The sequence below is a fragment of the Mytilus trossulus genome, chromosome 6 (assembly GCF_036588685.1).
Source record: "Mytilus trossulus isolate FHL-02 chromosome 6, PNRI_Mtr1.1.1.hap1, whole genome shotgun sequence".
Taxonomy (NCBI): domain Eukaryota; kingdom Metazoa; phylum Mollusca; class Bivalvia; order Mytilida; family Mytilidae; genus Mytilus; species Mytilus trossulus.
The window spans coordinates 6,439,570-6,577,483 of record NC_086378.1 but is presented as its reverse complement, the minus strand read 5'-3'; the positions used below and the strand labels follow the sequence as shown (position 1 = coordinate 6,577,483).

General features: G+C 32.3%; 3 long non-coding RNA genes across 3 annotated transcripts; 1 reads left to right on the top strand and 2 right to left on the bottom strand.

The window, feature by feature from the left end:
* Positions 1 to 17,480: 17,480 nt before the first annotated feature.
* LOC134723163 (uncharacterized) lies at positions 17,481 to 81,267 on the bottom strand. The gene is made up of 4 exons (XR_010107999.1): positions 81,217 to 81,267; positions 80,319 to 80,365; positions 49,962 to 50,067; positions 17,481 to 17,512 (listed from the first exon to the last, which is right to left on the bottom strand). It is a non-coding gene; the product is annotated as an uncharacterized LOC134723163 (long non-coding RNA).
* Positions 17,724 to 20,266, top strand: LOC134723161 (uncharacterized). The gene is made up of 3 exons (XR_010107997.1): positions 17,724 to 17,904; positions 18,263 to 18,353; positions 18,783 to 20,266. It is a non-coding gene; the product is annotated as an uncharacterized LOC134723161 (long non-coding RNA).
* Positions 81,268 to 83,989: 2,722 nt separating the features above from the next.
* LOC134723162 (uncharacterized) lies at positions 83,990 to 97,414 on the bottom strand. The gene is made up of 3 exons (XR_010107998.1): positions 97,377 to 97,414; positions 88,935 to 89,017; positions 83,990 to 84,128 (listed from the first exon to the last, which is right to left on the bottom strand). It is a non-coding gene; the product is annotated as an uncharacterized LOC134723162 (long non-coding RNA).
* Positions 97,415 to 137,914: the final 40,500 nt, after the last annotated feature.

The window sequence follows — 137,914 nt, the reverse complement described above, 5'->3', positions numbered from 1 at the left end:
TCTGTCAGTAAACACACATACTTTTTTGTTTGGCCTAAGAAGTTATAAATTAAGAAAGGGGTCATTATCGTAAAGGTCATCATTTCTTGAATAATTAAAGAGTTTTCCAGCACCAGGATTTTTTTATAAATCTTATTTTATAAACTATTATAAAGGTGAACAAAATGTTCTTGAAAGGAGACCAAGCCAGGGCTGTATTATGTCAGCCAGTCAAGGTTGTTAAAAACTGCCATTATCAAATATTCTTTTATTTCCTCCAACTGAGTCTGACGTGAAAGGTTAGTTATAACAAAGGGTGTTTAAAATATACTCTTTTCAAAGCAGATGCAAGATATCTGTTAAAATTAAAAGTATGCATTTTTTTCAATATTGAGTTTCTTTTTAAATCATTTTATACCAACAGATTATTTCATAAACGTGACTTTATCATGAACTAAGTGATGCTGTCAGATAAAAACATTTCTAGACTATTTTTTTTAGCCTTTTTTTACTGACGAAAGTTAATAAAGTTGACTAAAAGTACATCAAGTCAAGAATAGACAAAAACAATAAAGATCGTACACTAGATGCCTGGGTAGTTAGATGTACCGATACCAATATACATCACATGTCAAGCCTATCTCCTATGTAACACATACATGTATACATAACTCCATTGTCAAACATATATGTACATGTACTTACAGTTAGTGAAAAAATATTACATAGAAACCTTCATATAAACAAACTGCTCCCTTATGATGTCAAATCAAGCCTCCAACATATTTATTAACTATAAACAAATTTTTGACAAAAAATATGTATTTTGTCATATTATCTCTAAACATATCATCTTTTATTTATTTATTCATTTTGTGGGAGGTCTAAATAAATGTTCAACCAAACAGAAAAAATACAAATTTACTACAAATATAACACAAATGTTTTTAAGTTTTACAGAAAAGGCTTGAAACAAAACATACATGATAAACTACATGACTGTAAGGTGGTGAACTGCTATGCGACAGCCTCTCGGGGCACATAGCTGGTCCAATTAACTGTAAATATGTGTCACAACTGTCACTGTTTTACAAGCTACTAAACACTATACATTAAATTATAATCAGTTCTTATATTTCGTCGACATATTTTCAAATTATGATAAATTTGTACCTTTTTTGTCAAATTATATACTGCACTTTTGCTATACCCAAAGTTTAGGTGACCAACAAAGACTTCCAACCCTTTTCTTAAACTAGGCACAAATATCAACAAAATCATGGAAACTATTTAATAGTTGGATTACTAGACAAATGAACCTAAGAACAAAAAAATTGAACATAAGTGTGACACACTCATAAAAACTAAAATAAGATATCTAGGCTACAATTTTCTGAAATCAAAATAACTTTTTGGTTTTAAATTATGATAAGGCCACACCAATTTGATTCCTTGTTCGACCGACCCGCCCGCACCTATTTTTTTCAAAACAGATTTTTTTTATTTTTATTATATTCCCGCTTCCCGCATCCTGAAATGAAATCATGTCCATTTCCCGCACCGTTTTTTGTAAATATTATATAAAGATCTCAACATTTGTTTTGTTTAAATCACAGTCTAGCCTTTATATGACGATTTTAAACCTATCAGCACCCCCACAACACTGTAAATATCTTCGAGAATATTTGTTTCAGCATGGAACCAATTATTTCCAAGTGGGAGTGCTCTGATATAAATAGAAATACCAGTACAGAACAAAACGTTGGTTTCTTTCCCCCTAACTTATATTCCCTATAAAAAAAATGTTCGTTGTTAAAATAAAGTTCAAAGAACTTCTGAAGGATTTGCCTTCAACTGCAATTGTAATGTATGGTGACGGCCATACCCGCTGCAGGTTTGTGCACCTGTCCTGGTTGATTCAGAGACCTGTCGTTCAGCTTTTATCGTTTATTGATGTGGTTCATTGGTATTTTCCCGTTTGGAAATATAATTTGATCGTTGGTTTTCCTGTTCGAATTGTGTACAATACTAAGTTGTGGTCCCTTATAGCTAGGATATAAAGAACTAAATGGTGGCCCCGTTGCCGGCAATGCTTTTTTTAGCAATTATCTCCTAATAAGGCGTTTTCATTAAACCAATTATGGAAAAATCTGTTGTTGTCTAATTGAAGCTCTATATCTATTTGTGATTTTACCGCACTCAAATATATATGGTCCCATGGCTTTTCTTGGTGAATTTTGGGGGTTTTCACGATACCTGACGATTTCGCAGAAAATTTTCCCTAATTTTGAGCAACATAAAAAAATTATTTTCGGCATTTCATACTATACATTTTAGGACAAATTTGTGCTTGCATGAAACTTCATTCATAATGCTTTCCAGAAGAAAAATTTATAAAAGATATAACAACCAATCACAGAGAGCCATCTATTTTTATCTCTATGTCATGTTCCCTTCATAAAATGGCTGCGCCCATGTAATTTTATTTGGTACATTGTAACCTATACGGTAATAAACAATTTTTGAAATTTGATTTTTTTTGCCGCATTAGTTACTTGAACATGGTTTGACTTCATTCTACTATGCAAAATATTTCATTGTTAACTGTATAATACACAGGAATTAATTTCTGGAGCTTACCCCTGTTTAAAAATTGGTAAAAAATTACACTGATTTTTATAGACATTACGGTACTGTTTGTTGCAGGGGTAATATTTTGCCTCTTTGTTAGTATTGCCTTTTCGAAGTAATCATGTGCTTCTGATATTGATCAACAGAAAATTTAATTTGAGTGACACTGTACTGAAAAACAAATAAAAAATTCGGACCAGTTCAATATGAAATAAATTCACTATTTTGAAACGGACTATAGCTTTATAAATCGGATACATGTGCACATTTTAGCTTCTTTTCGTAAAAAACATCTTCTGGTGGTCTATATTAGCTATACAAGTAGTATGGTAAATGTTTTGAATGATGCGAAATCGTTAAGCGTATGCAAATACCCTTGGAGCCGTTTTTACCAAAAAGGGGGAGGGTTAAATCCGAAGATTTCTGTGTCATGTAATGTGACAAGATCAAACAAGTATCGCCAAAAGTTAGGCCTATGTATGGCTATCAAGCTTGTAAGACAAATTTTGGATAAAAACAGAAAAAACACACCAAGGCGATGAAATCCTGTACCTACCCGTATTTTGAAAGCAAATAAGAAACAGACTATAGCATGAAAACGGAATTATTCACACAAATCACAACACTAGTAAAGCGTTTTTGATGTCTAAATCTTTCTGTAAATACAATTTTTGACATATTTTGATACCATTATAGGATATAAAGAACTAAATGGTGGCCCCGTTGCCGGCAATGCTATTTTTAGCAATTATCTCCTAATAAGGCGTTTTCATTAAACTAATTATGGAAAATCTGTTGTTGTCTAATTGAAGCTCTATATCTATTTGTGATTTTACCGCACTCAAATATATATGGTCCCATGGCTTTTCTTGGTGAATTTTGGGGGTTTTCACGATACCGGACGATTTCGCAGAAAATTTTCCCTAATTTTGAGCAACATAAAAAAATTATTTTCGGCATTTCATACTATACATTTTAGGACAAATTTGTGCTTGCATGAAACTTCATTCATAATGCTTTCCAGAAGAAAAATTTATAAAAGATATAACAACCAATCACAGAGAGCCATCTATTTTTATCTCTATGTCATGTTCCCTTCATAAAATGGCTGCGCCCATGTAATTTTATTTGGTACATTGTAACCTGCTGGTTGGTCTTGATCAAAGCACTGATATCAGCACTGTGTAAAAGGCCGTACTTTGACCTATGTTTGTTATTATCAGGTTGGGACCAACCCTTCCTTAGACAAGGGCCTTGAAGGGGTCATTTTACCATGTTTACTGTTCAGTCTGTTGTAGAAAAGAAAATAGAAATACTAAGGATTTGTACAGTGCTACTATACAAAACCTTTGACAACTTAGAATTTTTTACTCAAGAGGAGAAATACATTATATTTTTAAAAACTTTTCTAAAAGAGGGATGCGTCCACTTATTTTGAATAATATTAAACTGTTAAAGTGCTTGGTTTAACATTAAGGGGTTGTTCTGAACCCGATTATGACTTGGATGGAGAATTGTCTCATAGTCAGTCACACATACACAGACCAGATTTAATTATTCAATTATTTCTTGTTGAACAGGGAAAAAATACTTCATAAATTAAAGAATGTCAAGGTACAAGTGATAAATCAAGTTTTAATATAGTCACAACCTACTATTTTATGTTTACAAAAAAAAATTATAATCGCTCGCCTTTACTTTTTAAGCTTCGCCTCAAAAATTTGCAAATTAAATATTTTTTTATTAAAATTTTCAAATCGCTCGCTCGCCCCAATTTTTGGAGTCCAAAAATCCGTAGAACAAGATATTAAATTGGTGTGGCCTAAGACTTTTCACTCACTTCGTATATAAAGTAAGAGGAAAATTCCAAATACATAGAAAGGAAGCTTTGAATTCATAGGTGAAATTCAACCTTTATCAAGGTCATTTTTTAATATGTTGTTTTATTGGGTTGCTGTCTTATTAATCTTGACATTGATATGCTTACCCTTAGCAGATAGCACTCACAGAAGGTCAGTCTGAATTATCAAGAAGCATTTGTTTGTTGTGTTTGCTGTCTTTTAATTTCTATGTGATGCTGGCTGACAATTCTGTCTTCCCTTTAAATTCACCTTTGTTCTTCTTTTATTCTTTGAAAGTGAAGAAGAATAGGGTCAGTGATCGAAAAGATAAGTTCATTTACACTTTCCCCTGTAACGTCAGTGTGTGTTCTGAAATAAAACAATTCTAATGAAGACTGCGTAGACAGATGTAGCCAACCTGGCCACAAACGAGTTAAAAAGTGCTAATTAACATTTTAAGTAATAACGAATCCAATAATTCTGTAACAGTGTGATAGACAGATCCCTCGTTAAAGGATTTTCACATTTCATTTACAAACTACCGCGAACTTCATGTTCTTTTAAACCAATATGTGTCAAAAGATTGAATTTCTCAAAAACTTCATCTAATGCTTACATTTTCTTGTTTGATTGATTGAGTTTTAATTGGTTATTTATCAAAAAACAAATACATCACAATGAAGTAAGAGGAATATTAACAGCTGTCTGGGTGGAAAAAAAGTAAACAAGAGAAAATTCTGATCCCTGACACCTTGGTAAATTGTTACAAAAGAAACAAATGTTAAATGTCATGATTACTTCAAATTCTAATTCTAAACTGGTTCTTATTGAGTGCCACCCTGTCAAACATTAGCTGATTTCTATCTTTCAAGAGTTATCTCCCCATATGAAGAAGAAGAAGAAGAAGAAGATGCTTAATTTCCATAAAATGGGCTCACAAGGAGCATAATATAATATCATTGTAATATAATATTCTTTTACAAATATAATAAACAACACAAGTTACAAACACAAATAAGAAACAACAGTTATCACATATTAGTATATATATAAAACCTTTGTCTCAGGCACACCTCTGGAAAGTAACAAAAAAGAATACTGCGAGTAGTCTAAATATATCTAGCTGAACTGCAAGAGGCACCTAGGGACGGTGCTATATGGCATGGAGGGTGCATATTAAAATGTGTTTCGGGACATTAATGATATGGTAAGATATTGTAAGAAGTTGCACATAAATGGTATGTCATCCTCGTGCCTGGTGCAGAGGAGTCAGTACTATTTAAAGTGACACAACTGCAAGAGGCACCAAGGGACAATGCTAATTGACATGCCAAAGTGCACAAATTACAAAAAAGATAAAATATTACCAGTTTAATAAAAAAAATAATAATATCGCAAACAAGAAGGTAATAGAACTTGTACGATGTGTCCTGTACCCCACCATGCCAACCTTGTGCCTAGTGCAGAAAGCCTGATTAAATATTTATCTTTAAAGTTATATTTTATCTTCATCAATTAACTCACAGACAGATATCAAAATATCAAGATTCTCTACATTAAGAAGCCATATCAGTTTTTGACTAGGAATCAAATGCTTAAAGTTTGGGCATAGTAAGTCAATAGTGGAATTCAAATAATTTCTCTTATCTTGTGATGATGTACATGAGAATAAAAAATGTTTTTCATCATCAACTTCATTTGAGGTGCACCTGAGACATATTCTGTCTTGTCGGAGAGTACAAAGAATATCTATGACAAGTGAATTACATATGTTTGGATAGATATTTTAAAAGAATTTCAGTTGTGTAAGCAAATCAAAGACACTGAGTTGCATATTTACCCCCTGCCCTTAGATCACTGCCAAGAACATTTTAGAAATATCAAATTGGTAGACTTTCTCAAATTATCCATTAAGTCAAATATACAAAACGAATCAAAGGAATTTTTACCATCTTGTTTGCCAAATATTCATCTCTTTTTGGTAAAGAGTATATCAAATTTGTGCAAACAAATCAATAGATTTTCTATGAAATTGCTACAAGCTTAACTATTTACACCGTCCTTTACATAATAAATATCTATCAAGAGCATATATACAATTTTTCTAAGGTAAAGAACTTCCATTCAAATCAATATGTACAAAGAGATAAAGTACAAATTTTAAGGACGCTGAACTAATTTTCCAAGTTAAGAATGCTGGTGGGGGAACATCCTATTAGTCAATACCTGCTCAACTAACTTATTTCTAACAACAAAAATATTACCCCCTTAATTATAATCAGCATAATGCATACACATCTTTGGCTTGATCTGAACATTATACCAAGATAAAAAGAGAGAAAAAATGACTTTAATCATGTATTGGTATGCTTGCATAGTTGTCTTGTTTTGCTGCTTGAAAATTCTATTACCAATGTACCAGAAATTCATCTGTGAAAAAAAGTGCTTTTATCTGATTTTTTTAACATGCTTTGTATTCAGTACGCACTTGTTCTGGAATCTATGACAAGTGAATTACATCGCCATTGTCACTGGAACATACAATAACAATGTTAAGTTATAACTCGATAAAAGATCAAACTTAACAGTTGACAAAACAAGAGAAAACAAACACATGGATACCAATAATTGATCACGACTCTATAAAGTGTTAAGCATCATTATACAAAATTATATCACTGGCCTGGCTGATTTTCCATTTCTATGACAAAATTCCATTACTGACTGACCTGCTAGTAGCACTAGATTATCAACCATGTGTAAGTAAAACAATTGATGGCCACACCAGATTTCTGATGGCCAATTCAGATAGGCTCATTATTTCATAAATTTGATGATGAATTTGTAAATGACTATCTGTCTGTAGAAAAAACAAGGTTTAAATCCTAATGTGTCAAATTTATTCCCCTCCAATACATGACGTAATTGCATAAATGTTTTTTTTCCTCGAATTTGGTGTTAATGTTGTTTCAGTATTATTAATCATTGTTATAAGAAGGTTGTGAAGAGAATACTTCTGAATTATTGTTCTCAACACTCATGTTGATAATATTTTTTCTGTCATTAGAAATACTTAGAAGAAATTGTGCTTAATAAAAAGGTACTAAGGATTGTACTTTGTAGAACAAATCCTACTTAACATATAGTACTACAGGTTGCACTCTATCTATTACCTTCAGTACTAAGCAATGCCATTAATATAACCTGTCAAGTCAAGTGACTATATTGCTTCACACAGTAAAAGAAGTCATCAAATATATACCAGGAAATGTTCAAGTTAATAATTCCATGTAGATTTCACATATAACTATGTTAAAGAGTCTGGTACAGGGGTCAAGTCTGCTACCAGATTCATCATTAAGGTTACGGAGATCTTAACAAAACCTCTGCAAAAACTATTAAAACAAAAAATAACCAAACATTTTGGAATATGAAAGAAAACAACAAAAACTTAAATTAGGAATAAGGATAATATAAATGTTCATTCATGGTTTCTAATCCAAGTCTTTAGACCTTGACCTGTTGACCCCAAAGTCAATTTGCCTTTCCCTTTCCATATATTTTTTTTATCTGTATATAATTTATTCAACTCAAAAATAGGTGGCTCAAGTCCTCCAGTTAGCATCCACAAACCATTCATTGCATCAAACAGAAAAAATAGATGGGACGGACTGACAAAGTGAGTACTTTGTGCTTCCAAAAGGATTTTCACATGCAAAATTGTAAACATGTAATCATGATGGAATCAGCAATATAAGAAACTTAATGATGCAACAGTTAATTAATACATGGAGTATTTAATAGTATTTAATCAAGTAAAATGTTAGATTCAGTATCACCATTCAAGCTTACATAAGTCTGATTGCTGCACATCTGAAGAGGTGTTAAGTAATACAGAACATTAATTAACTTTCCTCATGTATCTACCAAACAAAATAAATCTTACAACATTTTTCATTTTCCCTTATAATTATATCCTTATATTCCTTGAAATTGATCTTATAAAAAATGACCATAATGTAAGGAAAATATATCAAGACATAAATTTCAATGAATTATGTTGAATTTTTTCACTTCATCTTCTATAAATTATAAGTTACACCCTAGGTGGTCCAATTAAATTAGTAGATTTAATAAATTGGCGTAATGTATACCTTAATATTATCCCAGCAGCAAGCCCCCTTTACATCATTAAAACATTTTTTCACTTTTTTGTCGGCACAGATGTACAACTTCAATAGAATTTCATCCTCAACTTAATTTGTTTATGTTTCCTAAATGTTGCAAGTAGACTGGGGTTATGACACCCGATTGTCACATAATCCCTAGTGAGATTGCAGTGCATGCATCAGTTAAAAAGGTTTATGTCAATTAAAGTGTTGGTTGTGCAACAAACATGCATTAATACTTGTAGAAGTATCTAAACACTATGTACAAATGTTAGGAAAGTGCATATTACCTTCCAATGCTTACAAAAAACTTAAGATAAATGTTTTTTACAATTTTACTAAGTGGTACAAGCTTTTTTGACTGTTGACTAAATTATTGTTGGAGTACCAAGTTTGCTTCAAAAGTACCATAGTGACAAAAGGTTAAATATATACCTCTTGTCACAAAGAAAATTGTGTGACCTGTTAATTAACTTAGTAGTAAAGTTGTATATTGACATATAATGCAAATTATCAGTATTTCTAGGAATTAGCTATTCAAATCTCATGACTAAAACTATCTTTATTTTGCCAATGCCATTTACCAAAAACTATGTTAAAATGTCCTTCTACAGTTTAATAATGCCTCACATTCAGTCTCCAGTTCTTGTAAAGACATCTTTTGTCTAACAGATGATATGATTTGTAATAGACAAATTCTGAATTAGTTCATTTTATAAACATTTTCAAAAACGCAATACCACTCACTATTTACTATTAGACCATTCTGAACAAATACAATATACTGAGAGAACTTAGTTATTTGTTTCAGTCTCATTTATTTTTACTGAAATTTGCATGTACTTTCTAAAAGTGATCAGACAAAAAATAGATGTTATATTATAAGCATTCTATTATTTCTATACTTTTCTTGGGACTATAATACTACTAGTATAATAGTCCAGACTTTTCAAATAAAACAAGTATGTATTTGTACTCTTGAAACTAATGCATTTTGCTGATGGAATTGAAATTAAATTTTTTGATGAAAGTGATACAGGGTTGCATTCATCTCAATTTGTATCTTTCAGCTAGATGGCTGATGCAAGCTTATAAGAAATGTGTGAAAATAAATCATAATTGCTGTCATCCAGAAATTCCAAGGTCACATGTTGAAAATGACACATTTTTTGGGTGCTATTTCAAATCATTATTGCTGACTCCCATCACACTGGTATCTTGGTCTGAAATCAACAGAGGTATAAAAATGGTGGGGCCAAAAAATCTAGATCTAGAATCCTCCAAGGGAATCAGATCCACATTTTACCTCCCAGTTTTTGTATTTCTTATCAATTGTTCCTAGGGTTTCAGATCCCTATGTGGAAAAAAAAAGAAGATGTGGTATGATTGCCAATGAGACAACTCTCCAAAAGAGATCAAATGACACAGAAATTAACAACTATAGGTCATTGTACAGCCTTCAACAATGAGCAAAGCCTATACTGCATAGTCATCTATGAAAGACCTCGGAATGTGTGCCTACTGAAACTTAGTTCTAATAGAGCAAATAAAACAATTGTGTATTTATATGTTGTAGATTACGGCAGCTGGAAATTTGATACATGTCCCTTGTGACTTTACCAATGTAATACACTTTAAGATCCAGACATTACAAAATAGCTGTCCATTTCAATCATATTATCACAATTTCAATCTTATTATCAACAACAATTTTTCAGCAATGGATAATGACTGATTCGCCACATCTGAATTATCAGTCTAAGATAAATATTGAAAATACAAGTTGGTAAATTTGTTCTCCAAAGATAGGATTTGTCATGACTTTTCATCTCATTAGGCTGTTTTACAATCTGATAAAAACTTGTCGGGACTGTAACAGATGGACAAATAAAAACAAAATTCTCAAAAACTAAAGGCAATTATCAAGTTGTCTGTATCTAAATAACAATCTTTTATATAAGCTTTGGATTTCAAATATTTTGGCCACGAGCATCACTGAAGAGACATGTTTTGTCGAAATGCGCATCTGGTGCAAGAAAATTGGTACCGTTAATTTAATTACTACCACTGGGTCGATGCCTCTGCTGGTGGACTATTAGTCCCCGAGGGTATCACCAGCCCAGTAGCCAGTACTTCGGTACTGGCATGACAATACGGATTGTTTGTGTTATTAAAATTTGCTGTAACAAAATATAAGAAATTGTTTTAAATTAAGGAATGTATCTCCCTCATGCAAAGCTCTGATTCCTTTTACGGATTTGGCTATACTTTTTGGACCTTTTGGATTATAGCTCTACATCTATTATATAAGCTTTGGATTTCAAATATTTTGGCCAAGAGCATCACTGAAGAGACATGTTTTGTCGAAATGCGCATCTGGTGCAAGAAAATTGGTACCGTTAATTTAATTAAACTGTTTACTACTAGAAACCTTGAAGATATTAAGTAAGGTGACAACTACTGCTAAGATCATTGTCCAAGACCAGAAGTTCTGTGTCGTCATCAAAATTAAGCCTATTTGCCATAGAACAAACCAAACAGTAGGAACCTGATTTCAGAGGGAAATTGGGGGAAAGGGCATTTGGCGCTCTCATGTGGAATTGGTTGATTAGATTAGGAATTACTGAAAAATGACTGCCCTGCAGAAGAAGGTATGCCAATTGCAATGAGTACAATAACTATTGTTAAAAATGATTGAGAGCAGAACTGTAAATTATACACTGAACTTTTAACATTGAAAAACGTAAGTGCTGACGCAGCAGTTTACATATACATCCATCTACAATCAATAACATGATCACAGCCTAGTGCTGAAAACTTGCAGAGGATGGACCCAAGGATTTTAAAATTCTCTGCAGTCATCTAGTTAGAATATTGGTAAATCTAAACTCCTTGAATGAATTTTATCAAATGAGATCAAAGTTTGGAGCCAACAACAGCATTCCAGAGATTACAGTATACATCATAAGAGTGTATTGCCAAAGATTACACTGTCTGATAGGGGCTATTGTAGAGAGACGCCATCTGATAAATAGCCTACCTTTGTCTCAAAAAAATATGTGTCAACATTTATATCTTAGGCAATTATCATCAATTTATTTCTGGAGAATAACAGTCATCATATTTTTCAGAAGCATATTTTTCGGTTAACTCTAAAACAAATGCAAAGTCAAGGTCTTCTGGAGAAATACTTTGTAAACAAGAGTGTGTTCATAGCACCCAGATGCCCCACTTGCACTATCATTTTCTTTGTTCATTGGACCATTGAATTGAGGTCAAAACTCTAATTTGGCATTACAATTAGAAAGATCTTATCACAGTGAACAATAGTGTACTAAGTTTCAAGTTGATTGGACTTCAAATTCATCAAACACTATCCTGACCAAAAAATTTAACCTGAATGCGGACAGACAGACGGATGATCTTCAGAATTAACATTCATAGTTTAGACCAAAACTGTCTTGTGGGTTGGTTAAGCTGTGAAAAACAAGTGAAACTGCGAGCTACTGCTCACTGATGATACCCCCGCCGCAAGTGGGTAATATTAATAGTGTAAAAATATGCAAGTGTTCGGTAAACAGGAAGTTGTCAAGTGGTCAATCTAAAAACGCATCACACGGTATAGCTGACTTAGATAAACCCTGAAACCAAATTTCAGAAATCCTTGTATTGTAGTTCCTGAGAAAAATGTGATGAAAGTTTCATGGGACGACTGACTGAGGGACGGAGGGACGGACGGACGGACAGACAGACCGAGGTAAAACAGTATACCCCCCTTTTTTAAAGCGGGGGTATAAAAATCAGTTTCAGTTTTCTGTACATGGAACAAATATCAATAAAGAATATAAAGAACCATATCTAAGTGTTCTGACTTAATTAGGATGGACAGCTTTAAGTTGGGAAGACCAGAAAAATAACATCTTACATAGAAAGCTCAGACAATTACATGTATAAACCGATTTCTTAGCTACTGTTATACCTACTTACATTAACATCAACTCCTAGGTTAACCAGGCAGTAATCTACTTGTCCTTTTAATTCAAACACCTATGAATAAAGTGAGATTGGGGAAATTTAGTGAGAGACAGCAACCAGACAACACTTCAAAATCAAATATCAGAAAAAGTTGTGTGAAAACAAGATATATATACTCTGGTGGTTTTGCTAATCAAATCACAGGTCTTTTAATTTTTGTACCTACAAGAATTATTCAGCAGGCTCAGCTAAGAGGCAGAACAGAAGGTTAATTGCGTTAATGTGTGTATACATTTATAAAACCACAAAAAAATTTGAATTACCCAGAATTTTTTAGATGTAAATGAAAAAAAACAACATTTGTATTAGTAACTTTCCTTTCAAAGGTTGTGTGATTAAATTTAGTTTAATTTTTATATAAAATGTATGTCACATCTTAAATTGTTCCTGCCTATATCCTGTTCCAAGTTGGTGTACTGAAAAAAAGCTTCAAAAGTGTCAACATTCTATTCTTGATTCAAAATTTTATTGTTTCCACACTTGTTTATATAGCAATGAAGACTACAGAAAAAAATTTAGTGTCATTGTATTGCAGTTTCGTTGACATATAACCGTGTTTCCTTTCATTCATTTCTAAATCAACTGTGTTATGTCAAATATTAATTTCAGACATAAAAAACCCACAAGTCTATTTACCCAAGTCTAATCAAAACTTAATCTAACTCTTCAAGATGGAGAGAAAAAAGTCAAGACAGAAATTCTAAACATTTAACACTTCTGTTAGATTGTGCAAGACAGTGATAAAAATTTCCTCAGAAGATACCAAAAAATCTTATCAGAACCAAAATAAACAGACTTTCTGTGGAAATTGTCAGGGGGAAATGTTGGCTAATTATCCCTATATATCTGTTATTATTTTAATGATATGAATTCTTCAGTTAGTTTATATAATGGAATCCAATCAGAGGTATTAATCACAACTACAAAGAAACATCAGATATTCACAAATAAACACAAAAATATGCAGAAATTTGAAATGATGTTGTATCAGAGATATATAAACAGGAAAAACATGTAGATTGTGTATCACAAAGGTAAAGGTGTTTGTTTGTATAAGAGGGGGGGGATGTTACAAATCATCTCCAGCTAATATCAATTATCTCCTATCAATAGATCAGATACAATCTAGGTAGAACCCTCAGCAGAGATTGCAGTGCAGTACTGCATATATACAATCTAGGTAGGAGTCTACCCCTCAGCAGAGATTGCAGTGCAGTACTGCATACATACAATCTAGGTAGGAGTCGATCCCTCAGGAGAGATTGCAGTGAAGTACTGCATATTTACAATCTAGGTAGGAGTGGAACCCTCAGCAGAGATTGCAGTGCAGTACTGCATATATATAATCTAGGTAGGAGTCTAACCTGCAGCAGAGATTGCAGTGCTGTACTGCACATATATCCTATTAATGGCTTTTGAAAATGGATTCTAATTCAGTTAAATTCTAAGCTTCCATCCGTTATAATTAAAGCTTTTCATCCATTATAATTAAAGCTTTTAATTAGTTATATTCTAAGCTTTTCATATTTCATATGATTTAAATACTAGGAGTAAGTAACCTGCTAGCACTGAAAGTATTTCATCGATTCATTACAACACCAAAGAGTGATTATGAATAAGAATGAAGTGTTATAAGCTTATAAGAGGGTTTGTAACGGAACAAATGATTGCTACATTTAGAAATGTGTGCTAAAAGCAATGGTTTTGTCATCAAAAGATGACAGTGCATAAGGGTTTCCAACAATTTTCATTCATCATTGTAAAGTATTCTCTAAAAGGTTTCCTACAATATTCATTCACCATGGTAAAGTATCATCTCTATTTAGTATTGTTTTTGTCAAATGTGAAACTGATATCATTTAATAAAGTCCTTCTACTTTCAGATTCAACTTTTAGAACTTCATTTTCATTCTACCTGTTAATTACAGAATAGTAGAATACATACATTTCTATGCTGATCGAGGTTGATTTTTGCTGTTTTCACAGTTAAAACATACTTAGAATTTAGCAATGATCATGTTAAGTTTCAGCACTGGTAACATTTTCATGCTTTGTTTCAGCACTGGTAACATTTTCATGATTTGTTTCAGCACTGTTAACATTTTCATGATTTGTTTCAGCACCGGTAACATTTTCATGATGTGTTTTAGCACTGGTAACATTTTCATGCTTTGTTTCAGCACTGGTAACATTTTCATGATTTGTTTCAGCACTGGAAACATTTTCATGATTTGTTTCAGCACTGGTAACATGTTCATGCTTTGTTTCAGCACTGGTAACATTTTTATGCTTTGTTTCAGCACTGGTAACATTTTTATGCTTTGTTTCAGCACCGGTAACATTTTCATGATTTGTTTCAGCACTGGTAACATTTTCATGCTTTGTTTTAGCACTGGTTACATTTTCATGATTTGTTTCAGCACTGGTAACATTTTCATGATTTGTTTCAGCACTGGTAACATTTTCATGATTTGTTTCAGCACTGGTAACATTTTCATGATTTGTTTCAGCACTGGTAACATTTTCATGATTTGTTTCAGCACTGGTAACATTTTCATGCTTTGTTTCAGCACTGGTAACATTTTTATGCTTTGTTTCAGCACCAGTAACATTTTCATGATTTGTTTCAGATTAAAATGGTGGTATGTATTTGACTTCAGCTTGTTTAGTACTTTTCACAATTAGTTTCAGCGATTTGGGGTAGCTAACTTTAGCATTTTCAGGCTTGGTAACATCAGTTTCGGATTTTTTACGCTTGCTTTTTAAAGCTGTTATGGCATTTCCATTAGTTATTATGCAATTTGCTGCTAATCATGGAACATTTTAAAAAGAGTTAGAAAATAATAAACAAAGACTGGTTAACATAGTGTCAGAAAGTGTTTCTTTAAACTGGTTGGTATGCCTTCCTGTGGACTGTTACATTGTGAACTAGCAGCATTCATGAACAAACCATCTGACATATCAGTCACCCAAAGACTTTACTATACAAATCCTTGATTCAATCAATCCCTCTACATGTTGAGATTGAATTTTATGTATTTCCTAAATATATTTTTCATCACTTGTTATTTTAATTTCTTGAACTCCTGGTTTATTTACAAGCCTTGACCATGCTCACCTTAGAAGACTCCAATCAACTTCTGTTTTGTCCAGTATTAAAAATAAATATCCTATTATCCTCAATATATATGTCTGCCAACATCAATATATAATAAGTATCATAATTCTGAGTCAATATATCAAAACAGAGTTAATCCAAACATGATAGGAATATATTTTATGGGGGTTCTGATAGTGGAACCTATTCCTTTCAAATGAATGCTGCAAATAATGATAATTTTTAAATAAAATTTATTTAGTATGATAATTGTAGTAATGTACTTGAAACTACAAAAAGTTAAATAAAATCTTCTTTTAGTCTGATTATTGTGGTAATACACTTGAAACAAACAAAATTTAATTATTTATTTTTCTTTCAGTCTGATAATTGTAGTGAAACACTAGAAAACACCAAATTTTCTATAAACTTGCATATGTACGGGTTATGCAAATCACAATAACACAATAATGCAATCAGATATTTTTTGCTTTCTTTTAAATTACCAGAGTGATAATAAGTGTCAATGAAATGAAATGACCTGTGTATGACTAGTGGTTCCATTTTCAAACAAAGACATATCATCAGTAACCTTTACACAGAGGAAATCAGAAACAAACCATGACTATTGAGCAATGCCTCCATTACATATCTAGATAGTTTTAGCCACAACATATCATGGGTAGCCTTTACACAGAGGAAATCAGAGAATAGCCTAGACTGTTGCATTGTTTACATCAGATAGTGATAGAAGTATATCAAACAATAGATCAAGATGTATTATTACCAATTATATGTCTACATCTGATGATCAGCTTATCTGTACCCTCCATTAGAGGTATAGTCTTCAGGGACCAAAACTATGTCTGAATAATGATCAAAGCAATCGAATACTTCATCATACAAATGCTAAGTGTATAACAAGGCCAGCAAGTATTGTCTCTGATAAAAAGTTCATATAGATGGTTAGCACATTGGAAGTCTGAGCAAGATTGGGGTTTTAGATTCTTATAATCCTCGTGATTATTGGCCATTGTGATGTTGGTTTGTTTCTGAATACAGGTTTAGTTGCCTCCCTTTGCAAAAGAGGTCATTTACAAGTATTGGTTTCCATATCCCATTTTAAAAATCATAACCATGTGAGGTGAATGTCTGAGTAAATAAACTCAAGACATTCTCGTTCATGTAATAATTTAACATTTACAGTTCAAGTGACTACCATATGGCAAGGTATAAATGCACATTTAGCTGATGATGGTAAAAAACTTTAAATTTATGTATTTTCACTCGCTCTTGTCAAAGTTTTGGCATCGGAATACATTTAAAAAAAGGTAATCTCTTTTTAGTCATATAAACCTATTAACTTTGAGTAATATTTTGTCAGTCTGAAGAAAAGAAAAATGCAGTAATATGACTATTTGTTGGCAAACATGTCCAGCCAAAATTCCTCCTTTAATTAGCTAGTATATTTTCTTAAGGCTGATTGGCAAAGACCAATTAGGTTAATTGTTACTGCTGACAGTGTGACTTTTAATAGAAAGGCATAACTTGTCAAAATACGACCATTATAAATGGACACTGTAGTCCAGCAACTTTTCTGGACTACTCAAACTTTTTTAAATTTCAAAATAAGAGTGAGAAACACAGAATGGTGAACGAGTCTGTTAGGTGGTAATAAAAAACAATTAAAATAATACTTACCAAAAAAGCATGCAACTTTATTAAGTATATATATCCCATCCACTAAAACTACTGGATATCTGAAAAACAAAGACACATAATGCATTTCCTATAATGCGAAAAATAAACAATATTTTGTCTTCCCTTCATTAAAATTTTCAATTTCTGCATGCTTTGAATGGGGAATAGAATTCTCCATCATTTACCTGTCAAACAATAAAAACCAACCACTACAAATATTTAATTATAAACATGAGAGAGCAATAATTAAAACAACACTTTATTACAGAAAAGCAAAAACAACAGCAAGACCACTTGCCAGGTACCGAATGTGTAAGATGTAAAAGTCACATGTCCTTCGTAGAAATCTACACCCTCCCTGAGCTGTAAATCCATTAGTTAATCACTGTACTACTCTAGAAATGACAACTTCAAAGTGAGAGAAAATTAGCGATTGGCAACCTTAGTCAATGTAAGTTGCCAAACTATTTCTCAGTAATTAACAGAAAGTAATTAAACTATCTTCTCTCTGGACTACAGTGTAACCAGTGTACTGTTTACAATTATAAACAATTGTCCAAAAACTATTCTGAATTACTCTCAATACTGTTTGCCAACATTTTCACACAAATGAAAAAAAGTCTTAAAAAGTAGTTTTGAATTAGTGATAATATCCCCGAGTTTAGTAACCAATAAACTCTGGAAACAATAAGGTTTTATAATACTATGACCTTTATTAGTATCAAGATTTTGAATTTTAGTTTCTTGTGTATAATTCTGAGTTTATTATGACATCCATTATCACTGAACTAGTATACATATTTGTTTAGGAGCCAGCTGAAGGATGCCTGCGGGTGCTGGAGTTTCTGACTGCATTGAAGACTCATTGGCGACCTTCAGCAGTTGTCTTCTCTATGGTTGGTATGTTGTCTCTTTGATACATTCCCCAGTTATAACTTTTCTTTATGCACAAAGTATAAGTGGTCAAGAAATTTGTAAGGTAATAATAGTTTGTAAAATAACTCCTACAGAAATCCCTACCAGAAGCTGTGGTAACCAATCATAACAATGGATTCCTTAATATATGCAACTCATGTTTTGATTGATTAAATTGTGTTTAAAGCCACTTGTGTTGTGTTATTTAGTGGCGGCCAGTTTTTATTGGTTTAGGAAGCCGTACTAACCTGATAAAACCACAGACCTCTAAAAGTAATGCAGTCTCTGGTTTAGCTGGTATTATGGATACAAATGGCATATCTTAATCGAAAAAACGAATGAATGGATAAATGAATAAGCATAATGCCTCTAAACATCATTCAGCACTAACCTTCTATAACAAATGTTTTTCAGAGGAAATATGCAATATGAAATAAAAGCCAAAAAAGCCAAAGATTATATCAAGAGGTACTGAACACATTCAACTATACAGATACTTCAATGTAAAAATGTGCCATCATCAACTCTCACAAAGATTATCATCTGCTTCTGTAAACGTTCAGACTTCCAGAATTTATATAGGAAGATTTATGGATAAAGTTAGATAAATAAACAATACACCAACTGCAGAAATGTTTAATACCTGAACATTGACTTTATCTGATGCTATTACATCAATCAAGCCTGTATATTAACACTATGTAATTATATATACTCTCTAAAGTGGCTGCTGTTTTTATGGTAGGTGGTTTTTAAATTGCAATAAGGTTCTTGATTTAGTTTTTCAATTTATTTTTTTAATTAGGCTAGGAGGAACTGTGAAGTCAGACACTTAAAGATAGGCTGTGTAGTTCTGCCTAGACTGCCTCATGTCAAGTACTTTTCATTATATTATTGATTTCTTTGGTTGGAAGAAAAAGTAAAATCACAAAAATACTGAACTCCAAGGAAAATTAAAAACAGAAAGTTAACTTAATCAAATGGCGAAATCAAAAGCTCAAACACATCAAATGAATGGATAACAACTATCGTATTCCTGACTTGTTACAAGCGTTTTCTAGTGTAGAAAATGGTGAACTGAACCTGGTTTTATAGCTAGCTTAAACTCTCACTTGTATGGCAGTCACACCAAATTGAAACCAGAATGAAGTACCCATTCTGTATGTTACTTTGATAGGAGTTTAAAGGATGAAATTACAAAATTAGGTCTGTTTGAAAAACCTATCATAAAAATTGATATCTTTGAAAATAAATGAATCAAAAGTATAACATTTCTTGAAAAGCAAAAGATATTCATTTCATCCTGACCTGACAAACAAACAAAATATTTCCAAAATTTTATAGAGCATTTGTTTCATCTGAAGCACTAAAATATATATATCAATTGATTGGTGAACAAATATGACTAAGAAACATTACCAACCTTTAAAAGTACAAATTGGCCCTATGACAATTGTTGTCAATATAACTTAGTTAAATGTTGCTTAAAACTGCAAGTATCTTGTGTACTGTTATGTAAAAATACCCTAAAAATTTGGTTAATAAATTGATCTTTAGAACTAAGTACTTTATTAATCCTGAACAATTTTAAAGTGCTGCTTTTAAAATTAACAATGGCAGAATATAATCCTGTGACCTCTGGCAGCAAAAATAATCAAATATCCATTAAATTAGCAAAAACAGAGAGAACAAGAAATGGTTCACTTAGAAAACAGACTTACATATGGTATTCCCATATTATACATAGACAATCGTTACTAGTAACTTCTCTCTGCGATGAAAGAGAAGTATTTACATACAAAAGAAATTATTACATTATATTATAGAATTTTATTGGGTTTGACTATTACTGGCAGCAAAGATGTAAATGAAATAACGGAAAAATTAAAGGCCATTAAGTTACGAGTGGTATTGCCTGTGTTGTCTGAATGTGAGAAATAAAATTATGTAGCTCTTTAACACAAAAATATTGTTCTTTAGTTTTTTATTACTGACTTGCAGGAGTTTGGAATTAATCACCATGAAAGTGCAACCCTAAATGCTATAAACTAAAGGACAGTTTATCAAATATTACAATATTTATCTGCGATCATTGCCAATCAATCAAAAGATTTTACTTATTTTTGTGTAGTTCTCTGTCCATTGACAAATATTACATGCATAATTCAGGAACATTAGTGTAGATCATAATTGGTACCACTGATCTGATAAAGTGAATTAGTTTAAATTGTCTGTTTGTACTCTTGAATGTAATCAAGTTGATGTAATTTTTGTCTTTGATATTTAAAAGCACCACATGGTATCATCTAAGAAATCTTCTATTTTTATGCCCCCACTGTAGTGAAGGGATCAGTAAGTTTAACCCTTGTCTGTCCATAAATTATGTTCCTTTATAAAGTTTTATGCAAGCTGCCCGGGCATCACCTGTGTCCCATGGACACATTCTCCATTTGTTTGTGAAGCATTTTTTTTTCTTCTTTTAGTAATATTTTCTAACATTTTATTTTGACAGCTTTCTCAGGACTTGGTGTTATATAAAGTTACATGTGTATCATCTATAATAGCTCTGACAAATTGTGAGCTTTTTAAAACAGAATTCCTATAATTGTACAATTTATCTGTTTTATTTATGTATGGACATCAATCACAAGAAAATGAATTTACATTCTCTCATATCTATATGACCATAGTTATCTGATCTACTCTCAGTTAATATATATTTGAATGTGTATGCTATCTCTTAAGTCAAACTGATTGGCAAAGACAAATTATACAAACAGTTTAAATAACAGCAAATGACCCTTGTTGATAGAAATGATGATTAATGACTGGTCCCCTGATGTGTGTTACATCATAGAACCAGTCTACAGACTAATTTCTTTTGATAAAATTTTCTGCACAATTCACTTGAGTTAACTTTAATAACAAAGTGATGAAAATGAGCAATCAGTTGAAATGAGTTTGGGTAGGGAAAGACTTTTTGCAATCTGGTCACATAGCAAGCCATTTATATCAAAATTATCTGCACTGGCATCGTATTTTAATATAGACTAGACAAATAACATCATTCTCACAAATTTTTAGTCCTTCATATTCGTTAATGGCACAGTCAAATGTTGACATTTGGAAGCTGTAGTTGTACTCCTAGCATGTCTTTTATTTTTAGAAAGTTAATGAAGATATGCTGTATGTCTGCCATAACAGAAAATTGGTAGACAATTCAACAAACCATGCCTTGATGTGCATGTATACTTATGGTAATGATCATTTGCCAAATAAATGAAGACAATTTGTGTTCTCGCAATTACTTTAAATTCAATGTACATTTTACTGCAAGATTCAGTAAATACCTTAGTACTTCACAAGAACCTATTGTTATGCCAATGGACTGAGAGGTCTAGTTACCAGTAAAACTGCATTGACTTGAATGTTGATGATGTCAATGTCTATGATGGCTCAGCATATCAATCTATTGCATGAAAAAATCTCCATAACATATAATACAAAGATAACCTACCGCACAACAATACAATTACAAAACCTTTATAATATATTATACTATTGCAAGATAACAAACAATTACAAAGTCTATACATGTTGAAATTGTTTTTTTATTCCTAACTAGAGATTTGAGTATATCTTTTACCCCTGATGTAGTTCTGATACTATTATCTACCCATCAAACATTAAATAGACTCCATGAAAATTACTTCTTTCCCTATTTTATGACTATTAAGGTGAAGAAAAATCTTGGAATTTGACATTCAATTGCATGTAACAAATTAGTCTACAGACAAACTCCATGTAATTTTCCAATAATAAGTGGTTTATAGCTCTTTTCTCTCTAGATGGCTATTTCTTTCCTTATCTCTAACATAAAGAAGGACATTTAACAATTTATTTTCAGACAAATTTGTTTTTATATATTGGTGATAGACTGTTCTATGGAATACACATGAGCTCACAAATGACTCTCAATTTGTCAGGAATGACCAGTCAACTGGTTCCTGGAAATTAAATCCTTTGACTGTCTACTGGTTTTATAAAGTGTGACTGATAGTGATGCTCCTTAATGGTCCATATTTGATACGTCTGAGCAATTCCAAGACAATCAATACTGAAGTTTAAGAAGTGTTTTAATGGAGTTTTCTTTGATTAAAAGACTTCCCAGAATAAATTCAAAAATAACAAGGCAATAGTTATCTCCCATGGCTCAATATTTACCCAAGCAGACTTTTAACCCTGTTTTTCCTAATCATGTAATAAATACAGAATACAATAGACTGGAAGCTTATTAATAACCTATCATTATTTAGTTCCAAGTAATGTTTCATATTTCTGCCATACTTAATTCCTTAGACATTCAGTTCAGGTTATTGTTATTTAGGAGGCTAAATAACAGCAGTATATGTGGAATTGCAGGTTTTTGACCAAAATTTCCATAAAATGTTAAATCAATTTTATTAATGTCCATCTTTTATGGAATTCATACGGCATTGACATTTCAGTTTTATATATTGTATGGACACCTGCTTACTGTTAAAGTATATTTTGTCCTTGAGATGTCATTTGGTTATTTGTGTTGTTGGGATCTTGTCTGATTTATAAATACCCTCAATATTTTATGGTCATGACTTTTTTTGTTGAATCTGAATTTCTTAACACTCTCTTTTCTTTCTATTTATTTCCTTGTAATGAGGATCTAAACACTTCTCATTTTCAAACTTAACAAAACTAATACCAATGTCTATACTGATAACCAGTGACCTCAAAGCAGGACAAAAATACTTCATTATGTGATCCTAAAGTCAATGAACACTTGCAAGAAACAATGAATTCTGGATATTTAAAAAGCCATCAATCGTAAAATAAGTTGATTTGGCATACAAAGTAACAAACTGACATCTCTTTCAGATTAGTTACTATTAGTTTTCACAATATTTATCACTGGCCAAAGGCCTACCACAAGTTTTTGTTTAGAAAACATTACAACCTACCTAAAGATTTTACGTGAATGAGTATGACAAATTAGTACCCTACATCCAGTCTAATTATCTCCCTTTGATTTCTGAAGTCATTCACACCATTCCCCCCTGATTATTGACAGATGGCCTGGCAGGGAGGCTGACCAATATATCAAGTATTATCTAAAACAAACATTTCCTTCACTGAAAAAATATTTGCCCTTTCCACTGTTACATAGCCAAAATAATCAACTGGTCAACTTGACCTAGTTTGTAGACATCAAGTCTAAACAGAGTGAGAAAAAAGAGTTTTTTGTTTGTTTTGAATGTTAACTGAACTACAATGGTATCAAGTGGACTACTTCAAACCATATGTGTTATGATTATCTTTCTACATACACCACCAATGATGTTGACTAATTTAACTTACACAAGAAAGGACGGTCAATGGAGTGTGCATCATTAGGCAAGGAAAATATACAGTCTCAAAAACATCAATTTTCATGAGGTCACTTCTGTAATAATGTTATTATCAAAGTAAAACAAGGACAAAGATTATAAAATAGTAACTTAATTAACTCTTTCATCATGTAATTTTATTTCTTGACATCTACTTTGTGATGTCAAAGTTTGTTACTTATAACGTCAAGTGCCATCTTCATTTTTCTCTGACATTGAAAGATGTCTGAAAATTACATCATCAGCATTCATTATGTTCCAGAATTAATATCACATGTTAAAACTGTGGATAAATTGTCTCCTGTCCTGATGCATCAGAGCTAAGGAGAAGGCTTTTATATTATTTAACCAACTGTCTTTGCTCTAAAGCAGTTTTAACTGAGTTATCTCCCTGTAGTGTTATGTCCCATCTTAAGCTGACATGATTTTTATGCTTTCTGACCTACTTTTTGATGATCATAAATTCATCTTATTTTCTAATTGATAAAAAAACTAACTGACTAGGTAGATTTCTTCCGAACTAAAGCTTGTTCTTCCCCTCTCCTTTGGATTTAGGGTGACCGACTTATAAAGTACCATTAAACAATCAATAATTTAATTAATTAAAATTGCAGACCTGGAAATCCATCTTTAATATATAAACCTGATCATTGAATGTTCTAAAATAAATATATTGTAGTATTTGGAAATATTATTCTTTAAATCTTCCAAGAATAGACTTTCTGTATCACTTCTGCACATAAATGTTTGAAATAACCAATACAGTTAAATGATATATACTGATCACTGCCAAGAACTCCCAATTTTTATGGCCCTAAAAAATGCTCTTCTAATTGAAAGGATGGCAACCAATCTGCCAATTATATATGACCAGACAGCCTCAGAATTAATTGGAAAGATGAATTTAACACCCAAATTATGGCCAAACAACTAGTAAAATATCTTCTCATTATATGAATGTTTCTGTTTAACAAGATAATAATTTGTGGCCAATCCTCCATCACACCCTACAGCAGTAAAGCAGACATGATCCTCCCCAATAATTAAAGCACAGTAACCTACAGTTGGACATGATCCTCCCCGTAATTAAAGCCACAATAGCCTATGGTTGGACATTAAATTTTCATTGACTCAGTAATTGATATAGTAAGCTTGATGCTCTAAATTCATTAAATATACAGACATTAAAGCATAAACATGTCTGGTTTATAGACAGCCAGAAACATAAATTCAAATCACTAAGCATACAAACAAAACATAAAGACATAGCCAAGCACTCAACCAACTTTTTCCATTTTTTTTAGTGAAGATTGAAGTTGACTAGAATATTTTATGGTTTATCTAAATTCGAAAAAAATAAAAACTTCAGATGAAATTCAAAATATATCTGCAGCTTTTATTAGATCCTTAAACTAAAATAAACATTTTAAGAGGCAACAATTTCTCATGGTGAATTAAAATCTCTTCCATCTATAAGTAAAAAAAAAGCTAACATTTATATTTTCAAGAAACTGATATTTCCTAATTCATCAAGGTAATAAACTTCCTCTTTAATTAATCTATGCAATATTTCTTAACCCCTCCACTTGAAAAATATTTTTGCAGGAGGTGACTTTTGTTTTCATTCTTCACTCTTTAATTATTTATTTTTTAAATCTGGACACTGTCATACCTTTAAAGAAATGAAGACATCTACATTATCTTAACACCATCTACAATACAGATGACAATAGATACAAACAATGATAGATTAGTACATGATGTAACAACACAAAAGGTGATGATTATCTCCCCCTAGGGGAGTTCTCCTTCATGTAAGGTACAGATAATGGGACAACATTCCACTTCATCAAAGACAAACATGACCATCATATCTCATTCTGTTGGGTAATTATAATTAAGGATCTGACCTCTACCTTTTGTATCTGTAGTAATAACAATTAAGGGCCATCAATTTTAACCCTTTTCATCTGATAAGGACAAATGGATGTCCAACAAAAGGAAAGGTCTAATTTACTGTTATTAAACATCACACAACCTACTATGGTATTATAACTAGAGGTGATATTTCAATAAGATTAAATTACTTAAAAAAACAAAAATTAATTCAAATTATTTTTGAAATTTTGATTCTGAAATTGTTTTAATTGACCTTTCAATAATACTTATAATGACATTCTATCACTTTTACAAAATCTCTATGAAGCTGAAGCCTGGGATTCCCAATTTCACGAATTAAAAAAAATAGCTTCAATACATATTAAATTGAAATATTTAAAATCATATAGATATCTTTAAGGTTAAAAGTAAAATCACAAAAATATTTAACTCCAAGGAATATTGAAAACGGAAAGTCCTTAATCAATGGAACAGCTTCCTCTTCAAAAAGAACAGCTGTAGTGCCCTGACAAATTGCACTTAACGAATAAAATTGAAAAAGATTTCTATTCACACCAAATCAGAGTTAATATACAAATCAATGTAGCTAATTCTCTCCAGAATAAATGGTTGAACCATAGAATTCCGACTCCAGAGAAGAAATTTACAATTACACAAAAGTAGAATTTAGACTCCAAATGTCAGTTACTAAATGACCATACAATCAGTGCATTATAGAATACCAGACTCCAAACAAACAGCCAAAGCATAAACCTGTCACCCTTCTAATAAATAAACTGTCAAACAAAGGTATTATTATATCAATATGATCAACAATTTCTTACATAATCATAACTGTTTCTTCTTCTTTGATCTGCTTTGTGTATAGCTAAGCCTATACACTGCCTTGCTTAATGATAACTTTGGTTTTCTTTTGATGTGGGATGTGTATTGAATCTATTGTGCAGCTTCTGCACTAACTTGTCAATTAGATAATGCTATTAACTAATGTAAAGAAAGTTTACAATTGTACCTCTGACATTAGCTATGATTTAATACATATTGTATTGGGTTCTGTAATGTCTTCGTCATTTACAACTTTTTTTCATGATATATCTGTATTAATAGTACTATATTTGTTCTCCATTAAAAATAAAAAAGATAACATTATGTGAAAACAAAGGTTCTCTTTCATCAGTAAATATTACCATGGAAACACAATTTGTTAAAAGTTAGTGCCCTAAATGCACCAATTAATCATTATTTTTGATTGTTTGTCAAAAATGAAACCATCCTCTGTTGAGGCTAATAAAGAAGAAAAGAAAAAACCCTGAAAAAAACATTTAAGTGAAAAAATCAACAAAGATATGTCATAAAGATTACATAAATTACTACCTATGACCTTAACCTTTACAAATATAAAATTGGGTCAAGGTCAGGACATACAATTTAGAATTATTTGGAAAATACTGTATAAAGAATGACTACATTATGTATGATGGCTGAGTGAAAACTAGAATGATTTAGGACAACTGACATGATCCAGCAACAGACCTTCCAAAAAGACTATTAGGGTCAAGGACATTTGCTGAACCTTACAGCATATCCTGCAATATTTTACAACTGAAAAGTGTTAACAATGAGTTATCCCTATCAAACAAATCTATGAACCTTTTTTTTTTTTAATGAGTGGCTGTTTGGCAAAGAAATGCTCTTATGGGGCCTAAAAATTTGATAAATTAACAGAGTAAAACAATGCAATGTTCCATTTAGTACAGTTGTACAAAATTACTTTTACTAAATGGAAATGAGGAACACCTCAGGTCCAGACTAATACATTTTTAGTGGGTAACAAGAAAGGAATGTATGCATGATCACATGATTTATATCACCATACCTATGATTAACATCAGGTGTAACAATCAGAACAACAAGGGTGGACATATTTTTTAGCTATAAAATTCAACAAACAAATGAGATTTCTTTTGAAGTAGCATACCCTATGACACATGCAGTTGTTTATGGCAGTGGAGAGCTATTGTGCATCTTTTGATTCAAGTTTCTTATAAATAGTTGATGATTGTGCACTAGAATAGCATCATTACATGAGAGGACCCCATTAAATACATTTAATATTAAGATCAAATGTACAAAAGATAAAAAGTCAGGTTCAGACACTTATAACCTTTGTAAGACATATGTTAATTTACAATTGTGTAATAAGTAAATAATTGACTGCCTTTGATAAATCGTCAAGTAACTGGGGGTAGTTAGAGCTTTTGGTTTCTTGTAACACCAGGGGGGAGGGGGGTATTTATAGCTGTTGGTTAACAGGATCCATTTCTCTGGATCTCTTTTTCAATTTGAATTTCTGTAATGTTGAATGATGCCCATCTTATTCCCAATTCTCATTCAATGGGTGAATTCACTCTTAAAATGCACAGAAAGGTGCTTTGCAGTCTTTCAATTACACTGAAGACAAAGTTTGCATTTATACCTTCAATGAAGCTTCATATATGATAATCCAAAAGCAGGCTAATTTATGGGGTGGGGTAAGGGTTGTCCTACATTGTCAGTGGCGAATCCAGAACTTTTCCTAAGAGGGGCCCTCTGACTGGCCTAAGGGGGGCCCGCTCCAGTCATGCTTCAGTGATTCCCTATATAATCAACCAAATTTTTCCGGCGTTTTATGTTTCCACATATTGGCATTTCTTTTCCGGAAAAAAAAAATGACGTTTCCAGAAAAAAAAGTTTACGTTTCTGGAAAAAAAGTTTACATTTCTGTAAATAAATATCCTACTTTTCCGGAAAAAAATAAATTATTTCATTTCCACAAATAATTAAGGAATACCTGTTGATCGAAATCCATAACACAAAATAAATATTTAGTTAAAGGTCATCATAACCTGCAAGTAAAATTCCTAAGTAAAATGTATGAAAACGTATATATATATATGTTCAAAAGTCAGCACTTATCAGATATTTTGATATGTGCTCAGAAGTCAGATATGGCAGAATGTTTGTAGCCAACACGTCGTACAAAGTCCACAGTAACACATCGACGAAGACAAAAATGTTAGGATGGCTAAGGCATAAAACTGTTCTTTTAGGTGGACATGAAAAGACTCGGCACCATTTGTTGTTCTCTTTTCCTCGTGTCAGAAGGTGATGCCCAAATGGTTGGTGGAGATCTCGATTTGCCATCTACATGTATATAAAATTCCAATATATAATCGACAAACTTCATGTATTTATTGTCAGATGGAGCATCGGCTAATAATTCAACAAAGCATTCTTCAATCATGTCAGTTGGCAAGTAAGCCAAACCAAAGAAGAGCGTTAGCAATTTACCAAAATAAGAACCTTTGTCTATGTAATCGGCACTCAGATAATTTATCTAATATTCATTCAGATATTTATGATTTACCAGGTAAATTTACGGAAAAGTAATTAATACAAATTGCCAAAGCGTATACTCTAAATTTGCGGAAACATAGTATTGGGACTTTGAAAATTAGCGGAAATGCAATACGCCCAATTTTTCCCACAAAAGGGGGGGCCTAGATCCGCCTATGATTGTATTTTCAAATTTTGGATCTGCATCTTTGAATCACTAATTTCACTTACCAGTGCTCTTGAAGCTAAATTATACTGCTTCAAAGAAAAGTTTCAAAGAAAATACAACAACTTGGAATCATATATTTTCTTCAAAGAATCTTTGTTCACTTTTACAAGTTATTCTTATAGGCATATTCAAATCTATATGATTTTGATTGATGCATTGAATTAAGGATCATACCCAACAATGTACCATTAAACACTTTTCAACAAACATCCTGTTCATGGATTAACCAGATAAACACATTCAGTTTCTAAGTATACTTTTCATTAAAAACATGTTAGAAACCCCTCTAACAACTTGAGGCTAACTTTTGATGTTAGCATGCGATAAGAAGTTTTAGATTTCTAAAACAAGATGTATTTTTGTTCAATCAGCCTTCTGTCTATTTTCAAATCACAGAAAAATTTTGTAATTTGCCAATTAGTTATAAACAAACATGACTGACTTCTCTTAACAAATTGGATAAAACTAAACTACACCTAGATGTCAGAAATCTTTGTTTAATCTCAGAATGTGGTATATTTTAACAAATTATTGGAATTATTTGACCTCCTAAGTAAACATTGAGAATTATTACCTACATACTGCATACTTTACAGTTCTACATTGCTATAATTTCGAACAGTTGTAGCGATCAAATGGTCAAAGGAATATATGATACAGTTCTACATTACCAATAATTCTGACCAGTTGTAGTGATCTAATGGTCAAAGGGATATACAATACATTTAATTCTGACCAGTTGTAGCAACCAAATGGTCAAAGGGATACCTTGTTATTCAATTATAAGGAAGCAGCTGTTTAATTGTTTAAGTGTGTAATTATTAATTATTTCCTACTGAAATGGACATTAATTAGTTGTTTGGTGTGAAATGATAAGAGGCCATACAGTACTCTGGTTCTGTCAAACTCACTTAAGTTATGTCAGTATACTTTTCAAACTCACCAACTGTAATGCCAAGATATTCAAGAGATTTCCATCATCAAAACTCTACCATGTTGGTTTTTTATTTGAGTTGTAAAATTGACATTTCATATGTTTTCAGTTATACAAAAGAGCCAACCTGAATAAGCCTCATTCACGATCTATCTGAAATAAAACATGAAGTTTCTCATTGTTATAATTCCTACATAAATAGCTAGGATTCATTTATAGTTTGTGGATACCAATGTTCTTGACTTGAGGAAAACTTTTAACTCAATATTTGATTTCGTGGATTTATTATAGTCTGCAAACAAGCCAGTGGCGGATCCAGAAGTTTTTATAAGGGGGACCCACTGACTGACTTCATTCGAATTCCCCCCCCCCCCTCCTCCTTTTGTGCTAAAAAAATCCAAGCTTCTAGAAGCTATATAACAATTTTTATTTTGCAAAAACTTGAAGAAAACCAGTCAAAACAAGTTGGCAAACCTGACCAAATATAACACACTTTATGGTTATAAAATTTAGAATGGACATGAGGGATTGTGTCAAAGAGACAACAACCTAACCAAAGAGCAGAAAACTTCTGAAGGCCACCAATGTGTCTTTGATACAGCAGGGAAATCCAGAACCGGAGCCGTGCTTCAGCTGGCCCCTTAACAAAAATATGTACTAGTTCATAATGTACGTCATACTAAACTCTGAAATACATAAAAGAAACTAAAATTAAAAAGCATACAAGACCATGTGTAAATAAAACAAACACGAAAAAGACCTATACGTGCATTACACAGCAGTTTTAAAAATTCCTCAATACAATTTTTTATTTGAGAAAAATGAAGGACTAACCATTGACATTGAGTTATGATTGAGTACTTTAGCAAAATAAAGTTGGTAAATAGCTGACATACAAAACTGGACTGATCAATATTGCCTCCCTCAAAGTAGCTTTACAATAGAAATATGATATAATTCCAATAAGTAAGAACCAGCCATCCATTGTGATAGGTTTTATTCTCTATTCAGAAGTAGATAATAATTCTCCCGATAAAACAATAAAATATGATGAGAAATTGGAAGATTTTTGATAGAGTACTTGCTGTTTTTCTGTAATATCAATAAAATTACATCTCTACTTATACAAAACATCAGGAAAATGGCAATTTTGTGATGTTTATCAGCGGTATTCAGTAGTACAATAAAAGATACATAATTTATAAATCTTTTGAGTTTGTATTGAGATCAAGTGATTTTCCTATCAATGTTAACTATAATCTATTCATCTGAAATTATCCCCTATTAAGATAAAATGTGATAAAATCATTTAACAATACTGATATGTCAAAGGAAACAATTATTTAATAAATTTATTCAATAATAATTTCAACTGAGACTCTGTGGGTCTAATTATAAAGTCATTCATTATAAGTCAGAGATGAGGAAAACAGTTTGAGATGAGTACAACTCTAAAATCACTGATATATTATGATGAAAGTAAAGTTTACTAAACAATGCAGATTTATGTATATAGGTAGACAAATATAATTGAGAATAGAAATGACAGGGAATATGTCAAAGAGACAACAACCACACCAAAGAGCAGACAAAAGCCGAAAGGCCACCAATGGGTCTTCAAGGCAGAAAGAAAATTCTAGCTTTAAAGAATATATATATATATATATGTGGGAATCAATATTGTCTCAGAGACAACTGTAAAATAAGGTGTACCAAAGGGAGACAATTCAAACCACAAGAGCTGTGTCCATTTAGGACACAGGACACCATACAATGCTTGCACGATCATATTTCCTTGTTAGGTAAATAGTGAATCCAGGGTAAAATCCAAGAATTGGCTCTAGTTCCATTGGCGGATCCTGGAGGGATTCTAGGGTTTGGACCCCCCCTTTTTACTCTGGGTTGGGACCCCCTTTTTAAAATGGCTGGATCCGCTCCTGTGTTCTATAAAATTGAGAATGAAAACCCGGAATGTGTCAAAGAGACTACAGGACAAAAACCAACCAAAGAGCAAAAACAGCCAAATGCCACCGATGGGTCTTCAACTCAGCGAGAAAACCCACCACCATAAGGCTGGCTTCAGCTGGCCGCTTAACAAAAATGTGTACTACTTTAGAAAAAAGTTTGCGGCTGCAAATATTTGCACCTGTCCTAAGTCAGGAATCTGATGTACAGTAGTTGTCGTTTGTTTATGTAATATATACGTGTTTCTCGTTTCTCATTTTGTTTATATAGATTAGACCGTTGGTTTTCCTGTTAGAATGGTTTTACACTAGTAATTTTGGGGCCCTTTATAGCTTGTTGTTCGGTGTGAGCCAAGGCTCTGTGTTGAAGGCCGTACTTTAACCTATAATGGTTTACTTTTTAAATTGTTATTTAGATGTAGAGTTGTCTCATTGGCACTCACACCACATCTTCCTATATCTATATGTACCAAGGTTTCAAGTTCATGCGACCTTTTTCCTGATAGCTGCCTATGTAAACCACCTCTTTCACCTGAAGAAACTAACTAAAAGATGGCCTGACAGGAAAACAACATGACACCTTATAAATTCACAAATGGACTATAAAATAGAATTCTGATTCCAGCAACAAAATAGAATTCTGATTCCAGCAACAAAAAGGTACTTTTTCAATACTTCATTTTTGTTTTCATTTTCCAATGATGTCCAAATAACAAGGATGGATTATAAACTATTTGGTATTACTAGTTTTTAATTTGACAATCTTAGTGGAATTCCTTAATGTAATTAAATTCAACTTGCAAGTCCTCATTAACAAACACAATGAATAGTTCATATAAACTTTTAATCAGAAGCCAAAACAAAAACTTGACAAATGATAAAAAGTTGACTTCTTTAATTTACTCTGTACCAGATTAAGATTCTGATCCTAACAAACAGGAAACCCTAGAGAAACACCGAATGACAAATGCCTACAAACTTGTTAATGAGGGATCAGTGTTTAATTCTGATTAAGTTCTTGACATTTGCAATAAATTTATCAACAAATTAAGGATACTAAACATGATAGATGATGGCTTGCAAATTTTCTCATTTAATTAAAGCTTTAGAGATAAAAATTCTAAAATCTTAGGAATCCTAAAATGTGTTGCATTTCATCTACTTAACTCTATTTCTGGTGACTCTTCATTTGTATAATTTGAAGAATTAAAAGAATAATATTTTTTTATCTGACTAATAGCATTATTTGATGAACTGAGCAGAATTTTGTCGGTAAAAAAATTCCAATTCTCACACTGTCATAATGTTGCAAAGTACAGAGCCCAGGAAATACAGATATTATAAATTATTCCTACTTATTACTTATAATATATAAATGCATTCTTTCATATCAAAATAGAGGTCTTACCATGCTTGAATTGGAACAGACTATTTTGATAAGACTGGATGGTGCCATGTATTACATGTGGATTATACTAATTCCATCGTGCACATGAAGTAATATTGTCATAATTGTGTAATAGAGTGCACCTTTATATTAATCAGTTTCCTTTAAACAGGATGTGTCTTGATAAAATGAAACCAACTGCAACATCACTCCCCCCACTAAAATTCTATAAAATCACTGACCAAGATATTTTTGCAACTTTCTATTAAGTAAATTCATTAGCTTGGAATGTAAATCAAGCACACCTCTACAATACATAAAATAAATGTTATGCATAAAAGCTCTGAATGTATGGATGTATTTAAGAGAATTATCTTTTGTGTTTTAATTGGTGTTTTAAAACTGCTTTAGATAATTAAAAGTCCTTGTATAATAGACATTAGTTATTCAAGAGGTAAACACTTCGTTCTTAGCTATCAGACATGCCTGTTTATAGTTACTTTAAGTGAAGTTTTAACGCTGTTAAATGTAATCTATGAAGTAATACAATTTATATTTTTCCGATAAATAAACATAATCCTTCAAAAACATGTAGAATTTAATGAATAAAACCATCAGTAGTTTGACTTATCGCCCATTTTCTATACAAATGAACAAAAACTGTAAAAGCCTCATAACTTTTCTATCATTAAGACACGCTACAATTAATGGTGGAATAATAGAGATGATATTTCTGATGGAGTGTTAATGTAATGCATTGTGGGATATATGACAAAATAACGATTACGCCAGCTGAAATAATCGTCTCATCTGGAGCACCATCTAAATTAAGCATGCATTCTCAGTTACAAAAAACGCTTCGTTAGATTGGCAGCGTTCCCTCACCTCTAGAAGAACAAAGTATTCGTGCAGGTGTAAAGAGTGTCGTCAACGAATTAAAGACAAGTATGTCTGATTAGTACTACTATCTACAGGTAGATTATGTTGTCAATGTTACGATATTACATTCTCAGAATTGTGATTGATTCATGCAGATGCACTCATACCACATCTTCCTTTTTATATCTATAGAGTATGCTTAGTGACAGTCTCCTTATGTTTTCAGATGTAGGATTTGATTCTTTTTTAATACAGGTGTATTATTATGTCATTGTAACCATATTACAAGACGAGCGTTGTGATTGATTCATGACACTCATACCACATCTTCTTATATAATATATATCGAGAGAGTATGCTAAGATACTCCCTGTGTTTTCCGATGCAGGACTTGGTTCTTTTTAAATGCAGGTAGATTATTATGTCAATGTTACAACATTACATTCTTAGCATTCTGATTGATTCAGAGTACGCTATGACACTCGCTATGTTTTCAGATGGAAGATTTGGTCCTTTTTTAATTCCACTTGACCAAATAGTATGCTAAATGTTTTACTGTAAGTATAGATTAATACAGAAATAAGGATTGACACACACAGCCTGATCATTTTATTAGTAATTATCACAAGTACATTGCCATATTCAGCCCTCACTGACCATTGACAATGACCAGGCTTACAACCTGGTACATTCAATCTGGTGTTTTATTTTTTTTCATTAAAAATGTCTCAATCGAAGCTGTTATAATATGTGGTCAACAAATGTTTTATAAAACCCGTTTCATTGATGTCAAATTAAAAGCTTGAAACATGTGTAACATCAGATTGAATACAAGTCAAATACTGTCCCTAACAAACTGATGCTCTTTAAACTGAACACTAATGAATGGAACACACTTTTACTGAATATTAATGTATGAGTTCACTTGGAGGGTCACCATCAAATGCTCAAGTACTAATATTGCTATTCACCTGTTTATATGACAATTCATAAAGAGATACCATTCTCAAACCAAATTCCCAAAATACAAAATATTTACTGACAGTGACCTTCACCTTTGACCTTTTGATCCACAAATCCATTAACTACGTCCCATTCCCTTGTATGTTGCCTTCCAATCAATCAATGGAAACTCAAGGTATCATATGGAAACCAATTTTTCTATTGTTTCTATTTTAGTTACAATGACCTTGACATGTAAGAAAATCTAAAGAAATGCATCATCTTTCCAATATATTCCATCTATTTAAAATTGTATTCAAATCAAGTAAGGGAGAGTCAAGTTACGATCAAAAAACATTTTTCCTTTATATTTTGAATTTCCTTCTATTTTTAGAAGCAGTGACCTGACCTTGACCTATCAACACCAAACTCAATTGACATCACTTCAATATTCTATCAATAATTTTCATCTGCATACAATTTATTCTCATCATGCAATAATGTCTTTAAACCCTCAAACCCCTAACCCCCCCCCCCCCCCCCCCCCCCCATATCCCATTTAGTTTTCCAATACACAAAAAAAGAAAAGAGGACAGACCAAGAGATTACTATGATCTCAAACATTTTCCAGGAAATTACAAAATGTAGTTAAAGTCATATGAAACAAGTGACCAGTGAAAAATAATGTTAATCCCATTCTTGAACCAATATAAAAAAGAAGATGATTGCAAATGAGACAACTGTCCACAAGAGACTAAATTGACACAGCCATTAACAACTATAGGTCACCTTACGGCCTTCAACAATGAGCAAAGCCCATACATCATATATAGTCAGCTATAAAAGACCCAGATAAGACAATGTATACATAAATCATTAAATAATTATTCTGTGCACAATTTTATAATTTTTTCATTCGTATAATCGTCAAAAAATATTTCATTCAGTCTTATGGCTGTGTTTTGAAGCCTAAGTTTTACGATTCTCATCCGTTTAAAACAATCAACAAAGAAGCATGGATATTCAGGTAGAAAGATGTATAACAGGTACAATAAGATAAAGTTTATCTTGATGATGAAATTCTGTTTACTATTGGTTTTCCATTTGCAATTGTGTATTGCAATCACTGGATTTTAACAAGAAAGGTCAGGCTGTAAACATATGCATATTTTTATTTAATTTAATGTTTCATATGACTTTAATATTGCAACATGTATTAGATATCAAAAGAATAAAAAACAAATACATTTTCAAAAAGATTCTCAAACATCATAGATAATTAAAGTTTACCTACAAGTATCAAGTAAAACTTGATATTGATCAACAAAGTATGAAAACAAAGTCAGATGTCTCCTATAAAGTTAGGTGTCTGCTAAGACATATATATTTTGAATTTTTATCTAGATTCATAATTTTTTTTTAAAATTAGAATCAAAAGAGGCAACTTTTATATTATTTTATGATCAAAGTTTTATAAGGAATAGTTGAATCACTAGAAAGAACTTTAATTAAAATTCATTTATGCTGCAAAGATGACAGCATCTAAGCTTAAGGTCTAGCACCATGTGCAGAAGGTTAAACTTTTGATTATTTCACTTTTGATGTACAGAATGATAATAAATAGTGTCCTTATGTCTAAGGTAATAAATAGTTCAACACCATTAAGCAGTGGGGTAAGTAATTTAATTTCAGCTGCCAAATTCTTCTTCCTTCAGAAAAAAATAGAAATCATGCATCACTTTCAACAGATTAGGAACAAAAGGATGAAAACGAGAATTAATAACTGTTCCTTCTGTGTGTGTCAATCTCGCAAAAGATATAAGTCCATAAAGGCATTACTAATAACACGCTTGGTCTCCAAACTCAATTACCAAAGACAATTTACCACATATTAAACTGCTTTTAACATTTACTTCCCCATTACGTTCAAAATATGTCTAATTCTGTCCTGACAAAAAATAGAGATTTGTATCTTCCACATCTATAGATGTCTCCCCTGACAAACATAGCAGAAAAAAACATCTTTACAAAAAAAAATCTCATCACAATTATTCTTGATCATCCTAATGACTTAACCATAAAGAGGAGAAGATGTTGTTTTTGTTTGTATGTATTTAAGTGAGAAACATTTACAAAGAACTAAATCGTTTTCCAAAAATTCTTTCTTTCAACCAGCCTCTTCTAAAAAACTACAAACACTTTATCAGAGGGATTGTTGACAATACAACATCTTGTCTGTAACACCGATAGTTAACTCAATTACAGACCCAAGGCTTAGCAATAGGGTTAATATTAGTAAACATCGTACAAATGAAAGAGTCCTAGGACAATTTCATGCATGGGGTAAAAAATAACATGAAAACAAAGAAATAAATTGACTTCACAGAACTCTGGCACAAGTTCACCAATTATTTTAACATTGCAGGTTCAAAAACATATTATCAAGTCTCTTGCAATTCTCGTTTTCATTCCAGATAAATTATATCGACATGATTTTACCAAATTTATGTTATTTTTAATGAGTTCCAAACACATTTTTTATCAACATAATTTGTTCCTTCTCAAAACATTAGAGAAAATTGTCACCCTTTAGTTAACATAAATGCATTTTCACACCAGGGGTGTGGAGACATAATTTAATGCTACATTTACAAAACAAACTTCAAGGGTCTCCTTTGTTTATAAGAAATTAATTATCGTTGGCTTTACACAGAGTTGTAATTATATAAGTTCCTCACTATTTCCCCTAAAAAGCCAAGCAATACATAGGTGGTATTCAAAATATAAGGCAGGTGAAATAGAGCATAACAACTAAGCAAATGGTTCTTTCTTTAAAAACTTACATAATCAGTCCTATGATAACAGCGTAACATCTTCAAAAACAAGTCTAAATTAACAATAATTTCTTAATTTGGTGCACACCACCTGAAAAATTCCAGTGTAATAGTAATGTACTTTACCCTGCCGCCCAATGGATTTTATTGAACAAACAAAACCTAATTTCACCTGAATTTTTTTTTTCAAAGAAATATCTTAAACACATTCAGCGTTAATAATATTATCAAAGCATTAGTTATTACAACTGCATAGAAGATTTTATTCAGCTGACTGATGATTTTTCCATTTTTCTCCACTAGAACTCAAGGTACACTAGTTTGCACCAGACAAAGAAATCTAATATCAATGCAGACTTATTGATGAACTCCATGCAAAATAGTCTAACTTTATTACTGTTATGACTAATGTGTTACAATAGATGCAACACTTATTATATTCTAACATTTTCTAACATTTTTCTCTGACTTGAGATTTAGAACTTTTTTCATGATAAAAAAAGTCGGCAGATAGTTCTCACAGCTGATGATACCAAAAGGACTAATTAAATTCATTAGCTGTAAAAAAAAATCAAACAAACCAATGCAAAACCAGATGCTTCGCAGGGCGTAGCTTTATACGACCGCAGAGGTTGAACCCTGAACGGTTGGGGCAAGTATGGACACAACATTCAAGCTAGATTCAGCTCTAAATTTGGATTGTGATTAAATAGTTGACACAGCATAGGTTTCTGACACAGAATAAATGTGTTCTAATGAACTTAAAATTTTTGTTTTCTCTTACAGCAATTCACTATGTTGTTGAATATTAATCCTCTCAAAAATATGCTTGAAGAAATTTTCTTTTTATTTATGAAATTTCAAAAGAGAAAATTGAACCCAATTTTTTTAATCACATCCCCCTTTCCCTTATTCCAAAACTAATCTCAATTAAAATTTCTAATGGAGTTTGCAACAATAACTACTCATTTAAATACATCATAAAATATTAAGATGTAAAAAAACTGCTTGTTATAACTGAATGGTAAAGATTATTTTAATTTATCAGTTGGTAGTAAAAAGTAAATATACATTATATATATATTGTATATAACAAAGATTTAAGTTGATTCTGGACAAAGAAAGATAACTCCAATTAAAAAAAATTCTTGCAATTGCACAATATTGTGCAATTAGTTATTTCTTGCTTACTATTCTGGACAAAGAAAGATAACTCTAATAAAAAAAAATATTGCTATTTCACAATATTGTGTAATTAGATATTTCTTGCCAAGGCGCAATACTGTGCAATTGAAAAGACTTGCTATTGCACAATACTTAATATAATAATTTTAGATCCTGATTTGGACCAACTTGAAAACTGGGCCCATAATAAAAAATCTAAGTACATGATTGGATTCAGCATATCAAAGAACCCCAAGAATTCAATTTTTGTTAAAATCAAAATAAGTGTAATTTTTTACCCTTTGGACTTTAATGTAGACGAATTTGAAAAAAAGACCAAAAATGAAGAATCTACATACAGAGTTGGATTTGGCATATCAAAGAACCCAATTTATTCAATTTTTGATGAAAGCAAACAAAGTTTAATTTTGGACCCCGATTTGGACCAACTTGAAAACTGGGCCAATAATCAAGAATCTAAGTACATTTTTAGATTCAGCATATCAAAGAACCCAACCGATTCATTTTTTGTCAAAATCAAACTAAGTTTAATTTTGGACCCTTTGGACCTTAATGTAGACCAATTTGAAAACGGGACCAAAAGTTAAGAATCTACATACACAGTTAGAATCCGCATATCAAAGAACCCCAATTATTCAATTTTGATGAAATCAAACAAATTTTTGGCCCCCAATTCCTAAACTGTTGGGACCTAAACTCCCAAAATCATTACCAACCTTCCTTTTGTTGTCATAAACATTGTGTTTAAATTTCATTGATTTCTATTTACTTAAACTAAAGTTATTGTGCGAAAACCAAGAATAATGCTTATTTGGGCCCTTTTTTGGCCCCTTATTCCTAAAATGTTGAAACCAAAACTCCCAAAATCAATCCCAACCTTTCTTTTGTGGTCATAAACCTTGTGTCAAAATTTCATAGATTTCTATTAACTTAAACTACAGTTATTGTGCGAAAACCAAGAAAATGCTTATTTGGGCCCTTTTTGGCCCCTAATTCCTAAAATGTTTGGACCAAAACTCATAAAATCAATACCAACCTTTCTTTTGTGGTCATAAACCTTGTGTTAAAATTTCATAGATTTCTATTCATTTTTACTAAAGTTAGAGTGCGAAAACTAAAAGTATTCGGACGACGACGACGACGACGCCAACGTGATAGCAATATACGACGAAAATTTTTTCAAATTTTGCGGTCGTATAAAAAAGGAGAAAAAAACAAAAATACAAGAAAAACAAGTCTATAATAAAAGAGTGGGGAATTGGATATCACAGGGACAATCAAAATTTGATTTATAAGTTAAAAAAAAAAACCAACAAAAACAGCAAAATCTGGATGACAAAAAAAACCAAGAAGACAAACATTAGGCTATGTATTGAAGGCCGTACTTTGACCTATAGTAGTTTACTTTTACAAATTGTGACTTGGATATAGAGTTGTCTCATTGGCACTCATACCACATCTTTTTATTTCTAAGTCTACAAAACACAATACATTAATTTTTGTATCGAAAGCTATATATTAATCCAGATAGAACTACATTAGCCTAACAAAAAATGTGGGAAATGAATTAAACTTACAGAACAAGGCCACTTTTGATTCTGTATGTCCAAGTGTCTTTGATCTATTGAATTTCTGCATAAAATATGCAGACATAAAAACATTAAACAGTTTGTATCAGTATTCACTGATAAAGTCAGGGTATGATTATAATTGTATTGGACTTTAATGTCCACTTACCAGTGGTCAAGCGAGGTCAAGTACATACTGACAAATTATTACTGTCCATTATAAATTTGATTTCTATTATTTCCTGTGATAACCTTTAGGTCAAGCGTACTTCTGTTGTGCTTTTATTAAGTTCCGAGACCAGAAAAGATAAAGGGGAGGAACTTTGCAGGGGTGACAAAACAGTTGTAAATAGAAATGACCTATACATTTTTACAATTCAAGGCATACACCTTCAGTGTTTACATTTTTCTGTCAGACAACTTTGACAGTCCTATTTATAACTCATGGTTGCTAGCTATTGGTTCAAAAACATTTCCTCACTTATCCTAATAATTTGAGAGTGCTTGAAATACATTAATATTGACTGTTGTACCCCTATTTTTGACATTTTTACTCTTTGAGTATGTTTGTTTTGTTCATGCATCGTTGACAATTTAATGGAATTTGATGCGACTGTCATATAAGTGAGAGGTTTAGCTAGCTATAAAACCAGGTTCAATCCACCATTTTCTACATTAGAAAATGCCTGTACCAAGTCAGGAATATGACAGTTGTTACCCATTCGTTTGATGTGTTTGGACTTTTGATTTTGCCTTTTGATTTTTGATTTTCCTTTTTGAATTTTCCTCGGAGTTCGGTATTTTTGTGTTTTTACTTTTTAGAATTTTTTTATGAAGATTTCTATATTTTTGTTCTGATTTAAGAAGAATTTGGCATCTGAAATTAATTTATTACCCCACTGCATAATTGGCGTTAAACTATTTTTCTGCTCAGACATAAGGACACAATTAACTATATATTATCATTCAGCATTACAAAAATGTCATAATCAAGTTTATAACTTTTTCACTGTTTTGGTGGATAAATCACTGAGCATTCAGCAAACAAACTAAAAATAAATATGGACAAGTTCATGTTGATGAGTCTGGAGTTGATTTCCCAAAAAAAAACTTAGACTAAGATTAATAGTAAGTCATGAACAATTCAGTATACTTAAGATCAATTTTAGTCGTAAGTTTTTTTGTGAAATGGACTTCAGCACCCTGCTTAAGAACAAGACCTGAGTAAATTTTCAATGAGCTGATGTATTAAGTGCAATAAAAGAACAGTTCATTTTCTTTTTGTGTGATTTCTTTGCTGTGCATGAACTGATTTGGTTTCATAAATAGATACCCCCTCTCATATCCTTTCTTTTTCTATTGGTCCATTGGCCCAAAAATAGAAAAGTCTCTCCCCACACTGTCTCAATATTCTGAGTCGTATCAAAAATAAAGGAGATGACTGGCAATATTGCCAATGACACAGAAATTAACAACTATAAGTCACCAGTATGGCCTTTAACAATGAGTAAAACCCATACTGCATAGACAACTACAACAGGCCATAAAACGAATATGGCATAGAAATAGAAAAGATACCAATGTTTTTATTTTGTTTTGAATCATAAAAGAATTTAATCCACAACTTCCAGCATAACATTGAACATAGCATGTTAGTTTTACTGAGGTATAAATCATGTGCAGTCTTTCTAGAGATAACAATTTTTCTAAGATGTAACCCACAACCTTCCTATCATAATTCGAGGAAATAAAAGATGTATATTTTAGAATATAAATTTTCAAAATATATATTTTTACTATCCTTATGTCAAAGATTCTCAAAATTTAAATTCTCATAAAATCTATTTTGAAAAAACATAAATTTTATGAATGTTTATTAAGGAATAAGTAAATGTTTGAAAACTGGCTGATAAAATTCTATTTTAAATCCACCATAATTACACTGTCTCTACATCTTTTTGCTCTAAACCAGTCTAATCCATATCTATGGGAAGTGTTAGGTCTAACACTATGAAACTTCACCTCAAATTTATTTCTCCTTTAGAAAACTTTCAAACTTCAAACAAAAACTAATGACTTTTTAAATGTTACAGGTGTTTAAATTAATTACCTGTCAACAGGTGTTAATTACGTATTACATGATAAATGATCCCTATCTTATCAAAGTGATGGGGAATCTGTGAGGCTGTATGCTGATCAAAGGGAAATAACTCCATTTGCCACCTATCCGATAGGATTTTTTGGAAAATTATTCAATACAAAAATCTACCTTTTCATGCTGATTCAAAAATTCTAAAGCATCTTTGTATATGAAATCAACCTTTAAAAAAAGTATCCAGTAATAGCATTCTTTTTTAGAGAATACATCCAGTACTGTCTGTTAGCGTCATTTTTGAGGAGCGATTTCGTCATTAATTTGACACCTACTACTGTGCTATGTTCTAAAAACTTGGCAAGAATATATCATTATCTAAGATAAAATCATATGACTATTTTTTTACTTAGTGCTTTTTGTTTTCTTAGCAGTTGAAAGATGGATTATGTAAGAATAGAGACAACTACCCACAGAAACAATTTCAGTGATAACTGTTACCTTTCCTCTTGTAAGAGCAGTCCTGTAAGCACAATTACTCCTTTTTTCATTTTAAACAAAAATGAAGCTGATCAACACATCATAATGAAGAAAACTGACATTTATTTTATGATGTGTATATTATAAAACATGTTAATTTGTTAAGATTTCTTTTCCCATTTATGGTCTGGACCCAGCATCTGTGAGCTTTATATAGATATAAGAGGATGTGGTGTGAGTGCCAATGAGACAACTCTCAACCAAAGTAACAATTAGTGAAAGTAAACCATTATAGGTCAAAGCACGATCTTCAACATGGAGCCTTAGCTCACACTGAGGGTTGTGCTTATAAAAATTAAAGTTGATAAAACTGATGACAACAGCCATTCTTTAAGAAGATTAAGTTTAAGCAGTTAATACTTATAAAAAAAAATTGATGGCTTGCAAACTTTCTTCTTAAATTGACCCAAAGTTATCATTTTTTATTCACTTCTAGCAGTCTGTATAGTGCACTTATCACAATCTTTAGTCAGAATGATAATCAATGTTACATTGTAATGTTTATCAGACAGTGCGACAGATGCTGTGAACCAACCATCAACCTTCAGACATTCTTATAGTTTTTGCAGTGTTTTTGTTTTCATTACAGCAATGAAATAACAATTCCTCCATTAATGAAAAAAAATCACAATCAAGATTACCACGTTAGCAGAAAAAAGGCATTTTTATAGTTCGCCAAAGATCTACATCAAGATTCTAATAAGGGGACAAAACAAACTAGACATTTTAATGATGACAAAAAGGAGAATTTTAAACAACTGTCAGCTTTTATTATTCAAATGGTGACTTAAATGCTTTCATGTTTCCTCTGCTGTAAAGCATGTGTCACTTGTGTCCAAAACACAGCATAATGGCTACCAATCTCAATGCTTAAACAATGATTGTAACTGTCTGATTCCATTAGTACCGTTTGAGACGATACCTGTCCGTCACATCTGTCACATGATTATATAATTGTCTTAGTGTGATGTCATGTCTGATGACAAAACTCAACAGAGTTGGAACTTTTTGTTCTGACAATGTAATTTACGTAAAAATTAGCACTGTCGGAAACTTCCAGAACAAATGTGTCTATGAGGCTAATAGTCAGAGAAAAACAACAAAGTTTATCTCAGATTCCGATGATAAACACTTGCTAAATATGGCAGTTTAAATCTAGTATGTCAAATGCAGGAAGGATAGGTTCCATAAAATTCAGCTTTTTATGCTATTATTTTATATATGCCATTTTAAACTATTGATAGTTATTAATGAGCATGAGATGCTAATGAGCATGAGATTACATAAAACAGATGTAACTGTGTCACCATGTTATTAGTTACAATATAAGGGCATATTGAAAAGTTAAGATTATTTGACAGATGTTTAATTTGCATATTTAAAGAAATCTTGGATTCACCCTGATTGAATTTAACTAATTCCCTGGGCAGTCAAAACAATATGGAGATTTAGATTGATGGATACTCCAGTGACTTTGTGCAACACCATGACTTCTTAGATATGCTCTTTGACTGGTTTTTATCATGATAACATTTAAATATGATCTTTTTTGAGGTTCTCAATGGAGAGATTTTCATCATGAAAGGTTACTGTGATACATATATGATCATAGAACTACTTTTGTTATTCTACTTTATGGATTTTGACATATTAGTTGCAGGCTTTGATTACCGTTATAAAACAGGGCTTATCTAATACCGGTAGTTGAAATTAGGCTCTGAACTAACTTTCTTTGAGTACTGCCTTGGTATCTTTTTGTCTTTTTATAGATAGCTGCTTCATCGGGCAATCATACCTGACATCACCTCCTTTTTCAAAGGAAAGATCAACTAATGTCCACAACAACAACAAAAGAGAAGTGGTATGATTGCCAATGAAATCAACAAATTTAGTTTCTCATGTATAATTTCAGAGTTAAGTATGATGTCCATCATCACTGAAATAGTATACATATTTGTTTATGGGCCAGCTGAAGGTCTCCTCCAGCAAAGTGTGCAGTACTATAAACGACCCCAATGAAACAAAACGCAGAACAATTAAGATTGATGATTGATTGATTGTTGGTTGCTTTAAGCCGCATCAGCACAAAAATGCTATATCGCGGCGAGGAACAATTAAGATAATTTGAACAGCCTAATCAAAGTTAATAAAAAGGATATTTTTCTTTTCTCACCAAATATTTCAAAAATTGAACTGCTGCTGAAAGAAGAACAGTTACAAGCTCTTTTAAAAAGCTGCAGAAGGATTTTTATTGATAAAATAATGTAAGAAATGTCTGTGGTATAAGTGAAGGTGACCGTGACATATAACAACTTACTAACCAGATCATTAGGTAGGCTTATACCACAAGTCACTTCAGTTTAAATGAACTACAAAATATTTCTATTATGAATTCAAATTTCTTTTCATTTAGATAAATACCTTTGTGAATAATATACCGAACCAAACTAGAATAGTGCATACAATTTAATATTATCATTTTAATCGAATTTCAATCATCTTTTCCAAGTTTCAACTATCTTGTCAAATGGCACAAGTGATTTTCGGTAATTTTCAATAGGATCATGAATATAAGATCAGAAATCATGATGGGGTGTCCCAGTTAAGGAGTTTCTTTTCTATTACCCCAACGGAAATCCTTTCACACCTGTCGTTAACGTCAATGCCTTGAACCACTCAAAATTTCTCAATCAAGATAGTTGTAAAAAAAGTAATTTCAGAAACCCATTAATTTTTTTTATAATTGTTTACACAGTTTAAATACACATTAATCAAAAGTGATATAACACATTTCAACTTGATCAGTTAATGAAAAATTGATAATGATGGCTCAATAGGTACTATACAAGTGTCGCCAAATTTGAGACTTTAGTTCTACCAGAATTCCGCATTGAATACAGTATTACAATACCATATCCAATGCATTCATCTGATTTGAATTTAAATAATTTTGGAATCAATATCTGCAGTATTGTAAACAATCATCAAGATCTAAACAAGATTACCATAACAATACAAGTGACATGTCCGTTAACAAAACAACTCAAATTACTGCATGCTGAGCGACTAAAAACAGATCTGACTTCAAGATTGTAGTCTATGTATGAATAAAATAAAGTGTGGGGTATGTCAACAGGACATTAACCCAAAAACAAAAAGAGCCAACACTAGTCAAGATGGCAACAGACTGTTTTCAACTAGAGACATTATTACAATGAGGCTTATACAACAACAACAAAAAAATACATACATACATACCCAAACTTTCTTTAAACGGTAACAACCCAGTCTCATGAAAATATCTTATTTTCTTCTTTATTATCTTTTTTCTGACTTGGATGTTTTCTGAATGTTTTGGAATTTATCAAAAGATAATTACATTTTAAAGGTAAACATCTCTACTTAAAGGAGGGGAAATTTGTTTGGTTTTAAATTGGCATTTGTCAACATAGGAAAACTTACATCCTCGTTCTAATCTAAAATGATAGGACAATGGCCTAGTAAGGAATTTGTCTCTCCTTCAGTGGTGGACAGTATTTAACTCAAATGAAACATTGACCTTTTAAGATTATAGGTTCATGAAGTCTGAATGCTCAGCTCCAATCTCAATAGCTGGACGGAAACAAAGTGAATGCAGGATTTTAACCAAGAACCCTTGAAACATATTTTCTAAATATGCTTGAATCATGTTGCACTGAGTTGAAAAATTTCCATAAAACTGATCCGAAAACAAGGGAACATTTCAGACAGGTAAAATGTAGAACTCTTGAATAAATCATGTGGTCTAGTATCGTTGTCATTTGATACTGCCTTGTTTTTACTAGTGATATATAGTATGTGCAGAAGCTTAAAGCCTGTTCAAAGAAGAAACCGTCATCACTAGCTTTGTTTGAATGAAGAGGTTGGTCCAATATCTGGCATACATAAAAAAAACAAAACAGGAATAACCATATATCTTTGACAGTTTATAATTGTTGAACTCTCTTGTTAGCAGTGTTCATATAAACAAATAGATCATACAGAATATATACTAATTTTACAGTAAAACCAAGAAAAGCAATACATTGTATTGACTTCTAAGATTTTGAGGAGTAATTTACAGTAAATTCTGGAAAAGTAAAACTTGCAGTGATTTTCGAGATTCTATGAGTACTTTTTTTTAGATTCTATGAGTAAGTACTGATTCTATGAGTAAGTACTAAGTCAAGCTTTAACACAAGTCTTTCTAAATGGGAGACAATTATAAAAGTCATCCTTTTTGGGGGATAATTTATCCTATTTTTCAGTTATTCTATTTTGTGTCAGGAACATTTATTTCATATCGTATCCTTAGATCATTACAGATGTTCTGAAGTTTAACAAAAGCATAGAGATTGCAAGCTGTTAGCACATGACTTTCTGGAAAGGAAGATTGACCACTTCAGAGATGACAAGGAGATAAAAAGAGACAAAAGGAAGAATAAGAAACCTGCTTACCTGAAATCAGTGTTAATAGTTAGATAAATAAAGTTGTTTTACCTGTCCAGGTGTTAAAGGTATGCTGAACAAAAACTTATCTACAGAGGTATCAGTTCGTTGTAACCTTAAGTCAACAGACACATGTCAGGCTATAAGACAACATTATTATAAACTGTGAAAATACCATTTTTCAAATTTAATTTACTTGTCCTTAAACTGTAAGGTGAGATATCTGTAAATGATCTTCATTTTTAAATAAACTTCCTCTTTAAGTTGCCATACAAGTGCAGATTATTGTTTAATTGTAATTGGTCTTGTCATCTAATGTCTTGTTCTAAGAATAAGTCAGATACAGAAGGCTCCTACTCAATTCTCAATACTGAGAGAGAAAAGTAAGAAAAAACTAAATAAATTCCTTACCTCATTTCTGGTGAAGAATTTATTTTACAGGTTGCAAAATCCATATAGCAATTGCTTTTTTCTAGTTTCAATTTATAATTTTATTAGTGGCAAAGAAATGCTTTTCAAAACTTTAAATTTTGGAAATTGTGACAACTTTTGAACAATTTCAAGATTTAAAAAAAAATTGATTTTATATGCATTCTATACAAATGAAATCTATTCAAAAAAGAAAATCATTCAATTACAGAACAAAAGAGAGATAAATGCCTTATTCCTTTCATATTTAGTTTAACATGTCAATGATACATGCAAAATCTCAACAAAATAAACTGTGTTCCACTGTCCTTGACAAACATACTTTTATACAACAGAATTAATTCACTAAGTAAATGTTACTTGTCATTTACTCCTAAATCAACTGCATCAATCCCATCTGCATATTAACAGATTTCTGGCACTGTATTTTGGAGAAAATAAAATGCCATGTTTAATTGCAGCAACACCTGTACCTCATTTTTGCAATGCAAATTAACAATATTATGTAACCATCACAAAAGACATAAAACCTCACAAATATTCCGTCCCGTCAGTCACTGTCAACACCTATCAATATAACTCATATCCTCTCAAAAGTCAGAACTATTTTTTATCATTCTTAAGATTTACATGATGTCATTTTATTGCAATGCCTTATCTTCAAATGCACAGATCAATGCATATATTAAATGGAAAAGAATAACTGTTACACAGCAGACAACAGATGTATATGTTTCACGGATGAAGACAGATATATAATCTAGTCCTCATAACCGTAATCCCTTCCCCTTTTCACAGAGGGTTCCCTACCAAATTAGACTTTACTACAGGGTTTGTAATAACATGAGCAACACAACAGGCACTACATGTGGAGCAGGATCTGATTACCTTTCATGAGAACTGAGGTCATTATTGGTTTTGGTGGGGTTTGTGTTGTGCTTAGTCTTCAGATTTCTAAGATTATTACACAGTTTGTTCTTATGTTGTGCTGTAACACCACTGTCCTAGGTTAGAGGTAGGGTTGAGAGCTCACAAACATGTTTAATCTCACCACATTCTAAATGGGACTTTCAAAATCATAAAGTCTGTAGGTAGGTTGTTGTCATTGGTTCAAAATATTTTGTTTTTGTTTTCAGTCAATGGTTTTCTCTTTCAAAAACCTTTCACACATTTTCAAATTGTGGCCTGACTTATAGGATAGTATAGTTTAAAGGTTTTTCTCATTTTTGAAGGCAAGACACTATGGTTGCCTATAACTTGATTACATGCACTTCATTTGAACTTTGGTGGGTAGTTGTCTCATTGGCAATTGTGATGATTGAAGGTTTATACAGCCCTTGTATGATTGGTATTGGCAATCTCACCACATCTCCTAAGTTTTATAATAAGGTAGATACAATATTCAACAAAACAGTGAAACACACAAAACAATATAACATGACATACCTTTTAGTAATTCTCTATTCCAACTGACAGATTCTTGAACAGCAAGTGTATAAAACTTTTGATATGTATTTCTCTTGATTTTTATTCTGCTGCAAAAACTTACAATCTAAAAAGAAAAGGCAATAAAACATGTATCACATAAGATGCAAGAACTTTAGAATGACAGAAAGAGTGTTTACGTGTCTTGTTTTTTTGCAGCTTTGGTGCCAGTATTTTTTCTCTGTCTCAAATTAAGAAGGTGACCAAGTGCACATGTAATTCTGAACACGAAATGACTACACAAGCTGCTTATATGTAATATATTATATTTTTCTCTTATCTGTCTACAACAGCAATAATTTCAATGTCAGATTTAATGTATTTTAGAAGTATATAAGAAATTAAATTCCTCATTACACAGCATTACAATATGGGAATAGCAAGCAAAGTGAAAAAATCATACATAGTTAAAGTACAACAAATGCTGTTTGTTCCATCATTGAAACACTTTTTCTGTTTTCCATAAATCAAGGATATTTCAACTAGTACAAACATGTAAATCAACAAAAGTCTTTTATTTCACCAGCTTAAAAGTATAAATAAACAAGAGCCATATTAGGCAGTGCTGCAATTTCTTCTTTTTTGTTTGCTGGTGTTTAGCATCACTTTCAGCACATTGGCTATATATTCTCTGTTAAATTTGTTTACTTAATTTGTTCAACACTGTCACACAATTTAGAGCTTGACAAACTGTACAGGCACTATTGTTCAAGACTGTATTTTGACCTAAAGATGCCTGTTGTTTTTGATGCGTCATAAGGTTGCTGTTCTTCTGTTTTGTATGTGTCTTTTGGTGGCTGTTCTGTTTTGCATGTAGCATTTGGTTGTTGTCTTGTTTTTATTTACGTCATTGGGTTGTCTTTTGTTTTAAATATGTCATAGGGTTCCTGTCTTGTTTTGAATGTGTTATTGAATTGCTGTCTTTTTAGCTCACCTGGCCCGAAGGGCCAAGTGAGCTTTTCTCATCACTTGGCGTCCGTCGTCCGTCGTCGTCCGTCGTCGTCCGTCGTCGTCCGTCGTCGTCCATCGTCGTCCGTCGTCGTCCGTCGTCGTCCGTCGTCGTCGTCGTCCGTCGTCGTTAACTTTTACAAAAATCTTCTCCTCTGAAACTACTGGGCCAAATCAAACCAAACTTGGCCACAATCATCATTGGGGTATCTAGTTTAAAAAATGTGTGGCGTGACCCGGTCAACCAACCAAGATGGCCGCCACGGCTAAAAATAGAACATAGGGGTAAAACGCAGTTTTTGGCTTATAACTCAAAAACCAAAGCATTTAGAGCAAATCTGACATGGGGTAAAAATGTTTATCAGGTCAAGATCTATCTGCCCTGAAATTTTCAGATGAATCGGTCAATCGGTTGTTGGGTTGCTGCCCCTGAATTGGTAATTTTGAAGAAATTTTGCTGTTTTTGGTTATTATTTTGAATATTATTATAGTTAGAGATAAACTGTAAACAGCAATAATGTTCAGCAAAGTAAGATCTACAAATAAGTCGACATGACCAAAATGGTCAGTTGACCCGTTTAGGAGTTATTGCCCTTTATAGTCAATTTTTAACCATTTTTCGTTAATTAAAGTTATCTTTTACAAAAATCTTCTCCTCTGAAACTACTTGGCCAAATTAATCCAAACTCTGCAACAATCATCTTTGGGGTATCTAGTTTAAAAAATGTGTGGCGTGACCTGGTCAACCAACCAAGATGGCCGCCACGGCTAAAAATAGAACAAAGGGGTAAAATGCAGTTTTTGGCTTATAACTCAAAAACCAAAACATTTTGAGGAAATCTGACAGTGATAAAAATGTTTATCAGGTCAAGATCTATCTGCCCTAAAATTTTCAGATGAATCTGTCAATCGGTTGTTGGGTTGCTGCCCCTGAATTGGTAATTTTGAGGAAATTTTGCTGTTTTTGGTTATTATCTTGAATATAATTATAGATAGAGATAAACTGTAAACAGCAATAATGTTCAGCAAAGTAAGATCTACAAATAAGTCAACATGACCAAAATAGTCAGTTGACCCGTTTAGGAGTTATTGCCCTTTATAGTCAATTTTTAACCATTTTTCGTAAATTAAAGTAATCTTTTACAAAAATCTTCTCCTCTGAAACTACTTGGCCAAATTAATCCAAACTTGGCCACAATCATCTTTGGGATATCTAGTTTAAAAAATGTGTGGCGTGACCTGGTCAACCAACCAAGATGGCCGCCACCGCTAAAAATAGAACATAGGGGTAAAATGCAGTTTTTGGCTTATAACTCAAAAACCAAAGCATTTTGAGGAAATCTGACAGGGATAAAAATGTTTATCAGGTCAAGAACTATCTGCCCTGAAATTTTCAGATGAATCGGTCAATCGGTTGTTGGGTTGCTGCCCCTGAATTGGTAATTTTGAGGAAATTTTGCTGTTTTTGGTTATTATCTTGAATATTATTATAGATAGAGATAAATTGTAAACAGCAATAATGTTCAGCAAAGTAAGATCTACAAATAAGTCAACATGACCAAAATGGTCAGTTGACCCCTTTAGGAGTTATTGCCCTTTATAGTCAATCTTTAACCATTTTTCATAAATCTAAGTAATCTTTTACAAAATCTCCACTGAAACTACTAGGCCACAATCATCTTTGGGGTATCTAGTTTGAAAAATGTGTCCGATGACCTGGCCATTCAACCAAGATGGCCGCCACGGCTAAAAATAGAACATAGGGGTAAAATGCAGTTTTTTGCTTATAACTATGAAACCAAAGCATCTAGAGCAAATCTGACAAGAAGTTAAATTGTTAATCAAGTCAATACCTATCTGCCCTGAATTTTTCAGATGAATTGGACAACTGGTTGTTGGGTTGCTGCCCTCCAATTGGTAATTTTTAAAGAAATTTTGCCGTTTTTGGTTATCTTGAATACTATTATAGATAGCGATAAACTGTAAACAGCAATAATGTTCAGCAAAGTAAGATCTACAAATAAGTCAACATGACCTAAATGGTCAATTGACCCCTTAAGGAGTTAGTGCCCTTTATAGTCAATTTTTAACAATTTTCATTAATTTGGTAAATTTATGTAAATTTTTACCAAATATAGTTCTCTGTTACTAATGGGCAAAGTTCATGATAGATATAATTGTAAGAAGCAAAATCGTTCAGTAAAGTAAGAACTTCAAACACATCACCATCACCAAAATACAATTTTGTCATGAATCCATTTGTGTCCTTTGTTTAATATGCACATAGACCAAGGTGAGCGATACAGGCTCTTTAGAGCCTCTAGTTTTTATATTTGTCATTGGCCCATGGGTTGCTGTATTTGTTCTGTTTGTGTCAATGGGTTGCTGTCCTTTGTTTTGTATGTCAATGGGTTGCTGTCCTTTGTTTTGTATGTCAATGGGTTGCTGTCCTTTGTTTTGTATGTCAATGGGTTGCTGTCCTTTGTTTTGTATGTATTATTGGGTTGCTATCTTTGTTTTGTATGTGTCATAGGGTTGCTATCTTTGTTTTGTATGTGTCATAGGATTGCTGTCTTGTTTTGTATGTGTCATAGGATTGCTGTCTTGTTTTGTATGTGTCATAGGATTGCTGTCTTGTTTTGTATGTGTTATTGGGTTGCTATCTTTGTTTTGTATGTGTCATAGGATTGCTGTCTTGTTTTGTATGTGTCATAGGATTGCTGTCTTGTTTTGTATGTGTCATAGGATTGCTGTCTTGTTTTGTATGTGTTATTGGGTTGCTATCTTTGTTTTGTATGTGTCATAGGATTGCTGTCTTGTTTTGTATGTGTCATAGGATTGCTGTCTTGTTTTGTATGTGTCATAGGATTGCTGTCTTGTTTTGTATGTGTTATTGGGTTGCTATCTTTGTTTTGTATGTGTCATAGGATTGCTGTCTTGTTTTGTATGTGTCATAGGATTGCTGTCTTGTTTTGTACATGTTATTGGGATGCTGTCTTTGTTTTGTATGTGTCATAGGATTGCTGTCTTGTTTTGTACATGTTATTGGGATGCTGTCTTTGTTTTGTATGTGTCATAGGATTGCCGTCTTGTTTTGTATGTGTCATAGGATTGCTGTCTGGTTTTGTATGTGTCATAGGATTGCTGTCTTGTTTTGTACATGTTATTGGGATGCTGTCTTTGATTTATATGTACCATGTATTAATGTCATTATTAAATTTATTAATATACTTGTAAGGTTACCATTACTAGTAAATGTAATAGACTTTGCATACACATACATCCTAAGCTTAAATCACATGAAGTTCCACTTTCTTAAAAAAAAAAGATTTATTAAAGGTTCCTAAAGTGGAAGCAAAAAAGTGCGTAGTGTCCATCATATGTTTAAGAATAAACAGAATTCAGATTTATAAATACATGTATAAGAAGATGAGGTATTAGTGCCAATGAGACAATTCTCCATCCTTTTTTAGATTTATATCTTTTATTAGGAAGATAACTTCCAACTTTCCAACCTTTTAAGTTCAAATCACTTCAATGAGTCTTCCATTCAAGGAATGCTAAATGATCCAAGTCTCCAAATAATGCCATTGAGACTAGACAACATAGCTTACAGGGCAGAAATAAGTGATCAATTATAGAAAATCTTACATTCATATTACCATGTTGAAGAGCATATTTACACAAAAAATGTCAATGGTTAGAACTAAATGTGGGAATATCTTAAAATCTACTCTTGACAAAACGTAAAAGTGGGAATCTATAAGGCTATCTGTCAGACAAAATATACAGAAGTATTAACAACCAAAATATTATCTGGCAAACATACCACCACTACAATCTAAACATGACAGTTGGTTACTGTTTTATATTGCTATTTTACGTAAATACTGGACCATTGCACTAGATATTAATGATAAACCCATGTTCATGGCCGTGAGCAAACATTCCAGTAAAACCGTAGTGTTGTCGGACTGTGATTAAACGTCTTAGGCTCTGTAGTCATCAGAGAGACTTGAGATAAGGGATAAAAATACATCAGTGACACTAACACACATACCTTAAATGTACTGGGGTTGTCTGAATTAACTTAGATAGACTCACGTTCCCCTCCACAGGAAATTAGCTAACAGGTGCCCCTTCCTATCAAACCTTACTTTATCATTGATGACAAAGACAATTAACACTTACCACTAAGCTACTTCAGATAAAATCACCCACTCTATGATGTGTAAGTTCTTTGATTCTGACACTACGGATATAAAGTCATTGACTTTGTAATGACTAGGATCTTATGGTTTGGGTCTACGGCCTGGGTCTACCCAATCAAACAGAAAAATCTAGAAACTGCACAAGGACTATTTACATTAAGCAAACAACAATTTAAGAACTCTTTCCCTTCAGAAAAAGTGTGTATTCACTTAACATATTAAGGTCAAACTAATATGCTGCATGTAATTGGACACAAGTTACTGTAGCACAGTATATGATGTATGACCTATCAAAAATATAATTCTGAAATGCAATTTAAATTAAACATTGACATTGACACTAATAACAATCACTCAGTTGTCACTGTCAGAAAAAATCTATTTTTAAATGAGTAGCTGCAGCAATGATTGTGTCACATCAAGGTCTTATATGGCTAATCTTGACTAAATGGTATGGATTTTTGCTCATTGTTAAAGGCTGTATATGGAAAGCTAATGTTCACATTATTTGAACTCTTTTGGAAAGTTGTCACATCAACAATAACACTAAATCTACTCATCTCACAATGGGAACAATTGTTGCCTAAATTAAATGCATTGTTAACAGATATATAAATAAACAAATTAAAGCAATGTTCAAAGTACTCATAATCATAATGATTTATAAAATCATGAGATTTATAAATATATCTCAAAATCACAGGTATTTGTGGATCAAGTTTTAAGATTACAGTTAAATCGGCCTAATCAAAACCAAAATTGGGTTGAAAATTGATTCAGATTTAACTACTTTCACAAAACACGTCTCTTTTGGGGGGATCGTGAGTATTCATAGAAAATTAATTTAGTTTACATACTGGTTCCCAGTTATGCTCTCTGTGTTCCATATCACAGACATTACTTGGGAATGTTACCAGTACATTTACATGTGCATATTGTTAATACATTGAGATCTGTGGTAACCCTATATTTTGACATTTGAAAAAAATTGTTGTGTAAATGAACTTTCAATTCTAGGATAAGATTTTTTTCTAAACTTCATAGTAAAAGTGGTACAGTTTGAGCCGTAAAAGGAGTTCCTGTGGGGAAATTGCATTGTCAATACTTACAGAAATGCAACCTGTAACCTTGGAATGTCTCAAAACATCTTGATGCAGTGATTTAGATTTGAATCATTTATTACATGTTACAAACTTTCACAATTTTAAAATGTTTCCCAAATGTCATCAGGATTTAATTCAAAACAAATTACTTGATTCCTTACAACTCCTAGTTTTAATCATCTGACATGGATACAAAATAAATGAAAAATCATTGGACTTATATCAATTGTAAATCCCTATACGGTGGATCCAATCTCATTAAAGAATAAACTGTAATTACAATTTACAGACACCAATCTTAAATTAAATAAGAATTCTAAGTGCTGTAGGCAAACCTTTAATGTTTAACGATTTTCTTCAAATCAATGTTAACTATAAATAAGTGTCAGAACTATTGTGATCAATAGAAGAAACTGTTAAAACAAACAGCTCCGTGCAGAATCTTGGCGCAAACGATAACAAATTTTTTAATCGAATGAATTTCTGTATCTCTTTTATCTCCCTGACAATTAGATGGAAAGAGTGTAAATTTATAACACCATAATGATTTCTATGCGGTTAATTTCTGGAAATTGCTCAGACACACTAAAACAAAGCTTTGTAATTAGTTATGGCACAGTATGAAAAACCTATAATAATGTTAATTGTCCTATAAAATATGGTTTCAAGAAACTGAAAACTAACCATGGGATCCACAGAAACATGAAAAGGTGTTCAAGGATCAGTTAAGTCTCAATAGACTAAGCTGACTATGCGGTATGGGCTTTGCTCATTGTTGATGGCCGTATGGTGAACTATAGTTGTTAATGTCTGTGTAATTTTGGTCTTTTGTGGCTAGTCATCTCATTGGCAATCATACCACATCTTCTTTTTTTTAAGGCTGGACAAGTGTAAACGTAACTGTTTGTCATATATTGTATATATTTTCGTTTGCCATAGCATGTATATGCTTCTTGCAAATAAAGTATTCATTCAATTCAATTCAACAACCTTCAAAATACATGCATTCTTACAGAAAATACAGACCATTAGGTATCTTTGTGAAAAACTATCTTGTATTTCTTTTACCTTCTGCAATATAAATGACTTTTTCTTGTTTATTGAATAGCCAACCCCATACACTCATACCTATGATCACCTAGGCCTTCATAAAATTATGTCACATATTTATGAAGGTCCATCTTACTTAAGTGTGACGTGTTGAGCATGTTATTTATGAAGGTCCATCTTACTTTAGTGTGACGTGTTGATCATGTTATTTGATATACCATCAAAGAATATAACTTTCCTTGTAACTGTCACCTGGCATTGATTTCATCCCTCCCTTTTAGTAAAGCACATGTAATTCAAGGTTAAATCGTTTGTCATCTGCTGTAGTGAATTTGTTTGTCAATATCTATTTGTTTTCTTAGTCTGGGCCCTGTCTGTCCTTTTGAATGACTTGTTGTTACATCTTGGTTCTATTCTGTATAGTTAGTTATTGATCCTTTAAACATAGATATCATGACCAAGGAACATAACAACTTATTGGAGCTTACAGCAGAATGCATTGCATGTGTAAGTTAAGGTAGAATCTTTGGTTAACTTGCTTGCTAGCTGAACCGTGAAAAAAATATAAGGTTAAACTATCTAACCTCCTTTCAGAGTTGTCTAGTCCTACAGACAGATATATTGATTATCTGTTGGGCTAGTCTACTCTTAAAGGAGGGTAGTTAATAATTACTTCATGGATCAGCTAGCAAGCAAGCTAACCATAGATTCTACCTTAACCTACACACTCAAAGCATTCTGCTGTAATGTTTTTCCTGATTTTGTTTGATAGCTGCCTCATAGATATATATATGAAAAAATATCTTTTTTATACATGTCAATGCAACGGACAGCAGTATGGCCATCCTTTAAACTAGTTTACAATAAATATCTAAACAATAAACATTGGGACTATCCTTATGTAATATTAAACACATTACAATTTTTGAATTTGATGTTTCACTTGGGACATGATATTAGATAGCACAACCCGTTAATCATGTGCAGCTTTATGAACTAATTTTGGAACCAATTCAATTCTAGCTGTCATATCTCACTAGCAGTATCTATACCTATATTTTTATAGCGAAATGGTATAACAGTAGTGGTATATTACATTGCCATTTTATGACTGAAACATGAATGTAGATACCAACGGAAACCATTTAACAATCAAACAATATGCAAAAAGGATATATATCTATAAATTTATATTGTATTTATTCAATAAAATAAGGTAATTGAATACACCATATAGTGCTAACTAAAAGCCTTTTATGTGTTACAGCATTTTTTAACAACAATAGTAAGATCCAATAACGTCATAGATGTTAACAGTGAAAACATTATGTATTATCTAACTTGAAAGTGAGAACAATAAGATCCAACAGTGTATATTATACAACTTTTTATGAAATAAGTACTAGATACTAAATAAATTACTAGTAGAATAATAACTGTCTGAATCATTTATCAGTTAACATATACAACTGAAGAACTCCATGACATTAACCTTATTCTATTCAGCTTCAAAGCTCTATAAAATAAAATAGATTCAATAAACAATGAACATAAACCATTAAGGACATGTATTGATACTTTAGAAACTATTCAATTGTTGTTAAATAAACTGTGGTCAACCATTACTCATTGATACTGATTTCTGTTATAAAAATAAGATGATGTGGTGTGATTGCAAATGAAACAACTATCTACGAACAACCATTTGAGACAGAAGTTAACAACTGCTGTTCTTTCAGCAGTCATTGTCCTTATATCTATTGTTGTTTTTTGGGGTTATCCACTTCATATCCTGATGTCTTGTTGTCTCTGAGTTGCTGTTTATGCAGCATTCATTGTTGTGTCAGTGCCATTCTGAAATCTGTTGTCTTTTAGTGTTGTCCATTTCTTATCCTGATATGTGTTGTTGTCTCTGGGTTGCAGTTCCTTCAGCAGTCATGGTTGCCTCTGTGCTATCCTAATATCTATTGTTGTCTTTCAGATGTCCATTTCTTATCCTGATATGTGTTGTTGTCTCTTGGTTGCTGTTCCATCAGCAGTCATTGTTGCCTCTGTGCTATCCTAATATCTATTGTTGTCTTTCAGATGTCCATTTCTTATCCCGATATGTGTTTTTGTCTATTGGTTGCTGTTCCATCAGCAGTCATTGTTGTCTCTGTGCTATCCTAATATCTATTGTTGTCTTTCAGATGTCCATTTCTTATCCTGATATGTGTTGTTGTCTCTTGGTTGCTGTTCCATCAGCAGTCATTGTTGCCTCGGTGCTATCCTTATATCTATTGTTGTCTTTCAGATGTCCATTTCTTATCCTGATATGTGTTGTTGTCTCTTGGTTGCTGTTCCATCAGCAGTAATTGTTGTCTCTGCTATCCTTATATCTATTGTTGTCTTTCAGATGTCCATTTCTTATCCTGATATGTGTTGTTGTCTCTTGGTTGCTGTTCCATCAGCAGTCATTGTTGTCTCTGTGCTATCCTAATATCTATTGTTGTCTTTCAGATGTCCATTTCTTATCCTGATATGTGTTGTTGTCTCTTGGTTGCTGTTCCATCAGCAGTCATTGTTGTCTCTGTTCTATCCTAATATCTATTGTTGTCTTTCAGATGTCTATTTCTTATCCTGATATGTGTTGTTGTCACTTGGTTGCTGTTCCATCAGCAGTCATTGTTGTCTCTGTGCTATCCTAATATCTATTGTTGTCTTTCAGATGTCCATTTCTTATCCTGATATGTGTTCTTGTCTCTTGGTTGCTGTTCCATCAGCAGTCATTGTTGTCTCTGTGCTATCCTAATATCTATTGTTGTCTTTCAGATGTCCATTTCTTATCCTGATATGTGTTGTTGTCTCTTGGTTGCTGTTCCATCAGCAGTCATTGTTGTCTCTGTGCTATCCTAATATCTATTGTTGTCTTTCAGATGTCCATTTCTTATCCTGATATGTGTTGTTGTCTCTTGTTTGCTGTTCCATCAGCAGTCATTGTTGTCTCTGTGCTATCCTAATATCTATTGTTGTCTTTCAGATGTCTATTTCTTATCCTGATATGTGTTGTTGTCTCTTGGTTGCTGTTCCATCAGCAGTCATTGTTGTCTCTGTGCTATCCTAATATCTATTGTTGTCTTTCAGATGTCCATTTCTTATCCTGATATGCTTTGTTGTCTCTTGGTTGCTGTTCCATCAGCAGTCATTGTTGTCTCTGTGCTATCCTAATATCTATTGTTGTCTTTCAGATGTCCATTTCTTATCCTGATATGTGTTGTTGTCTCTTGGTTGCTGTTCCATCAGCAGTCATTGTTGTCTCTGTGCTATCCTAATATCTATTGTTGTCTTTCAGATGTCCATTTCTTATCCTGATATGTGTTGTTGTCTCTTGGTTGCTGTTCCATCAGCAGTCATTGTTGTCTCTGTGCTATCCTAATATCTATTGTCGTCTTTCAGATGTCCATTTCTTATCCTGATATGTGTTCTTGTCTCTTGGATGCTGTTCCATCAGCAGTCATTGTTGTCTCTGTGCTATCCTAATATATATTGTTGTCTTTCAGATGTCCATTTCTTATCCTGATATGTGTTGTTGTCTCTTGGTTGCTGTTCCATCAGCAGTCATTGTTGTCTCTGTGCTATCCTAATATCTATTGTTGTCTTTCAGATGTCCATTTCTTATCCTGATATGTGTTGTTGTCTCTTGGTTGCTGTTCCATCAGCAGTCATTGTTGTCTCTGTGCTATCCTAATATCTATTGTTGTCTTTCAGATGTCCATTTCTTATCCTGATATGTGTTGTTGTCTCTTGGTTGCTGTTCCATCAGCAGTCATTGTTGTCTCTGTGCTATCCTAATATCTATTGTCGTCTTTCAGATGTCCATTTCTTATCCTGATATGTGTTCTTGTCTCTTGGATGCTGTTCCATCAGCAGTCATTGTTGTCTCTGTGCTATCCTAATATATATTGTTGTCTTTCAGATGTCCATTTCTTATCCTGATATGTGTTGTTGTCTCTTGGTTGCTGTTCCATCAGCAGTCATTGTTGTCTCTGTGCTATCCTAATATCTATTGTTGTCTTTCAGATGTCCATTTCTTATCCTGATATGTGTTGTTGTCTCTTGGTTGCTGTTCCATCAGCAGTCATTGTTGTCTCTGTGCTATCCTAATATCTATTGTTGTCTTTCAGATGTCCATTTCTTATCCTGATATGTGTTGTTGTCTCTTGGTTGCTGTTCCATCAGCAGTCATTGTTGTCTCTGTGCTATCCTAATATCTATTGTCGTCTTTCAGATGTCCATTTCTTATCCTGATATGTGTTCTTGTCTCTTGGATGCTGTTCCATCAGCAGTCATTGTTGTCTCTGTGCTATCCTAATATATATTGTTGTCTTTCAGATGTCCATTTCTTATCCTGATATGTGTTGTTGTCTCTTGGTTGCTGTTCCATCAGCAGTCATTGTTGTCTCTGTGCTATCCTAATATCTATTGTCGTCTTTCAGATGTCCATTTCTTATCCTGATATGTGTTCTTGTCTCTTGGATGCTGTTCCATCAGCAGTCATTGTTGTCTCTGTGCTATCCTAATATATATTGTTGTCTTTCAGATGTCCATTTCTTATCCTGATATGTGTTGTTGTCTCTTGGTTGCTGTTCCATCAGCAGTCATTGTTGTCTCTGTGCTATCCTAATATCTATTGTTGTCTTTCAGATGTCCATTTCTTATCCTGATATGTGTTGTTGTCTCTTGGTTGCTGTTCCATCAGCAGTCATTGTTGTCTCTGTGCTATCCTAATATCTATTGTTGTCTTTCAGATGTCCATTTCTTATCCTGATATGTGTTGTTGTCTCTTTGTTGCTGTTCCATCAGCAGTCATTGTTGTCTCTGTGCTATCCTAATATCTATTGTTGTCTTTCAGATGTCCATTTCTTATCCTGATATGTGTTGTTGTCTCTTGGTTGCTGTTCCATCAGCAGTCATTGTTGTCTCTGTGCTATCCTAATATCTATTGTTGTCTTTCAGATGTCCATTTCTTATCCTGATATGTGTTGTTGTCTCTTGGTTGCTGTTCCATCAGCAGTCATTGTTGTCTCTGTGCTATCCTAATATCTATTGTTGTCTTTTAGATGTCCATTTCTTATCCTGATATGTGTTCTTGTCTCTTGGATGCTGTTCCATCAGCAGTTATTGTTGTCTCTGTGCTATCCTAATATATATTGTTGTCTTTCAGATGTCCATTTCTTATCCTGATATGTGTTGTTGTCTCTTGGTTGCTGTTCCATCAGCAGTCATTGTTGTCTCTGTGCTATCCTAATATCTATTGTTGTCTTTCAGATGTCAATTTCTTATCCTGATATGTGTTGTTGTCTCTTGGTTGCTGTTCCATCAGCAGTCATTGTTGTCTCTGTGCTATCCTAATATCTATTGTTGTCTTTCAGATGTCCATTTCTTATCCTGATATGTGTTCTTGTCTCTTGGATGCTGTTCCATCAGCAGTCATTGTTGTCTTTGTGCTATCCTAATATCTATTGTTGTCTTTCAGATGTCCATTTCTTATCCTGATATGTGTTGTTGTCTCTTGGTTGCTGTTCCATCAGCAGTCATTGTTGTCTCTGTGCTATCCTAATATCTATTGTTGTCTTTCAGATGTCCATTTCTTATCCTGATATGTGTTGTTGTCTCTTGGTTGCTGTTCCATCAGCAGTCATTGTTGTCTCTGTGCTATACTAATATGTTGTGTTGCCTCTGAGTTGCCCTTTATGTCTTGATATGTGTTTTGTCTCTGGGTTGGCTATTTCATGTCTCATTCTGATATGAATTGTTGGCTATGTGCTGTCCATTTCAAATCCTGATGTGTTGTTGGCTCTGTGCTGGGATTTTTTATTTCCTGGTATCTGGTTTTGGCTCAGGGTTGCCATCGTCATATCATGGTATCTGTTGTCTCTTTGATGCGCTCTGATATCTGTTGTCTCTATGCTGTTCTCTGATATCTGTTGTTGGCTCAGAGCCATTATCATCATATAATAATATCTGTTGTCTCTGCTGTGCTTTGGTATTTTGGCTCAGTGCTGTCATCTTCATATCATGGTATCTGTTGTAAGCTCTACGTTGCCATCTTGATATTCTGGTTTCTGTTGTTATCTTTCAATGGAACCCTTCTTACCCTGGTTACAAAAATTGTAGCAGTGAGCAGACCAGGCAGCTTCCCGGGCAGCTTATGGCCAAATATTTGTGATTTTATAGTACATTTTTCTAAACTATCTTACTCAAAAACATGAATTTCTTCCTCTTTGTAGAGGAATTTCAAGATGAAAGCGTCATTGCAGTGTGAGTGTACTCTAGCTTTTTAACATTGATTATCACTAAAATCAGTAACATATCTTTACATTACTAGCAATGCCTAACTAACATAAACTTTCATATCAAAACTTTTTAAATCTATCTAATTAACCACCTTTCAATGCACATTCATATAAAAATTTTCATTGGACAAGAGAATATTATCCCATCCATGCAATTGTAAAGAGTATTAAATAGTACAATTGATCCTTCCTTAGCGACAAGCTAAAATCTGAACACATTTAACACCTCATCATTTACAGATTTCTGTCAAACATATTACATTAAATCCATGTCAAATTGATCATCATGATCTCAACTGGACAGGTAGTCAAACACCTGTATCGATAGGTTTATCAATATACAAACATGGGTAATCTCCCCTGGATTGTATTCCTTGACAACATATCTTACTGAAGTACCTGATATCATTGCTAGCACTTCAAATTTACAGTTTGTTTTCTTATAAGTATTTAAGCAAGGTCTAATAGATAAATTATTTACACCTCTGTACTGGAGGGTTATTATTTAGTTATCTTTCTTTGGATGATCATTACTTATAGTTACTTATAGTTAATATGAATCTTTATGGTTACGTTGAAGGTACAAACTCTAGTTTACCTCTATGATGTACTAAATAATAGCTGAGAAAGTCTTTTTCACCAAGTTCACAATTTAACTGCTTCAACAAGTTCATTAAATATGCCTGCTTTCTGATTTTGGTAATTTGTTACTGAAGAATAAATGGAAGGATATCTATATAGTTTAAATACTTGACATAATTGGGAAATGTTAATTTAAAGGATGTATTAAGTCCGATTTAAAGGATGTATTAAGTCCGATTTAAAGGATGTATTAAGTCCGATTATCCAAAACTCTGCAAACAAAAAATCAACCAGAATGTAGTTTAATTTTAGGGGATTGTGTCACTTTGAAAAGCCATTTCAGTCAGATTCGTTTAGCTATGATACATGTACAAAATTGTTAAAATTAACTCTGTAATTATGTCTTAATCAATGCATAGAGGAAATTAAAGATAAAATTGTACCTAAGACAAAAGAAACATATTCAATTCATTGTTACATCTTATGACATGACTATGAGGTAAAACAAATACCTATCAATAGATTAAAGCATATATAATGTTTGGGAAAACTTCTTAGAAGGACAGACCAGTTAGAGTGCAAAGCTTTATTTCCCTCTTGCTTCTCCAATGACTATAAATCACAATAAATAGCCAAGCAGCCAAGAACAGATAGATGTTTTTTTAATTTATTATTTTTGGTGTTTGAACACCACTTTCAAGCACAGCTTTTGGGCTATTTTGTGATGGCCAGTTTTTATTGGTGGAGGAAGCCAGAGGAAACCACTGACCTTCACAATCCTAATCAATTTAGATTGGAGTCTAGGTCTAGTGCACTGCACAAGCGGGTTTGAACCCACAATCTCAGTGTTGACTGCCTAGTGATAACAGTGGTAAACTACTTAGACCACTCAGCCACTGAGGCCCCTGGACAGATGGACAAATTGTCTATGATGTTCATATAAAATAGAACACATAACAATGATATCTTCAAAAGGAGAAAAAAAAAATATATGGCAAGTTCTAAATAACTCTTGTAACAGACAAATTGTAAGAGATTTTATATTTTACCACCAACACCCAAACATCTGACATCAATATCTAAATATAATACTAATTCAAGGGACCACTCCAACCTGTGTGAATAGCACAACCAATATAGACTAAAAAGCCAGATTAAATGTAAATGAAAATCTGAGGGAGTTGACATGAAGTTTTTCCTTATCATTCCTGACTTTATACATAACTTGAATTTGTTAAGCAGCATGGAGCCAAAGGCATCAACAGTCTGACATCCCTAATAAGATTAATATCATCCAAATAAAATAAAAAGACCTCTAGTATGAGTCAAATATAAAAACCATAATTCAATTTATATATAAAAAAAAGATTAATTCATTGTGATTTAATAATCAATTTCATTGCCAGTTTTAAGCTTTTTGTCGCTTGCAGACATGCAACTGGCAGAGACAAACAAATCCAGATTTTTCAAATTCATTTATACGTAGAAATATGGATAAAAATTCACAAACATGTATACTGTATTCAATATAAATCACGATGTGTTACATAGAAAATGGAATTTCCATCATTATATGATAGACAGTTCTACTGTTAATCAATAGAAAATAGAGTCGGCAGAATCGTGTCGGTAGTTCTGTTTTTAATGAAAAGCAACTAGATGATGTAACACAGGTATTCAAAGTCAGAATCAAAATCATACTTCTAGAATTACACTTTCTTTGAAAATTGAATTAGACCAAAGTTAGAATCAAAGCTATACATGAACTAATTTCTAGAATTACAATGTCTTTGTAAGAGGATTTTGACCTACCTATTTCTGCAGGTTTACATAGAAATGTCAATAAGCTGTGTTGATTTATTGTTGGTCTTTTAACGCCACTTTTAAGCACCACTTTTGGGCTATTCTGTGGTGACCAGTTTTTATTGGTGGAGGAAACAAGAGTGCCCAGAGAAAACAACCAACCTTCAATAGGAAAACAGACAATCCTAGGCAATTAAGATTGGAATCAAGTGCACTGGCACAAGCTGGGTTCGAACTCACAAACTCAGTGTTGACTCACTGTTATTGATTCAATAAGCAGTGTTGAGTATTGATAGGTAGTTTCTCATCATCTATGATACCTGTGTAGATCACAGCACATCAAGAAGCAATTAGTTTGACAAGATTGAAATCCCCTATAGTTGAAACACTTCTCAATAACATCCCTATATGTTAAACACTCCTCAAAAAGAATACTTATATATATATATATATAAATATATAAGCCGACATTAAATAGGAAGTGAAATTCGGTTCGTTAATAAAATTCCGTAAGATATATACAATTACCTCCTGACGTTACGTCACAAATTGTTACTATAACATAACGTCACAAGTCGTTACTATTAACCATAACAATTCTGTCTGATGAACCGCAGGAGATGCGGTGAAAGCGCTTACAGAAACAATATTCGATTTATGATGTGATTTTTTGTGTTTTTATTTTTTAAACTATAAATATATATATATGTTAATCAATATTCAATGATGTGACTTCATACTGGAGTAAATAGTGATAAAAACCCTACCCAGTTTATGTAGACTTGTAGTACAAAATATCAAACTTACAAAGACTTGATCTAAAACTTATCTTGTAAACAAAAAACAAAAACCAATCCTTGCTTTACACTTAACCATCTCAACTTGTTGCAATTTTTATCATGAGGTATAGGACAATTTTAACATGCAAACATATTATCTTGGAATCATCTGTGAGAAATTTTCTGAAGTAAAACTTTCAAAGGAGTATCTATAAAAAATACATCTGAAATAAAGAAACAGCAACACGAAATCAAAAGATAACTAAGTACAATCCTATAATTAATCATGCAGAAAGAGACGGCTATCAAAAATGTTGTCCCTGATGTAAATTCTATAATGGCACTTCTATACCCATAAAAAAATCTTCATAATATAGTTAGAACAAATTCTGCCTTGATTTCTGTCCATCCTGCAGATCTAAGGTTCTGTTTACAGGATAAGCTTAAAAGCCATTATAACGTGTTAGATTTATAAAAGTACAGGGAACACTGATATTATCTCGTACATTACCACTGTAACAGTAAACGATATAACCAAGAACGTGTGATTGTATGTTTCTATTCTTACTAATGTGGTGTGAAAATTACGTCCGATCAAAGTCAACAATAAGTTTGTTGATAGTATCGGTTGCAAAACATGCATTATCTAGTATGTAATTTGTCACTTGAAATAAATGGAATTATTTAATTACTGTAACTTCAAACTATTTGAGAAAAGTAGAGAAAAACATATATGGTGATTTAACAAGTTTATAAAAGCAGAGAAAAACATATTTGATGATTTAACAAGTTTATAATATGTAGATAGATACATGTTAATTTCTTTTCAATGTAATTATTATACTCGCTCTCACGTAAAATAGCAAAATATTTCATCGGCGGGAGATGATATCATCAAGTTTATGGATGGTAATTGCCTTCCTATGGGACTTAATTTCACAACAAGTCACAATCTATATTCTTTGTATGTAATAAAAGATAAGGCAATATGCAATGGCACTGAATTCTATCAAAACCAATCAATACAATCGCCAGGGAATATACCAATATCAAGCATTCTGCTTTTCATATTTTTTCTACGAATGTTTATATTGGCAATTGGACTAACAGTTTGTTTATGGACAGTTCTTTATCTACTCAAAATGACATAAGTCTAGCGAGGTAATTGGCCAGGTCTCTATTGATTTCTACATATAAAGTTTTGCTCCTATGTTTTATCAGGACAGTTTATTACTGTTATAACTTGTTTTTGAGGTAATAACTTTGTAATTATTTTATCACAGAAAACCAATGTCTCAATTGAGTCATAAAAATATAGTTGTCTAATGTCTTTACTGAACAGCCATGACAATGTGTCTATTTCAATTAATTTGAGATCATAAAGATTCAAATTGTACAAAAGTCCAGTGGAATAGTACAACTCAGCAGTCTACACAAAAACCTTATCCAACTACTAGTACAAAGACCAATATTTCTCATGTGTATCAATAAAGATTGCAAATGCTTACTCATTTGGAAATGTCTAACTATCCTAGGACATCACACTTATAACTATTGGTGCTCTTTGCAGTCTGTGATCTTGTAGACCAGGACCATTATTTTTCAAAACAAAAACACATTTTGTTTGAAAAATGGAGATTTGTTTTTTACCAAAGAACATTGATGATCATTGATAAACTTCTATTTTTTTCATGTTTTCATTTTTAGGTAAATCACGGATTTGAAATATTTGGGTTAATAAAGCTGATCAATAAATCTTATTCTAATCATAAAAATGTAAATGGTATTGTTGGCAGAGTTTGTATTATTTCCTGTATTTAGTAAGTATTGAAGGATAAAATAAGAATTTTAAGTAGAATTAGAACAATGGATATATGTCTTAAGACTAATGTCTTAATTGTAAATATCTATGGAATAAATTAACACAACTCTTAATTCATTTTTGGATCCAAGGCCAAAAAGAAGCTTTGTCACACCCTCCCACTTTAGAACTTCTCGGTAGATCTTTGTAAAAAAGAACATTAAGCAGAAATAGTATGAATTAATCCCCAATAAATCATGATCAGCTATTGTTAATCCATGTTAAACTAGAAACAACTAGCATTCAATAGAAATGCACAAATCAACCATTTAAGAGCCTCGTTTGAACTTATTACTTTCATTAACTGCGATTCAAATCATATAAAAATAATTTCATTTTGCCGAATCCCTTTGAAATCTCACATTATAGAGTATTATTTTTTTATTTAGTGACAAAATGACAAATTTCACGATTAAAATGAAAAATGATAGAAATACAGTATGATGGACAAAGAAACATTAAAACAGCTATCAATATTTAGTAATGAATGGAATAACAATAGAACTGCAGTTTACTGGCGTGAATCTCTGCACGATATTTTTTATTATTGGTCATTTTTCACTTTTATTGTTTGCCTACTGTGTAATCATGTGAAAATTGAGTTGTAGGAAAGGGAATAGACTCTTTTAATAATTAATGATACAATTTCAGTCAAAGCTTTTAATCAACATCTATCCTACTGTTTTATTGTCTATTGATGTTTAAAGAAACTTTCCCGTATAGAACCTTGTACTTATTGCCTTCGCACATGCATCTTGATAAATTGGCCTTCAATTGATAGACTTGGGTCTAATTATTTATGGACATTAGATATTTATGATGTGAACCACTTATTGTTTTGACACATGACATATTTTGTCTCAAATTACATTTATAGTACTGTCTTTATTTTTATCATTTTTCTGGGTTACATCCCCTTTGAATATAACTTTTGAAAATATCCAAAATCGATTGTAATTTACAAGAATATTTGGGTAAATCCTTTATTTACAACTTCTTCCCTGAGTATGCCCTTACATTCAAACAGCTCTCTTCTAAGTGGTCATTAAAAATCAAAATATAATCTCAGCGTGCTGTTTTTCAGTTTTGCTGTAATTTGTAAACATGTCTCTATTATTGTTATCAAAATAATGTCAAATGATCTAAAATTGATAAAAATCATCATATTAAGCAAATAACTCTAATATGGAATCTGGACAATTTGAAATGTCAGATCATCACAAGTTTTTAAGTGTGTATTATATTCCTAGTGGTAATGTTGGTTGATGAACCTCATCACAAACTAAGATCTAGGACTTGAAGAAAATTCATATCTGATTTAAAATTTTTAACTAGTTTGGCAGTTTTGAAAATTAAGATCGTAAACGTTTCAACAAAAAAACAAATAATGGATACAAAGGTTATTCAAGGACAATAACCCTTATAAACAGTCAAGGCCATGTGAAGTTTTTCTCTCCCCAGTTTTGGCAATAAATTTGTTTTGTAGAGTTACTTAATATCTACAATACCGGTAGTTTTTAAATAACAGGTGAACCATTTATATTGCTCAAAATTGTTATTTAAAGGAAATTAGTCCTGAAAGCATCTTAAATTTTAGACATTTTGCAGTTTATTTATTTAAACTTCTCCTGACAACATATTTTGTTCTCAAACTTCATAGTTTTTCTTTTAAATTACCTTTTTATATTCCAGGTTAAGTTCAATGCGTCTTGAGGCTGACATTTTAACATACCGGTAAATGGTTTAAGCACATTGCCTTTATTAAGGTTAAAGGTGGCATCCATATAAACAAATAATCAATGGTGATTCTAGAGCAGGAAATGCAATGAATAGAGAATATAATTGTTAAATAGATCTATAAGAGACTTATGTTGAATGAATATCAATCTATATAAGAGAATTATATCATATAAAGAAATGATCATTATAACTATTTGTATGGATCTTCTGTCCCAACTGTCATTCGAAACCTGAGAATCGATTCCTGGGTATAAAATCTCCAAGTTCGTCCAATTAATTCTCAACTTACAATCAAAGTCATGACAGATTTAACAGAAGCAAATTAATATCGCATTAAAATGCTACATTCTGTCACTAACTTAATGTGAATTTTATGCAAAATAAATACCAACATTGTATTTTCCATTGCGTAATAAACAGCAAGTTTTGTTACGATGTTGCCTGAGCAAGCCGAAAATAAACAATTGTTGTTGATGGTTAAACATTGGATAACCAAATGCAATAATTACCAATTTGTCCATCTATAGAATTCTAATCATTGAAATCATTGAAAGAATTACGTTAGCCTTCGATAATGGAATAAAGAATTTAAATATAATAATAACATTGTTTGCATTCTGTAATCGGCAAACAAAAAACTGACAATACTGATGCATTAAATTTCATTTATTTCACAACGAAAACACAATAATGATGAACATCAAATAGAATTTTTATCCACGAAAAAGATAAATTGCATAAAAATAATAGCTTCCTTGCTTGCTTCCTATAAAAGATGAATGTTATTAGTTGAAGGAAATAATTATCCTATTTCATTAAGACAAATCTGTATCATGCAGATAGTGTTTCTGTTATAAAGATAATTTGTATTTCAATTAATGTATCATCCATTGTGTTTGAAATTTTCCAAAGTTTTATGCGTCTTGCAATTAAAAGGAGATTTTATTGCCTACAACTGAAACACAGCATGGTCTGGTAACTTTTATTTTAACAATAAATCCAATATTTTCATCTTTATGCTTAAGTGTTTTGTCTTTACATAAGTTTTCTTAGCTTAGTTTATGTTGTGTAACAATGACAAGACCTTGAATCCATACATGCACTCGCATCTTTTTGACCGAAAACAAAATTTGCTAGTTCTTTTAATCTTAGCTTACAACATGAGTAGTTTTGCTCATTGACCTTGACCTAAAGTTGTTCACATCTTTGTCCATTTATCATTTTGAATAAATGTCTCATTGGCAATCATTACATTATTTTAGAGTATAAACCTTTTTTTATTCCTGTATTGACAATCATACCACACCATAGTCTTACTTAATCTGAGTTTAACTTATTGTTCTTTCCATAATCCTAGGGAGGAGACAATCATACCACAATGTAACCATACCCCCAGGGGGGTTCATTGGATTCAGACGACCCAGTACCCCACCTCCTTGAAACCAAATAAGCACTGTTAAAGTAAACGTTCTGATCAAATTGTGACTGTTAAAGTCGAGTTCATGAGTCCAAACCCCCCCCATTGATATTCCTAGTTAAGAGCCTGGTAACTGTGAAAAAATTGGGTCAAATAAAAATCTATTCTCAGTTATAAATTGCAATACAACATATGTCAAATAATTATTCTTATAAGGGAATAATATCATCACAATAATAATAAATACCAATTAGAAATTCTTACAAACTCAATCCATGTTACCAGTTTTATTCTAATACAAGAAACATGTCAACGTTAATTTCAATGACAATAGTATCGATCTAGTTCTAAAAGATTGGTGTAAAACTTATCACTGGCCACAATACACATAATTATAGGTCTGTCATTGCCAGTTTCTTGTTCATTGATTGAGGTCAACAGAACCAGGACAATTATAGAAATACAACATGCTTTTACACTTTGTCGATATCCGCTGCAAATGTCCGATCTGATAAAGCTTATTACCAGTAACTAGATCTAAGGAGGATGGATGACAGTCAGGTTCTTTAATCTTATATTTTACTAAGATATAAAGGCATCAGAGAGAAATAAATAGTGGTATTAGTTCTAAAAAACATTACCTTTGCTTTAGCAGGTAAAAGATTCAAATAGAAGGGGCCATAGTGGGTGTTTGCCCAATATCACTTCGCTTAAAAATCAGAGATTTTCTGTCAGTTTCATTGAAAGTTTTTAATTCTCTTTCTTCAACTTGTATTCTATAATTTATTATATAGGGTTATTGCATGAATATTGGGGAATATTGTCCTGAGAAGAATGTTATATTGCACGAGCTTGCCAGTGTAATACCGGTATATGTTCTACGAGGGACAATATTGTATACTTATTGACTGGGTATGAGTGGAATAGTATGTTTACTGTCCCGAGGAGCAACTATTGTTTTGAGGCCTAGCCTACGGCAATTGTTGTATCTGAGGGACAATAAACTTACTATTCCACTCATACCCAGTCAATAAGTGTTTTTATTATATCGAAAAAGACAACAAACAATAAATGGCAGTGATAAATCAACTATGGTAATATTAAAAAGAAGAAACCATATCACAACTTTTACCTTATAGATATGTTCAAATTCTAAGGCTATGTCTTGCACCGACATCAACCCTATACTAAATACAATAGGTAAAACATGATGTTATTTGCAAAATCCTCAAATCGCCTAGTTGCATTTAAGATTCAGCGAAATATGATGCTTGCAGTCAAATAGTTTCACCCAGGTTCAGGGCTCGACATTAACGTTTGTCCGATTGTCCGGGACAAGTGGACACAGGTGTCGGGCAAGTACATTCACCATACTACTTGTCCGATGGGACAAGTGAAAAATCAAGGTCAGATAAAAATAGATCAAATTCAAGACTTATACATTCCCACAAATATGAATGATTGTTTTATTGATTATACTTAATGAAATAATTATTCATTGATTGAACTAGAGACATATAAAACTTGTATAATATGTCTCTGATTAAGTATTGAACATGCTGGCAGCCATTGACCATGGGGATATAAGTAAGGGGAAAGAAACCAATGTTAATGTATCTAATTAGTATAAGCTTCCTTGAATTAGGAGCACCTCCATGTGGAGTTTTACCTAAACTTTAAAATATTAAATTAAAGTATGTTTCATTTGATTTTGCTTTTATGCATAACAATACATTAAAAGAGGTTTTATTTGATAAGATCTATGATATAAAAATTTAAGATGAAACAAAAAAAAAAAAAAAAATTCTAAAAACTAAAGGCAGATTTTTTAGTGAAATGTGTATGTACTTCATGATCATATATCAATGTATATACAAATCAAAATAAATTGTTAAAGCTTGTTTTGACATCATCAATAAATTAAAAAGGTTTACTCATATACATGTTCAAGGTGGCCAGGTGTATTTACATCCTTGGTTTAACCCATACCACTACTAAAGAATGAATAGGTCCATAGGGGAACGTAGTGGTTTGGGAAGAAATGATGATTTAATGATTGACAAATGATAATGACATTGAGTCAGAGAACACAGTCTTGCAAAAAAACTTTCATTCTGAAATAATGAAATGTATTTTGATGCGGTATTCATATAACATTACAAAATGCTCCTTTTATTGGGTACAATCAAAGCCCAAGTGTTATTATTGCATAAATCATCAATATGTTAGATTTTCAATTATGAATTCGGACAAGTAAGTTAAGAGTTCGGACAAGCTGATTTTATTACCACTTGTCCGAAGGGACAAGTTAGAAAAAATGTTAATGTAGAGGCCTGAGGTTCAATACTTGGAAATTTTTGCCCGGTCCAATAGTTCAAAGATTGTATTTTCAAGATAGTGAGAATATGGTGTACTTATTTTATATAGAAAATGATAACTGAGGTATAATAATATCAATTATTTTCATAGGTAATGACTATCACAAAAGATGTGCAAAAAATGGTTTAAGTGGATATCAAAACTTCATAAGTCAAAGACAAATTGACAATGCCATGGCAAAATAAAAAGACAGATTGATAATCCCATAACACCATGGCAAAAACAAATAGATAAACAACACTCTTAAAAACACAACACATGAAACTAAATACAGAGCTATACCAACCCCATACACAAAATTAGGTCAATTTCAGGTTCTCTGCTGCTTCAGAAAGGTAAGCATATTCTGCCCCATTTATGGCACTGATCATGTTGTTGATGGAAGTACAAATTGGTGATCTCATGGTCTTTTCAGTGATTTCAGATTTAGGAAAAAATCAAGCAAGATGTCCATGATATATGATGAACCATAGAAGAAAATTCATATATATAAATACAGAACTGTGTGGCATTTTAGATAAGACTGTAAATAAATTCTTTCTCAGATATTCTTTTAAATGATTCAATTTTACTAAATATAGACCAAGGTAAGTATACTATTGCCAATAGAGTAACCTTGACTGGCAAAAATCAGTTAAATGAATACATTTTTGTAGTAAACATCAAACTTGAACAGTAATACACTTTAGATACCTTGAAGGGAAATCCAAATCCTGTATATGTAACAAGGTTATTTGATCTGGTACTTTTCTCTGACAGTTTCCCTGCAGGAACTGTAACTGAAATAAGAGGTATTTTTACACATGAATCATGAGGAGATATCATCAAATTCTCCCCGAATCAGTTTAACTTTAAATCTGAATAACGTCTAAATGAACCAATATTACGATCCTTAAAAGTTAACTAGATTTTTTGTAATCAACAGAAAAACTTGACAGAGTGATACATCATTACGGAGCTAAAGAAAAAAAATTGAAATAAAAATTAGTCAGAATTCCGACGCAGGCTTTTACTGTTAATTAACCTCTACAATTCTCATAAAACCACTATTTGCATTGTAATTCTCAATCATACTTTCACCACTTGATGGTATTTGACAGTTTCAATTATCTCCTACCGCCAAAAAATTGTCATGTCACCACCGTGTAACGACAATTCAAACAGTGAGATGGTCTCCACCTTCCTGTCAATCTAATTATCGTGGAACAGTACGAAAAACTCAACAGTAACATAACACTGGCCTCTCCAGGGGAAATTCTGAAGGAATGAAGGAATGAGAAATTGAAGGTTTCAAAAGCTGGAGTCTTCTTAGATCATGACACAAGCGATGGAGTTGTAGCCGAGATAATTCACGCACCGATCAAAATTGACAGATCTGTCGCATTTCATATCGTAGTCTTTTCAGAAAAAACGCAACAGTGCATACTAACACCTTTTACCAGAATTCTTAATTATAGATACATGTATAATAATCATACATTCTTTTGTTGTTTGACACAAGCTGAATGCAATAAACAAATTATCGTAGTTTTACACAGTCTCATCAGACTTTGAGGATTCAATAGAAGGATAAAGTTTAATTGGAAAGAGATGTCCTTCACTATATTACATACACCATGTAATAAAAGGCTTTGTTATAGCTGTCACAATAACATTATAACTGCAACTAATACAACATAATGGCTATTTTATTGGAAAATGTGTCTTTTGAATTCATATAATGGCTTCACATAAAGATTTCAAAATACAACTAAGTTGTCTTCACCAAAATTAAACTTGTCAATATAATACAAGATTAAAATCTTTGATGTCCCCAGAGCCTTTCCTATAAATTAAACTGGGAATTTAATTTGTTCAGCAGCATGGAGTTCTTTCAGCCTTAAATTTCTCAAATCAACTGGGTACTGAAGTGGTAAATTATAAAACAATTATTAGTCCAGTTTCATTTTGATTCTTTTTATAATACATCGCAAATTCTTCAGATGGAATGAAACAATTTTACAACCTTTCTGTTCAGATGATAAGAATTACAAATATTTTACTCATTGTTGAAGATTTTGCTGTGACCTATAGTTGTAAATTTTCTATATATACATTGACATACGTCATGCATAAAAACATCAAAATTATAATTTTAGTTGATAGGGGAGTTTAGGGGATGGGGAGAGGTGCTAGGGGTCAAGTGGTCTAAATATATCATCTAGTAAGTTTAGTTTAAACATATTTATTGAAAGTGGCTTGGGAAACAAGTTTTGTTTATATAAATCCCTTTCCACTTTGCGGGTGGGAGTGCAGCTTTGTAGCGGCATTAGCCTGCCCTCTACACAGGTATCTTTAACATGCAAGAGCCAAGAGATATGGCTCTCTCTTAACACAGGTCAGCCATTTATCATCCCCTTCCGACAAACTATTATCGTTTCCTCAAGACCATACTCACAAATGGTGTCAAGGGAGAGCCAAAAATTCAGTCCCTTAAATTTTCATCCCTGAAAAGGGATATTAAAGGGAATCGAACATAGCTATGGGAAACAAAAATGAGGTGCTCAATGCCATTAGGTGACCAAAACTACGTTAAAATTCAGTTGAACTCCAGTCACTTGTTTCTAAAGGAGGAGTTGAGGATACAATCAATTATTATTGGAGGGCTTTTATTTATGTGAATAATTGTAATGGATGAATATTGCAATAATAAGAGCTCCAAGTCTGATACATGAAGCATAGACATATATGCAAGTTTTCAAAATCGCAAAATTTGCAATAGTTTGAACATCATCTTTTGTCTTTTCTTGAAAAATTGCATTAATAAATGCACCCAACAATTCCTAAAACAACAATGTATAAATTGTACCACTACACATCCAACTCTGTACTAACCAAGGGAATTATATAACTGCTGATTCTACCAGAAATGCTGAGTTATTTCAATGAATGTCATTGTTTTACTCTCTTCCAATTGGAATGGGAACAATAATACAGTTAATCATTTAGACTGCTGTATACCTAATTAACTTATAATCCTAGGAGATCTACTTTGAACAAAACTTGAATGTTAAAAATCCAATATAAAATATATGAATGCAAGTCTGTATGTTCCCCAATACACCTATTATCCATATGCCTTATGTAATAATCCCTATCTACATGTAATAACTCTCCTTTTTATGGAACAAACTTTTCCAAGATATCCTAAAAAAGTCAATTTATTCAGGGCGTGATATCATTTCTTTAGAAAATCGTTAAGATAGTAGACTCCAGGGCCCCTTCACAAAGACGTATGCAATAGATACAGCTTTTAATAAAGAAATATAATCTCTATCAAAGGGGAAAGAACCAAACGTCTTTCTGGCATGTAAATGATAATGTGTTCTTCATGAAATTTCAAGTTCTGAACAATTTGCTTCCTACTTGTAGAAAAAAACAAGGAACTGCTTGGAGAGGCTTGGCATGAGAGCATTATTTAATTCTAAACGTGTTTCCATTCTACTTAAACATAATGTATCGCAGGACAAATTATATGTAGTTAACATGCCACAATTTAAAACTAAATATGATGCTGGTTGGTAATTGTGTTTGTCTGGTAAGTACATGTTAGAGTCATGACAACCAAACTGAGAGCAGTATATACAAATTCTCCTTATACTTTTATGATGAACAAACACTGAACAGTTAACCACAGATTCAGGATGGGTATAGAAGATATTATATATATAGTAAACCCTTTCCAATAGAATGGAATAGAAACCATTTAAAAGACCAGGAGTTTTATAAAAGATAGCAAATGCTTAATCCTTAAATAACACTCATTTTATATGGAAATTGTACTAGGATAAATACAAAGTATTTTTTAATAATTACATTAGATGTATGTTTCATTATAATACGTTATTCTGATTGGCTAATTGCACATCACATGTTATACCGTAAGCAATTGCATGAGACAATAACATTTCATTCATGATGACACAAGGTCCCACAATAAACTTAAAGTGCACAGGTGAATTTAAGAATTAAACTTCATGAAAATCGTGTTTTTATAATCCTAGCTAAAAAATGTAATTATAAGTATTGAATGCTTCTTTTTGTAACTTTATAGGGTTGTAAAAGCGTTGACCGTGCGTACATTTTAGAAGCTTCCGCGCTTCATACAAAATGTACTTCGGTCAACGCTTTTACACGCCAATAAATTTACATAAAGAAGCATTCAATTCTTAATAACAACAACAAAAATTGAAATACAAAACAGATTTTCAAAGAATTTCCTGAATCATTTATGGAAATTGTATCCCATGATTCCCTTTTACCTTGATTTTCAAATATTCTGTTCCAACTCTTTGATAATACTATCATGCAGGGGTGTGGAAATGCTATGCCCGACTCGCCCGACTCGTACATTTGAACAACCGGACAAGTAATTATTTTTGTCTTGGTTGCCCGTGGACAAGTAAAAAAATATACAAGACAAAGTTCAAATCCAACAAAAACATAAAATAAATTTCAAAACGTATAAAGATGTTTAATTTATGTAAAAGAAACCAATGTTCAGCAAGTAAAAACATCAATGTTCATGACGATAAATATTACATTATACCGGAAATAGATCGCTTACCAAAATAAATTAAAAAAAGTATGCGAACCCGAGTCGCGTAACATTGCCATTGGCTTTGTCCTTTGACCCGGGATCGTCGATTAGGTTTTATCCATCATTTACCGGAAGTGTCATTTCCTTAAATTTTGTATCGAGATTCAGATTGATAAATACTTAATAAAAAGCTGGGCAAGCAAGACAAAAAGAGTCATGAGTCGAGTAGAAAACCTTAAATGCAAATGGAGGACACAGAGTATTTAAAAAAAAAAACGGAAGCGAGAATTTCAGACATCGTGAATATCAAATTGCCCCTGGTTATCCTGGAAAATAAATTAAGTTTTTGTCTTATTTATACATGAAAGATCAACATTATTTGTTGTCAAAGTGGTAAAAAGAAGACTGAAGGGACGCTTTAATTGCCCATCAAGACAATAATAAATAATCACGAAAAAAAGAAGTGTGTCAGTTGAGAGAAACACCACAAAATCAATAGTTTATCTATTATTTAGTTTATATTTCTTCAATCGCTGTCCTCAAATTTAGTATATTACTGGCTTTAATTTTATTCAAAAACTGCGGCAAAATTGTCCTTTTATACATGTCATTTCATTGGTTGGTTTGCTGTTAGGTTTATGTCCAATTGATGTTAACCCTATCCTACTTTCCTTATTTTTTACACATATAAACAAATGGATTTCATTTGTTTGAGATGCACAACAGTGCTAAGTAAAAATCATAAATTAGCTACATAAAACAAGAAATACTTCAATATTTATTGGGATCATCAGGACAAGTAAATTTTTTTCCGGACAAGTAAAATTTTAGGTTTCACTTGCCCGGGGACAAGTGCTCACAACAAATATTTCCACACCCCTGCTATGCTATGCATTGTTTGTATAAATATTCTGGAATAAATGACTTGTACTGTAAAATAGAATTGTTTGGGCAAAAGTCACTTTTCTTCATCTTTCTAAGCACTGACTAATCAGCCTTTTTCTTTCCACAGATATAAATAACAGCTCGGACTAGGAGTTAAAGAGTAAACTAGAATGAGGCAGGAATCCAACCACATAAAAACCAAAGACACCTAAATATATTGAGGTCAATTTAATACACACCATATAAAATTTACAGTGGAAGTGCGCATATACCTTATCATTTTGCTATTTGCCTAAATATTAATCTATTTGTGATTGAAAATCATTTTTGTTCAAGTTGGATAAATTTTGACCTTTACTCATAAACCATTTGTTCCTAAGTTAAATGTAAACCTATTATAATAGCATAATTTATAATTAAACTATAAATGCATCTTCAAAACTCATTTCAGTGTAAAATTTCTGTTGAGTTTTAATAACTTGTATACATAACTCTTCTTTACTCTTTGGACCATAGCCAACGAAATAATTTTACCACTGCTAATCAAAACAAATTGAATTCACCGTAAATACTAATGCAGAAAAACAATTATAGTCTATAAAAGGAAAAACACAGCTCAGGAAAAGTGAAAGTAAATATAACTTACGATTGTTTTCAACGTAATGTTACGTCCTATAAATTTTTTAAACCGATCTGGAATTGAAAATTAATTAAGTTCCAGGAACGGCCATACATAACTTAAAGGAAGCATAGCCAGAATGGTTGTGCATCAATTGTCTGTTTCCTATTGAAGATTTTATTTGATCAATATTCAATTGGTGGATAGCTGCATCTTGCCTTAGAAGAAATATTCCATCATTCTCACTCAGAGAACGTGTCAAAGAAGTTAGTGTTTAAATAAAATCAATTTGCACAAAAAAATCTATAACGCTGCCCACAACAATGGGTCAAGTTTGTAAAGTACGGTCTTTATACAGGTGTTATAAACTGACCAAGTGAATACTTAAGATGCAGACAAAATACTCAAAAAAGAAGGTTAAAAGGAAACTTGACCAGACAAGTGCCGATTTAAAGAGGCTGCTAAAAATGTCAAAACAAGTTTCCAGGTTGCAAATAAGTATCTAATTATTGCTTCAAAAACTCTTCAATTTGACATTTATACAATAAAAAGACATAGTACAATAAGTTTTTAATTTGTTACTGATTACTTACTTTCCAAATAGTACCTCATAAATTGATCAGCCGTTTCTGGGAACATATAAATATTTGGGAATTATGTCTTATTAAGTTGTCAATGAACATATACAATGTTTATTTTTTGGTAATTATGTCCAACTCTTTAGAAAGAAGTCTTGGTCTTTTGAAACAATAAGAATATATCACTTTAACCTCAACTAATGTACCAATGATAAATTCCACTTCAATTTCAAGGAAATCAAATAACATTGTGTCAAAATTACCTGAAAATGGATTAAAGGTATGCCACCCTTTAAATATATAAATTTAGTATTAATTATAATCATCTTTCAAAAGACATTACCTACCTATTTTCTTTATCTCTTCATATCTTGATCTGTGAAAACCATTGAATAGAGATCTACAAAAATCAGAGCAGTTTTATGAAAAAGAATATCTTAACTAAAAACGAAAGACAGAAACATGATGCAACCAACAGAATTGGTATAACCAATACGATTTTGTTGGTATATTTCTCATTTTGTGCCTTTTGGGTTTTTTTGTTTATGTACTGATGTTTGTCAGTTTGTCTTTTTCTATTTAAGCCATGGTGATGTCAGTAGATTTTTAGACCATTGAGTTTGAATGTCCCTTCGGCATTTTTCAACTCCAAAGAAAGTAACATTAAATTGGTACATAACACTAAAGGGAGATAACTCTGTAAACTTCAGCAAAACATTTCAATCACATCTATTGTCCAGGCTTACCAAGCTTCTCAATGATCAAAATTATTGTTTGTCAAACTGCTATGCGTTGTCTTTTCTGCATTGGCTAGAGGTATAGGGGGAGGGTTGAGATCTCACAAACATGTTTAACCCAGCCTCATTTTTGCGCCTGTCCCAAGTCAAGAGCCTCTGGCCTTTGTTAGTCTTGCATTATTTAAACTTTTAGTTTCTTGTGTACAATTTGGAGTTTAGTATGGCGTTCATTATCACTGAACTTGTATACATTTGTTTAGGGGCCAGCTTAAGGGGAATTTCTCTTTGCATTGAAGACCTGTTGGTGACCTTCTGCTGTTGCCTGCTCTATAGTCGAGTTGTTGTCTCTTTGGCACATTTCCGATTTCCATTCTCAATTTTATATATTGTTTGAAATTTTTCAGATAAAATGTGTGGTTCAAGTTTTTTGAAACTTTTTATTATTTTATTTGAAAAAAAACATCAAAGTAACTATTTTGTCCAATTTATTTTGAAAGTCAAGCGAGCCAAATTAATTTTAGTCAAGGTGTTTGGTACAACTTAAAACTTAAATGAATAACAAATTGGCCAATCATTTGGAACAGCAATAGATGCTGCATCATTTTATGTTCTTAGCTTCCAAATAGAGATGTTTAATGTCAACATTCTCCATTTACATACATAAATTGTCCATGGCTTAGAAATTTGATAAATGTGGGGAATTTTACACTCCTGGAAAATAAATCCACTTCTTTAAACATCTGTCAATAACAAAGTTATGCTTTACAATTCAATTATATTGTATTTAGTTACTTATGCATAAAATCCTGAACACAGTCGACAGTGTTTAAAAAAAATAATTAATTTTACAGTGATATAACTGTTAACGATTGAACTAGTCTGAATTATAACTATAATTTTGAAATCATTCACAGTTAGAGATATGACATTATTGCAAAAACATTATGAGATGGCCTGTCACCATTGTCAAGAATGTGAAAAGATATCTTAGAAAGAATTAAAAGGGTTATTACACTTCAGTGAATCATGCTTTCAAAATTACATAAAGGAAAAATATGCTGGTGAAAATATTAATACCACATAATGTTATTATCATTTTTAAATTAATTTGGTGTATTATAATTCTGTTTGAGGTTTAATGACCATAACAATAGCCTGTGTAAACAATATAAGGGAGCCTTGACAATCAAAACAGACAACAGAACAAGTCAAATCTTTCTTTTTTAATCATTAATAATGGTTTTTGAGATTTTTCTCTTTCTCTCTCTCTAGCTTTGGTTTTTCTTTTTTTGACATATTTCTCGATAAGTTTTTATCCTCTTTTTTAGATTAATAATATTTATAAGAGGACAAACAATCTTTCTTTTACATGTGTTTTTCATTTTTTATTTTCTGACAAATGTAGGCTGCTTGTTTATACTAAATATTGGTTGAATTCTCTTGGTACTTCTAGCTAAATATCATGATTGATTGATTGTATGGTAAATATTTCATTGATATTCAGGACAAGATTAAATTCAAGGAATCTTCTCAAAAATAAAATTGGTAAGATTGAGAGTAGTTTAGAAACACAAAAAACACATTTTCAAATAAAAAAAAAAAAAAAAACTCTCTGTTTCAGCAATTTATCTATCAAATCTTAATTTTTCCTTACTGATGAAAAATTATGCATACTGATGAAAAATTATGCAATTCTTTGCTTTAATCATTTTACAAATAAGAGTTTCATTCCTTCATTAACTCTTAAATTCACAACTAAAGCATGGCAACAAAAACACCATTTGATTTCATTGAAACATTAAAATCTCCATTTTAATGAACAAGAGAGGACTTTAGCTTTCCCAGAAACTACGACAACCACAGTCAAAAGATTTTCCATGTACGCTAGTTCCACACCAGTTAACTTAAAGATTCATCACTCAATCCATGTCAGCTTTTCGTCTTTAATATAAATGTTCACTTAACAAAAATCCATTTTCACGTTTCCTGCATCAGATGAACACAGTTCATTTGCTAGCCAATTAATAACATAACATCATGTTGCATGGGGAGGAATACTATTGCCTACACAATGGGAAAGAGATCAAATTTCCACTCTCGGATTCAGATTTTCCGTTAATCGATGCAAAACTCTGTCAAGTGTAAAAAAAGATCAAAGATTTGAAATCTTTTTAACAACCTGTTTACAGCAGGATAGAAGTAAAATCTGAGGAGGTCTCCATTCAATGCTTAGGAAAATGTATTCTCGGTGAGCAGCAAGTCAAGGAGAACCGTACCATAGACATGATATTTAACACTCTAGTTTATATATATAGAGAATAGCGGGAGTTTTTTTCAAGCTTCAATAGATTATTAAATAACATTCTAATTAAGAAACAAACCTTTTCAATCAACTTGGAATGACGACTATGGTTCCAATACTTCACTACTTTCCTGTTGAGAAATGACACGTAATAATCATACTGACTTTGTCCTTTTTTTCGACAATGGAATTCCCTACATAATCTTGAAGAGCAGGAAATCTATTCAAAGTAAAAATAATATCAACATAAAAAATATAAAAAACAAAAGATTTCATAATCAACAACAAAAAAGAGAACTAAAGAAAATGAAAAAAATCTTTGAATTATCCTCAACTTTGACATTAATGAAGCTGTGAATTCATTCAATTTAACAGGTACCAACTTACATTGATTAATGCAGATTTGTTTTTTGTGGTTTTCAAAAATTCTGCATACACTGCAGTACCTGAAGGAAGATGTTATTTTGTTATAGATTTGAATACTTGGTTCATTGTATTTCCATGAAAAAAAATTAAAAATCAGTACCTCACAAATAATAATGAATCTACTGTACTTGATAGTGAACCTTTAAATTTGAATTATTAAAAGAATAGAGATCAAACACTTTAATTCATTTCATGCATGTGACTTAAGAGTATATTCATTGGGAAACAGAAAGATTTTCTAGATGAAGATTTGTTAATAAAAATGCAATACTCATTCTGAGTTAACACTATCAAAATTATTAACAGTTATGGATTCTTTATCAAAAATGATATCAAGGATACATTCCAATTGGGTTTGTTTTCATTATCCATCAATCCTTTCAGATATTCTCTATGGTGAAGGTATCACACAATTTTTAATGCAATGATTAACATGTCTGTAATCAAGGGAAGAGCAGGATCTGTTTAATTTTCTGAACACCTGAGATCACTCCTAGTTTTCAGTTGTGGATTGGTGTTGCTCCACCTGTAGTTTTTTGTGAAGCATTCTGTGAACAGTTGTTTTTTTTCATCGTTTTTTTTTAATTTTCAATTGACCATTGTGTTGACTGCCTCTCTTCTTCAACTTGTGATATTTTATTCACCTCTTGGCTTTTCCATGTAGTATAACTTGATATTAAGAAAAAAGACTACTTTATTAAACCCAATTCCAGAACAGTCTCTTTAATAAAAGTAATTTTGTTAGACAGATTAGCATCAGTATTTCTTGGACCTTAAAAACTGCAATGTTGGCTTGGTGGGAAATGAAATAGTCTGCTTTAGTGAGGCAGTTTTTTTAGGGAGATCTAAAGGTGTTTTATCTTTAGATGGGCGATTCATAATTGAATACTGTTATGAATTTTTATGTTATTACTTATACAATAATAGTTTCCATAGTAAAACAACTTTCAAAAGTTCATTTATGTAATATAACTTCTACAAAACCTTTGAACGTTATTGAAACTATGACTTTTTCTTTCAATTCCAACTTGTACTATAATGCACCTATATATATTTATAAGGTATCTTAGTACAATAACTTTATCCTGACTGATGATCCCCATTACATATCACATATTACCAACTTAAACACAAAAAATAAAGAAGATGGACATATAAATACATTTCTTACCCTTCATACTGTGGAAAGTACAATCATACACTGTTTGAAATGTATCATTAAACAGTCTTTTATGGGTTTAAACACCAATTTTATGCTAAAGGCCAAAACATTAGACTTTTTATGATTTATGTTCTAATATTTATGTGCAGCAGCATGCCTTTTAAGCACAACATTTTTCATTCTTGTCAAAATATCGGTGTTTGCATGCGTCTAAAAATGTAACACATGTCAGATATTAAGAAAATACAACTTTCAGCTTAGAAACTTTTAAGTGCATACAAAGGTTTTGATGAATCTCCTGCTGGTGGCAAGCTTTCAACTCGCCAAATCAATGATTGTTACACAAAATTAAATCTTTTTGTCCACTTCGGTTATTAGTCGCTTAAATGTAACCTTTCAAATTGATCCCTAAAACCTCCTTCACTATTCAATCACCAATGGACTTTTATAGCTTTTGTTCGTTAAAACATCTTTTCAACCAGAAATATCTTTTAAGATTTCTAAAAGAAGATGGCGCACAATGTAAACAAAAAATCTTTACTTTTCTCATTTACCAGATGTCTAAAAAATATAATTATGTTTTGGTTAAAAATAAGTGGATTAAAAAATCAATGTAGAAAAAAACGTAGGGAACAAATAGGAAATGACAGGAAGGGTGTAATAAGGTTACTGTTTATTGTGTCGACTTAACTAGATTTCTTATAGCTAGACGAGGGATAATTCTCTTCCTATTCTTATTTATAGCAATTAAAACATTTCTTTCAAACTGGTTTCTCTTATGTTCCATTCCTGAATGATACAAATGATTAAGGATGAGATAGAAAAAAAATCAAATTCTTTCTATAACTAACTGCATTTTTGAAGCAAATTAAGCATGAATTATTGGATTTTTCCAATATATCTCGATATTTTGCAACTTCCAAGTTCAAATTTAAAAATATGACAATCTAAATGAACTTTTAGCATTGTCTTGTGGTTTTTCTTTTGTGAAAAAGTATCATAATGAATCTATTCTGTGCGTAAAAAAAGTAAGTAATCTATCTGTTTAGACAATTTGTTGTGCTCCAATCAATGAATCTATGATGAAATGAAGTATACTTTTTAGTAAATTAGTCATTTATCTGCCGATATTGTGATTACATTACATAACTTTTTAGTGATAAATGCTTCAGGTGGCAAACGACAATAAAAAGACACTTTCTCATGTTGAGAGAACATTCCAGTAAACAAATTGTTTAAACATTTTTGTATAATTCTACATTTGCCATGAATTACTGTTTCAATTATCACTCAAATCCCAAAGGTAAGCACATGTTTGGTGAATTATCATCATTGTCTTGACTTATTTTGAGAAATGTGTACCACACACAAGTACCATCAACATCCATGTACTACCCTAGACCTACATTTAACAAGTTTAACTTTGAAACATGTTTAAACATGAGAATTTTAACCTCTTCTGCTATTTACCTTAGGGTGTTGATTGTATAAAAGTGGTAAGGATATTCCTTTGAATAAACTTTGTCAAACTTATTCTAATTTTTTAAATAATGAACAATAAAGTGAGAGAATTGTCCATAAAAAGGCACAATCTTTTATTTATAAGTAAAACAAGTACTGAACAAAAGTGTTTTTTTGTATCCAGTGGCAAATATTTCATGCATTTTCTACTGAACAATTTTATATAAGTAATTAAAATATGGTTTTTATAACTATAATTGTAATCTATTCCCTTTTATCATATTTTTTTTCAAATCTGACAGTTATTAACTGAAACAGTATTTCTCCTTTCTTGTAGATATATGAAGATTTAACATTCATTTATTTTCCACAACTATAAATGAAACCTACTGACTGTTTTCACACATTTTTAAAATTTTCTTTCAATCATATTTGAGCACCATTCTAGAAATTGTGATAAACAAAAAAATATATTTCATTCATCTCAAAACCAGTCATTTAAATTAAGTTGCATTTCTCAGATTTTTATATGATGTAACTATCTATAAAGATTTACACATCTCAAAACATTTCAAATAAATTAAAAAAAAACATTTTGATGAAGCTGATCTAGCTTCAAGTTGTTCCACATTTCTATTCCAAATAGACGAACAACTAAATTGCATATCTATCAAATATTACCGGAACAAAATTCGATTAGCGAATGTGATGGTTAACAAATATTATTTGATAAGGAAGGGGGATAATCATAAATAGTCAATTAGAGAATTGATGATATCGTAATGACAACTAAACTTCCGCTGGGAATTAATTTATATAGCCGGCAACCTGTATATGACTTTTAATTTCATTAGAAATAGTATCAGAGCTATAGTTATTTGTATAACTACCCTACGTGAAAATAGAATGAAAGTTACAATGCATGAAATTCCCTTACAGGAAATCAAATTACAATCCGACTTATGTCGAAGCAGTTAATATTTCAGAATATGAAAATATGACTTTTACAAATTAACTGTATATATAGAGTATACAATTTTGTTTTATCATCAAATAAAGGTAATTGTTTACTACAAAATATTTGGATATGTTCTTGTAACAAATAGTGCGTCCCATTAGTACATTAATCAATCTCTGTATTACTTTAATATATGGTTCTGTAGATTTATTTCTGGTTGGATACCAATTTAGGTGGATTTTATAGCTTTTATAGCTGACTATGCGGTATGGGCTTTGCTCATTGTTGAAGGCAGTACAGTGACCTATAGTTGTTAATGTCTGTGTCATTTTGGTCTTTTGTGGATAGTTGTCTCATTGGCAATCATACCACATCTTCTTTTTTATATTTGTTGGTATATATGAACCACAGAATTAAAAGGTCAACCAAGTACAAATTTTCTATTGGCTTGTATTAAGTCTTTTGTAAAAACACAAATCAAATATCCACCAAAATGCAATTTTTATTTCATTCACAAAAAAAAAAAATCTACAGTACTTTGAGTGTGTCAAACATACAAGTAGTAGTGGAAACTTTAAAATAACCATACATTTTTTATCAAAAAAATGTGCAATAATTTTAGAATAAACAAGAAGTTGCACACTTTGTAGTACATGTACTAAGATGATACTGAAACTCATAATTCAAATTATCAGTAGCATGGAATTAGGTGTTTAAACAGACCCTTAATCAGCTCACACATTACACATCATCTGGTCAACAGTTACTTGGAAAAATACTGAAATATTTGATAAAAAGGTGACTTGTTGGACAATTTCTAAAGTTGCTTACATATATTACAAGAACTAACTAAAACAAAATCAAGTTAGAAGTTGCCTTTGTGAATGTTTTGTTTCAGAAATCTCATTTTCACCTGGAATTTGTGCTTTTATTATAATTTCTCCTAATTTGAACAAGTACAATACAACAACTCTTAATTATGTTTTGATGAAATCTTAATAAGACCTTTAATCTCTCACCTTGAATTCCATTACCATTCATACATATTTTACTGAGGTTGATATAGACTCAGGCATTTTCTCTCACATTAAGACCTAAAACCCTGAAATTAAAAAAGAATTCATTATCAATCAAAAATCAAGCATTACACCAAGTTTTGTCTAAGAAATAGAGCAGTCACAAACAATTGATAATCCTGTTGTCCATCATGTATGTATACAAAATATATGTTTTTATTCAATTAATTTTAATCTTCATAATTAGATACACTGCACTAACCACCAACATACAAAGTCTCCACCATTTGTTGTAATTGGTCTTTTTACTATGTTACTGTGGATGATATTAGGCTAGCTGCTTCTCTGCTGACACATGGAAAGCAAGAATGTGTCCATAGTACACGAATGCCCCACACATGATCATTTTCTATGTTCAGTGGACTGTGAAGTTTGGGTCAAAACCTTAGTTTGAATGATCATATCATAGGGAACATGTTTACTAAGTTTCAAGTTGATTGGAATTCAACTTCATCAAAAACTACCTAGACCTAGACCAAAAACTTTAACCATAAACTTTGACTGAAACTTATACTATAATTTTCTATGTTCAGTGGACCATGAAATTGGGGTCAAAACTTTAATTTGGTATCTAAATCAAAAAGATCATATCATGAGGAATATGGAAATTCTCGCTACATTGAAGACCTGTTGGTCACCTTCTTCTGTTGTTTTTTTCTATGGTCGAGTTGTTGTCTCTTTGACACATTCCCAATTTCCATTCTCAATTTTAAGTTTCCAGTTGATTGGAATTCAGCATCATCAAAAACTATCTTGACCAAAAACTTTAACCTGAAGCAGGACAGACAGACGGACGCACAAAGAACAGACGGATGCACAGACCAGAAAACATACCCAGTAATGCCCCTCTTCTATCATAAGTGGGGCATAAAAAAGTAAGAGCAAAGACCGATCCAGAGTCAGAATAAACGGTCAGGGAATGGTGACACATTTTCCTCCAGACTGTTGTGAACTAGCACAGGTTATTGTATAAACATTTGATATATACATAACAATCCTTTAAAGAAATGTAGGTGTGAGAGTGCTTACAATGTAATTTTCTTTGTAATAAATGTTTCCAAGGGGACTTATCATTTTAGAATGGATGATAAGCGCTAATTTTCAAATCTTTTGAGACATTGCTGTTATGAATAGTTGATATAAATAACAATTATTTGGAAAGAATTGTACATTGGAGGGCACTAACAAAAAAAAATACAATATCAAGGGGCATAACTCCTGCGCAAATCACTGATCAGCCAGATTTCAAACTCACCCAAGACATTCTTGTATTAACCTTCGATATAAATTTCATAAAAACCTGGCAAGAATAGTACACAAGGGAGAACCTATAATGCAATTTTCTGTATAATTGATTTTTCCAAGGGGCACAACTTTTTATAATATTTGATCCACATGTACTGATTTCAAATTGTTAAAGACAATGCTGAAATAAACCCAAGATATAAATGTCTTAAAAATCTGGCAAGAATTGAACTTAGGGAAATTCTGACAGGACAGGACAGACAAATGCATGGACGAACAATCAGTATATCTATGTCCACCCCAACATGTGGCTTGTGGGGGGCAATAACCAGATATCACCAGTGGCGGATCCAGAGGCAAGGCCGTAACTACCCTTGAGGCAAGTGAGGCAATTGCCTCACTAAAATTTCGACACTGATTATTTTGTTTATACATATATATAAATATAATAGTCATTTGTTGTTCTGTCTCAACCTTAATTTCTATAACTTGTCATCATTCCGTTATAACTATTTTTCCTGGATATAACTCAGCATTTCTACGGGTGATGTTTCTCAATTACATTAACCTAGTAACGATAATCATCATTGATCTTTATTTAAAAAAAGGCTCTTGCAGAAAAAGGAAAAGAAAAGCGACACTGAAGGTAAAAAAGGAATAATTCTAGTAAACTAGTTTTTTTGTGAACAGAGTCTGAGTATTGCATATAACTTCAGAAGGATAAGTAGACTGACAAATCAAGTACTGGTCTTCGGATGGGTGCAGTCCTGTCTGCGTATTCATTTCACGAACTTTAATCTTCCTTTTTACAAATAAATAAAATATAAATAACATGAAACATGAATGCATGGATTAGCTTTTATCCATGATGATGTTTCTTTACCCTTAAAAGTTGAAAGAATATTCCATATTCCAATTTGATATTATCGAGGAATGGTAGTACCTTTAACACAGTATTTTGTCTTTACTTATTCGGGACTACGGAATTCCATTTCTTTATATTCGGGGTTTAGGAATTGGACACCCCAACCCCTAACCCCTAAATTTATAGATTCTGGAACTAAAATACCACCAACTATTTCCAGATATAATTTGAAATTACGGAACTGCATGTAATCGTCAAAAACTCCATTCCAATTCCCCTGTACCCATATCATAAAATATATACTTAGTCTATACAGATAGAATCATATACATGTATCTTATCTCATTCTATCCCTAGTTTGTCTATTCTTTGTCAGCATAAAAGCGAGTTTAATATTTTGTAACTGCGACTGTATGATGGTGCTTACAAAAAAGCTTAATTCCCTTTTGCAAACAAAACTGTTACTACCATTGCTGCTACCGAATTGCTGATGGAGAAGGAATTGGAAGATACATTGATTATTGAATTTGTGGTGATGATAATGTGCTACCTTTAGAAACACAGACTGCCCTGAAACGACTGAAAACTTGGAAAAGAGCATGCATGCGTGGTGAGAGATTGTGCGGTCTTGCCATGCTCCATGTTCAACAGGATAAGAATATCAGCAGACCAAATTATGATTCTGAAACGATTTGACTAAACCTGCCATAGAAAAATTTGGAAAACTTTACTGAATCGATGTTTGTTCTATGTTCTAGTAGCAGACTCAAATAAGTGATATTTGGATGATTATCTTACATATTAATTTAAATAAAGTTGTTAAAAATTTGGTGTAAGTAATCAAAAGTCTTAAAATATGAAAAATTTATATAAAAAGCGTCTAAATTCAAAACACTATCAAACTCTCTAAAAATGCCTAGAATGCAGGATTTTGCACCATTCATTTTGTACCCTCCAAAAAATATTTTCGCCTCGCTTCGCTCGGCTCAATGATTTTGCCTCACTAAAATAAAATGCCTAGTTACGGCCTTGAGAGGGGGGGTTCCGGGGGTTCACACCCCCCCTTTATTTGTATCGGGACATATGTTTTGCACCCCCCTTTGCCCTGGGATAGCACCCCCCCTTTGGAAAATTCCTGCATCCGCCCCTGATCACCCTGATTTACACTGAACTGGTAAACACAATTAAGTTTTCAAATTTAGACTTCTTTATTCTAAATAAAGTCTAGATTCTAAATCTAAGCAAAATTAAAGAATTTTTAACTGAATCACATTTTAAAAAAGTGTACTGTGGCAAGAAATGTAAGGCTGGATGGAAGATATATTCCTTATACATGTACATCCTCATAAGTGGATAGATATACAAATGAACAAATGGAAAGCAAACACACAAAAATGAGTTAGTATTATCCATTTGCATCATTGTATAAGTTTTATTAAAGCTGATTAAAACATCAAATCTAGTATCAGGCTTGTTGAACGTTCTCATGGAACACTTTTCCTCCTTTTATTTCTCCTCCTGAACTAATGAACTCTATCTCTCATTCTGTAACCAAAACAAACATGGTTCCTTAACCGATTCCTTACAAACCAGGGGAGCTAATTTTTCTTCAATTTGCAAACTTATTAATCAATCAATCCCTATCACTGACCAATCATTTGATCTATGGAAATACCGCCAGACAATGTTATCTAATATGTAACAAACCATGATGAAATTCCAATCTCATTTCAGACAAATTATACTGACACTTCTCTGTATCAATAATAACTGTACCACTACAAAGGTCAAGAGTAGAATAGAACGGCAGTAAGTATTGGGTGTATACAAACTACTAACAAAGGCTTTAGACATTAGTACTATTGTAGTGTACTGAATTAATCAAGGATGTCTTTAACGTAAAATCATTGATTAATAATCAATCACAGATTCATCAGCTGATGATAGTTCCGAGGAAAACACAGATAAACCAAACTTAATTCCTAAATATTATCAGCAAAACAAGCGGAAATTATAAATTAGCTGTCTAACTGAGAAACTGGAAGAAATGCCCTCTTGTTGCCCGGATTAACACAAAAAATGATGTATATTTATAAGAAGGTTATATCGTGGTGGCAGGATCATGCATAAAGATGGTATCGTTTCAATTTGGACACAGTAATCAGAAAGACGATTACTCACTCAGAACATATATAATAGAATGTGTCAGATTGATTAATTCAACGATGCTCGTCATATTTCTGGCCACAAAGTACATAAACGGAATTGTTCATATTGAAGATTTTATTAATTAGGTTTTATCTTGGGAAGGAAAGATGTATTGGTATCTGACAGGGGAGGCGTGAGAACCAACAGGTCCATTTTTACACTTGTCATATTATTTTATCCAGACCCAAACTGTTGTATTTAATACGTTTCTACTTCATTAGGTTATTGCATGAATAAATGGGATTGTCTACTGACAGTAGTTTTCATACTCATTAAACTCTTTAAGAATCTTTATCAATAATCATTTCTATTTATTCCAGCAACAGGTAAATCAATTCAGTTTGTGTATTTGGACAGTAAATTCAATTTTATTGACAGGCCTTATGTCTTTTAAATTTTGATACAAATGTTTTTTTAATATTCAACATTAAAGAATTTTCCATTTTCAAGGAACTTTTCTCGAAAGGACACTGATAGTTAGAGGGCTCTGAATCAGTCAAGTTAGCGATGTCCGAGTAATTTACAATCATGTGAGGGAAAAAAATATCAAAATTTTATTTAAGATGTAAACAATAAATTTATTTTCTTCAAAAGTCTAGTTCATTCTTTAAGTTCAAATATATATATATATATTCAACTATTGTTCAAGTCATTAAAAAAAACTATTGATTATTATTTTTTTCATTATAATAGTAGTTTCTAGTTGACCCTTATGGTTATAAATCTACAGGAATCAAGCCTGCTGACATAAACTGTACATATAACCCTTAAAACAAAATCTTTAACCTTACTCTACCACAAACATGTTAATGAGATATAAAATCACCTCAAACCATGATTACCATTTTACTTAAACTCAAATAAAAAATGTTTCCAATAGATCACTCCAGGAAAATTAAACTCGATAATTTCTTTTCGTAAGGGAACGTTGAACATAATTTCAAATTAAATAGTAATACAGAATGACATGATTTTCCGCCCTTGGCTTTTTTACCAGGAAGTGCCGATTTTTCAAGTAAAATGTTTTCTGCTGTTAATATTAAACTCTAATAGGTTTATCAGCAAGGTAATGAGAAACCCTCCACTGAAATTGACATTATTAACTTGCAAAGTCATAATATGCATTAGAAGTATTTCATTCTTGATTGAAAATGGGGAGGCAAATTGTGAAATGCATTAAGTTAATGAAAGGGTTGACAATAACAACATAGTTTACACAACTCTTTCTATCTGTAGGCTATAAGTTACATTTGGATTAACACAGTTTTAATACAATTTAATCTTGTTTATAACATATTTCTTATATGAGCAAAAAAATAACACTACCCGATTTCTCACTGCAGTCATAAAATAGAATTAGTCACAGTTGGCAGGAAAATATTTCACTCTCCAAAATTCCAAATTTGTTTCCTTTTATTAGAGGCGGATTTAGAAGGGGGGCGGGAAAATCTTGTATAGGGAATCACTGAAGCGTGACTGGACCCTCTTAGGCAGTCAATGGGCTCCCACTTATAAAAATTCCTGGATCAGCCACTGTTTATCTCAGGTGATTTGGTTTTAATTTTATTATTATTTCAGCTCTCATACTTTATCTTATCAAACAAACCATGAATTGAAGAAAGAAACAAAAAAGTGTCCATAGTACATGAATGCCCCACTTGCACCATCAAATCCTCTGAAGATGGACCAGGGAATGATCAAACAGATGAATGGATCAATGGATGGATAAATGAACAGGGTCCATTAAAACGTTTAATCCCGCTGCAAATGTTTGCACCTGTCCTAAGTCAGGAATCTGATGTACAGTAGTTGTCGTTTGTTTATGTAATATATACGTGTTTCTCGTTTCTCGTTTTGTTTATATAGATTAGACCGTTGGTTTTCCCGTTTGAATGGTTTTACACTAGTAATTTTGGGGCTCTTTATAGCTTGTTGTTCGGTGTGAGCCAAGGCTCTGTGTTGAAGGCCGTACTTTAACCTATAATGGTTTAATTTTTAAATTGTTATTTGGATGGAGAGTTGTCTCATTGGCACTCACACCACATCTTCCTATATCTAGACACACAGACGTGAAACAAAACATGCCCCTTTAGGCCTAAAAGGGGCATAAAAGAACAAACCTTTTTGACAATTCAAATTAAAATAATTAAAAGTGCCAAAATTAAACCACATATATATCAAACAGATCCTGCCAAAAGGACAGACATTTTTTTCATTCTTATTGACATCTCTAACTTTTCACTGTGAATAAGATCTTTTTATGTAAAAAGTGGTTGCCTATTCAAATATCAAGTTTATACAAATATATAAATAAATAAAGTCAGCAATCTTAAATGATTTACATCATGATTAATACCAGTTTTTTGTTACTGTATATTGTAGATAAAGCTTACTAGTATCAACTAAGATGATGCATCTGAGTCTGCAGAGAGGCCTTCAATTGTTGTCAACCTTGTGTATTGCCTTTTGACTTTTCTGAAATATATGATTGTAATTATTTGTAAAAGTTACTAAAACAATTTAAATAAACATAGTTTTAGATGGAAAATTTCATGACCTATACTTTGTTTTTAATTTTAGTTCATTTATATGATTTAGAGTTAAGTGTGACTTCCTTTATCACTAAACTAGTGAACATTTTTGTTATGGTGCTAGCTGAAGCCTGCTTCCGGTGCAGGATTTTCATGCTGTGTGCCCTTGGGCTATTATCTGCTCTTTGGTTAGGTTGTTGTCTCTTTGACACATTTCCTATTTCCTTTATTTAGTCTACCTTCAATTTCTGTTTGTATCAAGTTATAACTATTTTGAATTCAGACTCTGACTTCTTTTAACCTGAGTTTTACTGAGCATATTGCTGTGTGTTTGTTTTTTCTACATTGGTTAGAGTTATAGGGTGATAGTTGAGATCTTAAACAACATGTTTATGTGCCTGTGCCCAAGTCAGGAGCCTGTAATTCAGTGATTTTTGTTTGATTGAGTGTTACATATTTGTTTTTTGTTCATTTTTTTAAAATAAATAGGCCGCTAGTTTTCTGGTTTGAATTGTTTTATATTTTCATTTCATGGCCTCTTATAGAAGACTATGCGGTTTGAGTTTAGCTCATTGTTGAAGGCCGTACGGTGACCTATAGTTGTTAATTTCTGTGTCATTTGGTCTCTTGTGGAGAGTTGTCTCATTGGCAATCATACCACATATTTTTTTTTTATATATTTACCCTGTCGCATCCAAGTCATGCACTAGTCTCTGGCCTTTATTAATCTTGTATGAATTTTGATTTTTAGTTTCTTTTTTATATTTCAAAGTTTAGTATGTTGTCCATTATCAAGGAACTAGTACACATTTTAATTTAGGGGCTATTTGAAGCACGCCTCTGGGTGTGGAATTTTCTTTCTGTATTGAAGACCCATTGATGGCCTTCTGCTGTTTTCTGTTAGACCAGTTGTTGTCTCTTTGACCCATTCCCCATTTCCATACAATTTTATCTTAATTGCAGGTTTGTTTTAGGAAAACAAAAATAAAATATAGTTAAAACATTTCAGTGACTTTTTTATGGTCTCTCTTATGCCTGAACGGCGGGTCTCGTTACGATTCAGGATTTGATTTTTTTGTCTATCCAAATTCACAGCGCGACTCCTGAATTGGGTGTTTTTAAGTTCGGGATTTCGGGATTGACCCTTTTGGGATCCGGGAATTCTTTTTTCGAATTTAGGAACCTCGGGATTTTATGTTTTTTCGGGATCAGACCCTCCTATCCCCCCTCCCATCTGGCACCTCTTAAAAGGACTCTTTTATCTGTGAAAAAGTGTCCTCATATTGAATCACAATATGGTTTAGTCATGGTATAGATAACTACTACAGCAGTATCAGTATATAAATATTGTACAGTGACAGTTGTTATATTGGTCTGTACATGACTATGACTCTGGTTTTTGTGAATGCTTTGTCTATAAACGTTTTTATATTCAGTGGAAAGTTGATCACAATTTGATCCATTAGGGCCGAATTGAAATAAAGCGTTAAGCGTTAGAAAATTTGTCCCCATGGCTATAATCGTGAGTGGATTCACCTTCTCCTTGTCTTCAGGCAGTTGAGTTGAATTTACCAGTTTGGCGGGAAATTAACGATTCAATTAAACCCCAACAACCAGAAGATGATCGAAATAAATGCAACGAACTATGAAAGTAGTTATCAAAGGTACCAGGATTATAATTTAGTTCGCCACACGAGTGCGACTGAACCAAATATTGCTGTATACTTTTGAATAAGATTATTATTTACAATACGATGAGACTTTTTTGATCAAATTAAGGATTTGTATTTATATGTAGTAATTTTCTTTTCAATATTTTGGAAAGGGCACAATATTCAGTAGAGTTGTTATCCAACTCAATAACCACAATAATATTTTCAACAACATATAAATGAAATAAAGATCAATGTAACAACAAATAAAACTGAAAATAATAAAATATAAACAGAGTTGTATTTCGAAATTCCACATTTCAACGGAAAGCTGTGGGTAACAGGATCAATAGAGCTAATAGTTTAATAATTAGTGAATCAAGTTATAATGACTCGGTGAATCAGGTACACTTTAAGACAACTTAAATGGCCTTTTGGACTTTACAGCTATTTGAGACCCATAAAAAAACACAAAAATGAAGAATCAAAAAAAAGTAATATGATTTTAATATGTGCTTTCGGTTTTTTTGTGTGTGTCTAGAACAGCCTCTGGTGAGTCAATTAGGCCAACTGATTAATTATAACAATTTGTTCTTATGTTGTCCTGCTATATTTGTTCCAAGTAAGGGAAGAGTTGAGCGATCTAAGATTTTCAAGTTAACTGTGTCGATTCCCTTTATTTGTGTCTGTGCAAAGTCAAAAAGCCTGTAACCCAATGTTAGCCGCTTATTTAATCGTACACTTATTGATGTCTTTTTTCGTTTTTAAATTAAATCAAATTTCGTCTCATCGAATGTACCATGCGGTATGGGTTATGGTATTTTTTAGACATTGACCTGTTGTTGTTTACCGACCAGCGTCTAGTGGCCTCAAGTCAGGGGATAGTGGTCTCATTGACAATTAGGTCTGATCTCTTTTTTTTCGTGCCAGTAGACAAAGGAATCACACCCGTAGCCATGGGGTTTCAGTGGCTTGAACGAACCCCCGCTTGAAAACAAATAAGCACTGTTAAAGTCGACGTTTTCTTTAAATGGAAATTGCTTCGCGAGTCCATCTACCCCATCCCCTAGAAATTCTCGGCCTGGCGCGCCAAGTGTCAAAGAGACAACAACCCGACAATAGAACAGCCGAAAGGGTCCTCCACACAGCGAGAAAATATCACACCGGAGCTGGCCAATAAAAATCATGTATACTAGTTAAACGAAATTGAGGTCGCACTCTAATAACTCCGAAACAAATAAATGAACCAAAATCTAAATAAAAACTAAAGATACAAGACTATAACCGAAAGGTCACAGGTTCTGGACAACATTATGTTATTAGAAACAAGGATTTGTATAGTTAGATCTAACTATACAAATCCTTGTTAGAAACTAAACTGAATATTAAAATTATAAAATAAAATACGAGAAGATCGCTTATCGAAAATGCTTTGAGAATATCAAAAGAAAAGATAAGGTTGCCGTACTTTTTTCCGTCTAAAATACAAAATAGGAAAAATCCATGTAGATTTCTTTTTCAGAAACTGCACTATTTCAGAGTTACCTCCCCTTAAAATTTCAATTCAAAATCATTAAAAATTAAGCAAAAATAATCTACACCACGGTAAATATAATAATATACATAAATTATAATCTTATAAATGTGTTCTTTTAAATATACATTCTTATTGGTTATCTGCATTCCTGTATCATATTTTGCGAAATTGATTGAAAATCTTGACCTTAGGTTCTCTGTTTTTTACAATCCAAGATTGCGAAGGACACCTATACCATACCACCTTTAGATAACTTTATGAGCATGAAGAAACATAATACCAGAAAATGGCACGATTCACATTCGATATCCCGTTTTCCTGTTAGTTAAATAATGTAAATAGTTATAAATGAACGGTATTTTTTCTTTTCAACATTATATACTTTTTATTTTTTATTTTTGGCGTAAGCCGCTATATAAACTGGACTCGGTTTCATAAACTGAATTCCGCCTATGAAATTTTCAACAATTAACTAGTAAAAGGTTTTCGGCAGTGCAAAATATATTTATCATGTCCAGTGGGGTTCACCTTCGTTTTTACTGATTAAACATTGATTTTCTTCCTACAGGAAATAAAGAAAGTGATGTAATACTGCACATCGTCGATACATACGTTGATTCGAAAGTATTTTTTCATTCCAATTGCATGTTAAGGATGTGTCAGGAAACCACATCTCGTGATAATCTCGTAGTAGACGGAGTAATCTGGTGACATATAAATTATACGGGAAATTACTTATTATCAATAAATAACATCCCGCCATCGATTTTACTTATATGTAGGCGATTTAACAAGCTTTACGATGTTTTTGTAGTTATCTAGAATCTAAACATATTGACACTGCATTTGTCTGCATGTTAGTAAGTCGCCGTTTTCAATATTAAGAGTTAAACCGCAATCTTAATTTATTATTTGGTTTCATTCAAAGTCATCTAGCATTAGGATGAAATTTATACAAGATAAGAGATTTATTGGTAGAAATATTGAAACATAACTCGAACTTTATAATGGATAAAATAATTGAGTAAATAAACGTAACTTATAACACAAAATTTAAGTAATGACCATTTTCCGAGCAGAAAGTGAAGAAGCATCTAGGCCATGCAGGAAAAGTTGACAAGAAATGAAGAGTACCATACATTATGATAAGCGAATGTCGGACCTGTCGGAATATTTTTTAAGATAAGATCAGAACAGCATGAACAAAATTTCGTCCAGATTTGCGAATTTTTCATTACATGTATTTCAGATACCAAAAATATTTTAACGCTCGGTGCAGCCGTGAACAAATGCCAAGATAGAAAAAAGCGGTAATTTTCGCAAAAACAGTCCATAAAAACATTGAGCAAACATGAAAAAGGACAGAAGGGACATGACTCGAAGACATGATATAACGATCCATCGGAAGTCTTGCTGTTGTTCATCATGGCACGATGTTAGATATCCTTATATGAGGTGGGGCAAGGGGTTTAACTGTTATGCTGTTATGAGGCATTTTAATTCTGTGTTATCTGTTATTCTGAAAATATATTTACTGTTAGCTGTTATTATCTTATTCTTTGTTAGCTGTTATAGGACTTTTATCTATTTTGTTATCTGTTATTGTGAGAACCTATTTGCTGTTACCTGTTATTGAAAATTGGAATGTTAGCATCATTTGAAAGCCAATCTTCCGTAGAAATTGAAGATAATTGAAAATTGTGATTTGAATGGATAATAGTCTCATTGGCAAGCTTACCACATCTTCTTACAATGATGTCTTTCTACTGGTAATATCAGGTGACCCTGTATGTGCAGAAGAATATCAGTAACATACATCACATAAACATATTAAAATCAATTGGACCAAGGACCATTCCAGTATATATTGTTATTATCCTTTGTAATAAATTCCGTTGTCTGTGAACATGTAGCATTTTGTACAAATTATAATTCACTCATTACTTGTACAATAACTTATAGTATGGATTTTGTTATAAAAAAGCATTGGTACACCCTATAGATATTTTTTATTCAATGACCACATAATAATCTTTATGTTGTACTATTACACCACTGTCCCTGATTAGGGGAGGATGAGACACCAACTAGCATGATTAAGTTGACGCAGGCACACTCTGTATGTGACTATTTCCAAGTCAGGGGGAGCCTGGATTCAGTGGTTGTAGTTTGTTACTGTGTTACTAAATTTCCCGTTCACTATTTTGTGGATAAATTAGGCAGTTAGTTTACTCCTTTGAATTGTTTTACATTCCTAAGTGGTATGGGCTGAATTATGGCCTTGGAAACTATACAACATCTTTTTCTTTTAGCATTTATATTATCAGTGCTATTCCCTAGCTCTCTTTTCACTCACCATATTTTAAAAAGCTTTTTAACTGCTTCACATGGCGAAAATTGAAGCTCAGAAACCATTGATACAAATAAAGATGTGCCTTTAATTTAATTTTTCGACAAATACCCTATTTAAAATCCTACAGCTTCTCTAATGCTGTACCCAAATTTTCCATATTCTATAATTTCACGTAAGATGCATGATTGGTGTTTCAATAGGTCCAATCTCTATTATACTATCAGAATATTGAAAACAACACGTTATTAATTTCTTGCGTCCGAAGCGCTTTTCTGGATTTACCTTCATCAGGATCGCTCAATGCCAAACATTTGAAATCCGAAGATGTATAAGTACCGAAACCGTTGAAGAGATGTATGTCAAAAATACCTAAAATAAATAGCCAAATTCATCTAAAGCCAACCGTTTGCCTGAGGGAGTTGAAACCTTAGTTTCTTAATAATTTATAAATTTATAAACGGACAAATTTTAGTAAAGTTTGTTAAATCATGTCAGTACCGAAATACTGACTACTGAGCTGATGATACCCTCGGGGACTGATAGTCCACCAGCATTGTCACTTGAGTCAATTTCTATTATCAGAATAACCATAACTGGCATGCGTGTGTCAGTTACTTGTCCTGTCTTATCTGATCTGGGTATTTTTGTATTTTATAAGTTAGTTTCATCATGAGGTCATTAAATAAAAAAAAATATATTGTGCATCAATGTTTTTTTGTATTACTTGTAAAGTATAAATATTGCTTTTCAGAAATAAAAAATATAAAAATATAATCGTGATAATAAAGTGTCACTGGCTGCACTGCTTTCAAAAATTAATTAAAAAAACCTAAATCATTAAAAATTGATCCCTCAAATGCCCTAGATTAAAAATATCCCTATTTCAAAAACAGAAACTAGTGATTTCGTTCAGAAAAAATCAACATCCATACTAAAACTTATTGTACAAGTTACAGAAAAAAAAATCAACCAAGGCAGAACTGCCTCAATGACCGAAACGTCTTGCTTACACAAATTACAATGTTCTAGGTCCATACCACAAGTTACATGCTAAGATCTACGAGTCATGTACTGTAGTCCGAGATTACTCTGACGTCCGACTGCTGTTTTGTCAGAGTAATCTCGGACTAATCTACTGGATTGGTCGTGGACAGATTTATTTTCATATTTCATTTACTGTTATCTGTTATTATCCCTTTTCAATTCTTTGTTATCTGTTTTTCACCAAATCAATTCATTGTTTTGCTGTTACTGGGACCCCCCCCCTTTTGCCCCCCCTCTTATATCACAAACGTCAGAACCTCCATGCAGTAAACAAATGTGCGTGTTATTAAGATTTTCCTGAAAATGCCAGATGCACATTAGATCAGAACAAACAGAAAACAAACAACTTGGATACCGGTTGCATTTGAAAACATGTCCTGGCAGACAATTAATATAGGGAAATATAAAAGTACATTATTTCATGTATATAAGCTTCACTTGTAGAATAATAGTTTATCTGATTTGTTATATGAACAAAGACCAGTGAACCAGTTCAGGGAGCTGTTGATTCCATAAAATATTACTATTTTTTCCTGTCATTAAAAGCAGAAAATTATCTTGTTTCTTAATCTATAGCCAAACACGTCCTTTTGGTTAGTATACTGCTGTTACGTAGTTGTATTTGTGGAAACTTTTTTTTTTTTTAATTAAAGAATTTTAAGAAATGAAAACAACGGCTGATATATACCACTCCTTTCGCGACCTGTAGATTCTTGTAAACCACACCATGTATGGCTATGTAGCCTGATTTGTAAGGTTATTGATTGTGACATGATGAATGTGCTCACAGCATCCCAAGATAAAGCACGTGCATTTGGAATTAGCTGATCAATCAAAGTAATGAAATTTCATGTAGAGTTATACAAAATCTATCATTATTCTGGGAAAATAACTTTATGTATCAATATGGAGCTAATTCTCCAGATCCGTGGTAACCTGCAATGATACGGTAAATACAACGTGTTAGAATTCCCCAGTAGTCAATAAAAGTGCAAATCTTTTTAATGAAATAAAAGACAGGCTAGGAAGATGGCGTAGATTGACATGAATTTGTAGAGAGGAAGTCTGCAGGGAGCCAAACTGACTTAGATCTGAAAATGGCCTTGGGAATGCTTTTGTGTAGAATCAACAATAACAAAATCAAGTGGGTATTTAAATTTGTATGAAAGAAAATTAACTGATTTTAATAATAAAAAATAATATGACATGAACATACTGAGACCGTTTAAAGTCAACATTGATGAAACAGTTAAAAGACCAAAAAACCCGAAGCAAGCGAGCAAAAGAGAGAATACTTGAATTAAATAAGGCAATAATAAATAAAAACAGTACATCTACCGATATCATGATTGTTGTATCAGCAGAAATACTTATCATGGTATACTTATGTGGTGACTTTACACAAACCTCAATGGAGGCAACAAACAAAAATATAAATTTTAAGGTAAATAAGGGAAATAACTCTTTAACGATAAATGACAAAATAGTCAGAATTGACATGTGTACTGTAATCAATGATGTTGTGTTCAAAGCCAGTGCAGAAGATTTACTTACAAATTTAGTGTAAGTCAGGGATATAACTCTTGGTAGGTAAATTTCATAATCATCAATTTAGGAAGGGATATACAGGACACATACACCTTTTGACGGTGTCTTATTTGGATATCACACATCTTATACTAGAGTTTCATTGATCTTCATTAAATTTTCATGGTTTTTTGTCTACAGTGATCTTGACAGTGTGAAGTGGTTGTCAAGAATTGTGTTTCACTCATGTTTACTCATGCAGAGACGTTGTAAACGGACCTAACGGTATTGTTCCTTGCTCATTGTTAAAACACTTACCATTATTTGTAAATGTTTACTTTCTCCACCTTTTGACCTCTGGTCGATTCTTGTTGTCTCATTTGCATTCATTTAGCATTAAGCATCTTGCTTGGCATTGGTTAGATGATATGAGGGAGTATTTCTATGGTTAGCTGAATTACTTAAATATTTTCATTGTGTTATTTCAAAAGCACTTTTGATGTCTATTTCAAAATTGTAAGATAAATGTCAAACCGTTGACAGGAAACAGTGCCATCTTTTTAACAGCAGGAAAATATAAACAAATCATTTCATTAAGTTTGCTTTTTGATAATAAACGCTGTGATAAATATTCATTGAAAGGATCTTTGAAAATATAAAATGCCACAGTGCATCAAACTCTTTCAAGACAAGTACATCTTTGTTTTTATGATAAGTTAAATATCTTAGAGGGTTGTCAAGTTGCTAGAAATAACAAATATTTACATACCACTGAATACAAACCGTAAATCGTGTTGTTAGATTAGTTCTGTCTTTGTTCTTATAATTCATTATTAATTTTTTAATAAGTTGCCATTTGAGTTCATAGCATTAATATGATTGTTTTTGGACTTCCGACTCCTTGGTACATATGTTAATATTTGATTAATATTAATGCTTGATTTACACGAAGTGTTTCATATTGAATATAAATAAAGACATGTTATAGAATTATTGTTTGTTCCACGCAAGGGTTCAAACGCCAAAAGTTGCAAACGCTGGTTGCTTTTATAAAGACGAATGTGTCTGTTTGTATGCAGAGAATGAAAACGCAAAATTTTGTTTTCCAACTGTATCAATTGCGCCAATATTCGGAGTTCATTTGCGCCAATTTACATGTTCACATCATGCACATATCTATCATAAATATATATTTATTCTTATTTTTGGCTTAAAAAGTATCATATGTTCAGAGATATATCACCATGAAGATGAGCATCTGGAGAGAAATGACTTAAAATGCATTAGACAGTCAATATACAACCGAGGGAGAAGAAAACTTATTGCTTTGCTGAATATTGAATACAAGATATGCCAAAAGAGAAGAACATAGAAGCATTTGCTGATTATGTTTTAGTCACATTTGTTGATGACACCATGCGTATGGGCTGAAACTACATGTATCTACCACAAGACTTATCAGTAACAGAGCAGAAGCATTCCACAAGAATTATATTGAACTGTTTATTGCATTTCATCCTTTTATTTTGTGTTTTTTTAGACAATAAGTGAATTTACAAGCTACTAACTTCATACAATAATTTGGGAAGTATATCCAAGCAGCAGCAGTAAGAAGAAGATATGTTTGAGAAAAGCAAACCTTTGCCGTGTAAACTGCCGGTTCTAAGTCAGAAAAAAGGTGGAGGAAAGTCATTTTTCTTCTAATTGGCGCAATCGTATGTTTTATTTTTGGCGTAAATTATACCATGTAATTTTAAAGCAGGTGGCGCTAACGTTGCATTGGAGAAAAAAAAATGTGGCGCAAAAGGACGCATTTTTGGCGCAAACGGATTTCTCACAGTGGCTCTCTAGCAAATCTAAATTACAGGAAACCATATTCAGAAACTATTTACCGGGTTTGTTATACCATGAGCAACACGACGGGTGCGGCATGCGGAACAAGATATGCCGCTTACCCTTGTCGCTGCACCTGAGATCACCCCAAGATTTTTGTGGGGTTCATAGTGCTTAGTCTTTAGTTTTCCATGTTGTGACTATTATTTGTCTGTTTGTCTTTTCTTTTTTAGCCATGGCGTTTTCCGTTTATTTTCAATCTATGAGTTTGAATAACTCTCTGGTATCTTTCACACCTCTTGTACAAAATATGGGAAACTATATCAGTTCAAGGCGTTATATAGTTATTTAAGGACTGTCGGTATATGTTCAAATTTGGCCCCTTTTCCAACGTTCGTACTGAGCAAATCCAAGAAAGAGCGTCAGGCGTCAGAGCGTTCTGAGATTTAAACAGTCCTAAAAATGTTCAGCCCATCTTAGTCAGACATTTTGCTACCACGGTCGTTCCCCCTTATAATCAGTCTGTTTTTAAATTATGTACAAAAACAACTGGGAATCCAGATTCGGTCAGATCGTCCCCCGACTGATTCGTCATCGGTTGACGCCGTCAGCAGGTTATCTGCTGGTAACATGTCTCTCAGGGATTTGAAGTGACAGCGACAAGTGTATAACTGCATATTTATATCCATGTTCTACTAATCCTCTTCCTAACCCTTATATCTTTTCAATTAACCCCATCCGACTGTTGCACATTAGGTTGTTATAACCGTTCAAACGAGAGTAATCTTTTTTTCACGTTTTCAACTAGATATTGCTGCAGTGGTGGGACAGGACTATAATTAGGCTACGTTCTTGATAAACCAATATGTCAAGTTTGATGAATGGCGGATCAATCCATTTTGTTTCTATAATTCACTTGTTAACACCATTGAACTATCGACCTCTAGAACAAGCATATCGTACCAAATGAACATTCCTCTGAACGCCTTTTTAGTCATAATTGTTGCAATTATTTCATGTCTGATTTCCTCGCAGCTTTAGATGGAAAGAATCTAAGACAAAGCGATTTGTTTTATCAACCAAATAAGTATATATATTAACCTACAATTTGTGTTTTCTTAAAATATACAAGGCAATTTCACTTTATTAATGATGACAAACAGTGTATGTTTCTGATTTTTTAGGTCTAATAATTTTCGCTCTAAATAGTTCGTTATTGGTCAAAAAGCTAAAAGTGGATATTCACCAAGGCTTTTACGCAACAAACCTTCCCAAAATAATTGCAGTTATTTCCCCTGAAAGACAGTTTTTCCCTCATTAATTGCAACATTACGTATGGTTTTGCTTGTGCAACCGTGCTTATGTATGAAAGTCTCTGTCTGTGTCTCCAAGTTCGGCTTTGTTGTTTTCTTTGTAACACTGCCAATCACAAATGATATGAGGCCAAAGTTCAGACGAAAAATAATGTATAATTTACAATGAATGACAACCACTGGACATTTTTAATAATTAGATGTTGGGCAATATGATTATTTTGCGATTGTCCAATTTCACAAATTTAATCAACATTTCAAGAAATGAAATAATAATTAAAAACTAGGAAAGGTCACCTTGGCAGAACATGGCGGTTGCCAGTCATGTCATTCAGGCTTGACGTGATGTTCTGTCGTTTATAACTGAACTGGAATAGTCAAGATTAAAGTATTGAAAGCGAATGGTTATTTCGTGATCTTTTCACACATAAAAGGGACATATAGCTTTAATAAAGATATTTGGGACTTTCCAACGAAGTGACAAGTGGAAGTCAACTATCCTGATGAAAAAATATGAATAATCTAGAATCTACAGGCAAAAAAGAACTAGGGGATATTGTCATCAAGATTTCACATATTTTATCGACACATTTATCAAGAATGTCACCTACACTATTCAATGCTTCTCTACCGTTATAATTGTCCATATTTTTCGCAATTAAAACACTCAATAAAAGGCCTCAATAGTTTATGTTTTAGATTATTCGTCGATTTAATTATTCAAACGATTAGACCATTTTCCTGATATATGAAAAAAAAACCATATGACTTACAGCAACCTACTGAGGCCAATAAGTTCTTAATATGTGATAGGCCCATAAAAAGTGAGAGGTTGAGCATGTTTGTTAGCGCCCCCCCCCCCCCCCCCCCCCCTAAACCATGGTAATGTAACAGTAAGTCAGAGATTTATAAGTATTGTCCATATCTCGAGGTTAATATAAGTTTTGCTAAATGGAATAATAAAAAAGAATGAACAGATTCATTCCAGTGCTGAAATTGGCTTTCGTGATTGTAGACGCTGTAATGTCTATTAGTGGTTTTGATTTTTTCAACTGCAATATCATGAGTTTTTATAAACTGTTCTAACAAATTGTAGCAAAATTTTTACTCAATTAAAAAACAAATGTGATGAGGTAAATCGTCGCAAATGTTTAGCAAATATTATGAACTTAAAAACAGACTCATGAATGTTACAAAATTTTACATTCTATGCATGCGGCTGTAGTTAAATATTGAAAACGTTTTCTACATATTAATTTGACAATTTGAAAAATTAGTTTCTTCGTCCAAATTTGACTGTCATATTATAAAGGAAAATCTGATCAAATGGAAGCGACTGTCTGTATAAGTAGACAATAAGTCGCTTTAATAGGAGTACATCTTTTGAAAAGACGAAGTTGTACTTGATGGAACACCAGTTTCACAACCTAACCTATGTCACTTTGTTGCGTTCGTAATCGTCCTTTTCATCCCCTGCAATGTTAATTAAAGTATAACAATTGCAGCCATCATTTGTGGATCATATTACACAACGAAAAGTATCGGCAATCTGTCAACCTTCTAAAATTAGTTTTATAATCTTGATTGAACTTTCAACCCTTATTTAAAATTGACAGACAATAACTTTATACATGCAGTGTACTAACCAAGAGAAAAAACAATTCACGAGACGAATTCAAAACATTTCGTATGACAAGTGTGCAACTCTCTGTAAATACGTTTCTTTCAAATGTTTTCGTTTGGGCGTATGAATACAATAAATAACGTCTTGAGAAAAGCGATATATTTAATCATAAACATTTTTTTCTTAAGTTTCATCTCACTTATATAAACCATGACTTTCAAAATTTTTAATGCGTTTCACTAGGGTAGTGCCAAACAGTTTTAACACTGAAAAATGGAAAGCTAAAAACTGCTTCTGAGAACATTGCTATAATTCTATTTTCGAAAAAGTTTCAGGTTGTCCTAATTTTTGTTTTGTTTATATTTTAAGGTTATACGTTTTATATAATGTAGTATCATACAGTTACAGCCTAATCGTGAAATACATTGCTTTGTTCAATACGTGATGTAGAAGTCTCGTCCTTCGGCAGTAACCAAATATAGTCAAACTTCTTTAAAGTCAGAAAACTGACAGAAAACGTGTAGTATGTATTTATTGAACAGCAAGAGGTGCAAAACTAAGGATAGCCATTAAAATGTTTACATTTGATTGCGATTTATGTTTTATGTTTAAAATAAAAACGTGGGAAGAAATACGTGATGTAGGAGACTCTTCCTTTAACCATGCAGTATCCAAATATAGTCAAACTTCTTAAAGCAAGAATAACAGAAAATGTGTCTGAGTTTGTAATTATAAAACAGCAAGAAGTGCATAACTAAGAATAGCCATTAAAATGTTTACATTTAAATTGCGATTTATGTTTTATTTCCCAAAAAACAAAAATGTGGGAAGAAATACTATTTGTATAAAATAACAGAAAGCTGTTCTAAAACAATCTCATAATTCCATTAACGTGAAATAAACACACAATAAGTGCATTGAAATTCCCTTAAATATAATAGTCGCGGAAATAAGGCGACCGATTTCTACGATTAATCGGCTAATTGAAAAAGAATTATCGTGATATTTTAATCTGACAATGACACAACAAAATTGATACACAAAATTGATACACAAAATTGCAGTCACAATAATAGAATAAGATATAAATACCTAAAATGTCTTAGATGACAAGATTGAGTTCATAGAGATTTTAACAATTGTATCAAACTATAAAGCTCGTAGTTTAAAATACTGACCGAATGGCGACGATTGCCACAGGTAGAGCGATCAGTGGCAAGTATTCGAAGCATATTCAGTCAATGAAATACGAATGCCCCTTTTTGTACTAGAATACACACTGACTAAGGCCATTGACGTTCTACATTCTTACAGTTCACAGGGCAAACCTGTTAGCCTACTTAAACCTTTATATTGTACTTCGCCCATACACATTTTTGTTATAACTCTAGTCCTAATTTTCGCGTACTTGACAATGAAGCATGCAGCAAACGACGATATTGAAGTTTTGGTTTGACCGATCATATGATGATTCTACAATCATCCGCACACGAGACGAGCAAACTTTCACGAGAACAAGGAGGCAATTGTTTTAGCAAAGTATAGGAATGCAGAAGACAGTAAACTATACAAATTATTTTTAAACATAGTTATTCCTGTTGACAACACATTTATCTTTACAATTCTAATCATTCGGTATTGCATGTCTTTGTTTGAATGTTCTATTGCATTTTAATATAATCTGGAATAATTAGCTTAATTGCTCTTGTTTTGACCAAAGCATGTCCCATTTAGAAAAATAATGACAAAATCTCCAATGAAATAATGTACTTGTGGTAACTAATGCAAAAATATAACTTGGGTATGAAATATTGTTTCTTTGTTCATTATGTTCAAGTGTTTCTTTAAACAAATATTTCATTTTGAAAAGACAGATCCTTGATGAGGAGAGAACATTGAAGATGATTTATATTGCATTCATGGGTTTTTGATAAGATTATTTCACGGTGAAATTAATCTGCTAGATTGCATTTTGTTTTGTTTTCGCTACACCGCAATAGGCCAACATATGGCAAGAAAAAAAATAACAATATATTTTTCGTTATTTATGTAATTTCTTAGCCCTAAAACAAAAGAGACCAATTTCTAAAGTTAATTTATCGCTTGAATTCATACTTAAACAAAGAGTAATCACAAAATGTTCATATTCAATCTACTGCGTCAAAACTTCTATTACAGTAAATTGTGCAAGATGAACTATAATATCCTTTTGCAAACAGAGAATTTCATAGAAGATCAAATTTTATTGCTCAACCACGTAACACATTTTATATTATACAAGAAATTTGGCTAGTGAATTCCTATTTCAAATCGGCAGAAACATCTTTAAAATTTCCTGCAAAAATTAGTTTTAGGAGAAGTATATAGTCTTCTGAATTAATGTTAAAAAAGAAAATACAAAAAAAGGCGAATAAACACATGATTAGTTGAAGAAAGGCAAACCCTATCGTTATTTAAGAAAAGGAGAAAAGAAAACCACGTATACTTCATCTTCATATCTTATCAATTCTGTGTACCATTTAAATAACCATTGCTTTTTTGTGTTTTTTTTTTATTTATCTAAAACACATGTTTATGTTTACTGAACTTTGATCGGTTCCGGTACAAAAAGTTCCAAAAGTTTGAACAATCAAACATTTTAGAGGATCGACAAGACAGAGGTTCAACACAGAACAACCAGCATGGTACAATAACTTGATTCAAATTTGAATTTATTCAGTTAAAATGTATTATTTAAATGATGTCAGAATTGAAACAATGGCTTCTGGGAGTATCGGGTATTGAGAGGCAACTAGTAGCAGAACCTACCTATAAATAGAATGCTCTTTTAATTACTGTTGTTTATGTTGGTCCATTCAGTGTTTAAAACATTGAGGTTCTTTTGACTTATCACCATATTCAGCACAGACGCAACCTGTTCACTCCTGGATGTTTTGTTTGTTTGTTTTTTTGTTTGGCCATTTACCCCGTCATTAAATTGCATGATTGATTGATTTTTGGTTGATTAACGTCCAGTGACAAATATTTCATGAATTTCAGGACGATCAACGAATTGAATGAAAGGCTTTTCCCTGTAAAGCTTCCTTACATAAGGAATAAACGTATGAGTTATTCTTAAAACAGTCGAATGTCGACTAATTTATTGAATACCATCATATAAGGACATATCAATAAGGTAAAACCTGAAATATTCTAATGGTGATTTTTTTTTCACAACTAGGTCACAATGTGTAAGAACAGATGGTACTAAGTTCATGGCCTTTTTCGCAGTTCCAAACTGATATTCTATTGATGCTACATTTCTAATATTTCCCTTTGAAAGCTTCTTTTGAGTAAATAGTTGAACAATATAAGATATCTTATTAGTTGCGTTTAAAAGATTCTCAAAATAACATTAAAACAAAAAATATCCCAAATAATTATAGCTTGGTGTTCATCTTATCTAAATTTTGCTCATTTTGTAACAAAACGTGCACCTGCAAAAATACTTGACCCTATAAGGTCATTTAATAAAATTCATAAATGCGACAGTAACGCCTGCTTGGCACGTGCAACAAAGAACAATTTACATCAAGATAATAATTCAATATAGAAATTTTGCAGGCGGGCTTTGTGTTTGTTCAATAAAACAATTTACGATATGCAACTTCTTGTTCGAGAATCCTCTTGACGATCCATTAATAGCAGTATGGTATTAACTGCGGACCGGTCATTCAGCAGTAAATCAGCTTGTATTGTCTTGATTGGCTAGCCAATATCCGGACTGAAGGAAAACATCATTATATTAGCTGCGGAAAACGGAATACGTGAAACGCTGCTTTCTGTTATAATTTAAACTTGTAAGAACTTGCATTATAAACGTGATTTACTGTGATCTCATCGTGTTTTCAACAGTTGATGCGTCACTTTTGATTGAATTATCACCGTAAAGTATGTTGACAGAAAGGATCATTTGGAATCTGTCGTTATTTTTTGACATCATCTAACTCCACTTAAGATAATTCGGCAACTGTCTCAACATTTCATCATCATTGAACGAATCAGTGACCATGTCACGCCACAGAATAACTTATATTGTTTCCATAATAAAGGTGATATGCTTAAAACATGTTATATGTAATGTTAAGCGAACTAAAACTGTTAAGCTTGGTCAGAAAATTGATTAACAGCCTTCAGCCACCTTTTAGGAAAATAATCCTTTACCTTAAGTTTTCAAAGTAATCATTTACAAATAATATACAAACTTTATCTTGTAATGTAATTTTAACTCTGCACCTTTGTCAATAGTCGATTGTATTTTAACTTGAAACTGCAACTGTAAAAGCAAGGAGTTCGAACCCAAGGCCCCTTTCAAAGTAAACCGCCACTCTATACTAACTGACCTACAAGCTGTACCAACTTAGCACAGTTAATGAAGGGTCGGTTATTAGAGTGGCAGCTTACCTCAAAGGGGTACATGTACAGCTCGTATAAAGATGAAATTCTATCCTAAAATTCAGCTAATGCTGACCATTGACGGTGTTGGTGTTTTGTGGAAGCGCGTTATTTGTTTCTATGCCTTTCTGCATTTTGCACATTTAAAAATCCGAACTATTTGTCTCGAGAGTACATGATGAAAATAATTCCAGAAACACGTCTCGCTCACAATAATTCAACACCATTTCCCCCCTTAGAAATTCTACCATAGTATGCAATTTCTCCAAAGGCATCCCCCTGTTTGTTCTGTGAACTGTATTTGAATGGTTTCTGGGTTCGTCTTTGACTATTGCATAAATGTATCAACGTTTGTGTTTTTGTGTTTCTCATAAAGCTTTGTATATTTCCACTGTTTGTTTGTACAATTTCGTCTATTGTTTTGCCGTAGTTTTCTTTATTTATATAGTTGTGTTGAAGTAACTTTAAAATTTGTTTTTATATTTGTTTGTTTCTCTCAGTTGATGGGTCTCTCAATTTTCGAGTATATTATTGTATTATGCTGTTATACTCCTAATCAAATAATTGTAATCATAATTCCTATGTATGAGCAACAGTTTTAACCTTGAGATATAAAAACACTTGTATACACATCCCCTTTAAAATATTACAATGTGCTAATGGATAAATGATCTTTACCATCCATTTTTATATTTAATCAGTCCTTGTCCTTTTAAGCTACAGGCATTATGGTATTCCATCTAAGTTCCAAGACAGCTATGTCCACAAAGATAGGGAATACAAATATGTCTTAGTCAGATTTGGTCGATGACAAAAAATTAGTCATCTAAAAGCCTAGTGTGATGATGAAAGTCCAGGAAAACATGATATTGAATTGTATTAAAACTAAATGGTATATGAATGTGACCATCGGGGATCAACTACTAAGATACTAGCCCAATAAATCTTCTATATAATATCTCTATGTGGAACTGTAATATTCTACAAAATTTGTATAAGCTGAAAACTAGTCGTAATTGATCACAGAAAAACATAGCTGTCATATATTGACCGATATCTCATCGATAACGATAAAAACTATGAACTGAATAGAGAGAAAAAAATAAATAATCAAGAATGAAAATATAAATAAATATTACGAAAATATACGTCGTTTTCTTTCATCTTTTGTTGTTGTGAAAAGGGGAGGTCCAGGGTGAATGGGTTAAACTTACAATGCTAAATTGGACAAGAGGCAACGCAGTACGTTTTAATGTTAAACTGACACGGAGAGAATACCAAGTGATAAGACATGACATAGGATACCCAGTGAAATTACGCGGAGCGAATACCCAGTGATTTGACTCGAGATAGAATACCCAATGAAACTACGCGGATCGAATACCCAGTGAGTTGACTCGAGATATAATACCCAATGAAACTACGCGGAGCGAATACCCAGTGATTTGACTCGAGATAGAATACCCAATGAACTTACACGGACAAATTAACCAGTAATAAATAATATGATTATTTTGCCTATTTTGTCCTTTCCTGATGTACATTAGTCAGATGTTAGATCCTTTTTAACTGTCTATCCCTAATGAAGACGGAACAAGTATTGTCGATTTTATATTGGTAATTTTCTAATTCATTTTATGGCTTTTTGACTCAGAATAGTTTTTAAATGGAAAGAAAATCTCGTTTCCGTATTAACAAATGTCTGTTCGTGGATACGCTAAGCAACTGTTGATTAAACTGGGAATCGACTCTAACGTTCTCATAATATTTATTGCAGATAGAAAGCTTAAATGCTTATATTTAATTTCATGTAACGAGTCTTAACAGAATTTACGACACTTTTCTCAAAATAATTTAAAAACTGCAATTTCCTGGAGACTTAGAACGACTGTATCAATTTTCTATAGCGACATTAACTCTGGAACATTAATTCTGATTTACAAGAACGGAGTCTTCACCGTCTTTTTAATGAAATGATCAAAATAAAATTAAATGAAGGTAATTTATTGATGACCTTAGAAGAAACTGTCTTAATGGAAAGCAAAATTGAAATCTTACTAAGCAATGAGTTGGTGAAGAGTAATGATTTTTGATTTCAGATGTCAACAAATATTATCCCCGGGATCATTTCGTCAAAATGAATTACTAGATAATGCTAACTTGTTACTTCAATGTTAAATTACGGCACATAAAATTGGAAAATTTCACCATAAACTAGAGAGAAAACACGCAAACTGACTAATTAAAGCCAACGAGAATGTTACGACCAACATAAAGATTGACGCTAAACTGAAGATACGGCGGAGCTACTGGTTAAAATTAGAATTTAAACCATAAAAAAGGCTAGATTAAATTAAAACGTAGGAGAATCTTTAGCAATAGGTTGTTATCCCTTTGCAATAACTCAGTGCATTCCTTTAAGTTCTGCAAGATCAACAGGTTTTATTATCATCAGGTTGCAGATGAAATGAAGCAAGGGTACACTATCAGACATTTATCCAACCGTTAAAAACACTTATCTGTTTTGAGGGATAAGTTTGATGCCATTATTAAACCACAACAATGTTGTATATTATTTGCACTGTATAAAGGGGAATGGCAAACACAAAGTCGATCTGTAGACTCTTATCACCATGTTTTTTATGGCGGGAAATATCCGCAGACTGTTAGTATATTTGTGTTTGGCTTCGTGTTAATCACCATTTGTGCACCAGAACATACATGTTATTTAATTTACCGTAGTTGGAATCATATATATTATTTGATTCCATTCAATTTGATGTCAGACTTTTGACATTCAAATGTAACAAAGTATTCTTTTTTAAAGTACATTTGAATTTACAAAACAAATTATTGATTATTTTTTTAACCTTCAGTAGCAAATAGTTCTTGCATATTTAAGACGAGTACAGTTTTGCAATTTTTAGGAAAATTCTGTTAGTCGACTGATGTTAAGGTTGGCAAATTTTATTTGATATTGAAAAATGTTTTTTTTAATAGGGACATAATGAGGAAGGATCAATTTCCTTTTGTTTTTTCTTCACTCACAGAATGTGAAAACGGTCTACTTGAATTTGGAATTAATCTAGTCTAAACAATACACATTTAAGATTCCATATATATGTATAGCCATAAATCCAAAAGAAAGTCAGTGATTTTTAAAGGCCGTTTTAAAATGAAATTGCAGAAAACATCATTTGTAAAAGAGCGATTCGAGTGCATCCTTAACCAGCATCATAGTTTGTTATTGAAACACAAAATTTATTTTTACTCTCACTTCCGTTTGTATTTTGACTAACGTTCAGTGTCAACTATTTCATAAATATTCAAGATGAAAAACCACCAACACCTAATGAAATAGGTAGATTTAAAAGATATATGACAAAGAACAGGGAATTAGAACTACCGCTGGATACCAATAGTATGTTGGATAGGAGAAGAACTTTTCCTTGCAGCATGCCACCAATAGGCTCCTCAAAGAGTTAACCATTGCAAGGGATTATATCACGTGCAGACAGCGTGGTACGAGTAATCTGAATTTGGCGACCCGATCTGACCGCACGTGACAATCCAGTACAGCCAAAAGGACACGCTTTATTGGCAAGGGATTTATTGCCAGTTGGAAATAGACTAATGTAACGACATTGCTGTACACCACTCAGTCCTGCATCGAATTGGCTCTGTTATTTGTTGATAAGGTGAAATACGCATTTTTCATTCATAACTTTTGTATTTTTAACTCGACACTAACTCAATAAATCTTCTAAAGAAGTATGATTTTGTGGCTTTTATTGCTAACATTTTCAATTAATATAGTGATATAATTAATGGTTTATTCCCTAAACATTATTAACATAATAACAAACTGTAAGGAAGAGATGACCTTATGAGATGCTGGTTTTGTATGATATATGTAAGAGAGACTCGGTTTGACAATTGTATTAAGACTGTACATGACCTGAATAGCTTAATGTCAATCAGTTATCCATATATTTGTGCACAGTTTGGCAGGTCCATAGAACTGCACATCATTGATTTTGATTTGTATCGGAGTTTAGTGCTTTTAATCAATTTGCTCCCAGACGCGTTTGATAGAAAGATGAGAAAGTATAATATCATATTTAAAAAAAATTAATTGATCTATGTAAATTATTACATCTATATTTCAAAATGTTGGAAGTTACAATACTTTATACATGATCAGACTGACCTACAGCTCATATCGTATTTTATAAATATAGAAAGATCAAACTTTATATTAGACTAGAATATTTATTGTATATAGATATACGAATATGTGGTATGAGTGCCAATGAGACAACACTCTCATCCCAGTCACAATTTGTAAAAGTAAACCAATATAGGCCAAAATACGGTCTTCCAACACCTTCTTATATTTGGTTCATACCTTATCCAAGGAATAATGTTTATGAATTATAACACATTTCTCAAAATTTCACGGGTTGAACAAGTAAATTCAAAACTTCTATATCGACTTTACATTTTCAGAGACTTCGAAATATAATTGGGGTCAAAATGCAAAGATACTATTTATAACCGGACTAGCTAGCATAACATAAAGAAGAAAACATATTTATTAAAATCACATTTGTATAGTCTATAATGACAAAATAGCAACAATAAATGCACGCAATCATTCTGAATTTACAGTATTTTAAATTGAATCAGTAATTGATCATTTTTATTTGATAGTTTTTTTATATATTTTCAACAATAGCTAGACAGTCTTTAACATAATGCGTTTTGTAAAAACAAGCAAATTATAGTAATTATTGCATCATCAAAACGCATGTCAACGGGCTTCCTGCAGTTCTAACTACCTTAAATTAATATCTAGAAGTAGAAAAATAACTATAAAAAGGATCCTTTAATTGATTTCTAATCTTTAACCATCGTTGTTTGTCCGAATCCTGGAAGCGATTAAATTTCGATGAATCAATTAAGCCATATTATCAGGTAATTCAATCGTCTAAAAATGTCCATATTGTTTAAAACATTAAAATGTTTTCATCATTTTATAACGTTCTTTGCATGCCTTTCCTGTTTCATTGTTTAATTTTGAAGCCAAACTTGCGAGATTTACCGAGAATTTCCGCAGCAACTGCAATAATTTGACTCGTTCCGGAAATGTTCACGTGCCAATATCAAACAAAGACTAAACACAGAAATGTAAACGCAGGAAAATAACTTTAGATTTGTTTTTCTTTTGGTGTTACAAGTAATAACAAACTTGCAGAAAAGTGACATTTCTGTCAAGTTCCGCCATCACGAAAACGCAGTTGCAGACAGATTATCTTTTTAATCACAAATATTAAAAACTATCTAAATTAAACCTGTTGGAAAAAATAAAATAAGTGCGTGTTTGTCTTGTAGCAATTTCACAAGTATGACGTATTTGTGTTTGTCGTCCAGTGGTACATATTACATGCATATAAGAGGAAGATAAAATTGAAAATGGAAATGGGTAATGGGTAATGCCGAGCTTAAGATAAACAACTTGGGATATCACGTGCTTTGAGGAAAAGACGCAAAGATTAATCATTTTTAGTTCTTGGTTTTATCCGGTTGAAGGTCGGGTAACCCTATCGAGGCGAACACGACACTGTGAGACCACGCTGGTGCTACAGTCCAGAAGTGTGACAGGCATACATGGCGGGATTTAATGTATCTGAATAGAACTTTCTAGAGTTTAATGTTGCTTTGTTATTTTGTAAGATTATCATTACAATTCAATATGTTTTTATCCAAGTCACTTACTCACTGACCGACCGAATCTCCTTTTTAGTATTTATATATATATATAAAGCTTCATTTTTATGAAGTCCAGGTGTTTGTGTGGTCTAGCAGGACGGCTGCAGTGCAGGCGATATCTCAGTAGGATATCTCAGTAGCATGAGTTCGAATCCATGGGTGAGAATGGGTGAGATATCGCCTGCACTGTAGCCGTCCCGCTAGACCACACGACCACATGGGCTTCATAAAAATGAAGCTTATGGTGGCCGGGTGTTACCTTTTCACGTCAGTTTTAATCTAGCATCGTACTACAATACATGATATATAAGACATATATATTTATTTTCCTTTTATATTTCCCTAAACAATAGTTGCTTAAAGGTTGCGTTTGAACAGAAGAAACAATGAGACAGATGGCGATGTTGACCTCAATGAGCAAGGTTGAACATTTTAAATCATGGAAGTACTCCGGCGTTCGTTTTCGTAAATTAATTAACTCCACTCCGACGATTTAAAAAGAAATACTTGCAATTTTGCAAATAGAAGCAAAATACAATTGTATTTAATTTCCCTTTTATAGAACCTCTTCAATACCCACTCACAAAGTGACATAATTGAATCGCAATTAAGATTCCTAATTTCACCGTTCAGGCCGATGGTCTCCTGCATTTTACAGCATATAAATTAGGAAGAAAGCTATGCTATATCCGATACTTCAACTTCATAAAGATCTAATGAAAGAACTAATATTTGAAATGCCGCTTTTTTGTATGCTTTTGCATTGCTAAAGACAATTTCATTATAACATGACTAACATGATGAACAGTATACCTCATGCATAGTTAAGCTAAAATTCTTGGAAGAGCTCAATATTTGTCCCTTTTGAGAAAAAATAATAGTTAATCGGGAACAAAATATTATTATAATAATGAAAAAGGCCATTGAAAGATACACATTAATAACAATGGCATAAGGACATACATCTTCATTCATTCCAACGGTTACGATTCACTGTGGAGAGATGTACCTTGGCTAGCGAAGACGAAGGATACTAATGTCACTTTACTGTCGACTTGTTTGTCTTGCGTTACTCCCAACCCTCCTCATCTAGTACATCTTCAACGAGCTATTCACGTGACATAGTTATATATAAAAATGCTTCGAGTAAAAAAAGACCAACAAAACAAACGGTCTGATTTATGTATAAAACAACGAACGAAAAGCTTATTGGACAAACGGAAGCCAAAGACGACCCCAACTGTACTTTACGTAGAGTTGTATCATTAAAATATCCTGTCCTCGATGCACAAGCTATTATTCCGCAATATAAGAAAGTGCGTTTCACCGTCTATATATATAACACTAATTATCCTTGCGGAATCCGATTTCATTTTGTCTCCCTATTTATTGTTAATACTTGTTTACGTATGGTATTCTAAATGCATTTAAAACTGATTTACAGCAGAGACATACATGTATAATATAATTGTATGTCTCTGTGTACAGTAATAAAAGGTTTTTAAATGTCACTTTTATATCAATTCGATATTCTATTTGTTCTTGTTTTGTTCCAGCGTATATTTCCAGGCTTCGTTTTCTTGTTGTCATACAGGGCCTTTTGCTTGAAAGAACGTGAAATTAGAAATTGATTTCACGTAGAATTGAACGGTATATGTTTTCTACTTGCGCGGCAAATAACATATGAAATGAAAAAAAATGGCAAAAACGGTGGACAAAAAACTACCACGCATTGTCGACGCTCCACATATACAATTCGCAATCGACATTGATATACACTGTTTATATAAGGACGATTAAAGGGGTAATTAAGCATGCGATGATAAACAAGTACAAAAAACTAAAACCAAAAATACATTTTTCTATTTCGAAATTCTTTTCACTATTTAAGCTTTAAAGTTCAACTTTTTTTTACTGCTATTGATTTTGTGACATTCTAAATTGTCCTTGGTTGTTGTATTTTTTCAAAAGACTTGTCTGTAAACATTTTTGAGTCCCATAAACCAGCACTAAAACGGCAAAATGTGATAATTAAAACATGCTTGAAAGACGAAGGGCGTTAAGGACGAGTTCTGTCTCATGATGAAATGTAAAAATGTGGGTATTATGTTGTCTTACAATTCGGTGTTTATGGAAATTTTGTACTGAAGACAAAGCGCAAGGCCAATTTTGCAGTTTCCGATGCCATAAAACTGTCACATGTGATAGTGTCGTAACAGACTGTTATTAGAAATGTAGTAATAAAATATCTATGAATGTCACAAAATACAAAAAAAGATAATTTTCCCAGAAAAAAACACAACAAATTTACGCCTAATCGTTCTTTAATAGAATACTAAAGGTGTAAAAATAGCAATTATGCAAAATGTAATTTTACTGATTATTTGAAAGAACTTTTGTTCGCATTAAGGTTTCTAATAATAGGAAGATGTGGTATGATTGCCATTGAGGCAACCAAATGACGATAAAGCTAGCAACTATGGGTCATCGTATGGCCTTTAACAATAAGCAATAGTCATACCACAAACCAAACTATAACAGGCTCCGACATTGTAAAATGTAAATCCATTTAGACGAGATAACTTACTCCCTGCTTTATATACAATACAAGTATTTAAAAACAAACATGATATACAGCATCAAACGACAACCACAGACTACTATAGACTCCTGACTTGGGACAGTAGATACAGAATGTGGCAGGCAGAGTTGAGCATGTTTACGGGCGCAAAAACAGTTGAAAAAGGCTTGACTCACTGAAAAAAAAAAACCCAAACTTCCAAACCAGATCGTTCATTTTGTATCTATGAAAGAATTTGGTAAGAATTAATATGAATTTAGTGCACAGAAATGACTATAAAACAGGAATAAAATTAACAACGCAAGAGGATATCAATTTGAAAGCCTCTTATAAAATGTGGTATTATAAACCTAACATAAAAACTTTTAACAGCTTTCATCAATCTGAGATCGAGTGTCTGCTCCTGTAAACACCTATGTAGCCACATGAGTATATGAGTGGTAGGTAGTCCGGTAACACCCCATTATAAGGACACTAGTGGTGGATGTATCACATACACTAGCGATGGGCGAATCTGCATACAACATCTCCTATTCATAATACATCAAAGAATGAATAGTCGTTGTACGTTCTAGAATTTCGAATCAGTTTTGACACCAATAATACCGGGATATGGATGCAGGTGTTTACTCAAGCTAATGCTAAATCCGAAACAGTGGTGACATGATGCTTAGCTTTTTTACACGTGTTTGTAGAGACAAGAACGTATGACCCGAATGCCACAATAACGCTGAAGTTTGAAGTCTATGGTGCAAGTAGAGCAATTTGATTAATTTAAAATAAAATTAACGGTACCAATTTTCTTGCACCAGATGCGCATTTCGACGATACATGTCTCTTAAGTGATGCTCGTGGCCAAAATATTTGAAATCCAAAGCTTATATAAAAGATGAAGAGCTATAGTCCAAAAGGTCCAAAAAGTATAGCCAAATCCGTGAAAGGAATTAGAGAAAGAGAAATTCAAAAACCATAAGTCGAAGAAAAAAGACACCAACACTACGAAAATAAATCAAACCATTTTATGATAATGAGTATTATTCAATTATACCATTATAGCTAGGATGAACATATCAATATTATCTTTGTTTTTTTTCTATAATCAAGTGTTTAAACGACATAATCATTTTAGATTAAATTCGTACAAAGAATATTTTGTTCAACCAAACTCCGTGTCCATTCTGTAAATCAAAAGTTCCGCTCGCATGGCGATTTAAACAATGTTTCCAAGCCCACTGGAATAAAACACGCTAGTGACATTTTTCAATTTTCACTTTTATAGGAAAAATATCACGTTTCATTTGTGTACACAATAAACATATTGCTGCTTCATTACACTTTTCTATACATTCCTTTGATAGTTACTAAGTGTTTTGTTTGAAATCCGGTGCATGTTGTTTGTGTTCAAACAGACACAATTTATACTCGGAAAAAAATTAATAAAGAATAATTTTGCTCTCAGCAAGAAATTCAATTATATATATTAATGATGTAAAAATGTCGGCCTGATGATATATCATAAGACCATAAGCTTAAATCGTACTTCTCGTATGGAAGAACATTGAATAAATATAAAAGAAAGAAAAGAAAATCGAAAGTCAATATGAAAAAAAAAAGAAAAGAAAATCGAAAGTCAATTAATACCTCGTTACTTCTTTATGAACTTTCCGTGCGATTTAATTTACGAATATGTTTATTTTTTACAGTAAAATTTGACAGCAATGGAGGTTAAGAGGGCTGCAATTTTCACCGGTCAAACGACGTCCGGATCCCATTCATCATTTCTGCCTTTTAAACAAGCTCTGTATCAGACCACCCGACCGTACAATTTTGACAATCTTTATAATTAAATAAATTGCATGTTTTGAAAGAATTTATCCATGTAGAAATATAAAAGCTGTGGTCATTGAATTTTGCTATTAATAACTAATATTTCTTCTATTTTTGATTAAAATGTCAATTCTAATTAGAGTTGCGTCCGCTAAGCATGTGGCCAACGTATACAAATTCGATTTTAAGAAAGATAGTAGAAAACATCAATACTTCAAAGATTCTTAATTAAAAATAAATGTTTTGATTTATGTAAAAGACTTGCAAAGATGTTTTATTTTGCGATGTAAAATAAAAAGAATCAAAAGGTTATGTAAATTTCAGTCATTACATTTAACAGGGCACATACATTTGTTTTTGACGTATTTCTATTTAGAGTTAGTTATTTGGCGAACTTAAAAAGTTCTAATTATGATGGAGTATATGGGGGTCCGTAATATGATGGAGTATATGGGGGTCCGTAATATGATGGAGTATATGGGGGTCCGTAATATGGTCCTTTATTTCTGTAGCCTTTAATTTGTCTTATCAGTTTTCTCTATACTTTCTACCATCAATTATTCTCTATTTTGTTTTCATTTTATCATTCCATTATTCTAAATTCTTTATTTATATTTTCATTTTTTTTGGGAGGGGGAGAATTTATTCTCTATTCTGTAAACCCCTTCGAAGACCTCATTTATGTTATGCAATCTTTAGTTTTCTGTGTTCATTTTATCCTTTTTCTTGAATATTGCGTTGTACGTCTTTCTTGTAGATTGCGTTTAATTGCCATTTTGATATTTTCTAATTTGTATGTTAGAACAAAGTTTTTTTCGTTGTACCACTCAATAAAGTAAGCATGTGTTAGATAAATAATTTGGAATAATCTTTCATGCATTGAAATCTTTTGCAAGTAGCTCTTCAACCTCACACACAAGATGGTACCAGAAGTCCTTTACAAGAGCCATAGTAACGGACTTCTGACAGAACCTATAGTTTAAAAACATATATATATAGTCAAAAGGCTTAGTATTTATAAGTCCACAATAAAGGGAAGTAAAATAATTTACAAAAGACAACCATAGTTACAGAAAATGTAATGGTGATACCACAGAAATATGTTTTAAAGACACAGCTAACTTTTATCGTTTTACACATTTTAGGTTGCACAGCTCCAGTTGAAATGATGCGACAAACATTCACAGATTAAAGTTATACAATTTGAAGAAAAACGATTTCTTGATAGTCATTAAAATCTTTGTCTAAATTAAACACAGAAAAGAAACTAGTTTTCATCTTAGTTAGCGGAAAATGAGTTTCTGATATTGGCAAATAATTCCTGTAAACACTATCAAACAAATTTTATTGCATTTTCGTTTTCTTTTGAAACGCAAGATTACATTTTAATTCTATCTTCGGAGTGTTTACGCTCGAGGGAAATTGGGAGTAATATTTACAAATATAACAATTCAGCGCACAAAAAACATTTCATCTCGCACAATCAAGTACTAATATCTGTTGAAATTAGGGTAAAACTCGTTTAATTTTCCAGAAGGTCAGTCTAAGCGTAACAAATTATCTCATTTCTGACAGAAATACCCCAGTAATAAATACTTGGAACAGACAAAGAACAAATAATGATGAGATATACCTTCTTATTGCAGCAAATTGACTGTTGACCAAATAAAAAATCTCATTACAAACCCATATAAGCTGTCAAATTACTACATAATAGATTGTTACTGCGGAAGATTACTGAGGTTGATAAGCAAATATTAGATTCAATTTCGGGAAAGAAACTTCAATAAAGTTGCAGACATGATAATTACAATTCTTCAGCTTTTATAGCATTTTTATATTAAAAGGAGTTTTGAACTGTACTTGAAGGACCCCATATTGGTATATGAAAATACCAAAAAAGTTGTTTTTTTTAATTTTGCATGGTTACTGAATACTAAATCTTCCCTTTCACAGTCTAGAGATTTATTATGAAAGCTTCGTACATGTCATCTGGCCATTCCGTCCAATTTCCGAAAAAATACCCACCAAAAAATGATGAAATACTACCAGACTGTAAATATTTGTAATTGCATTTTAATCCTTATGCATGGAACTTTGAAACTTTTGAATGACGTTATTTCAGATAATGGTAGATTACATCAGACCAAAATAAACAACCAAAACATAGCAATACAATTTTTGAGGCATGCTTTCACCTTTGATCTTACTCCTTTAAATGATTGACAGACATGCGAGATATAAAGACATTGCAAATTGATATTTTAAATATATTTTCGCTTCCTATTTTACTGAATTAGCTCAATTTCAAATACAACAAAGTTGTTATTATATGACAGACTACAAGCCTTGAAACTTTCCGAGTTTTGATCCACAAAAATCAGTGTGTATACTATATTCATTTACTTTCTAAAAAAATCTAAATGGTATCTTTGTAATATATTTTAGGAAATAAAGGATACAACAATAACAGATCAAGAGAATGCGCGCGCGCGCGCGTGTATGGGTGTGTGTGTGTGTGTGTGTGTGTGTGTGTGTGTGTGTGAGAGAGAGAGAGAGAGAGAGAGAGAGAGAGAGAGAGAGAGAGAGAGAGAGAGAATAAATATACATCTTTGTTCATTTATCATATTTACAGCTTTCTTTATGAAACCCTTGTGATAATAGTTATTGCAGACAACTGTGGTTGAAAACTAAAATGTATGATCTAGTAAGTTTACCAACACAATACAAATAGTGTACCTCCTAAGGTCGACATAAAACTTGCTTGATTTTGAAAATAAAATGGCGACACTAGTAAGTTAAAGCAGAACAATTTTCCCTTTGGAAGCATACCAGAAACTGTTAATATGCCGTAAAGCTGAAGTAAATGGTTTTGCGACATAAGTCGTAAACGTAAACAAAAGGCATTTATATCTTCTGGTTGTCTTTCCTATGTATTATTTGCTAATTCTCAAGGTATCAAACCTATCAGTAACAATATATCAATGTCAACCATCACCACTATTTTCGCTTAGAGAGCTTAGTGATCCGTTCCGTAGGTTACAATTATTTTGGATTTAATTTAGAAATCTCATTTGTTCCGGAACAAATCCTGGAATTAAAAGACATAAAACTCACTGTTATTACACAACCTTCTGAAATGAATATTTCTTTTCTAAGACATATTGGAGTTTATTTAGTGATATAGGTGATATTGTACAGGATTATGTATTCTGTAAGCAAGTGTAATACCCATTAATATTGTCAGTAAGAAAGCATGATGAATGTATTGGATGTAATCAGCTCTAGGTTTCTAAGTATAATGATATATAACAATAAGACCGTTTGTTTATCTTAAAATCTGTGTCTTTACTGTCATTGGTAAGTATATCGGCAGAGAAAACAACCTTTTTGTCTTCATTTGTTTTTGTCCATGGTGATTTTAGTTTCGTCGATCTCTGTTTTAAATCCCTTCGCCTGTTTTGTTTTGTCTTTTGACCATGGTGTTTTTAATTTCCTCGATCTCTGTTTTAATCCCCTCGCCTGTTTTGTTTTGTCTTTTGACCATGGTGTTTTTAGTTTCGTCGATCTCTGTTTTAATCCCCTCGCCTGTTTTGTTTTGTCTTTTGACCATGGTGTTTTTAGTTTCGTCGATCTCTGTTTTAATCCCCTCGCCTGTTTTGTTTTGTCTTTTGACCATGGTGTTTTTAGTTTCGTCGATCTCTGTTTTAATCCCCTCGCCTGTTTTGTTTTGTCTTTTGACCATGGTGTTTTTAGTTTCGTCGATCTCTGTTTTAATCCCCTCGCCTGTTTTGTTTTGTCTTTTGACCATGTTTTTTTTAGTTTCGTCGATCTCTGTTTTAATCCCCTTGACTTTTTGGTATCTTCTGGTTTTTTTTCATTCTTTTGAGAAAAAAACCCATAAAAGATTGTTACTTTTCCTTAGTTTTCATTTCGCCACAAATATATAAAAAAAAAGTTTCAGAACGACTTGTACTATTATACTTACTAGTTTAATAGTTCGATTATATAGTATGGGACGAAATAACATAAGGCAGTCTATCAAAAACGAAAAGAAAAACGAATCGGAAACTGAAACAGAGAATTGTATCAAAGAAATTATGTTATATATATGTGTTTTTGGATAAGCTGTTTCAAGACCAATCTAACGTTACAAACAGATATGAACACTATAAGATACAGTGATTGACGCAGAAGATTCGTAAAATATAGGATAGATGTTCTGACCAGTAGTGCGGCTGCAACAATGGTCAGCCAATGATACATGACGATAACATACGCTGATTTTACATTATCAAATCTTTTTATCGTTTTTTTAATGTTCGTATTTCTGTTAACTCTAAGGTTGTTTAGTGTTTTGTTCCGTCATTCTACATGCAACTAATAATTGCTAAATATATTCCAATGATAAATATAAACACTTAGAGTTTTGTCAAGGGATTCCTTCATTTGAAATCATCATAGCTTAATCCTTTTCCATCAAGTTTCTTACGATTGTGGGATGATATGTTTTGATTTTGTTAGGAAACAGATGATTCATTGTTAATATACATATAACTCTATGAATGATGTTATTTTGTAGAAAACCAATAGCTATAAATGATATTTTATGACAGTTTTAAATTCTTTTGGGTATATTTAATGAATCACCTTTTTTTAAAGCCGGTTTAACTATCATTATATAGTAAAACACTGATAGATATATGCTGATATGACTTAAGCATGATCAATGAAATAAACTCAGATATAAATCAGAGCTCAGTAATACAAATGCTTTTAATTGATCATTTACAAACAGTGCTTTTATAAGTGTCAAACCGAATGGCATTCTGGGAAAGCGGAATTACAATGTCATTGAACGCCAATATTTTATTCTTGAATAAATAAACTCATCATAGATACCAGGATTGAAATTTTATATTTGCGCCAAATGCGCGTTTCGTCTACGAAAGACTTATCAGTGACGCTCGATTAAAGCAGTGAAGAAGGCAGAGTAACGAACGTAGGTGAAGGGCATTAGGGATCAAAAATTCCTAAAAGTGTTGCCAGCTAAGTTTTGACTGTTCCTGCGATAAAATGAGACCAAGAGTAATGTAAACTTGGGAAGTATTTTGTTCGCAATTTTGACTAGCTCGTTTTCAAAAAATAAATCTGGATTAAAAGGCCATAAAATGTATTGGTGATGATATGTTCCATGTATCGTTTGTTGGAAGAGTGGTACTTTTTCTCGTATTTTAGATGATAGACTCAACCTTATATCTTGGAATTTGATTGTTAGGATCAGATTACAATGTGTACTATTCTTTGTATCCGTATATTTGTCTCAACCTGTTCATCTGATTGTTCTAGTATGATAACGTGTGTTACTTTTAAAAATGACATTGCGTTCTTCCATTTCATTATCATTGAAATATTTTTTTCAATGTAACCATATTACCCTTCCAGAGTTATGCAATCCAAAGTGACAAATAGAAGTATTTACACTTGTGTTCAAATTTGTTTTCCATTGTCTTATATCACACAAGTTTCTGGGAAATCTTGCATCAAAATTTCACAATGTTGCTTGACGTCCAAAGGTTATTGGGAGACAGCTCAATGGTATTAGGAGACAACATTCAGCTAAATGCCACTTTTATGGTTCTAGGGCCTATTTTAACATAACAAATATACTTTTGTAACATTAATGTTTATACCGTAATATTCTGGTAAGTTTCTCAAATTCATGTCAGTATGTAAAATGGACATATGTTGGGTGCGCATACTTGTGACCTACCGAATTGGACTATTTACCGGCTGTGAAATCACATAAGCATCGCGACGGGTGCCACATGTGGAGCGGGATCTGCTTACCCTTCCGGAGCACCTGAGATCACCCCTAGTTTTTGGTGGGGTTCGTGTTGTTTATTCTTTAGTTTTCTATGTTGTGTCATGTGTACTATTGTTTTTCTGTTTGTCTTTTTCATTTTTAGCCATGGCGTTGTCAGTTTGTTTTAGATTTATGAGTTTGACTGTCCCTTTGGTATCTTTCGTCCCTCTTTTGTCTTCAAAGCATAAAGATAAGAGATCATTGAAAACATAGTATTGGATATTTGTTGTGTCAGTAGTTATTTTCCTAACAAAGAATCATATACGAACGAAATTTGGCAGAAGAAATCTTTAGGAAAACCATTTCCTCTACAGATTAAACCAAACTTCCCTGAAAACATCTTTGGAAAAGGCAATTCTGAAATCGTTCACATCAGAAATCTAATTTTGTGAAATTATTAGAGCTTGAGATTTTGTGGAAATACGTTTTCGCTCGATTTGAGTTAATAGTTCGGCTAATGGATATATGAGAAAATAATACGAGTTTACGTATTCTTCTTCTGACACCAATATCTTCAGTAATTACATTATTGCGCGCGAATAGACATATAAATATACGACAATATCTATTGAACGTGCTGCAACAACAAATAGGAAAATGTTTACATGTTAAATCCCTTGCTAGACTATGCATATTTGTTTTTTGTATCTTTCACTCTTAACTGAAACGAGATGCCTTAAAAAATATATATTCTAGGATATTATAAGAAGGAAAGAAACACGCAACTCTAGAAGCGTTGTCGCTTATAAATGCAATGAGCTACTAGTCCTAATAATCAATGACCACATCTAAAGAATAGAAACAGGATTGCAAGTTTTCAAAACGTTAACTTTCGAGAGTAAATTTGAAGAAGTTGTCTTTATACCATAAGCATATTCATAATTTAAATACAAGTCATCAAAACCCATATATTATAAAACTTATGTGTGTGCCAGTTAAAACATTATTTTTTAACATGCGCTGTCAACGAGATCTTTGCAGCCCATTCTAACTAAACACATAACAATAGTCTAAAACATGTCTACGGTAGTGTATGTGCTCTCTATGATTGAGCGCACTCAAATCACTTCAAGCGTTGCAGACAAGACTCACTCACAGCAGATTCAAAACGCTCTTCTTGATGAATGCCATTCAAAGACATTCGGACTTCAAATCAGTTTGAATCTGTCCAAAGCGTTTTCTCCCCATGAACGCCTGGGCATTACTTTGGAAAGCCAAAGCCTTTACAAGGTATATATAATGAAAGCAGTATAAATAGTCTATAGAAAAATTTATAAGAATGCCTCTCCTCTGTTCATACTTTCTCTCGTTCATATGAATGAGGTCGTCCAAAGCGCGCTCCGTGTGTTAATCTGTCGAAGGACTTTAGGTTAAGTTTAGCTGAGGGAATTAAAACCTTTATGTTACGATGAAATGTATACAAAATTCATCAATGTATGAATTAGAATGAATGAAAATATGACTAACGTTTTCGTATATTACATTTTATGTATAGCGGTCTCTTCTTTCACGTTCCTCCACAGAAATATAGCCCTTGATATATTTATCGGTTGATTTGGTATCACATTTACAAAAAATGATGAATAAAATTATATCTGCCACAGAAAAAGTGTATTAATGAGACAATAAAATAAGCAGTTGTCACCAATTATTTGAATTTCCCATAATTTTGATAGATGTCATGCCATTGCTATTATCCCTGAATTTCAATAATTATTCCAAATTGACATTTGTTGCAATGAATCATTGGAATCGCTACAATATTCTGATCGTACAAATTGCTTCTTATATTTTTAAAAGAAACATTATCTGTGTAATTGATAGCAATGGTATTTCCTAACATTGAATTGAAAGTGTGAAGTTTAATTCATACATTGACAGAGAGACACATTTAAGTTAAACATATTTATTTATGGTGGAATGGAAACAAATTATTTAAACTTATATTAACCCCTTCCCACTTTGCGGGTACAAGTATGTCTTGTAGCGGTATTATCCTGCTCTTTTTCGAAATCTACGGGTTAGCCATTTATCGTCCCCATCCGACGGACTATCATCGTTTATCGAGACCATACTAGCAAATTGTGTCGAAGGAGAGCCGAAAATACAGTCCCTGAAACTCTCTCCCCGGAAAGGGGATAGAACCAGAAACCGTAATGTTAGTAGTCCGATTCCATAACCACTACACCACAAAGACCACAAAGAGTAAACGGGATGGTGGGATTTTAACATATTAAGGAGGATAAAAGAACAAATACGAAGACTTTTTTTTAATCAAATCCAAAGAAGTGTTATCACTACGATTTAGTTTGAGGATTTGGATAACAGTCCAAGCTCTCTCGAAATTTCTCGTATTAACCTTTCGTACAAACTTCATGTGGTACTTTCGACGTAGTATTCTTACTATATTTTTGTGGCAAATCCTTAATCAAAATTATTTCCACAAATAAATCTATTCTTTTTTAAAATTAGTATGGTTTAAAACCTGGCCTTGATGTCATAAAACTTAAATCGTACCAAAACTAAGTAATCAACTAATAAAAAATGCTGTATATGGTGTTTCGATCAGAGAGTTGGCACTCTCAGTACTGAGTAAAGTTTTTTGACCGAAAGTCTTCATATGATAAACACGTATAATTGTACAAAAGGAAGGAAAGTCCTACATATAAGCGTATAAGTATGCATTTGTGAAGTAGACAATACACCATTACAGTTTCTGGAGGTGACCATACCATCTTCATCAATTAACAAGGTCTTCAAGTTCTGAAATACATTGTTTAGCTTTATCATTAGAGAAAAGTTTATGTAATCAGCTTTGAATATCCCAAATATCCAGTATTTTCAAACAAGTATGGATACGATAGTGCTTTTCCAATTATGCAGACCTAAATATGAACGAAAGGAGTACTCCGTACGACGAAAACAGCAATACAGTCATGATGACTTTATTAACAGATTAGTGAAACAGTCATGCTAATTAACAGATGAGTAAAACAGTCATGATAATTAACAGATGAGTGAAACAGTCATGATAATTAAAACAGATAAGTAAAGCAATCTTGATAATGAACAGAAAATAAACATATGGGTAACACAGTCATGATACTTTTATTAACAGATGAGTTATACAGTCATAATCATTAACAGATTTGTGATACAGTCATGATAAATAACAGATGGGTGATACAGTCATGATAATCAACAGATGGGTGACACAGTCATGACAATCAACAAATAAGCAAAGCATTCAAGATAAGTAACAGATAAATAAAACAGTCATGATAATCAACAGATGAGTAAAACAGACTGTAGTCATGATAATTTAAAGAGGAGTAAAACAGCCCTGTTATTAACAGATCAGTTAAATAGTCATGATTATTAACAGATCAGTAAAACAGTCATGACTATTTACAAATGAGTTAAACAGTCATGACAATAAACAGATCAGAAAAACAGTCATGATAAGTAACAGATCAGTAAAATAGTCATGACTATTTACAAATGAGTTAAACAGTCATGACAATAAACAGATCAGAAAAACAGTCATGATAAGTAACAGATCAGTAAAACAGTCATGACTATTTACAAATGAGTTAAACAGTCATGACAATAAACAGATCAGAAAAACAGTCATGATAAGTAACAGATCAGTAAAATAGTCATGACTATTTACAAATGAGTTAAACAGTCATGACAATAAACAGATCAGAAAAACAGTCATGATAAGTAACAGATCAGTAAAATAGTCATGACTATTTACAAATGAGTTAAACAGTCATGACAATAAACAGATCAGAAAAACAGTCATGATAAGTAACAGATCAGTAAAATAGTCATGACTATTTACAAATGAGTTAAACAGTCATGACAATAAACAGATCAGAAAAACAGTCATGATAAGTAACAGATCAGTAAAACAGTCATGACTATTTACAAATGAGTTAAACAGTCATGACAATAAACAGATCAGAAAAACAGTCATGATAAGTAACAGATCAGTAAAATAGTCATGACTATTTACAAATGAGTTAAACAGTCATGACAATAAACAGATCAGAAAAACAGTCATGATAAGTAACAGATCAGTAAAATAGTCATGACTATTTACAAATGAGTTAAACAGTCATGACAATAAACAGATCAGAAAAACAGTCATGATAAGTAACAGATCAGTAAAATAGTCATGACTATTTACAAATGAGTTAAACAGTCATGACAATAAACAGATCAGAAAAACAGTCATGATAAGTAACAGATCAGTAAAATAGTCATGACTATTTACAAATGAGTTAAACAGTCATGACAATAAACAGATCAGAAAAATAGTCATGAATATTAACAGATCAGTAAAATAGTCATGAATATTAACAGATCAGTAAAATAGTCATGAATATTAACAGATGAGTAAAATAGTCATGACAATTAACAGATCAGGAAAACAGTCATGATTATTACAATTAACAGATGAGTGAAAAAGTCATGATTATAAACAGAGCAGAAAAACAGTCATGATAAGTAACAGATGAGTAAAACAGTCATGATAATTAACAGATAGGCAAAATAGTCATGATAATTAAAAGATGAGTAATACAGTCGTATTAATCAAATGAGTAAACATTCATATTTATCAAATGGATAAAACAGTATTTTTGGGGCCCGCTGAAAGACGCCTCCGGGTGCGGGAATTTCTCGCTACATTGAAGACCTGTTGGTGACCTTCTTCTGTTATTTTTTTCTGCGGTCGGGTTGTTGTCTCTTTGACACATTCCCCATTTCCATTCTCGATTTAATGATAAGTAACAGATCGGTAAAACAGTCATGATAAGTAACAAATAAGTACAGTTATGATGATGAACAGATGAGTAATACAGACTATAGTCATGAAAATTAACAGATACGCAAAATAGTCATAAAAATTAACAGATAAGCAAAATAGTCATTATAATTAGCAGATAAGTAATACAGTCATGACACTTAACAGATTAGTAAAACAGTCATGCTAATTAACAGACGAGTAAAACAGTCATTATAATTAACAGATGAGTGAAACAGTCATGATAATTAACAGATGAGTAATACATTAATGATAATTGACAGATGAATAAATCGGTCATGATGAGTAACAGAAGTAAAAGAAGAAACACTAAGTAAATATTCAGTTTAAATGTTTTTAAAATATAGGAAAAGTATACATATAAAATTTCGAATATGAATTAAACATAAGGTTAAGATAGAATGTTTCTAAATATCGCATCTTTACTTTGCATTATGTAACGTTCCGTCTACACTATATATTTTTCATTATATTGCTTTCCATATTTTTGTCAAAATAACCAGAGACATATATAATACATTATTTGTTTCAGATTTAACGTACAGTGTAGCAACCTGGAGCAAAGAAGCATAACTCGGATTCAATATCATAACTTTTGTTAAAGAAAAAAAATCAATGATTTTGCTGTAAGTTGATAGTGAAACTACTTTTAAAATGTATATAAGTGTTCAGAAAGATGCGTGCACGCAGTTTGGCTAAAGCTAACCTCACTATCAACTTTGTTTAGAAGTACTTCAAGTACTTAAAGTACATAAGAACATTGTACAGAAGAATGTTTAAAACAAACGCATTTAATTGCAAATAATGAAATATGATACTTACATAATAATATGATTGAATATCACAATTACAACTAAACAATAAGGTATTGTTCAAATACACCTTAATATACGCATATAGTTAATGTAGATCATAAACGACATTCACGTATATGTAAGACAGGACTTAACTCAAATGAGTAACAATTACTAAAGTGTGTTACTGTATACTTACTATAAAGCTAGTCAAACATATATACATTTATTTTCATGATGAATTCAAAGATATGTTTTTTTTTAATTTTTAAATGGAACTCTGAGATCTTCAAAATACGAAATGTTAAATTCGATTCCAGTTTCAATATTATCTGTTGGTAGTATCACTGCTCAACGGAAAACTTGTTATGTTTGAAATAAGAGTCTAATTTATCGTCGATGTTCTGTTTTATTTCAATGTTTAAAACTATAATAAATCATTTTAAATACTTTTGTTTAGCTTCGGTTTTTTAAAATCATAACAATCCTACATTTGACATGGACATATAAATAAAGTCATCATAAATACCAGGACTAAATTTTGTATTTACACCAGACGCGCTTTTCGTCTACAAATGAAAAGACTCATCAGTGACGCTCGAATCCAAAGAGTACAAAAAAGGCCAAATAAAGTACGAAGACGAAGAGCATTGAGGACCATCATTGATGCTTAAAAATGTTTTACTATAGGAACTGTGGTCAATAAAAATAACCTGCTCATTTTTTCACAAATAATGCGTCTTCATATATCGTTTATTCTGGTCTTGTTCTTGTTTTGTTCCATTGAAATAGAGAGGTCAAGGTTACTTATTGTTACCGTGGTTTACGATAGCAGTTTTGGAATTCGGGCCCGGCCAGAAAGCACATACTAGAAAGTAGTGCATATTTAACACAAAATAGTTCCTACTCATCGGTGTAACTTTTCAAAATATGTAGAATATTAAGGATATTTTGATATCAATTGAAAACTGAATGACTGGTGATCATGCGATTTTTAAATAATAACAAATGGATGAAATTAAAAAAAAAGAGGGTACATTTTTACTCTTTCAAAGATCTGTCGTACCTGTTTCAGGACGGGTTAGCTCAGTTGGTTAGAGCGTCGTGCTAATAACGCGAATGTCGTGGGTTCGATCCCCACATTGGCCATATATTTTTCTAGTTTTTGTCGCTGATTGAAGAAAGCCCACTAAACTAGTATATTAATTCTCAACATGAGAATATAAGAATAAATTAAAAGTTCAGTGATGTTTACAATTTCCATGAAATGGACTCACAATGAGAATAGCACAAAATCCAACACTATTTTAGACAAGAAAACGCATTAAGGTTCAAAGTACAAAGGATTTGAACATATCTTAAAGTTTAGATATCCTTTCTATATATGTAATTCTGTAAGAATAGGATACCCATATATAAGTACATAAAATTTCCCAAAATGTTTCCAACGGCCGGTTAGCTCAGTTGGTTAGAGCGTCGTGCTAATAACGCGAATGTCGTGGGTTCGATCCCCACATTGGCCACTGAATTTTTGATAGTCTATAGTATTAAAGCTTTTCGGCTATGTCCGAGATAACAGAAGTTCGTCAAAAGATACTCTTAACGTCAGGAAATGTAAAAAGAAGTGGTAGGTTTAAACTTTTAGTCTTTTTGCACGATTTCCACGCTTTTTACCTTGTCAACTGGAAAATCCGTCAAATGAAGTTAGACTTGTGAAAAGGACAATTGTTCATGATGATATGTTTGAATAAATACATAAAATTTCCAAAGTAAGTTTCATGGGCCGGTTAGCTCAGTTGGTTAGAGCGTCGTGCTAATAACGCGAATGTCGTGGGTTCGATCCCCACATTGGCCATATATTTTTCTAGTTTTTGTCGCTGATTGAAGAAAGCCCACTAAACTAGTATATTAATTCTCAACATGAGAATATAAGAATAAATTAAAAGTTCAGTGATGTTTACAATTTCCATGAAATGGACTCACAATGAGAATAGCACAAAATCCAACACTATTTTAGACAAGAAAACGCATTAAGGTTCAAAGTACAAAGGATTTGAACATATCTTAAAGTTTAGATATCCTTTCTATATATGTAATTCTGTAAGAATAGGATACCCATATATAAGTACATAAAATTTCCCAAAATGTTTCCAACGGCCGGTTAGCTCAGTTGGTTAGAGCGTCGTGCTAATAACGCGAATGTCGTGGGTTCGATCCCCACATTGGCCACTGAATTTTTGATAGTCTATAGTATTAAAGCTTTTCGGCTATGTCCGAGATAACAGAAGTTCGTCAAAAGATACTCTTAACGTCAGGAAATGTAAAAAGAAGTGGTAGGTTTAAACTTTTAGTCTTTTTGCACGATTTCCACGCTTTTTACCTTGTCAACTGGAAAATCCGTCAAATGAAGTTAGACTTGTGAAAAGGACAATTGTTCATGATGATATGTTTGAATAAATACATAAAATTTCCAAAGTAAGTTTCATGGGCCGGTTAGCTCAGTTGGTTAGAGCGTCGTGCTAATAACGCGAATGTCGTGGGTTCGATCCCCACATTGGCCATATATTTTTCTAGTTTTTGTCGCTGATTGAAGAAAGCCCACTAAACTAGTATATTAATTCTCAACATGAGAATATAAGAATAAATTAAAAGTTCAGTGATGTTTACAATTTCCATGAAATGGACTCACAATGAGAATAGCACAAAATCCAACACTATTTTAGACAAGAAAACGCATTAAGGTTCAAAGTACAAAGGATTTGAACATATCTTAAAGTTTAGATATCCTTTCTATATATGTAATTCTGTAAGAATAGGATACCCATATATAAGTACATAAAATTTCCCAAAATGTTTCCAACGGCCGGTTAGCTCAGTTGGTTAGAGCGTCGTGCTAATAACGCGAATGTCGTGGGTTCGATCCCCACATTGGCCACTGAATTTTTGATAGTCTATAGTATTAAAGCTTTTCGGCTATGTCCGAGATAACAGAAGTTCGTCAAAAGATACTCTTAACGTCAGGAAATGTAAAAAGAAGTGGTAGGTTTAAACTTTTAGTCTTTTTGCACGATTTCCACGCTTTT